The 144,179-nt window shown below is 41.6% G+C and overlaps 5 protein-coding genes across 14 annotated transcripts; 3 read left to right on the top strand and 2 right to left on the bottom strand.

Moving 5' to 3' along the window:
- The first annotated feature begins 23,695 nt into the window (after positions 1–23,695).
- katna1 (katanin p60 (ATPase containing) subunit A 1) lies at positions 23,696–34,238 on the top strand. Of its 5 annotated transcripts, none has more exons than XM_029277861.2 (11): positions 23,696–23,806; positions 25,389–25,554; positions 25,642–25,781; positions 28,142–28,316; positions 28,455–28,570; positions 29,920–30,025; positions 30,103–30,261; positions 30,841–30,967; positions 32,389–32,523; positions 32,601–32,727; positions 32,907–34,238. In XM_029277861.2, the coding sequence occupies exons 2-11, from the start codon at positions 25,393–25,395 to the stop codon at positions 33,103–33,105; spliced, it is 1,446 nt and encodes a 481-aa protein (XP_029133694.1). In that variant the 5' UTR covers positions 23,696–23,806; positions 25,389–25,392; the 3' UTR covers positions 33,106–34,238. The 5 variants fall into 5 exon arrangements, with proteins under 5 accessions (XP_029133694.1, XP_020492359.1, XP_020492356.1 ...); XM_020636703.3 differs by having other exon boundaries at positions 28,121–28,316; XM_020636700.3 differs by having other exon boundaries at positions 25,642–25,793; positions 28,121–28,316.
- Positions 34,239–35,332: 1,094 nt separating this feature from the next.
- Positions 35,333–43,083, bottom strand: ginm1 (glycoprotein integral membrane 1). The gene is made up of 8 exons (XM_020636681.3): positions 42,925–43,083; positions 42,690–42,761; positions 42,502–42,601; positions 41,028–41,182; positions 40,535–40,694; positions 40,210–40,439; positions 39,780–39,943; positions 35,333–38,406 (listed from the first exon to the last, which is right to left on the bottom strand). Exons 1-8 carry the CDS (start codon positions 43,012–43,014, stop codon positions 38,301–38,303), a joined length of 1,077 nt encoding a protein of 358 aa, XP_020492337.1. The 5' UTR covers positions 43,015–43,083; the 3' UTR covers positions 35,333–38,300.
- A 1,530-nt stretch (positions 43,084–44,613) lies between these two features.
- Positions 44,614–58,127, top strand: ppil4 (peptidylprolyl isomerase (cyclophilin)-like 4). The gene is made up of 13 exons (XM_020636694.3): positions 44,614–44,747; positions 45,033–45,100; positions 46,285–46,349; positions 46,451–46,568; positions 47,793–47,935; positions 48,057–48,153; positions 48,361–48,477; positions 48,564–48,688; positions 48,863–48,929; positions 53,665–53,776; positions 53,938–54,034; positions 54,206–54,341; positions 57,687–58,127. The coding sequence occupies exons 1-13, from the start codon at positions 44,678–44,680 to the stop codon at positions 57,897–57,899; spliced, it is 1,428 nt and encodes a 475-aa protein (XP_020492350.1). The 5' UTR covers positions 44,614–44,677; the 3' UTR covers positions 57,900–58,127.
- A 12,347-nt stretch (positions 58,128–70,474) lies between these two features.
- On the top strand, positions 70,475–83,543 carry LOC109986120 (probable ribonuclease ZC3H12D). Of its 2 annotated transcripts, none has more exons than XM_065963407.1 (6): positions 70,475–70,644; positions 71,748–72,133; positions 76,540–76,679; positions 79,314–79,548; positions 79,694–79,800; positions 81,756–83,543. In XM_065963407.1, the coding sequence occupies exons 2-6, from the start codon at positions 71,835–71,837 to the stop codon at positions 82,664–82,666; spliced, it is 1,692 nt and encodes a 563-aa protein (XP_065819479.1). In that variant the 5' UTR covers positions 70,475–70,644; positions 71,748–71,834; the 3' UTR covers positions 82,667–83,543. The 2 variants fall into 2 exon arrangements, with proteins under 2 accessions (XP_065819479.1, XP_020492338.2); XM_020636682.3 differs by having other exon boundaries at positions 71,725–72,133.
- Positions 83,544–85,425: 1,882 nt separating this feature from the next.
- On the bottom strand, positions 85,426–135,508 carry tab2 (TGF-beta activated kinase 1 (MAP3K7) binding protein 2). 5 transcript variants are annotated; one of them, XM_020636690.3, is made up of 8 exons: positions 135,185–135,508; positions 106,400–106,595; positions 102,663–104,340; positions 98,220–98,380; positions 94,512–94,605; positions 89,730–89,825; positions 88,901–88,981; positions 85,426–87,495 (listed from the first exon to the last, which is right to left on the bottom strand). In XM_020636690.3, the coding sequence occupies exons 2-8, from the start codon at positions 106,499–106,501 to the stop codon at positions 87,383–87,385; spliced, it is 2,325 nt and encodes a 774-aa protein (XP_020492346.1). In that variant the 5' UTR covers positions 106,502–106,595; positions 135,185–135,508; the 3' UTR covers positions 85,426–87,382. The 5 variants fall into 5 exon arrangements, with proteins under 5 accessions (XP_020492346.1, XP_065819478.1, XP_020492342.1 ...); XM_065963406.1 differs by having other exon boundaries at positions 89,745–89,825; XM_020636686.3 differs by lacking the exon at positions 88,901–88,981 and having other exon boundaries at positions 135,185–135,507.
- Between the last annotated feature and the right edge of the window lie 8,671 nt (positions 135,509–144,179).

Raw genomic sequence — 144,179 nt, 5'->3', positions numbered from 1 at the left:
TATGTCTACTTATGAGTATACATTTCAGATTTTAAAAGGACAAGACTAAAATGTGCATTAATGCTCAACTCAATAGCTTAGGGAAGGAAGTCTACTTTTACACAACTTTTTATTCTTTCAACATTTTTTTTGTAGTTCATTTCTGAAAGTGGGATGGAACAGAGTCATTGCAAAAATATGCCCTTAAACACAGCCCCATTCTTAAATCAAGATACATGGAGAGTAAATAAGATCAATAACTTGTGAATAAAAACACAGTTAAAAATGATTTAGAAATGTAGTCTTCCCAGATCAATGTCACATAATATCAACTTCTCCCATCTAAACTGGACAAAAGGTTTTAAAATAGGAAGAAAATGGTTTGATTACAAGTTGTTTGGAGGAGATCTATTTTTATTTGAACAGCATGAATACAGTCTTCCAAAGTGCAAACCCTCCTCCTCCTGATGAAGCCTGTGGAGCTCCTTCATGTACTGCTGTCTTATCTGCTGGCCATCTTCTCTCAGCAGAACTTTGACTGTTGAAAAGTCATTCAGAAGAAGCTCGAGCATGTGACATGGATCCAGGAGAACATGGACTTTTAGTGAGAGGTCTTCAAGATGCCAAAGAAAGAGAGAAAATATCAGTTATTCATTAAATCATTTTTTTTGTTCTCATCTATTTTTCTGTATTCATCTGTGCATAAGAGTACATTTATGAATTCAACAGTGTACTACCCAGACAACAAAGGTACAGTATTCAGGTAATCAACATCTATTCAAAGTTAAGAAGATAAACTTTATTGTAATCATGCTGTTTTCAGCTCTCTCACTCACACAATGATATTCCACATCAAATGGTCTCAGATTTTGTGTGAGGAAAAAACAAGCAATTTATTGTGGATAGTACTTCATCTTAACATGAAACAAATACAACCTGAATTATTTAAATAATTAACAGATCCCAACTCTCTGTGCTTTAGTACAGAACATACAGTAACTCATTTATTATTAACATGAGCTCAGTACATGGCTGTATTCTTCAAACTATTTCTTGTACTTTATATCTATGTGCTTTATATCTTATTTTCATTCCATATGTTATTTATATTTTATATTTCTACTGCTATATTCTGTGTATGAGTTCAGTGAAAATTAATATGGTTATTGATGTGGATTTCCTTGTTGTTGATATGTTTGATGATGAAGAAATTCGCCGTTGAGACTGACTTGCTTTCAAAGAGTATAATTTTATTTAAGCAAGAAACAGAATCACTGGTCACGTCTGACCAGGAGGATCAAGAAGCCAATAATGATCTCTCTCGAACACACAGAGACAATTGCTTATATGCATCCAAACATCCGCTTTTCGTCATGGGTCATAAAACATCACGTTACACAACCACATGTGGCAATACTCCTATACAATACCTCAATTTAAACATTCCACCTGAGGGGACTCCTAAATCTCCTTCAGATACTATCACAAGACGCACCCATTGTAAACTTATATTATCTCTGTCCTAGTTACATCAGACACTTCATAGTCCCCCCTAGCGAGACTATAGTCTCGCAAACGAGATAAATTATACAATTATGATGTTAATTAGCCTCATACGAATCACTTCTGTCCATGCTTAACCTTAGTAATATAGTAAAATTTTATTTGTGGAGTGTGAGAGCGAAAAACCCATCAAGCAGCTATCTTTCTTTATTATCCATCAAACAATCTAGACAGGAAAACTCTCTCACGGTCCCTCTGCCCCAGGCAACCACCTATAGTACTCCAAACCAATTAAAAAGAAAAGGGTTATGAAAACTTTTTAGGATGATATATAAATGCACACATTCAAAACCTCAGAAATAAAATCTAAAAATTGTCCAAAGTCAGGCTGGTCGACCCATCGCACCTTCCAATGGACCTCTCCCTACCTAACACCACTTTCCCTAAGGATCGATAAAGAAAGAAAACACCTGAGGTCCCAATATATGCATCTTATACAGTTCCAGAAAAATATGTCTTGCTAAAAATATCTACTATAAAGTAAAACATACAAAAATATTTATCAATATTACAAGTTACATTGTAATAAACCCTCAATGATTTTTCAATCGAAACCCCTCATCATGATGTCTTCATTCAGGTTTCCGTTGTCCATTTCCATCCTCCATTTTCTTAAGTTTGGTTGTTTCAACTCCATTAATCTGGAAGGATCTCTGGACAATCAGCCACCCTCACATTGGTCTCCCAAATATCATCCTGGGAAGAAAAATCAACAACCAGTATCTTTGTACATACAAAACCATCAAAGATATTCATTTTTGTATCATATTTTCACATTATTCCACTACATGATTAACATACATGATTAATATACATGATTAATATACATGATTAAAATATTCAATTCCCCCCTTTTATCAATTCACTTCCAGTTCAAAATAATAGTGAGTCAATGTTGAATTCAGATATTCAAAAATGGATATTTCTCTCCAATCTCTATGACCTCCTCACCTTCACTTAGGTCATTACCACTCAGTAGCGGCATCTGAATGTTTTCTCCTGGCATCACAACTCCTACCCATCTCAATATCATAGCCTTAGCAAAGGTCAACAACAGCGTACAAAAACAAAACATCACACACAGTGATAGAAGGGTAGCCACCAAAATCTGAACCACTATAGCTCCTACTGGTCCTAATTGGTCTTGTAACCAGGTATTCGCAGACCATCCCGCTCTTTCTGATGGACCAAATGAATCCCTAATTAGTTTCAAAGCATCTATGACACTAGTCATATTGTCAGTAGCATCAGGAATCAAAGTGTAACAGGCTTCTCCAGTTAGATTCAAAGCTACACAGAGGCCACCTTGTTTGGCCAAAATGTAATCAAGAGCCATGTCATGTTTCAGCAACGTCAACCGATGACTCCTCTGAGTATTTGACAAATATTCAAAACCTTTTATGGTCTCGTTTGCAAAACCTTGCAGGGTATATGTAATATTATCAATATGATCAGCTAAGTATGTAACACCATACCATGGAAACAATCCTATTCCCCATTTCTCTCCCAAACTTATCCTCCAATGATAAGACTCCAAGTTGTGAAATTGTGCCAAATCTCTTTTCTTTCTACTGCTAGAGATTGTCGTAGAGTTATCCTCATCAGACCCTTTTCCCTTCTGAATAACAAAAACATCATACGGAAGTTTCAACTGTGCCATATAACAACATCCAATCCAACCATAAGGTAAAAATAAGTATGCCTTATCGCCACAAATCCACCAGATATCTTTAAATGTTCCTATGGTAAAATTACCCGGTAAAGTTTGATTCTTTACACTTAGAGTTTTACTCAGTCGGCGATGTGGTGCATGAAAGGTCACTGTATACATGTCATCAATAGCCCTTTGATCACGTCGTCCAAATTGCATCATATAGTTATCACATTCTGATATTCCCATAAACATACCATCTCCACCATGAGTACCATTTGAACAAAAACAAGATTTAACCTTCACAGGTGTCACTTCCATAGGATCAGGGACTGCTGTCGTAATATCTTCATACTGATCAAGGAGATTTATATATGATAACTTCTTCAACCAAGCACAATTCCGTTGAGGTGTAAATAGATGCACCGACACGGCCATCCAATAATCCTTTGGTGCTTGTTGCTTAAATACCAACCACGATAGCGCATAATTTTGACATTTAGAAGTTAAAGGTTCTGGTACCGTCTCTAGAATTGAAGGCCATGTGCCTGGTGCTGGAACTCTCACGACACATGGACCACTCAAATTACTAGCCAATCTAACAGAGTGAGTCAACTGTTGGTACCACATATTTCTACTTGCCCACGGGTCTGCAATTTGCAACACCGAGGAATCAAACCCATAAGCTTTCCATTGGGTTTCACGCTTCTCTAATGCATGAAGATGTTTAGTCATGACTTCTGATGTTCCGTCAGCATCTACAAAATCACCAATCAGATTCGACATAGTCATCTGAATTGTTTCAGCTGCCTTAACTAATGTAGATGTAGCAATAGATGTCAACATCATACCTACAGACTTTGTAGACACCGAAGAACTCATCATTGTTTCGTTGATAGTAGATCCCATCTTTACAACCTCACTTGTAAAATTACTCGCAGCTAGAGTAGTAACCAAAGTTGACACGTTAATACTACTAGTTATTCTCTGAGCTACAGTAGTAGACATCATCTGTTCATCAGTCACCCTTGGAGTGACTAGTTGCTTTTGAACCTCTTTAGCCACCGTAACTACTTCAATAGGATCTAGGCCTTCTACCACAAGCATTATCTTACGAGTTCTATACCCTTTTACCCAATAATTGTGATATGGTACAAATTTAAACTCTGGATTCCTCTGAAACCTCCTCTGAAGCCTCCTCTGAAGCCTCTTCTGAAACCTCCTCCTGTTTTATCACAGTTACGAGCAAAGTGGCCTATCTGACCACAATTATGACATGCTTCCCAAGATTGTTGAAAATTTCCTCCTCTTCCTCTTCATAAACTTCCTTGACCTCTTCCTCTCCATATCTGTGGTTGGCCAAACCCTGGTTGCGGAAAAGGAGCATTGGGGATCATGGATAACGGCTGGGGTGGCTGATACTGGATCTGGTCATGTTGCGGTTGTGGTGGTAATTGAGTTGATTGAGGCTGACTCTGCATAACCACAGCTTGTTTCTTCTCCTTCTTCTTATTATCCACCAGCTGTAGTTGGTTAAGCTTTCTAAGAGTTTCCTGGTCCTGTTCCTTCTGGTCATGCTCTTTTTTCCGATACAGATCAACTTGATGTGCTATGTGATCTGTATACACACCTTTTGCCATGCTTCCAAGACCTACCACCTCCGCCAGCTTGCTCCACACTGGTAGGGGCAATCCTTTCTGTATCCTAGCTCTCAAAATTGATTGCTCCATTTGATTCAAATCCGGGTCATTTCCTGTGACATTTCTCCACACTTGATGAGCCCTTGACACATAAGCTCTTGGGTTTTCCTGTGGGCCCAATGGTTCAATGAGAATATTATCAGGGTGTACGTTGGTTGGAAATGTATCTCTCAATGCTCTCCACATCCGACCTCTACTGGCAGCCAACAATTCCGGATCATATACTGCAGTTGCCACATATCTATTAAGGCCTGCCGCCTGTAGGATTTCCTCCATCACTGGGACCCCAATGAGGCTAGCCAAGAGTCTCTTAATGTCTCCCATGGCAGGCTGTGTTCCCACCAAAACCTCTTCCAACTTCGAAATCCAAGGATGCGCTCCATCTTGATGAGTGGGTAATTTTTCAAGTATGTTTGACATGTCTGTACTTTGCCAAGGTTTATACTCTAAATTTTGACCTCGCACAATTACTGGACACATTTTATCGAATCTCTTTTCATTTCTTGGACGTAATTCATACCTCAAAGTGTCAGACCTTTGAGACTTCTTTATTTTCTTCCGTGTTTTTTTCAGTTCCTCTAGTTGCCTTTCCAAGACATGCTGGGTTGCTGGACTGGTAGATTCATTCATTTTCACAAGGCATCTATCTATAGTTCTCTCCACCTCTCTTAAAGCGCTGCATCCATCATCTTCCACCCCTGAACCGGCTGCTAACGGGTGAAGATATGAAGGACCTTCTCTCTCTGAGTCTTCATCATCATTGCTCACATCTGTGTCGTCCTTTCCTGGATCCACTCTTCTTATTGGCTTGTCTCCTTTTTTCTCCGCTTTAGCCAACATCCGTCTTACTGCTGGGTCATATCCACCAACCTGCTTCATCCGAATCACTCTCACTGTCATCCTCTATGTCCAGTCGTCTGAACTGCTGACCGCTCCAACTTCTCAAACGGCTCTTTTTGTGTTTGCTGTCGGAGCTTGGGTACATTTCTATGGTCGTTGTAGCCTTTCCCTTCTCGATTATTTGTTCATCCTCGTCTGTGATGTGATAGTTGCCCTTCTGTATAATCACTGGGAGCTGGGGGTAAACATCAGTAAACTTCACTTCCTTCTCATAAGGCGGGGGCTTCTGTACTAAGGCAGTATGTGAGAAGGGTGTGTTAACCTTCTCCATTAACTTACCCACTGCCTTATCATTTTTCTGTATTTCTTGCATACCGCGGCCTCTTTTTTCATTTGCAGCTTCTAACAGTTTCTGTCCTTCATTCTCAAACAACTGCAGAACTCCAAGCTCAGTTTGTCTTTTCTCCATATGCCTTTTTCCTTTTTTCCCCTTCTTCTGCTTTACCTTGTATATAGACACAAGTACCTGTATTGTTTTGATCACATCCGGGTTCAAAGTCCCCTCCACTGGCCAAGGCTGGTCAATGTCAGGCCAACGCTTACTCCATTTTTCTGATATTTTTGGAATATCTTTAACAAGAGGATTAGTCTTCTGTACTACATCAACAGGAGTGATTGATTTTGTAATTTTGGTGTCCATCTTTGACATTACAATGACCCTCTTAGTTCCTCGTATTGTAAGTCAAACTATTTAGAAAGTACTGTTACCACACTTTAAAGTGAATGAATTTGCCAACCCCAAAGGAGACCAAAGCCTTCTTACTATAAAAGCAAAAGCACTTCTTTATCACCTAGTGCATCTAATCACACTTATTTATCTTAAAATTATGGAAATAATGTCAATGTTCCATCTCAAAATAGCCCAGGTCAAGCTAGACCATACTCAGACAATGAAACCAGCATTCACAGCACTCAACTGCATTTGAATCAAATCAACTTTTCCATAAATGATCAATCAAATCAAAAATACTCCATTATTGACCAAATGCTTCAATTAGTCAGTCTGTTGCCAAGACTTCCTCCTATATAATTGTAATGTGATACATAGAAGAAACAATGTAAGCCTCTATGCGAAAACAGACTAAGCATGTATCAAAGATGTTGACTATAAAAAAAATGTGTATACACAGATAGAAAAGTTCAGGTGTTTGTTGAAAGAGTTTGTGGATAAAACCGCACTGGCCTTGATCAAGCTGGATTCAGGATCCCTACATGCTGTCATCCGCAAGCTTCCAGTGTTTGTGAAGTACCCCCCAGGTCTCTCCTCATCTGCCTTTTTTTTGGACTGATCCAGTTCAGACACAATCCATCTGTCTGTCTTCCCTTTAGCTCTCACACAGCATAGTAGAGAGAAACAGAGAAAACAGAAAGAAAACAAAACAAAAGTTTAATCACTCTGAATCCATATAGACAATGCAATAACAATTCAGTAAAATATGCACACATTATCTGTAATCTTTATCTATATATTTTTTATCTATTGCAAAGGCTGTCTCCCTACTGGGGGTGTGTTTTCCTTCCCTCTGTGTCCCACAGAGAGAAGAGAGAGGAGGAAGGGCTCTCTCTCCACTCCTCTTCAAAAGGAGTAATCTAATTGGCTTTCTATGTGAGGCAACGCCTCTTGGACCTGCCTCCTAATTTTAGCAAGGGCTTCCAGTCTAACCTGGCTGTCAAAGGGTTAACATCGTCTCCAAACCCTATGGTCCAAACCTAGTGCATTTAATGCACAGACAGGCGCATCTCACCCGTGGGTGTTGTGGGTGCTGTGACACCCCTACTTTCACTAAAATGTACACTTTTTACTAGTGGAGTCATTAAAAGAAAACTTATCGGTCAAGTAAGATTTATTAAGTGACAACTAAGCCAATCATATCTATTTGATTACAGTTGAAGCACGGTAAGGTTACATTTGCATTTAATCCTCCTGTCACTCATCACTGAGTCAGAGCTCAGAGCTAACACATGGAAACATGCTGCATGTAGCATCCTTCTAAAAAGAGAGTAAGTCACCCAAACCGAGGTTTTTAAGATAAATCCACCTCACAAAACAGCGTAAGTGTAACATTTTCTCCTCTTGGTTGTTATTTTAGCTGTATGTATTTACTCCCATAACTTTACGATGTAGCAGAAGTCCCCTTTGCAGTTTTTCTAACTAAAAGCACATTTTATGTGAAGACCGGAAATAAAGAGACTGAGGCGTAGGGCAATAAGAAAAGCAAAATAATGGCATCACAAAGAACCGTTTTGAATCTGGTTTCTAGAGCTGACTGGGTTACTCACAATGGATGTTCATAAAGTTAGTGTCTAATTATCTTTTGTAACTTTGTCTTGTTATATGATGTTTCAGCTAAACTTAATTATTGGACATTAAATGAAACAGAATGTGTTGATTTCCTAGAGGGTGGTAATATACTAGCACAGAACACACACACTTTTAAGATCACTGCTCCACCCCTGTGCACAGAGTCTATGCACACACAGAAATCAGCACAATATCCTCCCAATCAACAGCCAAATAGAAAATATATTCTCTCCACCTATTTTAATGTGAACACACACATACGCACAAACAGACAGAAAGAGAAGTTCACACTCCAATCAGCCGGCAGTTCTAAACTTTATCAGGAATTTTTCTGTTCTTTTCTCTAATCTTGCTACCTGAATGGGTACAGACTATCCTCGCTGGTCTCTCCACTTCTGTTAAAAACAGATACTATATACACTTATGCTATGTATAAACGTCCTTTATTAGGCTCATGTGTACTTATCAGATTAAACAAACATCCTCTGAGGGGCTCATATTTTATCCAATTGAATATATAAAGTCCCCTGAAACAAAGGGCTCATAGGTTTTTAACACTGATGAAGATCAGATAAGTAAAAGTCCTCTGATACAAAGGCTCATATTTTTTATCACTGATGAAGCAAAAATGTCCCCTCTTATAAGTTACTAAATCGCCTTTTAACCAATCACCTGCTATATATGCCTATTTATTAATACATCTATTCTATTTATCAATCACACATATACAAGAACATTTCCGGATCAAATACACATCTTCACACCACACAGACCTCTCAAAACCATCCAAATCACAACACAAGAGACAAGACACAGACATAGACAGAGCCCTTCAACAGCCACACACACTTCAGTTCAGATTTTGAAGTCGACTCATTTATAATTTTCCTCTATCAAATCTTTTACTTCTGTCAAACTTTTAACAAATTGTCTTTTAACAAATTACTTCACACTGCATGCTTCAATGCACACTTTTTCCTTTACTCAGCGCTTTTTTCCCACTTTTCTCAAAACTCTTATCTTTATTCCTTATCTTCACTTTTCATTTTTTTACTTCTCATCTTTACACTTCTCATCTTTATTTCTTCTCTTTTATTTTCCTACATTATACGTTTATCATCTATTCAAATACCCTGGCCAGGGATCCCCTTTGTTTTATTTTTACTCAAATTTGACTACTTCTTAAAGCCAACTTTCACTTCAGTGTCTAATTTACACATGACTTACTGTTAAGAGGATACGGGCCCTGTCCTTGTTAAACTTGCATAGTTTTTTAGCTAACTGGTCTCGTTACTAGTTGCGCTTATGCTATCATTACCTTTCAACTTTTTATCTCTTCTTCTCTTATTTATCTCTTCTTTATTTTATTCCCCTTTATCTATATACTTTTTAACTCAATAAACCCCAATTTAGACGGAGAATTACTCCAACATCAACACATCATTGCACTTCAGTTCTTTGACAGTGCGGCCAAAACTGCCGATAGACGACAGAAACAGCTCCGCAATATGTGCAGAAAAAAAAGAAAGAAACACTTACGAAGTGATGGAAATAATAAACAAGCTGTGGTCACCTGCAGAAGGCCCCAACCGATCCTGTTCGTGACGCCAAAATTGATGTGGATTTCCTTGTTGTTGATATGTTTGATGATGAAGAAATTTGCCGTTGAGACTGACTTGCTTTCAAAGAGTATAATTTTATTTAAGCAAGAAACAGAATCACTGGTCACGTCTGACCAGGAGGATCAAGAAGCCAATAATGATCTCTCTCGAACACACAGAGACAATTGCTTATATGCATCCAAACATCCGCTTTTCGTCATGGGTCATAAAACATCACGTTACACAACCACATGTGGCAATACTCCTATACAATACCTCAATTTAAACATTCCACCTGAGGGGACTCCTAAATCTCCTTCAGATACTATCACAAGACGCACCCATTGTAAACTTATATTATCTCTGTCCTAGTTACATCAGACACTTCAGTTATTAATATCGTTTTTTTTTAATTTGTTTCAGTTTGCTCAAATCTTAAGACACTACATCAACCATGTAACTTTAATGTCATCCTCTATAACCTACACAGCACATTAGGTTCAGTTCAGTTTATGTTACTGACGGATAATTACTACACAAAGTTTGTTTTTTAATGTCCACATTTACGTGGAATATAACATTCATCATAACATCAGATAACCACCGAGATGAACCTTTAGCTTCTAACATCACACAAACTCATTATTTTCAACAACAACATCTTAACAACAAACATTTCTAAACCATTGACCGTAAATAATGAGCTACAGTTAGCCGACTGGTTTACAAGCTAATGCTAAACAAGCTAGGTCCGTAAATATAACCACATGAGTAAGCAGTAAATATAACACTACTATATCACTTACCGAAGAAAACTGAAGCATCAACTTGTTGGATGGTCTGTTAACCGCACAGCAAGCCGTGTATGTTGTCAGATCTGTGTTAAACAAACTCTCCAAACGAAGTAAGAAAGAGGAGAAATCAGACGGATCAAGCTGTTAGCCTCCTGACCTGCTGACCTGACAGACAGATGCAGCGCGCAGAGCTGTCAATCAAATCTGACACAACCCTAATATGGGCATAGTCGTTTTCCTTAATAGAATAAAATCCGATGAGTTATAAAAAAAATTCACCCCCCCTCCCCCCCCCCCCCACAGTGTGAGGAGAAGGGGCCGTCAACTTCTCAGATATATCTCGTTTTTTGAACCAGGCTGTAAACATGTTGATTCCTGTGGTAAAAACGGGCTTTTTTGGCTGTGGGCTTATGGCACTTCCGGCGCTTCTGCAGCCAGCCTCAAGCGGAACCTCGAGGAACTGCAGTTTTTTGTACTTCCGCATAGGCTTCATTTTTCGAGACCGGAGGTTGCCCCTTGGTAAAAACAAATATTTCCAGCAAGGAGACCGCCATCGATGGGACTGCGGGAACAGACGGGACTGCAGGAACAGACGGGGGACTGCAGGAACAGCGGGGGACTGCAGGAACAGCGAGGGACTGAGGAACAGATGGGGGACTGCAGGAACAGCGAGGGACTGCAGGAACAGCGAAGGGACCTCACTCATGCTTCAAGTGTTCATATTTACATGGTGACAGCTATGTCCATCATGAGCCCAGAGAGCTGCAAAGAGTGGGTGGTTGGTTGGTTGGTTGGTTGGTTGGTGGGGGGGGGGGGGCAGTGTCATGGCTACAGAAGTGGATGTTTAACAAAAGTATAAAGAAACTCAACATTCGCCATGGCAGTGGGCTATGAATTTGGCATCTAAAAAAAGGCCCTAAAGGCCACTTTCAAATTCCAGTGCAGTTTCACTGTATTTGGAAGTGGTCTTTAAGGCAATGAGCAATGTTTCTTAAAAATATATCATTTCCCCTAGATGTGAAATGAACTCCATCTTTCAAAAATAGCCCAGGACTGTCATGTCTAATTTGAGGGTGCTCAATCATTGCACCGCTTATGGATCCAACAAATGTAGCCCTAACACTGTTGACAAACCTACGAGATTTGTCGATCTTCCCCGGATGGATGCCAGGCCTCCATCGGCACCTCTGGGTGAGGGCAGACAACATGATCTTCATGCCAGGGTGTTGTGCGTGGAGTTGATGTAGGTCCTCCCTCATCATATTGACCACTGACATGTCCCATGCTGTTGCCCCCACAATGAATGATGAGGCCATCCGGGGGAGACCTCCCTTGGAGTGAGTTTTCAAAGAAGGGAAGGAGGCCTTTCCAGTGAAGTCCACCCCAGCCGAACCAACTCAGGTTGACGTTCTTCAGGCCCAGGTTCCTTCCCTCAGTCTCTGCAGCTCTCTGGGCACCTCGACGGACACAGCTGTCACCAATAATCCACACTGTGTCTAAGGGAGAAATACAAAAATGTTCAATTAATGCCTCAGACAAGACAAAATGTACAGTTAACTACATGTGACAGCTCAGGGTGTTTTTTTGTTATTAGCCACATCTGCAGGAATAATATTGAACAAGGTAGCTGCAACTCATAATAATAGATGCCAGTCTTAAAATACAATTTATTCTAATACTTACAGTTTTTGGCGGGTGAAGCTGACACTCCATCACTGTCCACAGACTCCATGACTTCAGAGGATTCTATAGAAAATAAATATCTTATGATTAATATAAAATATTTATTTTTTAGTTGTCATGTTCACCGTCATCGCTGTTGACATCAGTAAATATAAGACAGACATTCCTCTTTTTGTCAGAACAGTAACATGAACTGTATGCTTTGTAATATTGATTACTTCTGGATGTCTCATTTACTTACAGTCTATGTCTAACAGTAGTTTCATCAACAACAACATAAAAAAGCGCCAAAGATCTTTCTTTTATGGTTTTCAAACAGACTTCTAAACTTTAAACATGTTATTACACCCAAGTAATGATTTGTAACACAATGTGATAATTTTAATGTAAAGATTAGCCTAAAAATGTTTCTTACATTTTATGTTACAACTTTGCTAATGTATTGCTCTGCTAAGCCGGACAAAGTCACTGCTGTGACAAATAACCACTGGTAATACATTTTTTAAAAGTGTAGTTTTAAGACTTTAATTATATATTTGGGTTGAAGATAATTAGTTTTAACTGTGTTATAGAAAAGTTTAATGTTATTTTACTGTTTATAGTTATGGACGAGCGGGAGCAGGACAGCAGTTGCAGATGGAGAAGTTGTTAGCTATGCTGTGAAGTAGCGTGCTAGGCTGCTAGCGTCAAGCTCGTCGGTCGGCGAACTTTGGTCCCGCCCACAGTCCCGCCTTACTGCTGTTACTAGGTTGATCCAAAGTTAGGTTGAGACAGCAAATCCAATATGGATGCGGCCGTCGATTGGACTCATTTTCTGCCTATGTCACAGACGCGTCAGGGTTTGTCCAGTAATATTTACAGTCTATGGTCTATACCTTGTCATTTTATTAAACAAATTAAATAGCCTTATGTTACTTATGTTATTTACACGATGGCATGTCATTTCTGGCTCTACATGCGTTTACAATTCTCCTCTGCTCTCTGTATCGCGCGCGCGGCAGCGTTTCGCCCCAATGCACACACATACACACGTGTGCACACACATACACACGTGTGCACACACACATACACATACACACATGTGTGCACGCACACACACACACACCGACACTTACACACACAGACACTGACGCGCACACACAGGTGAGCACATTCTAACCAGCAGGCCTGTGTGTGCGTGGCTGTGCCTCACAAATACACGCAATAATAAAAAGTAAGAACCATCAGAAAATACAGACTTTTCTGGGCATGTCTCTCTCTCTGCCTTTACTCAGGGGACCGGGGCTGTATCCGAATTGCCAAGTACGCAGTATCATGAATCGTATTGTGAGTTGATTGAATCGTTACATCCCTAGTCATCACAATCACGCAACTGAAAGTTTCTCTGTGCATCTGTACAAAAACACAAGAGTAATGCAAGTTAATGATGTGAGCATTAAGGCCACGAGGAAGAAGCTAACTGGTAAGCTAACATGTAAACAAAGTGCAATTAGTAAAATAAAATAAACATTTCTACACGTAGGTGTTTTAAACTTTAACAGTGAATTCTTAACAGGTTCATAGACAAAATATGTGTTACATAAAATTTCTGGAACAGTTTTAAAACCTTAAACAGAGACATGTTGGTTGCAGCACTACACACACACACACACACACACACACACACACACACACACACACACACACTGTGAGGAATCAGTAAGGTTCTTCTTCATCCTTATCTGTCTGTTTTGTTAATTACTTTGGACTGGTTTTCATGGGGAGAATAGAGAATGGGTTTAAGCTGTGTTTACTGGTTTGTCCGATAGTCTTGAACGCACCATTCCTGAGGTGCACTCAGAGTGGTGCTCTGTCGCTTTAAATGACGTAATACGACAGGTGAAGTGGCAGCTGATGGACCCGTATGGATGCCAACTTGAAAGCTGTCGGACCTAACAGATGACCCACTCCCATGAACTTGTTTTAGAAACCAGCCGTATCTTGTGTGATCCAACTGCAACAAACAAAACTGAACTCAAACACGAAGCTTGGGCTCGTCGCTCTAAAAGCCGTCCAGTGCAATCAGGCCGCCGGTGCCCCAGCAGACCCGCGTATAAGTGAGCTGACCTAATCTTATGTTTTCCCTGTGTGAGAATCAGTCCTTTCCGTACCTGTCATCTCTTGACTTCTCTGTCACACTTCAGGTTAGGGCTAGTTTTGTTGTATGCATATGTGTTGCCGGTGCTAGCTTGTAACACACACACAGACACACACACACACACACACACACACACACACACACACACTTTCAGCTCAGGAGAGATTTCCTTTGCTGAGGTATGTACGGTGGCCAGCTAGGAGCCCTACAGTTGTGCTTATAAACCACCAGGCGGCAACTAAATAACATAAATTTGACAGACACATCAATTTAGCAGAAATTCAAAAGAGGTTACTACTATCGTACTCTAACTCTGTCACTGACTTTTTATGCACCAGGAATCTGTGCCATCTCTGTGCGTAACTCAACAAAGCATTTTAGCGCTGTTAAACCGCGGTTAAACCAGCGGACCCCCGTATGATCAGACAGCCTGTCCATTATATCATTTATGGAGAAGAATGAACTGTTCAGTAATAGTTACAGGTTAAGAAGTGTGGACAGAACTGAAGACTGTCAGAATGAGTGCGCAGTGCAGCGGTGCTCCTGTGGTTAAGTCCCGTAGTAGCTCTGATCAAATTCTGGCAACTTAAGAGCAAATAAAACTAAAGAAATACAGCTCCTAATATCTCTCTTGAAAGCCTGCATTCTGTCACCTCTCTCAGGTGTTCAGCCTGTTTGCTGATTAACGTAATGCAGGAGCAAATTGTTCGCTCTAGGGCTGCAACGATTAGTCGACATAATCAATTACGTCGACTATAAAAATTTGTCGACGCGGGAATTCAAACGTTGACGCGTCATATTATTGTTTTTGTTATTGGTAAAATCAAATACCGGCCGGTAAAAACTCATCTGTACTTGCAGTTCACGACTGGTAGTGGTGGGGGCAGTATCGCTCCCAATTTTAACATTATTCACAGAAACAGAGAAGAAGAAGTTCACATGAATAATGGCGGAAAGCACGGAGGACGACCCAGGGCTTCCAAAGTTTGGGAACATTTTATCGAAAGCAAATTGACGAAACACGTTAAGTGCAAACTGTGTGAAGTCACACTCTCCTTCCATGGCAGCACTACGGCAATGCACTAACACCTGAAACGCCAACACCCTGTAGCTGCAGTTTCTTCAGATACTAATAAAAATAATAATAGTGGGTGAGTTTGCAAGTTACATGAATATCTTTTAGATCTTTTGCATTTAATTACTGAGCCCTTTGTGCTTCAGGCACAAGGATTAATTCAAGTATCCTACTTATGACATTGGTGCCGTATGTTAGTCAGTCGGAAAACCATCTTTGATACTTGCTTGGATAACGTTTTGTTCAGTAACGCTATTTAGTGTGCAATTTGCTTTAGTTATCAGTACAATACGTTTATATTAGAGGAAAAACAAACCTTGATGATGTAGAAACTTGACATGTCATGTCAATTTGCTAAACCATTAAGTTTTATTTTTCCTGTTAATATTTGCGTTCAATCTGAATTGTAAACCTCCACTTAATGTCAACTAATTAAACAGATTTGGAGCACATTCATAATACTTTGTAAGAGATTAAATTTTGGAAAATCAGTGATATTTGTTTATGGTATTGATAAGTGTTAAACATAATATATTTCTTTCTCATTGTTACATTTTTGCTATTTCTTCTCTCATTTTATTAAGTGCCAAGCAAAGGTGTGTGGATGAGTTTGTCATGAGGAAAGGCTCATGCACTCCAAAAATGGCTGAGGTCTTCACGGAAAGCGTCCTCAACATGATCGTCATGGACATGAGACCATTATCTATGGTTGAGGATGAAGGCTTCAAGCAGATGTCATTGCTACTTCTACGCCCTCTGAGCATCTCTTCTCAGCAGCTGGAAACATTGCCTCAAAGAAGAGAGCCAGCCTCACACCTGAACATGTTGACATGCTCACGTTCCTGCACTGCAATTTAAAGAAATTATATTCTATTGTTCAGTCACTTGGGCTGGAAGGTTGATTTGTTTACATTAAGTTTATTTGTACTTTTGGACTTTGGATGGGCTATTTGCTTTATTTACTTTGATGGACATAACAGTCACTTTAAAGAAAGCCATCCTTTAGTTATTTATAACCTGCAAAGCAGGTGACCTGCTACTATTTTGAGTTATTTATTTATACATCAAAGACTACTTGTACTTTTGTTTGCACACAAGTTTGTATTATTTAGTTTATTTCTTTTTCATTGTGATCTAAAAAACATACTTATGTGCCAAACTCATGTTTCATGTGCCATTATTCTAATTTGTTTTTGCTGGTTGAAATTCACAGGTGTGCATGCTTAAGCAGGCGAGGTAAAACGGGGATCAAAAATAGTATGTAAAATAATCGTGATTAATCGACTAATCGAAAAAATAATCAATAGATTAGTCGACTTAAAAAATAATCGTTAGTTGCAGCCCTAGTTCACTCAGCAACTCGTCTTTTTATTACTCCCTGCTGAGAAGATAGTTCAGTGCCCCGTTTAATAAATTTTCGTATCATCATATTACCTTTTACGTTGCTCATTATACATAGGTGTTTTATAATTCGGGGAAAATAAGAATAAAAAATATTTAATTTATAAAAAATGCTGCACAGCCTAATTAATCCGGACCAATTTGGTTTTATTCGCAGCCGCAACTCTGCTGATAATATTCAACGCTTAATTGACATTATGTAGATCACCCAGAATGAGGCTCCCTGGGTCAATGCTTCGCCTGCCGCCGCCCTGTCGCTGGATGCCGAGAAGGCATTTGACAGGATGGAATGGCAGTAACTCTTCTGTGCTCTAGAGGCCTTTGGCTTCAGCCAGAAATTCATCAGTTGGGTTAACCTTTCTCTACACCAACCCTAGACCTTCAGTGGCAACAAATGGTCTAATCTCACCATCATTTGAGCTTCGCAGAGGTACTAGACAGGGGTGCCCTATGAGTCCATTGCTATTTGCTCTGGCACTGGAACCTCTGGCAGCAGCGACCCGCAATGACCCTGACTTTCCAGGCGTTCAAGCAGGCAGTGTCAGTCAGATTTATGTTTAATTTCGCACAGCATTGTGGGTGGTAAAATACAATCCATTTCCTGAAAGGATGCATCCGATCCATACTGCATAAAACCCCGGCGTTAGTATCTATGCTGAAATGTTCAGTATACTGAGGTGAACCCAAAAAATGTCTACTGAATGACCATGAAAGTTCAGTATACTGAAACTCCCTACTGAAAAGTACGTACTGCCTACTAAACTGTGGCTATTCAGAAACGGCCACGGTCTGAAGAAATCAGGCCACTCTCGGGCCCTGTAGCCAATCATTCCAAGCAGTCAGCGTGAACCCATGGTTTCAAAATCTTAGAGGTGCTGGAGCCACAGTGTACTTTAAATGAAAGATATATATTGAAACAATATATATAATCTCCTTTAAACTAGCACGAAATGCTTTTGAAATATTAAATGCAGCATTAACGGGCATTCAGTGTAACCAAAATGTTTACAGTGTACATAAAAAACAAATAAACACAGATCCCGTCAAAAGGTCTCTTTTAAGAGTTGAAAGTTCTTTTAGTTCTCCTTTAAAGTTTGAATGTTCTTGTGTTGAAGTCAAGTCAGTTAAGATTTAGTCAGATAGGTCAATGTCATTCAGTTCAAGAGCTCTTATTTTGAAACATCCAAAAGTTAGGTGGTCTTAAGTAGAGCTTCAACAGTCCTACCACAATGGCACACTCAAGTGATGGGATGGAAGAAATTATGGTTTCCTCCTCACAGGTTCAGGGTTGGCTCGCCATCTCCTTTGTTAAGGAGAATCCACATCCAACCTATGAAGGTTTCAGGATACCTCAAAAACCTAGCCAAGACACTGCCCAAAGCTCTCAAACTCTTAGCACAGAAGTCCGGTGGTTATCTCTCCCTCTTCTCCAAGTGTCGTCTAACTGCAAGCTAGACGTTTTCATCACGTTTTATACTGGTTTGAAATAAGTTTATCTCTATGTGAGTAGCACTCGTTCCATTTCTCCTACTCTGAGTCTGCACTCTCGGACTTCTCCGCGCAGGAGACCAGCTTTCTGGTTCATTATTATCTCTGGCAACATTAAAGTGACAGCTGGTCAACACATGTAATAAGGCCAGAGGGAATATAAACTTAATGAGAATCAGCAGGAGCAAAACATCAGGTTCATATATTGATAATTTTATATATTTAATGATAGAAGAGAAAATATTGTCATACTTGATGACTGTATTATGTTCTCTCAGACTCTTACCTGAGAGCTACTTGCATAGTGACTGCCCTTCACATCACCCCTTAGTTGAACATGGTAAGCCCTGTTCTGCAAATTCATCCCATTTATAAAAAGGGACTGAAGGTTGGGAGCACAGGTTTTTCATGTTTCACTGAAGCTTTATCAAAAAGTTAAAACAGAACATAGATATCGACAAGCAATTGTGTGTTTCTTATTGTTTGCACTGCTTCTTTAGTCGGTCTGATTGTTAAAATTGTTTGTAAATTAACATTTTAAATTTGATATTTTTTTTAATCTTCCCGGGGGGCATGCCCATCGGACCCCCCTAGCAGGTTTAGATCCATGTCACCTTCTTCATCCCTGATGAGTTTGCATCCCTGCTTACCTCCAGAGAGAGCCCCTCCGTGGCTCAATCTTGAGAGTTATCTCGTGAGCTCACTGCCCCCTATACACTTCATAACCACTAAGCTCTCCCTTAGCACACAAACTCACACCATCCTTTCACATATGCAGTGGTTGTGGAAAAGGATGGCCTTAATACACAACCATTCCTCTGGAGGCAGTGGGTTGATAAAGGAATCCTGGTCCTGGGATCTCTATGAAGGGGGCACGCTGAAGTCTTGCTTGAAGATACAGTTTAATTTAACACAACATCAGTTTTGTAAATATTTACAGTTTAGACATCTATTGCTCTCTATCTTTGGGTCCCTCTCAGCACAGCCCCCCACTCGAAGTTTCCTTTCACAAATAATGGAGATTTTTGGTAAAGGACACCAGGCCTCACTTTATTACTCAATGTTTCTGAAATCCTTTGACGAAGGCCAATCAGCCTTAAGATTGACCTGGGAGGCAGACCTCAATGTAGAATTTACAGAGAGGGAATGGAATAGGATACTACATAACTTTAAAAAGAAGTCTAGGGAACTCAAAACCAGACTTGTTCAATTTAAGATCTTAAACAAAGTTTATTGGACTCCATCAAGGTTATATAGAGTGAAGTTAGCACAAACCCCAGAGTGCTGGAGATGCAAGGATGGAGAAGGTACATTGATTCATATGTTATGGGGATGACCTAAAATACAAGACTTCTGGTCCGAAATTCACAAAGATCTTACAAAGGTTACTCCTCTGGGACCTTACCTCCCCTGAGGAAGAATGGGTGCAGACGGCACTAATGCTGAGGTGCAAGTTAATCGTTTCAGAATGGAAGGCCCCCTCTTCCCCGTCTGTCAATCTGTGGCATAATCATTTGGGTAGACTAGCCGCATTGGAAGGTTTATCATTTAGATTTATAAATAGAGTTGAATATTACAATTTGAAATGAGAGTGATACTTGTCTAAAATCAGTAGTGCAGACTGAGGTGGGGAAGCTAGAGAGGCTTGGGGAATCTTATCCTTGATGGGTGACGGCAACCCCTCGGGAGTCAGCACATTGTACTTTATGCCCTGTTGTTGGGCCTGTCGTTGTCGAGCACCGTCTGCACTTGTCTATTTTGTTTTTTGTTGTTGTATTGTTTCAGTTGATAGCTTTTCCTTTTCTTTTCTCTTTTTATTTCAAGTCTTATTTTAGTAGATTGCCCAAATTAATGTTTTTGTTTGTTCTTTATGTAGCCGTTATCAGCAGTCACGATTACAACTCTCTTCCTGCAGGACTGAGTACTGTGGATCAACATTACTTTTACCAAGGAACAAAGGAACTGATCAATGACTTAAGTCTCCCTCTCAGACAGGATGTTTTGAACTTTTACAACACCTGGAATAAACAATTGAGCGGAAACAGAACACACTGCTATCTACGAATTGACCCCAAAGACATGAACTGTGATATTTGTAATTGTCACATTGAATGTATTATAATCATCTTTTTAAACTCAAAATCTGATCTTCAGAATAGGAATAAGAGTTATATTATGTTTAATAGGAATTTGACGTGGAGCGCTATTGCCATCTAGTGTTAGAATATCCATGAATACGTAACCTTCATAATTATACATTTAGACGTGTTATAAAGCATACTCTTTGTTTTTAGCTATAGAAGGTGTTATTTAAAGACTCCAATTTATTTTCCTACTTTATTAATATGTCTTTTTAAGAATGCTGACTGTAAAACATGTTTTTGCTCACCTACAGGCTGGGATTGACTGAGGATGTTCCCAGATGGTGTGATTTTCATCTCAACATGAATCTCATAGAAATGTTTGTCTCAATATATGACGTGAACCTACATCAACGTGGATCTGATAGAAGTAATATTGAAATGAATGTATGGTGACGTATATGTGTTTAGATTCTTATTCTTAATCTTATTGAGTAAACTCGGTTTAGTTTAAACAATTGTCCTCCGGTCAGAATGGGAGGCACCCGTGGGCGGCACCCCTCTTTGCCTGCAGACCCCCCTCCTCTCAGCCAGCAGATAAGAGTTCACACTAGCTCAGATCTTTAGTTTTTTCTTCTTAGTTTTGGCTTCTTGAAGTTTAGAGCTTCAGCTCTTGCTCTCTTCTCTTCGGACTTCGGTCCGAATCACTTCTTTTAACTTTGTGCCGTAGAGACGAGTCTCTACCGAACTTTCTTTTTCACGCACAATTTTTGGAACATCAATTCTTTCTGGCTCAAGCAAGGTTTTTGAACTTTCTTCTCCAAAGTGTTTGCTCTTCAATTTTGAACGCCAATTCCTTAGTTTGGATTCATCAAGATGGCCATCCGGTTAATCTGAATTGGAAATCGAAATATCAAAAGACTCATTAATAATTTTTCCTGTTGGATCCTCTTGGAGCTTCTGAGACAACGGCTGAACCAACGTACAATCTCCATCCCAGCTGCATACTCCGACCAAGTTGTCAAGGCATCTAACCTGGCCCGCGACCTCTCTGGGCCTGAAAAGAACCACTTGCCAGAGACTGAAACGCGGGACCAGCCGGCGGAGTTCAATTGAACACATCTCACAGTAAGACTGCTGGTGGCAAGGGGTGTTGGAAGTCTTGAGTCGTGTCTATTCAGAGCCCTCCTAATAGAATCCCAAAATTCCTTCATCAACTTTTTCTTTTTGACCATTTTCTGATTAAGTCATTCAAACAATACCGCGTCTTATCTCATTTCTAAATATATAATGTCACCATACATTATAATTGCATTATCCTGATCATAATAATCATATTCTTTATCTGTTTCATCTATACATTATTGTTTACCCCTTTTATATGAAATTTTACACATAAAATTCAGGACTTTGTCTGTGTTTTCTCTTGTTTAACATTTCCAGAACTTACTTCTGGGTGGCTGTGGCTCAGTTGGTAAAGTCATCACCTCTCAACCAGAAGATTGAGGGTTCAATCCACAGCTCAGCAACATGTCCATTGTGTCCTTGGGCAAGACATTTAACCCTGAATTGCTCCTGCTGCTTCAGAGCTGCCTGCTGTGTTTGACCCTCTTTTACTTGCCCAGCTGAACACAGCTTCTGTACATGTGACGGGGAAGGCGAAATATCCAGCCATGCAGGTGTCTAACAGGGACACAGGGGAGAGGTTTGGGCTGCAGTATGTGGAGCCAGGCTGCCGTCCTATTTTCCTGAGCTTTGAAAAGAACAAGGAGCCGCACACCATCTCAGCTCCTCTAGCCATGGAGACACAGCAGCAGTCCTCCGTCCAGGAGTCCTCCGTACATTAATAGCTCACTGTCAATTACTGACTCATAGACAGACTGCTTTACTCACCTCTTTATGTAATGCATCAATTCAGGAAACCAGTGGAACCCAAATTTATTGTTTTAATATATTGTCATGAATTTTGATTAAGAAACTGTATTCAAATATAATTAATATATTAATTTATAATTATTATATTAATTTGTTTAAAAAAATAACTCTTTACTTTCCCAAACTATAATTTTGAACCCAAGTTGAAATATTATGTTATTATGTGTATAGGTGTTAATTATCAACTTATCTAACAATCTTGTTCTTCATTTTTAGACTTTTCCAAGGCCTGCTCTGCTCCCTATGGAAGCCCATTTCCACTTTGTTGGGATTTTCTGAGAAATTATGAGATAATAAAGTCATAATAATGAAATTAACGAAATTATGAGAAAAAGATCAAAATGTTCTCTTTGTTTATTGTGTCCCTTGCTCAAGTGGTTTATTCCGTGACTTCTGCTCCAGGGGCCTGTATGTACATTCCTTGAATGTAGTCTTCAATGTGACCACGATGCATCCTTGAATGTCTTAGTTATGTATTTATTGACTTGTTTATTTCTGTTGTCCTCAGACTGAGCTTTTTATCTGGCCCTTGTGGGTGTCATTGCCCAAACAGACCACACGAGGGTATCATTGTGCCAACGCTTACCTTTGCCAAATACTTGTTTTGTTTGATTTGTTTGTTGTCTCTGATTAATCTCCTTCTGTTGTTTGTTTGTAAATGTCTGCATTGTCTGGGTGGACTCTGGAACCAAATTGCCCTCTGGGATAAATAAAGTTGTCTAAGTCTAAGTCTTTGTGTGTATCTTTATGAGATAAAAAGTCGAAATTACAAGTTGGTAAGTGTGCATGTGCTCCAGCTGGCATTGCAGTCCCGCATCCCCTCACTCGCCCAGCCATGTAAACGATATGCAATCTATATAGCAATTCTAATTCTGCCAAATGTAGTAAACGTTAGATGCATAATAAATAGTTATGTCTTTTAATCTGGTTGTCGCTGGAACTAAACACATTACATTACTGTTTACGTAGCATTGACTGTACTATTTAACTGTCAATGTGTCACAGTTATTTTGTAAGCTAAAGTTTACGGTAGTAGATGGTGTCCCTGACTTTTTATCTCATAATTTCGACTTTTTATCTAATTATTTCGGTAAAAAAAAATTATGGTCAAAAATTAAATCTCAACAAAGCCAAATTTATATTTGTATTTGTTTTAACTGGCGGAAATGGGCTTCCATAGCTCCCTGTATCCTCCTCTCCCCGGGCCGCTCATTATAATTTTTCACTTATTGGGACCTTTACAATAAAATGCAAATAAAAGAAAAAGGGTGAGTACGGGTCCTTAGTTTAAAAAATGCGACAGGTATTCAACCCAAAATAAGTTAAAATCATTAAAGTACTTATTCTTATTTGACTGTGTTGAAGTGACTGGCTTTTACTTTGAAGGTGCTCAAACAGCATACAAAGCTGCCCTGTGTTGACTTCCGGTGATACCATCTGAACTACAGATCGTCGTTTCGGACCGGTTGTAGGCTCCGTTTGAACCAGCTGAGCTCTGCTTGTGAGCATCGAAAAAGTTGAGTGCTCTGAATTATACTTATCCTCCTTGGTTCAACATTTAACCGTGAGTGTTGTACGGACAAAGTTAACCTGTAATTTAGGATAGAGGGGAAACATCCGGCTTGAGATTCAAACTGAGGGATGTTTTAAAGTTTGCAAAGTCCGCATAAACCGTGTATCGTTACACGTAAGGTCACTTTTATAATTTTTAAGTTATTTTGTCATCCAACACAATAAGTTGCTCTTTTGTTTTACCTAACAGCACAGATAACATGGACGTCTGCAGGCATGTCGCATTTTGCCAACATTTGGGCGAGGCTACGGCTAATTCTTGGAACAATAAGTTTAATCGAGGACCCTTACCCACCTTTAGTTTTACTATAAATTAATATAGACGAATGCCACATGTAGCCTATGTTGTACATTTTGTGTCAGGGTTACGTGAAAGACAAGTTTGTTATGGTTTTAAATTAGTTTTATTTGTAAGTGTTTTTTTTACTTTTTGTTTGTTTTTAATGTTGCTTTGTGCGTAGCCCCTGAAGTCCCTCAAAAGTACAAGAGGAGTTAGATGATAACTTTTGTTAACAAGATAAATCATGTGCAAGATATTAACTTTTGCGTACATCATAATATCTGGCACACGATAATTATACTGTTAGCACAAGTTATCAACTTACTTGTGCACATAAGATAATAACTTGTGCACACAACATATTTTTCCTTTACTTTTGGGGACTTAAGGGGATCTGTAGGCTCGTCAGTTCAGTTTTTATTTTTGAAAATGCTTAGTTTTAGTTTAGTTATAAGTGGCTTCTGTTAGTTTTATTTTTTTGTCCCAGTATCGTAAATGGTTCAAAGAAAGATATCAAGCAACCATTTGTTTAAAAAAAAAAAAAAAAAACTCTAAAATATTATATAAGTTAGGGAACAAAAGGTTTGACCTTCTGCACTCTGTTAGCTCCTAAAAATATAAACTGAGGTGTCTGAGGAAAACTGTAAGGACAGTGTGTTTGTGTAAAAGACAAAAAACAAGGACGTTTTCTCTATGATTTTATTTAATTTGAGTTAGTCTTGTAAACACACTATACAGTTTCAGTTGGGTTAAAGTTTTTTGGTAAAGTCTTGTTTTTTATTCCAGTTAACAAAAAATGTTTAATGGGTTAACCCTAACCCTTTTGAATATTAGTTTTTGCCAACGATAATAACTCAAGTTCCAGAAACACATAATAAGGCTTGCTCCTGCTTTCCATTCACATCATGTGCACAGTCAGAATAAACTCCAGCTAACATTTAGTGTTGGATGCTCTCAGGTAAGATTTAATTTGCATGGTGGCGACTGTGAGGACATTTTGCACAATGTCTGACACTGTTTGCTGTGATGCTTTGTGTACTAGCAGCTAGCTAACATCAGATGCTTTCAATTTTGTTTACCTTTCTTCACTGTCTTACATTTGACTTGTAGAGCGAGACAATTCAATTACAGATGTTTCCCTGCTTTAATAAACTCTGTGCGACTACTATGGCAGAAACAAAAATATAATGCTCGCCGGAAATTGCAACGATGGTGACGTTTCTACTATAACCTTTTATTCCCCCAGCACCATGAGTCTGCGAGAGATCAGTGAGAATGTGAAGCTGGCCCGAGAATATGCCTTGCTGGGAAACTACAGCTCTGCCAGCGTTCTCTATCACGGATTGCTAGAACAAATCAAGAAGTATGTGTACACTGTGCGAGACAGCAGTGTTCAGCAGAGGTGGCAGCAGGTAAATGGCATTAAACACACGTCACAGATTGTTTTGGAAAAAAGAGTCACAGGCTTTTCAGATGTTTTCTTTCTGCTTTGTTTTCAGTTGTGGCAGGAAATCAGTGAAGAGAGCCGACAAGTTCAGGACATAATGTCAACTCTGGAGAACTTTCAGCTGGACACAACGCCTGCTAAACCCAGTAACCATGACGATTTTGACATAAGACCTGTGCATGTGGAGCAGAGGTATTCATTCTTGTATGTTGCTTTGGTAAAAGTTCGTTTTTCACTTATTGTAAAACACATATGACACCTCAGACACACTGCAGGCCCAGGCCTCTGTTCACCTTTGCAGGGTGTAGACTTGTAATCGGGGGTTGTGTAAGCTGTTTTCCAGAGAACATTAGCCTTGATGTAGTCATATGATTGAGATTAGTGCGCTCGAGTACCTTTATGTGAGCTTGTTTTGTTCCTGCTTTATTAATCCCCAGCGGGGAAACTCATTTGCCACCTGGTCAATTCATACACATGACAAACTATATCAACAGTACAATCACAACGGACAACAAGTAAATAAATAACAAACACCATTGAGACCATTTGAGTCATAATGTACAGCCATGAATCAGAGCCACAACTAAAAATGATCATAAAATATCTGACTGCTGCTTAAAGGTGCACTATGTAGATTTGGTAGTGAAATTTGAAAGTTGGAGAAGTGAAACAAATCTATGCTTTATTTTCTGAACTGAAAACACAAACTTTGAAGAAAAAATGGGTCCCTGGATCACTGTTAAGAGCTTAAAAGCTTCCAGGGGAGTTGCAGGCCCCCCACCATAACTTCTTGCGTAGCATTTTATCTTCAAACAGTGTTACAGGGATCACATTTTCCTCTGAGGACAGTTTGTGTATAGAATCATGAACATAAACCACTGAATCTGTACACTTCTCCAACTTTTAAATTTCTATTCCAAAACTACATAGTGCTCCTTTAAAAAAAAAAAAAAGGACTATTAGGGATTTCACACTTGCAGAAAATCTCTTACTTGCAGAAGGAGTTACTTACCCTAGTAATTTATGCACAGAAAGTCTGAGTGGGCTGATGTGAGAACGCAGCAGGATGTAATGAGGAGAATTCACCTCGAGCGAGAGGATGGAAACGATTACACTCCGTGACTGACAACCATTTTCAAACCGTACAATCTTTAACAATCATGATGAATGTAAAACGTGTTTCTGACAGACGACTGCCACTCTGTCAGACTGTCATTCTCATCATGATCAAATAAAAAAAATGAAATAGTGTGAGTGATCATGAAAAGAAATATCAGCAGTTGTAATAATGAAGTTGTTTATGATCTTTTGGTTGTAACACTTATTTCGTTGATAATCTTCATGTCGAACACTTTTTTAATCCCAGCTCATCGCAGACCGATGACAGATGTTAACAGTCTGTTTAAATGTCCGACGGTCCATTTAGCGTCTTTTTAATGTCCGTCTTTTCTCCGTTATTAAGCTCTGCTTATATTGACAAGTTTTACTGAAGTCTGATCTGCAACTGCGTCCAATCAATGAGTGATATTTGAGACAGGGGCGGGTCTGTCAGTATAAAGTCTTCTGGTAAGACTGGTCTCATTTTTCCTAGATCATAGCTCCTCCGAGTTATGTCCTCGATCCTCGGTGCCAATTTAAGAGGCTTGAGACATCCTTAAAAATGGCGGCACGGAACGACTTCTGGTTCAAGCGAGAATCGAGGAGAGAGGAAACGAAAAATAAGAGACATGAAAAGTACCCTATATGAGATTCAATGAGGCATCACTAGTCGCACACTGAAGGAGTTTGTCATTTCATACATCTACAGATTACACAGTGAGAGGAAATGTTGTTCCTCCAAGACCGTGATGCTACTTAAGACAATAGAGAATTAAGAATTCGGATTTAAAGGTCACATATTATGCAGAATACACTTAACATGGTTTTTCTAACACTAATGTGTTCCTGGTCTGTCTACAAACCCCCCCAATTATGAGAAAAGTCCATCCTCTCCGACTTTTGCCTGTTCCACTTTTCATAAAATGTGTGCTCGGAACAGGCTGTTTCTGTGTCTGTAGCTTTAAATGTAAATGAGCTGTGTCTGACCACACCCCCTCTCTGGAAGGTATGTGGTCCAGGCTTTCTCTCTCCATGTCCTATTGTTTACGGTGAGAAGGCAGACTCAGAGGGCAGAACAAACAACTAGCTGTGGGAGTGTCACCCATCTGGGGGAGGGGTTACTGCCCTTTGTGATGTCATGAAGGGAAAATCTCTAAATGGCCTGTTTGAGTTCACATTTTATGAAAAGTGGAGCAGGCAAAAGACAGAGAGGATGGACTTTTCTCATCATTGGGGGGTTTGTGGACAGACTAGGGACATATATTATTAAATTATCTCTAAGTTAAGGCCTTTGCACACTGAGTCTGCTGCATTTATTTTTCCATTAATAGCGAAAATTTGCAGTATGAGACAAAAAAATCGTATAATCGTGGCCTGGGACGAATAAAGCCACAACTTAAAAACATATTCATCTTCCTCTCCTCCTATCACAGACATTCTCCTTGTCCTGTCAGGCGGGTTTCTAACGTCAACAAAGACAGCAAACCTTCAAACAACCGGCTGAGTGTGGCGGTGCGAGCCCAGCAGAGACACTCGCCTCGTGGGGCCAATGGGGACAGAAGCAAAGCCTCCAAAGGGAAAGAAAAGAAGGAAGCAAAGGAGGCTGCTGGCAAATCAAAGGATGATAAGGTACTGTTTGTACTGTTGATTAAACAGTGTCCTCATGCTGCTCACCCTTACCCAGCCGGTTATTCTAGTTTTTTTGTCTGGGAAAATCCAGACTATGTGTGTTGAATCAGGGAATTAATGTTTTGCTCTGTGTTTCAGAACAAAGCTGACGTGCAGGAGAAAGAAGTGAAAAAGTTTGACGGGACAGGATATGACAAAGACCTCATTGACGCTCTGGAGAGAGATATTATTTCTCAGAATCCAAATGTCAAATGGTAGGTGTTCATTGTTTGTTTTTGTTTTTTTGGCTGTTTGTCCCCGGGTGTTTCTGTGGGATTCAGAGTTGTAAACGCCCTGCAGTTGTACAAGTTGAAGTTGCAGAACCTACCCTATAGCACTTAGTCGCTACCACAATCAGAGCAGCATCGCAAACCTTCAACAGATCCAGGCTACATACATGCAAGCTCCAGGTAGTGACAACGCTGATACTACCTACCCTACCACATGGCCCCTCTTGGCCCCCACAACTCAACCGCGGTGACCAATGGGCAGCAAGAGCCAGGACATCATCAGGGCTGTCAAGTGGGAACCCGTCTTTACCGGTGTTTCGCCCAATTAGTCCCACAACACCTTGAAAAGGCTGATCTGTGAGCTCCAGCGTCCCAGAAAATGAAACTATACATGGCACATTGGCTCGGTAAACAACCTGCATTTATTATGAGCTTAATGTTTGTTGGAGTATAAAAGAGCGGCACCTAGGAAAACATACCATTTTCTGAAATACACACATTTCAAGGATTTCCCTTTCTCGTACGAAGAATCTTAGATGGGCCATAACAAAACTTTCCTCCAGTCGATCCTAACATTTGATTGAAGCCAGTGTCAGCGACAAAATTCAGATTGATTTATAGTTTCCTATTTGAGTGTCCTCACTGCCTATGAGCGAAGCAGTGTGATGATGGGTGTTGTTTTTACCCTGACGCCCCATTTCTGTTTTCCTCTCTGTCGCTCAGGTACCATGATCGAGGCACTGGCACTCTCTCTTCTTACTCAACAGAGCTTGTTAGCTTGTTGTTCAAAGTGGAGATAGAGGTGCTTTAGTAATATCTGACTCGTGTCAAAGCTCCACCCTTCAGTTTGTCAACCTTCAATACAAGAACACTAAATGGTAAATGGACCATATGGCTTATATAGCGCTTTTCTTGTCTTCTGACTACTCAAAGCTCTTTTACACTGCAGGTCACACCTACACATTCACACACTGATGGTAGAGACTGCTGTGTAAAGAGACCATCAGAAGTAACTAATCCATTCATACACCGCCACCGAAGTAACAGGAGCAATTCAAGGTTAAGTGTCTTGCCCAAGGACACATCGGACATGTTGCCCAGCTGGGGATCAAACCATGACCTTCCGGTTGAGAAGTGACGACTCCACCAACTGAGCCACAGCCACCCCTAGATGTCATACTGTTTGCAAAGGGGAAACTAAAATCCTAAAGTATAAATATTTAACGGATGCAGTGAGGAGAGTGAGCGTGTGTTTGCGCGTGATGTGCTGTTAGGACGCGATGTTAGCAGTGTTACTTGTCATTTCTGATTTCTTCCAAACTGTTTTTCTTCAGGGACAACATTGCAGATTTGGAAGATGCAAAAAAACTCCTAAAAGAAGCGGTCGTGTTGCCGATGTGGATGCCAGCGTTTTTCAAAGGCATACGTAGACCATGGAAGGTGTGGACTTCAAGACATTTTTGTCAGATTAGCTGTAATATGTATCATATGTTTAAATCTATTGTTTTCAACTCCAGGGAGTGCTTATGGTGGGACCGCCTGGTACGGGGAAAACACTTTTGGCCAAAGCAGTTGCCACCGAATGCAGAACCACATTCTTCAACGTGTCCTCATCGACTCTGACGTCCAAGTACAGAGGGGAGTCAGAGAAGCTCGTTCGCCTTCTCTTTGAAATGGTAAGTCTTCAGGCACGGGACTCGAGCAGACTCATGGTGCATTCCATTTGATCTCGGAAGTCGGGAATTCGGAGTTGCTGGTCTGATACATCATAAGGAACACCCCCCACTCTGAGAACCTGTTATTTCCTAAAAGGCCTGCACATTAGCCATGGCTAGAAGTCCTATATACATATTGTATATGTTTAATTAGCTTGTTATTTTAGTGTAACCTGCTGAATTTAACGGTTTATATGTTTGTATTGGACAGGGTGACGGTGGCATGAGTGGCTAAGTTTACTGTTTGTTAAACTTTAAAAGCAAAGAAATTTATTGGAATGGAGTAAACTCAGCACTTTCTAGCCCACATTTCTGAAGCCTGGTGTGGAAAAAGTGTACAAAGTAACTCAGAAAAAGCCGGTCTTCTCATTAATATGGCCAGTGAGATGAAATGAGAACAGAGAGCCTCAAACTAAGAAGTCAGCCTTAAGGGGACACTTATATTCTGCCTGAGCTTCATGTCGAACCCCATACCTAACAGCTCGACTGATGGCTGTGACTGTTAAAAGTTTTCTGCACTCTTTGTGTGTTCCTGTACAGGCACGTTTTTATGCTCCCACTACGATCTTCATTGATGAAATTGACTCCATGTGCAGCCGCAGAGGGAATTCAGAGGAGCATGAGGCCAGCCGCAGAGTCAAGGCAGAGCTACTGGTGCAGATGGATGGTATGAAGCCTGTTACATGTTCTTCTCAGATGTTTTCATCAGGTCCTCTATTCACACCTTGTCTTTTGCTTTCTTAAATTTGTGGAAACAAGTCATCTTTACTGTTACGACCAGCCCAGGGGGAAGTGACACTCTCCTTCCTCAATCCCAATGATGAGCCACAATTGAATGAATATTAAGGGCACAATAAGTCATTTATTCAAACTATTTACAAAAGTAATCAAACTCAGGAAGAGCACCGGTCTAAATAATGATCATAACATCGAAGTGAAAAACCCCAAACTACCTCACCTCAAATAAAGTTAAGAAAATACAGGCATCTTGCCTCACTCCCTGACAGGAAAAAACCTTTAATCAAAAAAAAAAGGCTTTTCTCCCCTACAACATGATCAGGAAGCCCAGCCACCACCATTGGACTGTGTCGTCCCAACAACCACCGGCGTCCATGCTCGGCCTGCTCCAACAAAATTATGATAGCTCTCAATTTAAACAAAAGCAAAGTTTCTCTCTTTTGGAGGTGAGGAAGAAGGCGGACAGCGTACCAGTTTCCGTAGCTCCCTTTGAAAAACTGCCCCCCCCCCTCCCTCTGCAATCCTCCAAGAATCTTCCCTCCAATCAGTGGTATTAGCGAAAGGTCCCCCGTTCCAGTTTGGTTAGTGTGCAGGCGATTAGAAGTTCAATGTCCAGTCGAGAATCACTTTTCTTCCTTAAGGTCAGATCATGCAAACAGAGAAACATTTCAAGTTGCATCTCATTGATCTGGTAAAAAAAACTTGTGTCCCTTCTTGGTGCATCACCTCACAGTGACACATCAGCCTTAAGCCCTGTTTCCACCGAGCGGTCAGAATTGGTTCAGTACAGTGTGGTACTGTAAACCCTGATCTTGCTTGCATTTCCACAACCAACTGTACATCACTAAATCACAGCGCGACACAGTAAACAAAGATCAATGAATCTGCTGACAATAGTCACAAAGAACAAAAACAGCCTTGAAATGATATTCTCCAACTCCACAGGATATTTAAACAAGGTGTGTTTTGTGTTTGTCCTTTACGCTTTGTGGAACCGGTAAACTTGGAAACCCAACAGAAGGGTTGCAAAAAAATGGGACGGTACAGATCAGTTGTTTTGGTACCATTCCCAACTTTTGACAGTGGAAACACCAATAAGTGTGTAACGAACTGAACTAAACCGGACCACTTGGTGGAAATGGGGCTTTAGAGCTTGGTAAGGTATTGCCCCTGCTGTTTACAAAGAGAACTAAAAACAAACACAAATGCAAAGAAACAAATATTAATAGATGTTATCGCTCCTACACTGAAGTTATACAATGCAATGCAACATGTGTCAGAATGTAAGCAGTGAAGAAAACTCTTACGATGAATATGTTTCCCCTAAACTTGGTTTTATCCTGTATGTAGGTGTCGGTGGAGCTTCAGAAAATGATGATCCATCCAAGATGGTGATGGTGCTGGCTGCTACCAACTTCCCATGGGACATCGACGAGGCTCTGAGGAGACGGCTGGAGAAGAGGATTTACATCCCTCTGCCTTCAAGTAAGACTATTTCTCTTCAAGCTGAAAATTGGCTTCCTGCCCGCTCTGCTTACTCACCGTTGCATTTATGCTTGCAGCTAAAGGCCGAGTGGAGTTGCTCAGGATCAACTTGAAGGAGCTGGAGCTGGCCACAGACGTGGATCTGGACAAGATCGCAGAGCAGTTGGAGGGATACTCGGGAGCGGACATCACCAACGTGTGCAGGTCAGACATCTCTGTTGGTTTTCAGCCTTTGATAAAGTTCATCTTCATCAAAGTCGCTGTTTCCCAAGCAACACAATAAATGGCTGAAAGGATTGTTGTGTGAATCTGAGCTGGTGTATTAGTAGTTAATGTGCCCCTGTTGAAATCTGTACAAATGAAGGTGTTGTGTGTTGCTGCAGGGATGCCTCTCTGATGGCCATGAGGCGAAGAATTGAGGGTCTCACGCCTGAGGAAATCCGCAACATCTCTCGGGATGAGATGCACATGCCCACCACCATGGAGGACTTTGAGTCGGCTCTGAAGAAAGTGTCCAAATCGGTTTCTGCAGTCGACCTGGAAAAGTATGAAAAGTGGATCGAAGAGTTTGGTTCTTGTTGAAAAACGCGAGGACGTGATCGGTCTTTGCTGGAGTGTGTTACTATGGTTACCCCGAGTTATAGGAAGGTTGTGAGTGTACGGGTGTGGCTGTATGTTTTCTAAATTAAGATGTTGATGAAAGGAAGTTGGTTTGTTATTTTTGGTAAACAAGACGGGCTGTAGTCGTTCAAATGTTATAGTTCAAGTACACAACCAAAGTACTAAACTTTGAGTCGGATAAAACAAGCACTTCAGCTTCAGGACGATTAAGACCTGATTGTTTTTTTAAGTCATACGACTCATTTTGAAGTTGAGCTGAATAACTTTCCCCCCCTGGTCTTACCTGCACAAACAGTGTCTGAAATCACCGTGGCAACAGGAGGCCCGCTCTTTTTGTCACTCTCCCACCACCAGGGATTATATCATTTATGCTAATTAGCTTGTGTTTACTGGTGATGCAGGGTGTGTGAGGGAGTGAGGGAGGGACGGACCAAGTTTTTCCTGCTGTGTGTTGCCAAGTTAAGCCATGCATATGAGATGACCTAAATCAATCTCCGTCTGTGGGAGTTTTCTATTATCAATAGCGAACGACCTGTCCCGACTTAACTCATACAGTGTGAGCTCTCAGGTCCGAGAGTGTGAGTACATGAATTGTGAGCTTTGGTTGTGCGTCGTAATGAAATAATAATAAAAAGCCCTACCTTGTCAGTGGCAAAAACACAAGCTTTTAGTGAACATGATTTATACTTTGATCGGTAGAATTCGACCTGAAAGATTATCTCGCAGCTGCAGCTTGTGAACGAAACAATCTACTGGAGCGATTCACAAACATTCCTCCAGGTTTGAAAAAGAGACAATGGGTCTTCACTCTGATTGACTTAGGTCAACGAGTTAAACCGGTAAATTAGAGAAACCAAGATTCCTGATTTCCAGAGAGGACAACCAAAGTGTCACAAATCAATCAAATGAGACACCTGTTTGTTTGTTTGTTTGTTTGTTTGATTGTGTTTTGATGCCTTGGATTTTATTTGTGGTTTGCTGATGTAAATACTTTTGAACATTAACAAAATAATTCTCTAAATAAAGCTGACATTGATCATAAACTTTAACAGATAAGTTTATTATAAAAGAAATAAAGATATTCTTGAAACGTTCACGTTTGTAACATTGTGCTGCTGAACCATCAATAACTGTTGGTTGTGAGTGGTTGTCATGTTGATCAACATCTTCGGGACGACGTTGTTCATCCTTCAAACATATTTGACTGTCTCACCAGACATTGTCAGCACACATTTTCAAAGTGACCTTTTAGACTGTGAACAACCTAACCAGAACATTTTCAAAGAACACAATCATGTAGAAGAGGGTCTTAAAACATGAGAACGTCTCTCTGATGACAGCAGAACAAACGGGTACTGTACATAGAAGAGGGGAGCGTTTCAACCTATCCCTCAGTCTTTTCGAGGTTATATTTTTTGGAGAAGGTTCCTGGTTTGAATCCCTTGTCTGACAGTCCACTTATCATTTTAACAACAGAAAGATTTTCATTTGTCCAGAATCATTTTTTACATCCATTCCAGGTAACAAAAGGTTATCTGATAATATCGGAGTTTAGTCTAAAGACTGTCAAACAGACATCAGTTGTTTAACTGTTTTATTTAAACCTGATGTCTTTAAGGGGAAGAGAAGAGCACCAGCCCATCGCGACCCCCTAATGGGAAAAAACAGTGTAGATAATGGATGGGTGGAAGTTATATCTTGTACGTATATTGGATAGGATAGCTTAAGAGAGACAATAAATGATGGGAGGAGATAGTGGGGGATGGCATGCAGCAAATGGCCGAGGTCAGATTCAAACCCAAAGGCCAACAGCCTCTGTACATTCGGCACGCCTTATCACTCATCCTTTGCAACATTTAATTGATTAGTTACAAAAAATAAAAATGTACAAGAGCCTCACTTACGATATTGTTTAAAAGGACATTCATTCATACTGACCGTTGGATGGACAACCAGGAAACTGACAGACTAAATAAAGATGTGTGAGAAGCGTCACTCATCAGGAATCTGTCTTCAAATAGACGAAACTCTGCATGTGAACTGCTGTGTACCTACGCCATGCTGAGCTCTGTGCCTTGACTCCAGAATAGAGGCCGTCTTCAGCTGGCCAAAGACAACGCATCAAGTGTTTGCAGCGTCTCTCTCACACACACACACACACACACAAAATAAGCAGACTGAGGAGGCATTATAGTCTTAAGGAAAGCATTTAATCAGCAGGATTTCCACCCGATCACAGTCCAGCTGTTATTCATACTATTTATCATCACAATGTCTCAAAAGAAAGTAACACGAGTCGACCAACATTTCAACAAAGAACAAATTAAAATATACAGAATAGTTTTTCTTCAGAAGAAAATCTGACATCATGCCTTACAGGCTCATTTCTTTTCATCTACAGCACTTTTGTTGTTTTCAGTCAATCAATTCGAGGCTGATCCAAATTCAGGTTTAGCTGTTTTGCGTCATCATCATGCAGCTTCCTAGTTTCTTTTTTTTTTTTTTTGGATTATTGTATACTTTGCTGATTGAACAGCACAGAGCATTCACTAGCTAGACTACACATGCACCTCTTGCTGTTACAGCACATCATGCACTCTGCAGGTTAACTGGACCTCAGGGAGGCACAAGCAACACTTCTGCTGCTCCGAGGTTTCACAAACAGGACGTTTGCATGACAATTTTAAAATAATCAGTGAATCAAACCTCCGCTCCTTTGACCAGAATACTGCTTTGTGCCCACCTGCTTGGTTCCTCGCACGCCGCCTCGTGAAAACTAGCCACGCACACACACACACACTAAAGCCTGTTTGACTCCATTCACACCAAGGTGCAGATTATTTCCAATCGGTAATTTCTTGAGATACACATCAGTCCAGTAATAGTGATTTATCTTATACATGTTTAGAATGCATAGACAATCTGAACAACCTCACATACATTCTCCATTATTAGGAACAGGAAACCACACGCTGAATAAGTCGAAAGAAAGAATTCAAAATGACAGTTTTTCTTTTTTCATAGATCTCCAAAAGTAGCCAGAGGCACCGAGAAGAGAGACAATCATTAAGTGAGCCTCAGAAGTGGACAGCTGAGTTTTTTTTTAAAGTGGTGACATTCAGAGGTTTGGAAGAGAGGAAAACAGCTGATACTGAACGTGTGCACACAAAAGTCGTTTTTCGCATCTGGCTCGTGATCATCTTCTACAGACGAAAAATAACTAACGCATCTGCCCATGACATCAGATTGAGAGATGATGGCTTAAAGTCGTCTTCTTCCTTCACTTCACTTCACGGAGGACAGAGAGGGGCAACTGTCTGCCTCAATAAATAAAGAAATGTACTCGATGAAGATTCAGTTACACTTCACATACTCCGTCTCAGCAGTAGGGAACAAGTTTGGAAAGAAAAACAAAACAAACAGTGTGACCTGTACAGAAGTGCTACATGTAGAAAGTTGTTTGTTTTTTTGGTGAATTTAAAGACGTTGACGTCATTGGATCGCTCCCTGAAATACTCAGTTTGTTCATATTCATGTGTTAATCCGACAGTCTTTACATATCTCTCTCTGTTTTTGTGAAGGTTTTGGTGACAACAGCCAACTGAAAAAAAAAAACAACAGTCTCACCACAAAGTGCTTCTAGTAGCTTTCTTTGAAGCTCTTAATTTGAGGAACTTCGAGTTGCTCAATCGGCCTTTTTCCAGTTTTATTCATGTTTTGCTAAAATGAGTTGCATGTTTTGCTCTTTATTCCTTTCTTGCTCAGAGTTTGGGGATGAATGACTTCCTGTAAACTCGACCAGTGTCAGGCAATCCCAATCTCACAATAATAGTGCTTTCACACCTGCAGAAAACTCGTGAAATTCTTGGAATATTTCCTGGAGGAGCTGTATGTGTGAACGCAATCAGGAGAATAACTTCACCTGGAGTTTCTCCTGCCAGACTCCTAGAATAATGAGATGAATGCCCCACTCAGCAGTGGCTGTGGTTCAGTGGTAGAGTCTCTCTACTCTCTCAGACAAGGTCAGGGATTGATCCCCAGCTCCTGCAGTCATTGGGCAAGACATTTAACCCCAAGCTGCTCTCGCTGCTTCATCAGCGATGTATGAATGGATGAGTTAATTCTGATGGACTCTTTACTCAGCAGCCTCTAACATCAGTGTGTGAATGTGTAGGTGTGACCTGCGGTGTAAAAGAGCTTTGAGTAATCAGAAATATACAAGCTCAAGTCCATTTACCATTTACTCAGGTCAGTTAAACAACTCAAAGTCTGAGAAAAACCTGCAGACAGACATAAAATGTCATTTTTACATTTTGAGTATTTTATTGTTTATAATTAGTTTGAAACAAAGGTTGTAACAGTTCAGACGTTGCTGTCTGCATGGATTAATCTGGATTATTTCTGAGCTATAGAAAAGAAAACACATGTTGCTTGTAGTGAACGAGTCGTTTTCACGTTATGACTTGAAGCTCATATTCACCAGATTTGGAAAAGGAGGAGCGTGTGAATGCAGAGAAACCCTCGGCAAGAAAGGAAGATGCCTGCTCAATAAGTTGACCTTCGCCTTCAAAAGCAGAAAGTTCAAAACGTGTAATCATGCATGAAGAACGGCTACAAGAGGACCTTGAGGTGAGATCGTTTTTTTAACCATCTCTAAAGGAACGCCACATAGCAGTGTCATGTGTTTAAAGTGAGTAAAGGAAAAAGTACTTAGGGTAATTTTCCAGTTAAAAGGGATTTGTTTCTTTAAAAGGCAAGGGAAAAAAGAGCGGTGATTAAATAAAGTGGCTAGCCTTGAACTCTGTCTCGTTTTAAAAAGTTTGACGTGTAAACTACGAGCTGGTACACGCAGTGCGGGCGTACCACAGCTCAACCCTGAAACAGTGCTGTGACAGCTGACATCATTAGAGACCCAACTGGAGAAACATCCTACAAACCTTTCCCTCGACTAGCAACTCACCAACTAAATCATTCAGGTCAATCGGGTGGCTGAAAACACGTCCTTTTTTTCTACAAGTTGTTTTTAAAGGGTTAAAGGAAGAAGTGAAGCTGCCATCAAAACCAGGCCATGCTAACGACATAACAGTAACCGCGGTGAAAGAACGAATAAGAACAAACTGAAAAAAATTAACGGAGCTTGCGAGGTCAATCCTCACTCAAGGCTTCTTCTCGTCTTCCTCTGCTTCCATTTCGATGCTCTCCAGAAGGTTGTGCTTCTCCTCCTCTGGCATCAGAGTGGCGGGGTTTATGTGGAAAATGTGCCTGAAAGAAAAGAAGACTTCAGTAAAACCAAAAAACAAGAAGGACAACTGGTGCTCAGGGTGGCTGGGAGGGAGACTACAGGATAAAGTTAACTGCTCTTAAACATTAATACAACCTTAGGGGGGGAAAGCCACCGGGCTATACACTTAGAGACAAAGATTAAGATAAAGGTGGAGTCAGAATGTTTGTTACAGTTTGTAAACACAACTATCAAACTGGGCTCCTCCTCCTGGACTCACTGTCTCCAGAGGCGCACCCTCACTGCAGGACGAAGCGTGTACATTTACTGCTCGTACCTTCACTGCAAGCTAATACACGCTAGCAGAAACTAACCACCGGTGCAGAAGCTCGGTGTTTGGCCTCATTTTGATTATATTTTCTCTTCTTTGCCGCTACATCCACGTCTGTCATGTTTACCACTAAACTCATTCGCGTGCTGTCATTGGCTGAGAGGAAACACACAAGCTTCCCACCCAGAAACGTCCTGAGTCAACCAATATTCTGAAAATAAACCAGATGTTTTAAAGGAGACATATTATAAAAAATCCACTGTTAGTGTTTTAAACATATATTTGGGTAACCTGAGTGTCTACTGACCCACAAAATGTGAAATAAACCCATCCAGTCCTTTATTTGTGGTCTGCATAAGTCTTACAACACAGAGAAAAATGCTCTCCTTGTGATGTCACAGTGGGATTCTGGAAAAAAAATCCCCTCCCCTCCCCCGATATCTCCACCCATGGACTCCACCCCCAGTCTAGAACAAAACTTTTGTGCAGGTCCGCCATTTTTTATTCTCGCAACAGAGGAGTGATGTCTACCTGGAAAACTCGGGGGGGGGGGGGGGGGGGGTCATTACATTTAAAGAGACACACACACCAAAACGGAGCATTCTGAGAGAGCTGGTTTATACAGGGTCACAAACCTCCTCTGGTGCTTGATTCAAGTTATATTTTGACCAAAGCACAGCACAGATGTTTCATTTAGACCACAGGAGGACTGTTTGAAAAGATGGAGAAGGGGGATAATATGTCCTCTTTAATGTTGTTATGGTCTCTGTGGTGAATTGATACGTTGTTCGCCGGCATCCTGCAGAAATAGAAACCTTGCGTATCTGCTGAGTCAGGACTGCCGGAGCTGAGGCTGCCGTGTCGGAGCGTACACGGACATGCATCTGGTTTAATTTAGCAGTTATTCAGACACTTAGATGTTATGTAAATATATACTGGTCTAATTCATCCTCCAGGCCCTGTGATAACATAAGTAGACCTCCCCTTCTACGGATCTTTGCTTTGATTAATTATCAGTATTTTGAATATCAGGTATCTCAGGTGATCATTTGGTGAAATAATGATTTTAGAAAAGAAACTTACTTGTGTTCACAAGCTGGGAAGAACATGTCCAAGATCTTGACGATGACCGCTGATCCAACGACGCCGATCACCACCACCCACATGACCAGGAAGAACAGAGGAAGTGACTCAGAGCAAAAGCGCCTCAGACGCTCTCTCACCTCCTCCACCCACTGACACATGGCCTGAAGACAGGACAAACAAGGACATGTGAGCATTACCCAAGAAAAGAAGACGCTGCTTCAGCTTTAAGCACAGCTTCCCAAAGTGTTTCATTAGTAGTTCATCAGTACTGAAGCAGAAAATGTTCCTGCATCCTAAAATCTATCTTCTCCACAGACCACTTTATGAAAACATCATTTAAACTGCTCACAGAACATTGTGAAGTTAACACTCTTGAGCAGTAGGTACTGTGTTACATAAACTAGCTCGAGCATCAGATTTGGCTTACAGAGTAAGACGATACGAGTTCTTTTGGCGGAGACTCCATCTGAATTGGATCGGTCTGGCTCGTCTCTCTATCTTCAAATTCATCATCATATCTGACATCGTACAGCAGGTCGGGGTCCATTCGGAGGGGAGTCTCTGGGAGCTTCCCCGGCGCTGCAATCTCCTCCTGGGTGGTCTCTGTTTGCTTCAGGGAGTACTGGCTGGTGGTCTGAGAAATCAGCTGTTCTTCGTCTGATTTAAGAGAAGAAGAAAGTGCCTGATAAGACTGCTGTAAGGTTACTGAACAACAACAACTAGAGAGAAAAGAAGACGGCATGTTTTGGTACCTTTTCTACGATTTGGTGGATCTGTGACGACAACATCGTTCTCCCGGGGAACCCTGAAGATCTCGCTGTGTCCGATGGGGTAGATATTGGTGAACTGAGCCAGCTTCTGAAAATCTGGGCTCATCAATATTTTCACCTCACACATCTCAGGCTGCTGGACCTAAATAATCCCAGACACAGTAATATGAGCTCACACATTAATACGTCCGGTCCACATCCTGTTACACTGCATTTGAAATGATCTGTGATAAAGAAACGTCAAACAAAAACAAAACTTCTATATCCTGTTGACTTGAAACTTTAAGACAGACAGCTGACCATTTTTTAAATGATAGACACTCAGACACAGCTTAAAGCTAGCTCGTTGTTTGTAAAGTAAATCCAGCTGGAAACAAACAACAAACAGTAACTATGTTTATATATGCATTAGTGATTGGGTAAGATGGTCGGTCGTATTTGAATCAGTGTGAAAACTCAGTGATAGACACTTTACCTCTTTGCCCTCCATCTCTATAACTTCACTGAACACCTGCAGAGCCACCACCTCCTCCGAGTCGCTGTACAGGCGGTTCTGGCTAACCATCACCCGGGTAACGGTCGACACCAAGTCCCCAGATTCAAAGTCGCTGCTCCCGTTTATGCTGTCCACTGGAAAGACACAACTCTTTGTATTCAGTGTATGTCATGGATATGTCATCCAATTCTCACACTGTTTGATGATGAATGCATAAATACGACATCAGTCATTCAGCCAATGGTTGTTTTAATTAAGATTTAAAGGAGCATTATGTAACTCTGACACCTAGTGTTTAAAACGGGTAATGCAGTCCAAATTCTAAACATCAGAGAGAGGTGTCTCCCTCCACCCCCTCCTCCTCTCTGGAGTCAATACTCACACAGGTTGTCATGTCGCAGACACTGTATCTTCAGTGTTTATCCAGCTCTGCATGGGTCTGTAAACCTTTCTGTGTTCTAACCTCTCTCCATTTTTCAAAATCATCTCCAATATTGATCCTAGTTTGAGTACGTTTCTCCTCGTGGAGCTTCTTAGAAACATGCAGAGGCATTTTAGGTCGGGTACAATCACTTCTATCTGAACCACTTCTCTTCCATCTCTGCAACACCTGTTGGTTTGACCTGATAACTGCTCTCATATCTGACAAACTGAGGGCAAGCTGAGTCATAGAAACTAATCAGAAGAAGTACCGGTAGATCATTTCCTCAGGTGTACATAAACTAAATAATTTGACACCCAAATTAAAGCTCTCTCAAAATCATTGTAGAAGATATTCATTTATTGTTAGAAATTACTTTAGTATTTTGTTTACTAATGTTGGGTGTTGTTGTTTATTTAGTTATTCTTAACGTTTACTTTATTTAGAATAGTTGGTCATAACGTTTCTTTTGCTAGTTATTTGTGTAGCTAATTTAGTTTTACATAATCACAATTTTTTTATTTTTTCGGAATTTGGGTAACACTGGGGGCAGCCGAGGTTATATAGGTCAGAAGGCAGGTAGAGGACCAGCATGCACATGGTGGGTCTATGGGTTTTTTTTTTTTACCAGCAGGAGCCGTAATTTTCTTTGTCCTTTTGTTTGCCGGTTTAAAGACTTAGGGCACAGTTGGCTCAGCGGTTAGGTCGAGCCACATTAAAGAAGGCCATAGTCTTTTGAGCAAGCTGCCAGGGTTCAAATCCGACCGGCGATTCCTTTCCCACAAGTCAATCTGAGCTCTCGCTCTCCCCAGTTTCCTACTCTAATCCACTGTCCTCTTGAATATAAGCAAAAAGCCCAGATCTAAAATATACTTTTAAAAATTCAGACTGTCTGGGCACGCCACAACCCCACAGTGGCCTTTTGATTATGTTAAAAGTTGTATTCAGATTTTTCTGACCAATAGCCATTACAAGCATAAAAATGAAAAAAACAAACAAACAGATTGATCACAATAGGTTTAAAAAACTCACATAGAAGAGCCTGACAGGTGAACCTGGTGACCCCCGACAGCTCTACAGGGATGTCATTCACCAGCACCTGTTCGTCACCCACTGATATATTTAAGTTGATCTGAAAGGAGACATAAACACGTTCAGGTTCAGATGGCTGTATTTAGAAGACTTCATGCCCTGTGACTACATTTTATAAATTGGTGTACCTGCAAGTTGTTGGAATCGTGTAACTCTGTATCCGCCAAAGTCCCTGCTGTCACGTTGATCAGGATGTTTTCCTGTAGAGATCAATACATAAATACATGAAATAGCATTTCACTACACAATGTCTTCAAAGCTAATGCCAGAGACGGAGCATCTCTGCTAATGCTATGCTAACATCTATCTCATCGGCTGAGCACTTTTATTTATGTATTTATTTACATCCGCTTTGAGTCTTACCGTATTCAGTTGCCTGGGCGGTGACTCTGTGCTTGTTGCTGAAGCAAAAAGAAGACATAAAACGCTCAATGTAAGGCCTGCCATTTCCATTTTGTGTTCACTTGTTTTACCAGCAGCAGGACCCTTAAAACAAAAACGTTGAGCGAAGGCGTATGACCGCGCATGCGCATGATGCTTTGACGCAACATCATCGCGAGATCACAGACGCCCAATATGACAAGATCCCACGAGTTTGAATATTACCTATAATATTGATATAATATTATTATTTATTATAATATATATATTATTAATTATTAATTATTAATTATTAATTATTAATTATTAATTATTATTATTATTATTATTAATAATAATAATAATAATAATAATAATATAATATTAATATATATACAATATATAGTATATAATATAATATATAATATATATAATATACCTATAATATTACCACGTATAATATTACCTATATTAAAAATATGAATATGTAGTGTATGGTAAACCCCTTAATATGTTCAATCTTTGATAAAACACTGAGTATGTACAGTCTTTCGTAAAACCAAGGAAGCGATAGGGAAGGTAGAACAGTGGTCATATCAATCACTCAATCAAACTTTATTTATATAGCACCTTTTAACAAGAGTGCAGAAAAGTTATTGACAAAAAGTAGTTTATAAAATCATTGAGAGACTATCATTGAGAGACTATCATTGAGACACTAATGCACACCAATAAGAATGAAAAAATATATAAAAGAAAAGAAAAGAAAATATGACACATAAAAGCAACAACATATTAAAATAAATACATAAGAGGAAAATATTTAAAATTGTAGTAGGATAAAAAAGACAAAACAAGAATGTTAAGATTTGAATTTATATAAAGCACTATATAAAAGCCAGACTGAATAAATTAGTTTATTAGTTTTGAGGGACAAAAAATGACTAAAGTACCAAAAAAAAAAAAAGTTGGGAGAAATGCATACAATAATGTATAAATAAATATATAAATGCTGAAAACAATACATCAATTAATAAATAATGAATACACTTAATGAAAAAGGCTATTTATATATTTTTACATGTATTTATTCATTTATTAGCATATTTCTACAGTTATATATTTATCAATGCATACATTTCCACATTGAGTTATTAATTTATTTCCGTATTTTTACATTTACACATCTATTTATTTCTGTGTCCAGGTTGTAAGAGGAAAAGTATATATGTAAATCTGCTTCTGTCTGTTTTTCAAAATTGACCAGTCCTACTTCAGTAATGTTAGGACGGCACACTTAATTTACATATTTACTTTTCCTTGTACGACATGGACACAGAAATACATAAATACATATATGAATATATTATTTTTTTTTAAAATATATTTATTGATGCATTTATTTAATTATTCATTTATTTATACATTATTGTATGCATTTCTCCCAACATTTATTTATTTATTTATACTTTAGTCATTTTTTGTCCCTCATACTTTTCGTGGTACCTACAGTCTTAAATGTACTATGGGAGGTAGAGCCTTCAGCAATAAGGCCCCTCTCCTTTGTCAACAAACGGAAATAACAGAACATATTATCATTCACTCTCAGAAGTACGAGTTTATTTTTCTTTTCTAAATTATGGTATAGTTCCCGATCCACACTCAATACCAGTAGATGGCGGTAATGCGCCAATTCGTTGTTTGCCTACCACCATTAAACACCAAAGAAGAGAAGAGGAAGCTCGCAGACGTCAGCATGGCGGTGCTCCTTGAAACTACGCTGGGCGATATTGTTATTGATTTGTTTACAGATGAACGACCGAAAAGTAAGAAATTAGATCTTGATCGGCTGAAAGTCGTCTAATTTAATTCACCTGTCGCTGTAGAAGTTAGCTGTTTACAGGATGAATCACAGAACGATTAGGTGCTAGCTAAGACTGTTAGCAACATTTATTCACACGCTACAACACTGAATAATGTAAAAAAAAAGTAATATATATTTGATTCCCTTGTTAAGTCTCGTCACTTATATCAGGGCTTTATAGACACTACGCAGTGCAAGTGTAATGTCTGTGGATTGACTTTTAACCTCTGCTCTCTTTCTTATACAGCTTGCCTCAACTTCCTAAAGTTATGCAAAATAAAGCATTACAACTACTGCCTCATCCACAATGTTCAGGTGAGACTTCATGTAAACCTCTGTAACAAACTTATTCATTCATTTAACGTGTTTTTAAACCATGGTGCACTCTGACTGTCCTGAAGAGGGCGCTATAATCACAGAAAAATAGTTTGTTTATGACTTACCATAAAACTTTCCACTAAAACCCATCAATCTTTATTTGTATAAAGCCAAATCACAGCATGTTTTCTCAAGACACCTAACAAACGAGCAGGCCAAAGACTTTACTCATTGTTAGTTTCACAGTAATTCATCTAAATTAGCTCTCTTTCTGAGCTCCATATCACAGACCTGTAGCAATAATTAAAGCCTCCTAAAACCAATATTCTTTATTTACATTAAGTTACATCTCTTAGTTCTTGAATTCATTATACTTTGAGTGACAGTTTGGAATTATTTCCATTTGATTCATTTAGCACCTCCGTAAGTAAAATAAGTATTGTGACAAAAATCATCATAAAATATTATGGTTCATTGTCTTTCTAAATCTGTCCAAGCATTTAAAGGTCACATATATTCTCCTCCTCCTCAAAACATGTGTGTGAAGTTTCTTGTTCTAAATCCACTCTGATCCTGTATTTGATCATGACTATAAACCCCTCTATTTCAGTCCTGCTCAGAACAGGCTGTTTCTGTGTCTGTACCTTTAAATATGTAAATGAGCTGTGTCTGACCACGCCCCCTCTCTGGAAGGGCTTGGGTGTCTCAGTCTTTCTCTCTCCATGTCCTATTGTTTACGGTGAGAAGGCAGACTCATAGGGCAGAACAAACACCTAGCTGTGGGAGTGTTACCCACCTGGGGGAGGGGTTACTGCCCTTTGTGATGTCATAAAAGGGAATATCTCAGCCTGTTAGGGCTTTTCTCATCGTTGACTAATGCCAATCATACACCACCACCGAAGCAGCGGGAGCAATTCGGGGTTAAGTGTCTTGTCCATGGACACATCGGACATGTTGCCCAGCTGGGAATTGAACCCTTGACCTTCCGGTGGAGAGGCGACGACGCTACCAACTGAGCCACAGCCGCCTGACCGGGGGGGGTTTGTAGACAGACTAGGGACTCATACTAGTGTTAGAAAAACATGGAGAAGTGTATTTTGCACAATATGTGACCTTTAAAGACTGTTGGACATTTTTACACTGTTATATATTTTGGTATTTATTATTTCTCTTCCAATCAGAGAGACTTCATCATGCAGACTGGAGATCCTACTGGGACCGGAAGAGGAGGAGAATCTGTCTATAGGTCAGTCACACACATCACAAAGCAGCTGTTGACATGTCTTTGTTTTTTTAAACCACATGCTGAACTCTGAAAAATGTTCTCTCCTCTGTTTGTTCAATCAGCAAACTCTATGGGGACCAAGCACGCTATTTTGATCGAGAGAAAGTACCACGCATCAAACACAGGAAGATGGGGACGGTGTCAATGGTGAACAATGGAAATGACCAGCACGGTTCCCAGGTGAAATAAGCTTCTGCAGAAATAGGCATTAAATGCGTGATTGACTGTTTTACATGATGGGAGACAGGTAGTAAAAGATGGGAGAGCAATGTAGATGCAGAGTTAAGGGAGGTTGTCGGCTGTGGAGACCAGATGGTGTTTGAGAAGTCTTTTAAACAAGTCCAAGGATGGGGCATTGCGGATGTCTTTGACATGGTGTGGACTGCAGGCCAGGGTCTGAGTACCAGAGGTTTCAGGGCATGGTGTGTGGGTGTAGGAGGTCGCAGAGAGAGGACATAAGTGAGGAGGAGTATTTAGTATTTGATTCAGGATCTACTTGGGAGTCAGTGGAGGTGGATGACTGCACATGTCCACAAAGTCCACAGGAGGGGGCCGCAATCTCTCTCCGGAGTGTACCAGCAGCACCACTACGCTCTGCTCCATTTCAGATACGCTCTGGGTCTATTTTTGACGAAGTTCGCTACAAGCACACGTCAAGCTTGACATAATAGAACGACCCCGAATGTTACAATGTTACAATTCACTTAGCAGATGCTTTTATCCAAAGCAACATACATCAGAGAGTAAGTACAACACTAATCCATTCATACACCACCACAGTAGCAGCGGGAGCAATTCGGGGTTAAGTGTCTTGCCCAAGGACACATCGAACATGTTGCTCAACTGGGGATCGTACCCTCAACCTTTCGGTCAAGAGGTGACAACTCTACAAACTGAGCCACAGCCACTGAATGTCATCATTACATCAAAACAGGCACTGAATGAACAACAAATCAACCTCAGAAAGACAAAGCAACATTTTGCTTGTTCGTATTTCTCATTATTCCCACGTGATCTTGTTCTTCTCATGTGATCTTGTGAACCCGTGTGTAAAGCTGCTCATGGCTGTGATCACGCTCTCGGACTATGTGGAAATCGGCAGTGAGGGTTAGGGTGGCGCGCTGCCACGGCTTGGTGAGGGTGAGGACGCTGTCAGTGGACCTCTGGACATACTGGAGCCTGTCTGGGGCTTTGCTGGTGACCCAAGACAGGACTCCATTACAGAGGTCCAGACAGGAGATTATGATACTTAAAACATGGTAAACTTCACAATGACACAGAAATCAGAGATATCGTAGATGTCGTATCAATTCGTATAAATACTTGAAGCATAACTAAAATATATTTTCAGATCATCTGTTCCCCGCAGGATGTGTTACATGATGTGCTCAATCTTGTCCCCAGTTCCTCATCACCACAGGCGAGAACTTGGACTATTTGGACGGGGTCCATACTGTGTTTGGGGAAGTGACCGAAGGCATGGACGTCTTGGCCAAAATAAACGAGACCTTTGTGGACAAGGACTTCATCCCATTTCAGGATATCAGGTGAACTGATGCTTCATACTTCAAAAAGAGCCAGAGTGTCTCAAAATGCTTATAATTTGAACAAAAAAAATCAAAGGACAAAAATCCTACCATAATCAAATGAGCGTTATTTTTGCTGCAGAATAAACCACACGGTCGTCCTCGAAGATCCTTTTGATGACCCTCCTGACTTGCCGGTGCCTGATCGATCACCGGAACCCACCAAAGAGCAACTAGATGTGAGTGAAAAGCCGCTGTTCATTCATAAAGAAAAGCTCGATTGAGGTGTTTTTACATCCCGACTTGAGAGTCAAAATGTTTTAATATGAAAAACATAAAGTATTCATCAGGCCTCATCAGGCAACTTAAACAACTAGCAAATGTATAAAACAGGAACGGTACGGACTGCCAAAAGAGCTACAGCAGGTTCTGCCGTGTGTTTGCAGAGTGGTCGAATTGGAGCGGATGAAGTCATCGACGATACCGACGGGAAAGCAGCCGAGGAGTTGGAGGAGAGGTTGAAGGAGAAGGAAGCCAAGACTCAGGCCATCCTGCTGGAGATGGTGAGAAGAAAACCGATCTCTGACATCAAATGATTTCAGTGATGCAGACATTTGTACTCCACTCTGTCATTCCTTCTTTCCTTGAGGTGGGCGACCTTCCTGACGCAGACATGAGGCCTCCAGAGAACGTTCTGTTTGTGTGCAAACTGAACCCTGTGACCACAGACGAGGACCTGGAAATTATTTTTTCTCGGTTTGGGCTGATTAAAAGGTGACTGATCTTGTCAGTATAGATTTAAAAAAATATACAAAACTTTATACCAATGCTACACGGGCCTTAGCAGATATAACACTGCAGAACACAAAGAATAACTTCTACTCTTTCATGTATAAATGACTCTAACAGCTTCGTATTCTTTAATGAAATTGTTTGTGTTTTGTTCAGCTGTGAAATAATCCGAGACTGGAAAAGTGGAGATTCCCTTTGTTACGCGTTCATTGAGTTTGAAAAGGTGAGTTTGAAGTTGCACGTTACTTGTCTTAACATAAGCTGTTTTCACATAAGCACTCCGGAAAAATATCTAGATCATTTCAGGAGGCCCAACTCCGTGGCCCTTAACAGCCAATCAGAGAGATTCCTCTAACCAACTGCGCCGACCTACGCCGATTGGAAAAAAAGGCCGACGGGTAGTGATGGAGCTGACTTGGACTGACGACCAACCAGGGTTATGTCTCTCATCACTGTCTGTCTGAGCTCCTCTCTGTCTGACTCTCTGCAGACTGTGAACGTCTCTCTGGCTCGTTAAACGGTTTCTTGTGTCGCTATCTGAGATGTAAACTTAACTGTGCAAACTATGCAGAAAAGTTAACTGTTGCCCGACGACCAACGATCTCCTCAGTGTGTCAGGGCCTTTACACGTTACATTGGCTGCTTTTTATTTGTGAAGCACTTGCTGGTAATTTAAGTGGCTTGATAATCATTATCAGACTCGATCAAGGGGCCGGCTTATGTTGGAGGTTCCATGAGTGACCACTAACTCTGAGTTACATCCTTCACCTCTTTTTGCTGCACACACCTGGAACACCTTAGAAAACCCAGATTACAAAGTCCTGTGCTCATGAGTGGCGGTCATTCAGGGCAGCTGTGGCTCAGTTGGTAAAGTCGGACGTGTCTTAACCCGAAGGTCAAGGGTATAATCCTCAGCTCCTGCAGCCACATGTCAGATGTGTCCTTTGGCAACACACTTAACCCCAAGCTGCTCCTGCTGCTTCCTCTTAGGGTTGTGAATGGATTAGTTAATACTGATAGACTCTTTACTCAGCAGCCTCTACCATCAGTGTGTGAATGTGTAGGTGTGACCTGTGGTGTAAAAGAGCTTTGAGTAGTCAGAAGACTAGAAAATAAATATACAAGCTCAAGTCCATTTACCGTGAATGTAATTGTTTTTAGCTGTAGTCTTACATTCTCTTTGACTTATTTTCCAGTGTTTTTGTCTTTGTTGTTTTTGTCATCTGTATCACCGGTTCTCTCGAGGGTTTGCTCTCAATGATTTCTCGAGATTAACTAAAGGTTGAACGAATGAATCCCAGTCAGACGATGTATGAACATTAGAAGTGTTCCTGATCTGGTGACGTTGCATGTCTTAAATCCAAAACCAGTTTGTCTTAATGAGTCAACAATCCCACAATTTATTGAGCAGATTGAGGTGTCGAGTGATGGTCCTCGATCTCATGTTGAAATAAAACTCATCAGAGTTGTGCGTTCAGGTTGTTCTCTGTCTTTACAGAACTTTTTTATTTGTACAGCACATTTCATACAAACGTAAACTCAATGTGCTTTACAGACGACACAAATAAACAAACAGGTTTTTTTTTGGTTTTTTTAATGCACGTTTTAAATCCAAAACACAAAAGGAAGGACCCAGTACCATCCCATACAACACACACAAACATACACCTGTGTCTACTAGAACACACACACACACACACACACACACACACACACACACACACACACACACACACACACACACACACACACACACACACACACACACACACACACACACACACACACACACACACACACACACACACACACACACACACACACACACACACACACACACACACACACACACAGAGGGAGTTGGTAGAGTCGTCGTCTCTCAACTGGAAGGTAGAGGGTTAGATCTCCAGCTCCTGCAGCCACATGACCAATGTGTCCTTGGGTAAGACACTTAACCCCAAGTTGCTGTTGCTGCTTCGTCGATGGCGTACAAATGGGATTAGTTAATTCTGATGGTCTCACTACATATCCATCAGTGTGTGGCTGTATAGGTGTGACCTGTGGTGTAAAAGAGCTTTGAGTAGTCAGAAGACTAGAAAATAAATAAATAAGCTCCAGTCCATTTATCATTTACACACAGATAAACTAGATGCCAAAGGCACGAGAGGAAAGCAATCATTTAAGACCGCTCTTAAAAGGTCTTTAAGATTCTTCAGCAGAGCGTAACCATGGTGACTAAACACTCCTTCAGCTGACTTACTTTTGACTGGAGGTAAAGTCAGCAGACCAGTACCTGGTGATCTGAGTGAGCCGGTCAGAAAGAAAATGCTTTCTAAAGCTTTGTTTTATATCCAGTGAATGTGAAGGCCTGCAGGATGTGAAAAGAGGAAATATAAAAGGACAGACAGGTTAATGGCTGTCGTGATGGCGTGATTCTATTCATTGCATGGGCCGAGTGTTATTATAGAGAAGTGAAAGTTCTAACCGAGCGATGTATTTACCATACACATGGACCAGCGAGCCGTCCATCAAAGGTCATCAAAAGGTTTTTATGACTTGAGTGTTGTGAAATGTTCCCTGGTTTATGACACCCCCAACAATAACGCAGTCACACGACCTGAGGAGTAAAAGGGGAATTCCTGTGTTGACCTGTGTTTAAACCAAGCGGGTCGGATCAGTTCTGTACGTTTCCACTGTCAAAAGTTTGGAATGGTGCCAAAATAACAGATCCGTATCGTCCTACTTTGTTGGTACCCTTTTGTTCGGGCGCCAAGCGTACCAATCTGACCCCTAAAGGGTGGAGCTAGACACACTGCCGTCCATTGATTGGTCAAAAGACTCGTCACTTCCCTTGTCCCTCTCATCCGAGCTCTCATCTAGAGGTGGGCGATATGGGAAAAATATCATCACAATTATTTTTTTTGCTAAATCATGATCACGATTTTATCACGATTTTTTTCATACTGATCTTTAGACTAATTTGTAAGTTACTGACCAGTTCAACCAAACTTATTTCCCTGTATAATGTTTTTATATGCACAGAAACTGCGTTGACAAGTTTAATCTATTTGAAAAACATATTTGTAGGAGGTCTGGAGGTCTCTCACCCAGAACATCTTTAGCAACAGAAATGTCTTTCCCTCAATTTGATCAATATTTATGCACAATTTGAAGGTTTTCCTCACCACTTTGAAATTATGATTTAGTTATATGTCCTCTTTTATGTTCATCAGGAATGTGTTCATTCTGTGACCCATGATCAAAGTAAGTTTTACTGACTGAAGAGTTTAATTCATAGAGGGGGCCGGACATTGTTGATTGACTGACAGACAGTCACCATAGTTACTCACTCTCACCTGCCTGCTGATTTGTAACACTGTTTAGTGTAATCCCTATAAATTCAGTTATCACAACAAGTGAGCTTCGAGTGGAGAAGCTTTATAAGTAACTTTTAAAAACTGAGCGAGATCAGAAAACACAGACAGCAACATTTGAAACACCGGGGTTATATCTCTCATCACTGTCTGTCTGAGCTCCTCTCTGCCTGACTCTCTGCAGACTGTGAACGTCTCTCCGGCTTGTTAAACGGTTTCTTGTGTCGCTATCTGAGATGTAAACTTAACTGTGCGAACTATGCAGATAAGTTAACTGTTGCTCACACCGTGCCGGTTTGGATAAATATGAGAACAGTTGCATATAACCGAGATGGAGTTGTTTTTGCAGAGTTTACTTCTAAGTTTTGTTTTTGTTTTCGCTGCTGCGGAGCAAAAGAGGGAGAGCATAAACTGCAGCATGATAGAATAAACACATTAGCCTGGTTCTACGATCTCTCTGCTTTGGCAGATCGTCAGCAGGTTAAAATCCTTCACAATCTAAGATCGTTATATCGCCCACCACTACTCTCATCCCAAACTGTCTTTGTTTTTTCAGCTCCATTTTTCCTCGCAGCCTGTAACCTCCTCTTCAACAAAGCTTGACTTCCTCTTGTGATAAACATGCCAAACAGAGATTGCTAGACGTCCTCCACTGTTGCTCATGGTTAACCGTGTCACGTTGTTCTTCCTCGTTGTTGAATCTATTGGCGGGCTACACTGTGTCACGCTGCTATTATGTACGGATACTACACGCGGCATGCTCAAGGCTATCGCCATCCGGCTTACATGCCGCCTACGATGTAAGGGTACTGCTGGCTGTGGAAACTAAACAAAATCAGGGTTATGCATACCAAGATGGTGGGGACAGCCTGCTGCTATGTACACTTGCTGGACACTCCTGAAAAACTCCTGATATTTGCAGTGGGAGCTGTACATGTGAACGACTTCACCCGGAGTTTCTCCTGCCAGACCCCTGGTATTTTTTCCGCAGAAAGTCAGAGTGAGCTGATGTGAGAACGCATCAGGATTTAATCAGGAGAATTCCCCTCGAGCCAATGGGAGAGGGGGGGTGACGTTTATATACTGTGACCGCTGTACGGTGCATAGACTGTCTGCACGCAACCACTATGATCTCTGTGCATGTAATTAAACTGCTGCATTATGTTTCCTGTTCTCCAGGATGTTGTTCTCCTCTCTTTTGTTATATTGTGATTCTGTTGGACTACATGTAGCATTGATAGAAAGTCAAATATTCTCATTATAGCGTCGTACAGCGGACTCTGCTGCTTCTTTTGCGTTGTTTTTTTCACGTCACATCTTACCTCCCCCCCTCTTTCCGTCTGACAGGGATAGTCTCCAGCTGTGAGGTTCATATGTGAACATCCAGGTCAGGAGAATCTCCAGAGCAGTCCTCCTGAAATTATCTAGATATTTTCAGGAGTTTAGATGTGGGGTGGACCATGTTTCACTCTTCATCCTGTTTGAGAAAAGGTCGCTGAGGGGAGAAAAGGTTTTAGGCCTTTTAGAAACAGCTGATAAAGTAACTTAGTGAACTCTTCTTTCTTCTTCTTTCTGACTTCACAGCAAGAAGATTGTGAGAAGGCGTACTTCAAAATGGACAATGTGCTCATTGATGACCGCCGCATCCATGTAGACTTCAGTCAGTCGGTGTCAAAGATCAAATGGAAAGGGAAAGGTACTCGCCTTTGTGTGGTTTTCATGCTTTGCGTATTTCCCTCTTTTGTTCTGGACTGTTAACAGTTCACACCTGTGGCCACCTATTTTGACTATCTAGTGCTTGTATTCCCTTTCCCTCAAGATCACTCTCTCCCTGTTACTTGTGACTTCTTCTCTCAGGTGGAAAGTACACTAAAGATGACTTCAAAGCCTATGAAAAGGACGTGGAAACCCGCTCTAAACTCACTCTCAAAGATCAAGTGAAGCCCAAACAAGAGTATCCTTGTGTTTTAATGTTCCTGTTTTTCTACTTCATGTCACAACATGTCAGTCTCTGTGGGGTTTAGCTCTGTTGTGGCCATTTCAGGTTTCTTTGTTTTCTCTGTTTGACTTGCCAAAAGTATCATGACTTTCTCATCTCTGGAGATTTCCATAACTGTCCCAAAAGCTCCAAGTATGACCTTCTGATTGAGGAGGAGGAGGAAGAGGAGGCGACCAGCCATAGACACTCTGATAAGAAACACAAAGAAAAGAGGCACCACCATCATTCGGAGAGTGACAACAGGAAGTCCAAGAAGCACAAGGTACTCTATATTCACAGACCTGCACACATCTGTCAAACTCTCTAAATGCTTTCCGTAAAATACCGTAAAAGCTGGAATATAGGTGCACCGACACAGTCTGATTTTGGAGGTCTCCACGCGTCTTCTTGAATGACGATTTCTACATTGTGTCTAAAACTTGCAGCTCTCGGCCTACTGTGAAAGTTGTGATGTACTGACCCTCATCCCTCGAGTCATGCTGCACACCTCGGCTGGTCACTAGTTAACTTTAATGGAGGAGTCTTTCAATCCGTCCAGCACTCCACAAGGTTTATTGACCTGATCAGTACACCACCGTTTGCTTTAAATTCAAAGATGGCCACCAGCCTCGTCAGCGTCACTTTGTTTCCCGGCACAGCTTTTAAATGCAAAATGAATGGTAGTGAATTTTCACATGCATCGTGTAGCGTGCAGCGTGCAGCGTGTGGTGGTGACTGCTCACCGCAGCCAACTCTGCGTTCAACTCTTATCGCCAACATGTTGTACGTTTCACTGACAAATAAGGAAGAAGAGGAAAAAATGTAACATGAGACATACAGAAGCAGTCTCTTGGTGCCTTCTCCTAAACTTCACAGACATGTTTTGTGGAGCTCTGAGATTAATTTAAACTGGTTGAAAAGGAGGAGAACATGTTACACTGAGTTTCCTGTTCTACACAGAAGCACTTGACACCAGAAATGTTGCGTCTCTCATGTTTGAGAAGGACTCGTGTTCTCTGTGGTTCCTGTAGGTGTTGGTCACGCTGTCACTTGTATCTGTACCAAAGGCTTTTTTTGTTTACAAGCAAAAGTCTTCAGTCAAGGCTGGATTCATTGACCTTTTGATATTCACAGTTTCCTTGTTGTCATGAAATGTGTCAATCAGTAATGAAGGCATAATAATGAAGGTAGATTACATAAGAGATAAAAACACGCTCTCAAACGTGTAAGAGTCACTTCTAAAGACAAATGTCTCATAGTTTGATCTCAGACAAACACAGAACCATGCTAGACGGCGGTAAGACAAAAATAAAAAAGCCGTAAGTAAATCCATTTACTTACGGCGATGTGTTAGCTGTGCGCACAGCTAACACATCCAGGTGCAAGATCCATGTCCGAAGTTTTTTTGGGCGCAGTTTAGGAAATCATGCTCACGGATTTGTGCGAGCACGATTTGCAATCTGTGGGTTTATGAAACTGTTCAAACGGTTTGAAAATCCATGCACACATTGTAAGAAACTGTGCCCCCGGTTTTAAAACACATGCGCATGGATTTGTAAACTGTAGGAATGGAAACAGCTTTTTATTTTTTCTTACCTGTATGTCTCAACAATATCTAACATGTGATTAACTGATAGAAAATGAAACAATAAATGCAATAGTGCAAAAAATAATGCAAACCCGAGGAAGCTGTGTCCATCACATCAAATCAACGCCATCAACACAGGTTGGTCATTGCCACAGTGACAGTGACCAGGGGGTCTATCTGTGAGGTGTTTCCTCCTCCACATTGTCGTATCAGTTTCTTGTCATCAATCAATCAAACTTTATTTGTATAGCACTTTTCATACAACAAATGTATCACAAAGTGCTTTACATCAGCATAAATCAAACAGCAACAACATGACTCCCTCCCCCACAACTATCCCACAATCCAAAAACTAAAGTAAAAATAACTAGATAAGAAGAGGTACTGAGGAAACGCTATCAATAATTCTAAATGAGGAAACACAGGAGGTTAAAAATGTAATAAAACTAGATGAAATGAGATTCAGTTAAAAGCTCTGCTAAAAAGGTAGGTCTTTAGTTTGCTTTTAAAAATCTCTGTCATGTGAAGAACTAGTGTCTCTCCAGTGGTGAAAGCATCAAGTATAAACAGAAAGGGTAGAAACACACATTAGTTTGACTTTTGCTTATATCCTGGGATGTTAGTTAAAGGCAGGTTTGGTAATTTTAGATAACTAGCATGATGTTGAAAGTAGCATTCCCTCAGTGCTCCCTCTAAAGCCACGTCCATCACTTAGAGCTCGAGCGCCGTTGCTACAGAAGTGGACCTCAGCTCATCGTTTACATTTTGTAGAAACTACGTCATCCATGTGTCATTCAGCGGTAAGTAAACTCACAGTATAAACTCCGTCATCAGTGACGCTCTTTGAGCCTTGGCTAGTGAATACAAGGGGTAGAGAGCGAGCACAGAGACAGGGAGGCCTGTGATTGGTTCTTCAGTTTGGTACCTTGTGGCAGACATTGGTCGAAGTTTTTACAGACTTACAACTGATACAGATGATGGATTTACAATGGACCTAAAGACAATTTCAACCAACCAACAGATCCACAGCAAAGAGTGGATCTGGAGAAAATTACCAACCCTGCCTTAAAAGTTTGTCCCTAAAGCCGTTAGACGGGCCACCAGTCTTAAAGATGGCTGACACATAGACAGGAACACTCACATTCACACCTCCAGGTAATTTAAAATCACTTCTTAATCCAACAGCCAGTCAACGTTGTGACCAAACATTCCATCAAAAAAGTAAGCGTTGTTTTTTTACACAGCTTTGTTAAACTTTGATTCTGATGCACGTGTGATCACAGACTTAAATCCTGAAGAACGCTGTTTTATTTTACTTCAGCATGTTGTCGGCAAAGAGAAAAGGGAAACGAAAAATAAATGAAAAAAAAGATTTTAAGACAAGAACTGCTGGGAGACAGAGAAATGTACGAGAACACTGAAAGGGCTGTGAGTTCAAAGAATAAAATCTCAACACACTTTGACAGCTGCGAGGCTGAAAACCACAATTAGGTGTCGCTGAGTCATTTCTGTCACATCGTTCACCAACCCTCAATGCACTAATGAGGAAAACATCAGTTTACAATAAATGATAACGGCTAATTCTGTGATTTAAATAAGTCCGTCCGCTTTAAGATTGCTCACATGTGAAAGTGTAGGATCCAAAAGAGACAAATTAAAATGATTTAGTATACTTTAGTAAAGTATGGACTTAAACGTAAAGTAAAGCTGCTCAACAATCACTGATGGGTCTCCATCGTGTGTGTGCGTGTGCCCCATGTATGGAGGCTGTAGTCTTCCAAGCAGGCAGCCCAGGTTCGAATCCAGCCTGTGGCTCCTTTTTCCTCTCCCTGATTTCTATCTGTATCCACTGTCCTGTCGCTCTATAAAGGCACAAAAAGCCCCAAAATAAGTATTTAAAAAAAAAAAAATCAAGCTCACTCCACCTATGACTATTTATTAGTTTACTTATTTAACAATCTTTTTACTCTCTTTACAGATTTCTTTTCACTACAAAGAGTCTTCATGTCTCTAATTCTTACTTTTATTTCACACTTCCAGGACGGTGAGGATAACTCGCGAGAAAGAAAGATGGGACGCCAGCGGTCTCGCTCTTTCTCAAGATCCCGCTCCAGGGACAGGGACCACAAACACGGCAAGTCGCGGGACAAACATGGAAAAGATGGCCGGGACAAAAGCCACAGTCGCAAGGACAGGAGCCGCAGCCGCGAGTCAAAGAAGTCCAAGGATAAGGAGAGGAGTAGACACAGATGAGGGAGAAGGACACGCAATGCTTCACTTAGACTTGTTGGATATTTTCATTTTCTCTCGATATGTAGTCAGCATGAATTCACTTTTAAATATTCACAAGTCTAAAACTACCAGCTCCCTCTTAAACCCTCTTGACCTTTTGGAAAGTTTCTTTTTCACATTGTCTTGTTGAATAGGTTGAGAAATGTTTTTTAAATGTCCACATATTAAAAAAAAAAAGTCCCAAACATGTGACAGTTGTCGAATCAATTTGATTAATTATTCAATTCTTTCCAAATCCTCGTGAGACTTCTGTTTATTTACGGCCGCTGCGTCTTCCTCTTTCCACTTCACGCTGCCCGTGACAGCACGTCTAAATATATATGGCGGATGATTAATAACTCAGCTTTGACTTCAGTTTCTATGAGGTGGGGTTTTCTTTTTGAATAAAATGTCAGCATGGAAAACGGCTGGGTGGTTCACGGGGGTCTCCCTCCACCCACCTCGTAGAGCTGAGGTGATGAAGCATTTCAACTCGTCATGGCACAAACTGAAAGCAAACATGTTCCGACTAAAAGTTCACGATTCACGGTTGGAGTTGTGTTTTAGGTGTGTTGTGATCAGATAAATGTGACAAAGAGTAACTGAACTTCAAAGAGCTGCAGATGAGAGGTGCCAAGGGTTTAATGTTTTATCGTATTCAACAATCAAATCGTCAAACCACTCCCAAACTCTAAAGACACAAATAAGGCCTGGCACACACTTAAAAGACTAAACGATTTTAAAAATGAGAGGGAGCTCAAACATGAAGACAAATCATGACTGATTAAAACAGTTCAGTTCTTACAGTGTGTGTGGAGAGCAACGAGACGACCAGCTCAGCACACACTAAGATTCATTCACCAACAACCAGAGTCTCTACTCTCAAAACGTCTAATCTTTGCGTTTGCTGTTGTCGCGATGGTAATGTTTGTTGTGCTTCAGTCAGCTTGCTTCCTGATTGGCTATTGTTCCATTCCACTTGACAATTCACAGAGTGCGTGCTCAGCCATCTTGGTGTTTTCCCCCACACCACAGGATTTTGTAGTCGTAAATATTGAACATGTTTAATATGAACGATTTCAAATCAGGACGGGCCTGATCCTCTTCCGAGCAGATCCAGAGGGTGGTGAACATAGAGAATGGTGTCTGTGGTATGAAAAGAGACTATATTATCCTTCCATTTAAACCCGGTGTCTTACTCACAATATAAAATCTGATATTGTGTAAAATGTTTTACTCCTCTGTGTGTGTGTGTGTGTGTGTGTGTGTGTGTGTGTGTGTGTGTGTGTGTGTGTGTGTGTGTGTGTGTGTGTGTGTGTGTGTGTGTGTGTGTGTGTGTGTGTGTGTGTGTGTGTGTGTGTGTGTGTGTGTGTGTGTGTGTGTGTGTGTGTGTGTGTGTGTGTGTGTGTGTGTGTGTGTGTGTGTGTGTGTGTGTGTGTGTGTGTGTGTGTGTGTGTGTGTGTGTGTGTGTGTGTGTGTGTGTGTGTGTGTGTGTGTGTGTGTGTGTGTGTGTGTGTGTGTGTGTGTGTGTGTGTGTGTGTGTGTGTGTGTGTGTGTGTGTGTGTGTGTGTGTGTGTGTGTGTGTGTGTGTGTGATGGTTATGTCAAATGCTGCTTTCACTCTTTGACACCACAGGAGACTGGCAAGATAATCGGGCCTTTGCTGACTTTGGTCTTAAGGGGGGAATCAGGCCCAAAAAACGTAATGTCTCATCTCTTTAAACACTGCTATGACTGGGGAAACGTTACACTGTGAGGGACGTGTGCAAATCAACAACAAAGAAGACTTCAGGGGGAAGGCTGTATACTGACAGCTATATCAGTATAGTATCTAATGAGGCCATTATTCCTTTAATCGACTTCATAGGCAAACAGCATAACTAAATGTTAATGGACAAAGCGTAAGTGACGTCTGACATCTGTTACTGCAAACACATAAGGAGGCACGCTGCAGTTCACATGAGCTTTCATCTTTATCTTACAGTCCTTGTTTTGATAGTGAGATTTACAGCAGGGTCATAATGGATGTTCCCTCGTAAACTGTTGATTACTGATTTCAGGAATGAAGCTATTTTTAACAGACATCCAACATTACCAACAATCTGTATTTTAATTGGTTCTTAGATTAGATTAATCGTTTACTGACAATTACTTAAAATCCATTTTTTGTTCTTTCTTTTTTTGTTTAAGAAGTTGTCATGAACAATTTAAAGTTTGTGTTCCACAGTGAAAGTTGATGAAATCTGTTCGATGGATTCCATTAAAACCATAGACTGTGAATATTAATGGATTAATGGATATTTTTCAACACCACAGGTTGCCACTGATTTTCATGTTAAAATAATGTGCAGATCAAAACAATGCAGCCTGGCAGAAAATCTAAAGATGAGCTAAGACATCTATCCAGAAGAAAAACATACGGCTTGTTTAATAGGTTTTACGGTATGTAAGTTTAGCATGCATTGATGACATTGGGCCTCATTCACCAAAATATTTCTAAGAAGATTTCTCCATCAGATTCATCAACGTTTTCTTAAATGACTGAATCGTTCACCGTGGTCAAAGCCTGTTGAGTGAGTGCAGGGCCCTGCAGTCAAACAGAATCACATGCTGGTTGCAAAAATTAAGGTTATGGAGATGCCTGACTGAGTGCTGAAAACGATGTCAGCGGAGCATCAGAGAATATTCGTAGGTTTGTAGGTCGTAGGTTTGTGAATGAGGACATTATTTCTTTAATACGCAACATTAGCACAAACACTGATTTGGCTACATGATATCAACATTGTGTTTGAAAAGCTCTTTTTTAATCAGTCTGTGAAGAGAATGATGAAGCCCTGAAGTCTTGTGCGACTTAACACACACACCTCCATAATTCCATGAACGAGAGAGTCAATATTTTGAATTTCCCGACAATACACGTTTGTTTTCATGCGTGGAGGTGAGGTGAGAGTTTGTTTTGAGCAAAACGGAAACAAGTCTTCCTGAGCGGAGCTGAACAACCTCAGAACTGAAAGGTGAGTAGCGAGCAGAGTGGAAAAAAAGGGTTGCACATCTTACTCCCCCGAGTGGAACCAAGACTCGAGACTTCCCCAGCTGTCGCCTACGCCGCCTGCGCAACTCACCTGTTACTTTCTGCACTCACCAATGACCATATGTGCTGTTTCCAAATAAAACAAGTGCTCAAATGAAGCACAGCCTGTGATGTTTGCTGTTTGTGTCATGTGAAAGTAGACCAGTAAAGTTTATATCAAACATAGAGAACATATTTTGAGAAGGTTTCAACCACTTCCCTGTGGTTTTCTCACATCTATGTTGGTATTGTTCTTAGCTCTTTTGCGCTCTTACTCATGTCTTCCGTGTGCTGAGAAAAGGAACAACAACATTTAAAGGAAACCAAAGTGTTTAATGAGCTGTTCTGGTAGGTTGTTGAAAAGCTGTCAGACATTGTGCAGTTTAAACGTATACTGTGTAGTGTAGAGTGAAAGACATTGTTTCGACCGCTTGTACCCACAATCGTATCATTTCGGTCACTACCCACAGCTCATAACCACAGGTGAGGGTTGGAATGTAGAAGGACTAATAAATCTAAAGCTTTGCCTTCAGACTCAGCTCCTTCTTCACCACCACAGTCCGACACAGCGCCCGCAACACTGAGGCCGCCGCACTAATCTGCCTGTCAATCTCACGATCCATATTACCCTCCCACATGAACAAGACCCTGAGATACTTGATCTCCTTCGCTTAAGGCAGAGACTCACTCTCCACCTGGAGGGAGCAGTCCAACGTTTTCCAGCAGGGAACCACGGCCTCGGATTTGGAGGTGCTGTGCTGCATTCCCACCGCTTCACCCTCCGCTACAAACCGCCTGCTGAAGGTCCCAGCCTGAAGAAGGTCCCAGCCTGAAGAAGCCAACAAAACAACATCATCTGCAGAGATGGGACAGCTCTAGTGGAGTCCAACATGCACCAGGAACATGTAAATGGTAAACAGACTTGAGCTTATATAGCACTTTTCTAGTCTTCCAACTACTCAAGGCGCTTTTACACCACATGTCACACACACCCATGATGATCTATCAGGAGTAACTAATCCATTCATACACCACCACCAAAGCAGCAGGAGCAATTCAGGGTTAAGTGTCTTGCCCAAGGACACACTGGACATGTTGCTCTGCTGGGGATTGAACCCTCAACCTTCTGGTTGAGAGGTGACAACTCTACCAACTAAGCCACAGCTGTGTATGACTTCGTGCAGAGAATGCGGTTGAGCTCTCACTTTGGACATTCAGGGCCCGGGGACCCCACATTCCCGCAGTTCCCTCCACATGAGCCCTAACCCTAACAAAGGTCTACAAAACACTTGTGTATGAATGGATTAGTTACTCTTTACAGAGCAGTCTCTACCATCAGTGTGTGAATGTGTAGGTGTGACCTGTGGTGTGAAAGAGCTTTGAGTTGTCAGAAGACTAGAAAAGTAATATACGAGCTCAAGTCCATTACTGTATAAACATCACAAAGTAAACAGTCATCATGACAGTGATCTTAATAATATTTTCACACCTGGTATCTTTGACAATACGGTACTGTTACACATGTTATTGAAGACGATGATGAAATCATGGGTATCATTAACTTCATCCTTCCAGTCAGTAGTGACTCATAAGTCCTGGTATTAAGCTTCTCTTGTGAAAGTTTGGGCATGATGCAATCACTCTTCTCTGTGTTCATCTAGATTATAACCTAAGATTTAAAGCTGCTGCGAGGAGGGAAATTAACATTAACGCAAAGGAGATGTTGTGTCGAATTTGAAGGGATCCGCACCCAGGCCTGGGCCAGAAATAGCCTAAGCTTTGACCCTAAATATAACTACAACCCTTGGTTTCTATCTGATTTATCACCTATGTAGAAACAAAGTCTTCAGAGTGTGCAGAGTGTTCCTCAAAGTCAGGACCCAGAGACAGCGAAATCTGAGAACAATCAGCCTTTATTCATCCATTACAGAAAAAAAAGCCTTGAGTTTTCCTGCAGAAGAACTAACACAATCATCAGGAACATCCCTTTTTAAACACTTTTCCATCATCTGTTGCTTCAGCGTGATTTTTATTGGTGGTTGAAGGTGTCAATCTATCACTATCTATTTTTTTCATCAGCCATAAAGGAGTCCGTCAGTCGTTTTCTGTACATGTGCACTTGTTATGACCTGTCCTTGGTACTTTCCAGTAGAGCTGTCCTCATATGCTTCTTGTACTCGTCCTTTTCAGAGCAGGGACTTTGCAGGCCGAGCTGCTGTCATCTTGGCCTCAGTGCTTTAGTTTTAGCATATGTGTATTGTACATTTCTTGGCCTTAGTGGATTATGTTTCTTGTCTATAATGTGCAGTACACACTGATTCACTCTGCACTTTTATGTGAAGTTTATAAAGACATAGAGTTTACTGAGTAACATATGAGTACTTATGCACACACAATACAAGTATTGATTATTAGATAGATGCACATCTACAGGGGATATGTCTACAAGAAAAGACTACAGAGACCATCAGTGACACGATTGATTACTTCTGTATTTGGTGGTGACGAGGAGGTGGAGGGTTGCATGTAATGATGGCATGAACTGGTGTGAGACAAAGCCATATTTAGAAACAGACAGCAGCAACAACGAGGGAGTGGAGCAGTGGTATTGGAAAGGTTTGACCAGGTGATGATTACGGGAAATAAACTAGAAGACCAGCATGTAGAATATATAGTTTCCCTGACTGAACTTTGGTTAGAGCTACAGTTTCATCGCCGTGCACCTCTGTGATGTGTGTAACACTACCCTCCTTATTCACTCTGTGGCGGCTGTGGCTCAGTGGTAGAGTTGGTCGTCGCTCTCAGAGTCAAGGTCGGGGGTTTGATCCCCAGCTCCTGCAGCCACATGTGCGATATGTCCCCGGGCAAGACACTTAACCCCAAGTTTCTAGCGCTGCGTCGTCAGCGGCGTATCAATGTGTATGAATTAATACTGATGGTCACTGTACACAGCAGCCTCTACCATCAATGTGTGAATGTGTAGGTATGACACTTACTTCCTTGTTCTCTAAATTAATCTCTTCCTTGTGTCTCCTGAATGATCTTACCCATCAAGTCTTTAATTGTGACCTTCAGCAGTAAAAGAATAAAGGATTGCATTCAGTGTAATGAGACTCCTGCTCCGCCCATCATTTAAAACCTTTCTCTAGTTATCTAATTGTTCTGTTTGTAGCTCGGTGAACATCCTGGTTTGATGAAGGACAAACAATAATCATAAAGCATCAACATGCTGATTCATGATGAGCATTTCATGTTCCTTTCATTTCTCCTCTCCCTTTCTGACAGACGACCCTGATGGCCGTGCTTTTAGTTTTTAATCAAGTGAGATCCCAACTCAGTTTTGATTTCCTATACGCTAGTTTTTAAATGACCGTTTACCCTGTTTACTTCAGAAATACATTTAAAGCTCTTCAATTGGAAATACAAAGGTCCAATGAATTAATTCAGAATTATTTTACTGTTATAAAAAGACAACAGTCGATTCTCTACATAGTGGTATTCAATTTATACGACTTGGTTTGAATATTTTAAACATTATTGGAACATGTTTTAACGACCGATAGGGACTAAAGGTTTTTGACTGTAGCTCAGACTATGTAAAACCCTTCAATGAGGAAGTATTGATCCGGACATTTCCCTCTAAAAACTCAACAGAAGAGATTGGGGGGAGAAAATGTTGTCAGTGTTTGCAGTTAAAGGTACAATATGTCGAATTTTATCCCAATTTTTACACTTAAATATCTAAATAATTAACAATGACTAAACCTATGTTGTCTTTTTGTTGTTCAGTTCTTACATTACCTCAAATTTTTCCAACAGTTATGTAAGCTGGAGAAATCCTTCGTTTTATAGTTGTAACAAGACATGTTCTTTGTGGCGGCTGCCATGAGAGAGCTTCCATCACAGACACAACATGATTATCATTGCCGTGGAAACACCGGATGTTACGTCAAAGACTGCTACATAACGAAGCTTGAGCTGCTACTGAAAGCTTTGTATGTGCTGCTGTGTTTAAAACGTCATATAAATTACAATTGGATACATTAGCTTGTTGGTAAACATATTCTCTTCCTCAGGTTTGTTTCAGCAGCAGAGAGGATCACTCCCATGATTCCCCGCCAACCTCAACGTGCTCTTTTACAATGATTATGATTATGATTGAGAGCCCCCTGGTGGTGAGATTTACATACGGTGTTGTTCAAGGTTTCAAAATCCAGATGGGTTTAAAAATTATATCATTTTTTTCAATATTTCTAAAACGATAACCATGAGATTTTAATGTCATCGTCCCCTCTCTCTTTCTTGTGGTTAATTTCCTCCTTTGTTCTCACTCCAACTTCAAAATGTGCTATAGCGGGCTTGTAGGAAACATTTTCAGCTAAAGTCACATATGCAGCTCACCTATAACATTTCAGGAAGTTTTCAGGAGTGTTTTTCCAGTGTGACATGACGAGGGCCGATACCAATCTTATCTCTCCCAGACTGGCTCAGTGGAATTTATGATAGCGTTACAATCCCGTCTGTCACATTGTTTAATAGTGTACTTCCTCTTGAACAGACATTTTCAATTTAAATCCTCTGTGGTCTAAAAAAATGGCCAAATGACCCCACCATTGATCGCGAGATTTACATTTTTAAACATGAGGTTGATCATTATGATATCTTGAGATGACACAGATAACCGTGGTTACAGAATAAACAACACCTGATCCAGAGCTTATTGAAACAGTTTCTTCAAGCATGATACATGGACTTGAGCTTGTTTAGTTCTTTTCTAGTCTTTTAGAATATTGTTAGCCTATCATCATATTGCTGGCTTTGTCTTCTACCAGGTCATTCTTTACATGCAACACTCCACCTCCCCGTCACCACCAAGCCTTCACAGTTTAATCACCTTCTTCATCCCATCAGCCTCAGATGACATCATCAGCTAACCCCATGTGGGGAGAGATAAAAGGTAAATGGACTTGAGTTTGTATATTTATTTTCTAGTCTTCTGACTACTCAAAGCTCTTTTACTCTGTAGGTCACACCTACACATTCACACACTGATGGTAGAGGCTGCTGAGTAAAGAGACCATCAGTATTAACTCATTCATTCATACACATTCATACGCTGCAGAGGAAGCAGCAGGAGCAACTTGGGGTTAAGTGTCTTGCCCAGGGACACATCGGACATGAAACTGCAGGAGCTGGGATCGAAGACGACTGACTCGACCACTGAGTCACTGCTGCCGTGGCTGTTCTTAGCTTCCACACTCTTCGTTATCTAAGTCTCTAAAGACTCTTCAACTGGTCCAGAACGCTGCAGCTCGTGTACTGACCAGAACCAGGAAATGGGACCACATCACTCCTGTCTTGGCTTCTCTGCACTGGCTCTCTATACAGTCTAGAATAAAATTCAAGATCCTTCTTCTCACCTACAAAGCTCTAAATGGCCAGGCACCATCTTACCTGAAGGAGCTACTAGTGCCGTACTGTCCCTCGAGAGCGTTGCGGTCCCGGAGTGCAGGCCTACTGGTGGTACCTACAGTCTCCAAGTGTACTATGGGGGGTAAAGCCTTCAGTTATCGGGCTCCTCTCCTCTGGAACCGCCTTCCAGCCGTGGTCCGGGAGGCAGACACAGTCTGTATTTTTAAGAATAGACTTAAAACTTTCCTTTTTGATAAATCTTATAGTTAGTGCTGGTGTAGACCAGCTCTTAGTTATGCTGCTATAGGCTTAGACTACCGGGGGGACTGGCACCTTGAGCTCCTCTCTCTCTCTCTCTCTCTCTGTGCATATACAGTACATCATATTACTGCATGTATCTATCTGTAAATCTCAGTCACTAACCACCTACTTTCCTGAGAGCTCTTGAGCTCTCTTAGGCTCCTCAAGATCGCTGGTTGACGGCCTGCCGTTTAGACGGCCTGCCAGAACAAGGTTTTGGTAAGACAAAATGATAGTTTCATAAAAACCATCAAAAAAATCAATTGCTTCTTCCTGGAAAAAGCTAATTGGAAACACACACACTACGCTGCTGTGTTTTCTCTGTAACTGACAGTCGTGAGCTCTGTTCAGTCAGAAGCTTGAGTGTTTGTGATGGCAGAGAATAAATCAACGTCTTTGTTCACTTGAGCGACAGCTGACAGAAAAGAACAATAACAGGAACACGTCTCACACTTTGTTTTTCTTCAGACGCCGTGAAGATGAGAAAGATTAGATATCGCCTTGTGATGCATCAAAGCTGGCATCATGGGTTGTTTTTATCGTGGTGTCTTAAAACTGGACAGTGGCAAAACTTAGCGAGTGAGCCATGTTTTTTTTTTATATATGTTTGACAACCCTGCAGAGCTGCAACATCATCATAGTATACATAAAAGGAGAATGTATGACATTTTACACATCAATATATCAGAGATCAAGTATATCCAGTGTAAATGTCTCTCTGAGTCTTGACTGTCTACAATGAGGGAGAAGCTCGAGTCCCGCTGGCTGTGTTGTTGTGAGAGCTGTGTTAACATGGACAGGACGGCCGGCTCCTCCCCTTGTGTATAAAAGCTGTTTTAGTCAAGGACTAGAGCAGGGGTGGCCAACCAGTCAGAGACTAAGAGCCACATTTTTTACTGTCTCGCAAAGAGCCACATCATGCACACAGGCACACATGAACATCACCCTGTCCCTTCCCCTCTCTTTCTCTCTGCCTCACTCTCGTTCTTCTCTATTTCTCTCTCAAACACACAGATTTATTGTAAAAAATAATAACAATAGCCTTGACACTCACAGACACACCCTCACACAGACATACAGACACACACCCTCACACAGACAGACACATACCTCTGCTCAGCCACATTTACTGTAAATGTCACACACCAACATGATATTGACAAAAATGGACTTAAAACTAACTAAGACCACAGGCCAGTCATTGTCAACAAGGAACATTGTGTGCACTGTCTCACACACACAAACTCTCAGTTCAATCAAGTCCACAAACAAAAATATAATAATTTACAATAGCGTCAATAACAAAATGCGTGAAAAGTTTTTTTTTTTATCTTATTATGCATGTTGCTTCTTAGTGGGACTTCTGGCATTCCTTGCCTTGAACAATCCTCTTCAAATCTGGCTTGTATTTCGTTGTGGCAACTCGAAGCAATTCTTTCACGTGTGTCTGTCAGAACAGATCGATGCTTTGATTTCACGTGTTTCAGGGTAGAAAACACAGACTCGCAGACGTATGTTGACCCAAACATTGACAGTATTGAGCGCAGCCCGTTTGACATTGGGGTATTTTTCCATTGGCACACTCTTCCAGAACTCAATGGTCCCTTAGAACAGGTTTCAGTTGGTCCTCCTCACAAAGATCGATCATCTCCAACTCGGCCGCTGCCTCGTCTGTGACTAGCAGGGCTTTCAAACAGTCTGTCTCTGCATTAAACGGGTCGACAAGGAACGTAATCTGTGGCCTTTTCAGCTGTAGATCACGGAACCGGGTCACAAAGCTTTCGTGAAGGTTTTCAACCAGTGTTGCATATCTGGCTGTTTGCTTTTTTTCAGGGCGGGAAAATACGCTAATTCAGTGTTAATGTCCGATATTCTGTGTTCAACAGTGTGGCGGGGCAGTTGGACGTCTGATATCATTCATTTTAGTTTGTCGTTTTCTGGAGACAAGATTTCAACCACGTCACTTAGGCATTTTTTATGAACTCCCCTTCATTGTATGGCTTTTTAGCTCGTGCAATGTTCAAAGCCAGTTGATAAGATGCAAGCGTTACGATCTCTGAGTGCTTTGTAATTTCTTGGAACAACTGTGTCTGCTTTTCTGCCTGATTTTTCAAACTGTTTAACTTGTGCTTGCGAAGCTCAGTACCTTTTGGAAATTCCTGGTCGATGTCAGCATGGAGTGAGCTGAAGTGACGCTGAAGATTTGAAGCCTTGAAATGCGCTAATGACGCCTGGCATATAAGGCAGAATGGCTTGCCATTACGTTGAAAGAAGAAATATAAACTCTCCTACTCTGTTAAAAACATCCTGTGTTCATCTTCATATTTTCGTTTTGCTGTTGGCTTGTTTCACACAAATTGTTTACTCAACAATAAGGCCCTCCCTCCCTCAAAGCTGATTGGTTCGCAGGCACTCTCAGGCTATATCAAAATTAGACGTGCTGTCATGCTCTCATACTGACGGGCACGGACAATTTTTAACACAAACAGAATGGATGGGAATAACGTTGCAAAAAAAAAAAAAGAACACATAAAATTTGATATGAACTGAGGAGCCGCATGAGACTGGGCAAAGAGCCGCATGCGTCTCCAGAGCCGCGGGTTGGCCAGGCCTGGACTAGAGAGAAGAAGAACATACTCACTGATTATTTAAATGTCAACAAAGTGTTTTTAGATCACGCTCATTCTGTGTCAATTTACATGCTATGTGAAACTACAAGCTAACTAAAGAGTGCTAACATTAGCATGCTAACACAACAATGCAGGCCACAGGTGATTGCAGCTCAAGCCGAGGAGCCAATTTGGTCTGTTGCTTATACTTAACTCCTTTGTGCAAACGTGAGGGGAGGGGGGTTGGAGGTGTGTCGCGAAGTGAAATCTTCAAGGCTTCAAAACAAGTAAACCAATAACTGTTATTCTTAAACACAGTGAGATGAGAAGATTAATCTTAATGAGGGAATTATTGCAAAAATCTGGGAATAAATTCCTAACCAAGAAATTTCTTCACAAACGTGTTCATAAAGGTGTCCTGTAACACATAAAAATATTTAGGAAAACCCATGAGAGCTGCTCAAAGTTGGGGTACCCAGAAGCTTTCTGCTGAACAATTGAAAATGTTATCCTCCGCCTTGAAAGCATTTGTTTTGCACAAAATCTCCTCCGGCCACGTCGTAGCTTGATTTGTTGATTTTTAATATCTCGGATACTAGCTGATAAAATCTCCTGACTATGAACTCTTTATGTGAATTAAAAATGATGCTACAGCCAGAAGCATCGGATCAATCTGTCCTTTTACCACCAGGAACAAGATCTGCCTACTAATTCAACAATTAGATTTAGTTTGTTTTGAATGTTAAATGTGCTGATTTAGTCTTTTTTTTTTTTTGTCAGTGACACTAAACAGAGCCAGGCTTCCTGTTAACCTTATTGTTCACACTTACACAAATACACAAATACATTAACGTTCTATCTTTCCAATTTAAATCTCTGCCAGAGGCTTCTATGCACCACACACGGGCTAACTTTGGCAGGCTTCCTGTTTTACTTTCTCACAAACATTGATTCCTCATTTGTTTCAACACAGTCGACAAGGAAGAGTTCAGAAAACAGGGCAAAAAAAAAAAAAAAGTCCCTCAGGCTCCCAACACCAACCCTGACTCCTGAAGAGGAAGTAATGATCCCAAATTCACTCAGCTATCTCTGCCTTGCTGGGCAGAGTGCTGCGTTGTTGTTTTTTTCTTTCTTAGCAGTGAGCAGTCACTTCCTAGTATGAGTAATAAGAGCGGCTTCACACAGACCGGTCTGCTTGTCAGAGTAACAGACTGTCAGACTGAGAGCGGCTCTCACACAGAGAGAGAGAGAGAGAGCATAAGAAGAAGAAGAAGAAGAAGAAGAAGAAGAAGAAGAAGAAGAAGAACTCCGGCTCTGATCTACCTCATGCTGAATGTGTAAGTACAGAATAAGTCATTGTTAATTTTTAAATGTAAACGCTCAGACGGAGCCTGCCGTCTTGTCTTGTTCAAACTCGTCATGTTTAAAGATATGCGTGGGTAGGGGTCAGATTTCCCTGCTGACTTGCTCTGAGGGGAGCAAAGGTTGTTGGAGTTTGAACATGCACGGCAGTCAAAGCAAGATAATGATTCATTTTCAGAGGGGGAAATGGTTCTCAGTGTTTTGGTAGACACTGAATATATCAACTCAGCAGCAACAAGGATGTGGTTTATGCAGTTTGTAGCAAGCCTGTGCAGAGCCTAACCCCTTTGCAAAGAGGAGGATGTCATCTTTGACTGTAAAGCTAAGCGTCTCGTTCAGGACTTTTCACTTCAGAGAGAATGTTGTAAAGAACAAGGAAACCCTGACAGGGTTTGCCTCACATCTTTCTTTTCCTCATACTTCAAATTTTAAGATGACACATGACATGCGGGGAGGCTTATCAATCCGTCAAGCACGGAGAGCATCAAATAGAAAACTACACGGAGAAATGCCAAGAAGTATGATGGACATGTTTTGGCCTGGAACAAAGACGTCACATTCTGTGAGGTTTTGCTGTTTTAAGACGACACGCCTGCTCAGCCGCTGCCTCGCTTGTTTTGGCTTTTCTTTGTTTTCAGGTGAGAAGTTTGTGTAAGTTTAGCTCTTGGCCTTTGTGGGCGGAAGGAGGTGCACGATGTGGGTTGAGTCATGTCACAGTCATACCAGGATGATCTATCTTTTTGAATGACTTCAGCTCAGGTGGTTTCCAGTAAGAGAAACTGACTCTGAACATTATCACCTTCTCCCAGCGATCGAATTGGAGGTAAAATTAGCAAAGAGACCAGAGTAGACCCTCAACTTCCCTTTTTTTTGCTATGACAGGGGCTTTTTATGAACCAGTGTGACGTCAGCCTGTGTGTGCTCTTGTTCGTAGTCATGAGTTTGTGCAAACCACAACAGATTCTATCAGCGAGCGCCTCTATTTGTCTGAAAACCCCTGTGAGACCATGTCTGTGATCTCTGAGTCTGAGCCGACTCCTCCCTCCTTTTGACAGCTGTCAACTGATCCAAAACACAGGCTGTTGCCGTGGTGACGCCACTGAGCCAGAATAAGGAGGCGAGGAGGGATTCCCCAGTCCACACAGCACCGTGAACACAGTCTGCAATGGACCACCAGCAGCAGCACGCCAAAGTGGAGCGCTTTCTCAAGCTGGGCTACTCTCAGAGCGACATCCTGAGGGTGCTGGAGAGCCTCCGTCACGACGCCCAGACCAACGACATCCTGGAGGAGCTCATCAAGACCTGCCACACTCGCACAGCCAGCAACAAGAGCGCCCCAGACAGTCCCAAGCTGGTACCCAGAGGTTGCAGTCCAAGTCCCACTCAGCCCAGACCTGTTGCAGACAGAGAGCCGGCTGCTGGTTTCAGACCTGTGGTTATAGATGGAAGCAACGTGGCCATGAGGTGAGTCCATCTCTCGTTAAGATCATGTATGTTTTAATATGCAGTGGCGGAGGTGTGAGAAGTATTCTGACTGTGTTCCAAACCTCTAAAGTTTTACATACGTTCATATCATCCATAAAATATAAGAAGCTTTCTGAGTCTAGTCATTCAAACGCTTCAGACGGATTAAGTTCATGAAACATTTTTACAGGATAACAATGTTGGACGTATTTATGTGTTTTTGAGTATCAGTAAATCCTTGTGAGGTGAAATATAAAATTTAGAAAAGAACCTAAAAGGGGCACCGGGGGGCTAGTGGTTAGAGCATGCGCCCCATGTACAGAGGCTACCCAAGTCCAAATCCAACCTGTGGCTCCTTGTTCCCGACTCTCTCTCTCTGTTCCATATTTCCGACTCTATCCACTGTTCTGTCTCTCCAATAAACGCACACACAAAAAGCTCAAAGTAAATCTAAAAATAGAAAAGAAAGGCACGTCAAAGTTTTATTAACGTACAAAACCTGAACTAGTTCTCCTCACTTCCTCCATGGCCCTGCTGACTTTTCATTCTTGATCCAAATCAAACAATGTCACACATCACACATAGTTTACATTGCAGTCAAAGATAAGCACTCAGTCATTACTTCCTAGATAAATACTTTATCTGGTGTTAATGTTTTAAAAAGGCAGAAAAGGATAATTCACATATTAATAATAATAATAACTTCATTAAAAGTGCTTTGACAGACAAAGCAAAGGCAGGAAGTCAGGACAACAACAGAATAAACATCAACACCCAGAGAAATAGTCACTAAAATAATATATAAATGAAAATAATACAATAAATATAACATGAAGGTTTCCAAAGGCAGTTCAACTTACAAAGCAATTTGGTTAAGGAAAATTAAAGGTCACATATCCTCCTCCTCTTCAACCAGTGTAAATAAGTCTCAGAGCTCCTCAAAACATGTGTGTGAAGTTTCTTGTTCTAAATCCACTCTGATCCTGTATTTGATCATGTCTATAAACCCCTCTATTTCAGCCCTGCTCAGAACAGGCTGTTTCTGTGTCTGTACCTTTAAATATGTAAATGAGCTGTGTCTGACCACACCCCTTTTGGAGGGATTGGGTGTCTCTGGCTTTCTCGCTCCATGTCCTATTGTTTACGGTGAGAAGGCAGACTCAGAGGGTAGAACAAACACCTAGCTGTGGGAGTGTCACTCACCTGGGGGAGGGGCTACTGCCCTTTGTGAAGTCATGAAGGTAAAATCACACATTTTCTAAAAAGTGGAGCAGGCAGAAGACGAAGAGGATGGACTTTTCTAATCATTGGGGGGTTTGTAGACAGAGAGGAGAAACATGGTGAAGTGTATTTTTCATAATATGTGACCTTTAAATTAAATTATAAAAAGTCAACAAGATGATGGAGATGAAGAAGAGGGAGATGACATCACATCCTTTGCATTAAAAAAAAGAAGATAAAAAGGAGGAATTAAAGATAGATGTTAAATAGATATATAAAAGCAACAGAGGACAGATGAGTAAAACATTAAGAGAAAGATTAAGAAATTAAGTCAAATGAAAAAGAGGAAGGGGTAGATTAATAAAAGCATTTAAAGCACGTCTATAAAAGAAGTGATATAAAAAGAGCGGACTTGATTATAACTGTTCAACTTGGCTTCACTTCACAGATTTAATCAAGCAGCGCTTCCTCTTCTGAACACGAGAAGTGAAAACATGATATGATCCTGTATTCTTCTCTTTCTGATGTCTGTAGGTCAAAGTGGCATGTTTCAAGTCCATGTGCACATTATTTCACCAGCTCTAGTCCGTGTTGGGGACACTGGTGTGACTTAGAAATACTGAAGTGACATGTCTCTTGGGGTTGCCAACTTTCTTCTGAAGCTGAATTGGGTAAGGAGGAAGTTGTGAGTCAAAACTGGTTCAAACAAATAATAATGGCGAACAGGTGAATCACTTAAAATGAATTCAAGACGGATCAACAAAAGCAGAGGTGTTTGCACAACACGCATTCCTGTAAGGACATGAAAGAGGAAGAGGAGGTGAGGGTGTTTACTGTCAGAGCTTTATCCCCAGGTGAGGCTGTGCGACTGCAGTCCAGCCTCAGATGTGTAATCTCAGAGGTGGAGGGAAAAGAGACTCTCATCCGGCTCGCCTTTCTGTTTCCCTGTATGACCCTCGTCATGGTTACACTAGTGACACCTCGATTGGCTGTCATATGACACACCAACATGTTCTCTCTCTCACCTGTTAAAGGTGTAATCTGTAAATAATAAAAAAAAAAAATATGTATGCTGAAATATCTTAATTAATTAGAAATAGACTAAAAGGCTGAGAGCCGGAGCTGAGGCAGGTTTTAAGCCTCCTGACAAACCGTTCCACGGCGCCAATCAGGTCAGCTACGCGCCTTACTATGGATAACACATATGAGTATTTAACTTACCTGTATATATGTTTTAACATTTAAAGAAACTGTAACAGTAATAAGGGCTGCATGGTGGTGCAGGGGGTTAGCGCTGTAGCCTCACAGCAAGGAGGTTCCTGGTTTGAATCCCCGTCTGACAGGAGCCTCTCAGTTTGCATGTTCTCTCTGTGCTATGTGGGTTCTCTCCGAGTACTCCAGCTTCCTCCCACAGTCCAAAGACATGCTGGTTAGGTTAACTGGTGACTCTAAATTGCCCGTAGGTGTGAGTGTGGCTGGTTGTCTGTCTCTTTGTCAGCTCTGTGATGGACTGGTGACCAGTCCAGACCCGATGACAGCTGAGATCGGCTCCATCCCACCTGTGACCCTGAAACAGGAAAAGCAGTATAGATAATGGATGGAGGGACTGTTAATACTTGATGAAAACTATGAGTAAAATCAGTTCTGCTTGATGGTTTGTTTCCGTTATGTCACTGTTGTCTACAGCAGCTTATTTGGTTGTTTGTTCACCCAAGAAATCTTTCAATTAGATGTTGAATTGTAGAATTAAAGAATCTGACAACAAATCTGCAAATAGTTCAGCTGCAAACTTGTGGACTATCACTTCCTGATTGGAGACAAACAATGAATAATATATAATCACAAATAACCTTCATGACACTCCAGTGAAGATATGAAGCACAGATAGTTTTTGGTTTCTCACTAAATCTATCTGGTCTTGTCTTTAGTACCTGTTGTATGCAAAGTGTGTCACCACTTCCTTCTGTTGGAGAGTTGGGTAATCCCCATTAGTATGAGTATGCGCACACACACACACACACTTTTCACTTTCTCCTTCAGGCAAAACAATCCAGTTTAATTCTTTGAAAGCTGCTGAGAACAACGTGCTGATGTCGTGTTACAGAACGTCCAGGTGAACTTGTACTAGCAACACTGACAGCAGGTCTGACGTTGCTGCTGCGCTCACGAGTTGGGAACTCAAAGTCGACCTAAGAGGACAATAACTCACTTTCTTTCAGCACTTTGAAAATTTGGCAGCAGGCCGTGATTCTCTCAAAGAATTGTGTTTGGCTTGAAGACACCTGTCACACATCGGCTAAAAAGAAGCCGGCTAGCCCGTCTCTGTTGTCGGTACTGTTACTCTGTGAAGAGAAAAAGAGAGTGACCACGAGTGAAGGTGGTCTATGGTACTTAGCTTACTGCTGTAAAGGCATGCATCAGTCATTAACATCGATTGTTGACTCAAATTAACAACTGTCACAGTAGTCGTATTTTTACAATTCTACAATTCATTTAGCATAGAAAGCGACGTACATCAGAGAGTAAGTACAACACAAGCAAGGATCTAGAGAGGAGGAAACAACGCCAGCAAACAGCTTTAAGTCTGATCAGACACACAGGTGCTGACAGGAAGTGACCCGAGGCAGATTACAACATCAACAGCTGTTCTTGAGAGCTCTAATCAGCATCAAAATCATCCTAAAAGCGCCATTAAAAAACAAAACCACCATCATCAAGATATTCAAAGGGATAACATGCTAATTTGGTGCAAAATGCCCATCTGCCCTCTTTCCAAATGTGACTTTTTAAAGGTACTGTCTGATCTGTTTCTTGTGTCTTTCCAATAATTCAAGCCTTTATTCTAGGGTCGTAATAATGGGTTTGGATTCAACCCAAACAATCACTGAAGAACACAATGCTTTTCTTTTCAAGTAATTGAACCGGGACATCTTGTTAAACTTAAGACCCAATAAGGGGGTCACTGCTTGGGACTGAGTGCTTGTGAACATCTAGTTCTGTTTCGAGTTACTCTTCCCCGGGCGTTTGCAGTTTTAGAGAACTCTGAGAACACGCCTTGCAACACAGTCAACTTCCTGAAAAAGAGAGAAGAGCCACATGTGCACATTATGTGCACGGAAACACAAAAGAAGAAGTCTCTCTTTTTTATGTCTTTTTGTTGTTGACTCTGGCTTTTCTCTTTGCAGCCATGGCGACAAGAAGGTGTTTTCATGCCAGGGCCTCCAGCTGGCGGTGAACTGGTTCTGGAACAAAGGGCTGCGGGACATCACCGTGTTCGTCCCCTTGTGGAGAAAGGAGCAGCCGCGACCCGAGGCACCCATCACAGGTAAGGGCACCTTTCTGAGCTGAGGGAGGACTGCAGCCATCCTGACTGAATTTGAAGTCAGTTAAAGGACATGTTTAAAAAGTCTTCAGAAGACGTTAATCAGCCTTTCTTGTGCGTTTTTCCCCCTTCATTGTGCCCTAAACTGGCTACAGGTGTTTTCCAGTATGATCATGAAGTGAATGTGGTACCAACACAGTTAATGTCCTATTTTAGAACTGCTGATCAGGATGAACCAGAATGCAAACCTCATTGATGAATGCACTTACTGACACTAAAGTCTGATGTGTCGTCCATCAGTACAGAGTGAAATGTGTTTCCTCTCACTTTATGTAAAGGTTAGATCTCATTATGAGAGTCTTTACCTTTAAAAACATAAATGATGAAGGAATCTAATGTGTGTTTCAAGGAATCTCTTCAACAATTAGAGGGTGCACATTGAGCATAAATCTGAATTAATATGACGCAATAGGTTATCCCACACGCTCCACAGACCACACACTTACTATAGATAAGCATCACATAGTAAGGCTGGAATTGCTTTTCATCAACTTTCATGTCGATGGAAGGGAAATTCTTCTTGTTTCTTGCAGAAAATGATGGTTGTTATGGATAAAGAAAGTTGGCTGGATGAGTTGGTTGAATCACATTATGTTTGAGATGTTATGTTCTTCATATTTCAGGTTTTACATATCTGTTTGAGTTTGATCATTAACAGCCCTCAAGTCACTGTTTGTCACAGCCGGCTTAATGCCAGTGACAAATGACGCGAGGAGACACGAGCGTAGTTGTAAGACACGCCCACCACGGCAGCTCACGCAATTTCCCTGTGACTGCCAACCAGCCGATCAGAGGAAAGTGGGCACGTGGGGAGGGCAGGCCTTAAAGAGACAGGAGCTGAAATTAACCTTTTTAGGCAGAGGCTGAAATTAGAGATTTTAATGACACCAGAATCTGATTAATAAGAAGGTTTTTGAGCTTCACATCTCTCAACACTACTCAAGAGATGCTCCAGACTGAAAACATTAATAGCGAGAGTGAGGATAACAGATCTCCTTTAATGCTGCTACATCAAGTTTTAATGGGATCCATCCAACAGATTTCACCTTTACCTCTGGAACACAAATTTAAAAACTGTTCATGAAAACCTCTTAATCAATGAAGAAGCACAACAACCCAAACTGAAATACAGATTGTTGTTAATGTTTGATTAAGTCTGCAAAAAATAGCTTCTTTCCTGAAATCAGTAATCAACAGTTAACAAGGGAACACCCATTATGACCCTGCTGTAAACCTCACTATCAAAACAAGGACTGTATACATTTGTTTATATGAAAGCACATGTTTTAGATCATTTGAACTGGAGCTTAACCTTAACCTTAAGGTCAAGGCCAAAACCCTGAAAATGCAACATTGTCTGCACCACTGTTAACCTGCAGTGTGAAGTGCTGGCTTCTCTGACAACAATGCAGCAGTCAGTTTGTCCTCCTTCTAACTTTAGATTCTGGTCCTGAATGGTTAGAATGCAGAAAGGTTTACAGACCGATGCAGTGCTGGCTAAACACTGAAGCTTCAGTGTCCTAGACATGACAACCTGCATCGACTTTAGTGAAGAGGGGGCGGGGGGAGACAGCTCTCTCCAATGTTTTGAATTTGGACTGCAGTACACTTGATGTCAGCGTTACATATTGCGTCTTTAAATGTTTAGTCTGGGCAAAACTAGGACAAATATGTGTGAATAATTAGTAAGAGATAGAGCCAACAGCTAGAGAGAAGAAGTAAACACTGTGAAATGTAAAAAGTGATTTACATGATATTTACACATATCCATGTTTTGTCAGGTCTGTCTGCAAGAAGTCAAACAACTTTCAAACGTTGTTTTTTTTAATGGACTATGGTTTGATCATCAAGAATCGCGCTGCATTACGGCCACACAATCACATTAATTATTTTTGTTCTGGTTGGAAAAAAAAAAGAGGTCAATTTATACGAGTCTTATTCAAGCTGCACATCCATTGATGTTTTTGCATTGTTGTACTTATTTGAATCTGCTTCACTTTTACTCTGAACACATCAAAGCCTTGTTCTGCCTCTTGCACCTCTATTGCTGTAGACGTTTATGAAGTCACTCCTTATCCAAATAAAGAAGTCATTACCCTCCAAAAAACACATTTACACAGAGGGATCTTCACTTGATGTAAAATAATGCATGGGCTCAGGAGCTGACCTTAAAGGCTATGCGATTTTTTGATCCAGCAGATGTCGCCCTTGAGCACCAGCATGAAACCAAAACAACTCTCGCTGCATTGTTGTGTTAGCATGCTAATGCTAGCAATCTTTATTATGCTCGTATCTTCACACTGCATGTAAATTTACCCCGAAATGAGCGTGATCTAGAAACACAGTTAAGCAGTGAGTACAGTATGTTATGCTTCTTTTCTCTAGTCCCTCAATTAAACAACTTTTTAACGTGAGGGGAAGAGCCGGCTGGCCGTCCTGGTGATGTAAACAAACTGAAGATTGGACTCTGAAAACTCACAGAGTTATTTTCAGAGGATATACTTGATTTCTGCTACATTTAAGTGTAAAAAAATCGCATATTAAGCCTTTAAATCCTTTGTCTTATGTGCTTCATAGATCAGCATATTCTACACGAGCTGGAGAGGAGGAAGATCCTGGTGTACACGCCGTCTCGCTGCGTGAACGGGAAGAGGGTGGTGTGCTACGATGACCGTTACATTGTCAAGCTGGCCTTCGACTCAGACGGGATCATCGTGTCCAATGACAACTACCGTGACCTGCAGACAGAGAATCCTCAGTGGAAGAAGTTCATCGAGGACAGGCTGCTTATGTACACCTTTGCTAACGACAAGTAAGTCTGCTAACAGCTGTTGATCACCAAGCCTGAAAAAATAAATAAAAATAAAGTCTGTAATGGGCCGAGGGGAAATAACAAAAGGGGTGAGGTTCCTCTTTGTCTGAACATAACATTGAACTACTATTGTGTCCTTGTGCAGGTTCATGCCTCCAGACGATCCTCTGGGCAGAAACGGACCAACCATTGATGATTTTCTGCGGAAGAAGCCATGGACCCCAGAGAACAAGCTGCAGCACTGTCCTTACGGTAGGTTGGTTCACGTTTGTCTTTTACCCAACAACAGACACAACTACTCAGGTTACACTTCCTTGTACTTTCTTGAGGGATTAAATCAGCAAACAACAATTCACACTGAACAATAAGAATGAGTTTGAGGAGCATAAAGCGTGTCTGTCAAATTTCCATGTAATATATCTTGTTTGTGCAGGAACAATCATGCTATTCTCATGAAAAGTTCCTAACTATACCAACAAAACGTAATAAATTATACTGTATTCATGTATCTATGTATTCATGAGAGAATTTGGACCCATCTTAGCAAAATTAGCTAGCTCCAGCGAGTTAGTATGTTGGACATAAGCTGACCCATAAAGCAGCTTCGATTAGGAGGTCCCTTAAAAAAGAGGCACTAGGGTACGTAAAACATATGCAAAGGGTAGCTTGAACATTAAGCTGAAGAGGATCTTTAAACAAATGATAAGATGTACCATATAGGAGACACCTAAGGGTACCAAAAAACAGTTGCTAAAGAAAACTTTGATTAATAAACGAGGACAAGCCTCAGCATGTCAACTCTTAGTTACTCAAAAGCCTGTTGGTGGCAGTCACTGTGCTGGAAATGCTCTCTTAACCAAGCAGCAGCTTCCGGTGTTGAAAAATGAAGCCGATGCAAAATCCTGCAGTTCCTCAAGTGTCCACTAGAGGCTGGCTGCAGAGGCACCAGAAGTCACAAACACACCCATTCAAAAAGTCCATTTTTACAGCAGAGATTAACATGTTTACAACCTGGTTCAAAAAACCAAACAGGTCTGATTAGCTATTGTCATCATGGGCACACAAACAGCTCTCAGCCTGTCGTTAGGTTGACTTAAGGTAAGGGTGACTTTCAGTCATCCTAACATCAGGCTGAGAGCTGTTTGTCAGGTGGGTATTAAGCACCCTGACAAACTGCTAAACCACGCCCACCTGTCAATCAGGTCAGCTACGCGTATTATTCTAAATAAATAAAGTTATTTTTAAAATCCACCCCCCTGTACAGCGTGTAAAGATAAAGACATGAGCTAATCAGACCTGTAAAAACTTTTTTGAAAGGGTGTGTATGTGACTTCTGGTGCTTCTGCACTCAGCCTCTTGTGGACCCTTGAGGAACTGCACTTCCACATTGGAAGTTTTGCACTTCCACATTGGCTTTGGCACTTCCACATTGGCTTCATTTTTCAACACTAGAGGTTGCTGCTTGACCCTGACAAAGAAGGAAAATAAAGTTTCATGCCTGAAATGTACCTCCATAAGACCAGCTGTTGTGTGCCACAGGGCTTTAGCTGCAGCTATTGTCAAATCTCTACATTGTCATGTTGGTCATCTGGGAACTGCAGGGCAAAACAGATTGGCCAATCAGCCACATGTTTTTAAGCAGTTAAGGAAAGATTTTATAAGAATGCTTTTTGAATGCATATAGTTGGCTAGGTATTCAGCCCCTGAAGTTGATGACTGAAAACATTTTTTATAATCTTAAAAAAAACGAAACGTTCTTATTAAAATAGGCCTTGAAAAACGACCCCCTCTCAGGGAGGAGAGCCAGCAAGGGGTGCTGTTTTATTTTCTTGTTCTGCTTTCCTCCCTGATGACTCCTGACTGAAGAATATGAAACTTGTGGGAGGTCAGTGATCTGTCATGAAGAGATTAGCCGAGGAGTGATTCATTAGCCTGCATGTCAGTCAGGGCTTTGGTCTGAGAAACACCCAGCAAAACACCGGGAGCTGGGACTGGGATCCCCACCACGAGTCCTACAGAAATAGGACCTGCCTGAATACCAAAGGAACAAAGAAAGCGAGAGGTTACAGCATATTTGTTTGTGAAAGCAAAGTAAGTTTAGAGAAGTGAAAACAGGAAGAAAGAGCTTGCAGTACGTGTTGACTGTGTCCGGAGTTATGTGCATAAATAACACATTCTTTCTTTCTTTCTTTCTTTCTTTCTTTCAGGAAAGAAGTGTACCTACGGAGTCAAGTGCAAGTTCTACCATCCAGAACGAGCCAACCAATCACAGCTGTCTGTGGCCGATGAACTGAGGGCGCTAAGAGACAGAGCCAAGAACCTCTCGCCCAAGCCAAGCCTGCAGGAGTCTCTCTGCCCTGACATGTATCAGCTAGAGCACAGATACTCTTCCTCCACTCCACCGCCTCTGAGCACAGAGGAGCAATACCACAGGGCTTCACCCAGCAGCCATTTTATCTATCAGAGAGACTCAGGCAGCCCGAGATCCCAGTCCAACACGAGCCTCCACCACAGCCCGAGTCCGGATGTGGATGAGGCGTTTGGATCCATGGAGAACTCCATGTCCAGGCTGTACATCCAGGATGCGCTTTACAGCATGGAGCGCCCTCCACACAGCTACAGCAGCGGGGTGGCCAGCTACAGTCATGACGACTACTCCCTCTCAGGGTCACTTGGCGACATTGCGCACAGGCTCTGCATGGACGGTGGAGGTTACTACCCCCATCAGAACGGTTCAGCAACCTGCAGCCAGTGCAGTTGTGGTCACCAGCCTGACATGTCCCAACACCAGCCAGCATGGGGCTCCTGCCCGGCTCTGCCTCCACTTTATAACGGGCAGCACTCAGGCCATTTTTCACAAAAGCAGCACCTTAGACACACCCCAAACAGACAGAGCCACAGCCTGCCGAGGGACCCGTGGGTGCAGGACAGCCGCTCTGACAGCAGCAGGGCCATGAGCCAGTCCTGCGAGCAGAGGAAAGGCCTGAGGAGCCAGCTGAGCACCCTCTTCCCTCAGCCCATGGTGGAGCACGTCATGACTCTTTACCCACACGTGTCAGACATGTCGGAACTGATTTCTTTGATCCAGCGCCACAGGACGAGCCACATCTCCTTCTAGATCACAAAGACTTGCTTTACGACTCACACTGAGCTCGCGTCACAGTTCTCAATCCAGAAGCAACGTGGAAACATGGAACTATGAATTCTGTGTAATTATGACTCGTACTTTAGGACAACTATCACAAGACACACATCATGCACTCCTGAAGGTTTCTAGATAGTTTCAGGACAGGCTGCCCCTGAGGTCTCCCTGAGATGTACATATATATACAGTATGCTCGTCACAAAGGGAGACTTTCCTGGTTAGACCAAGGGGGGTCTCAGGAGGTCAAAAGGTCAGGATGTAAAAAGGACAACACAGAAATGGCTGACATAGAGTCCAACACTGTGCTGAAAGTTTTTACCTTTATATCAATGCTACATGTTATTGTACAATCAAATGTGTGCTTACAAAAATGCATGTGAACGTTCCTGAATATTACTTGCTGCAGAGGCTGGCAGGAAAAATCCCGGGCAAATTCAGGGGGGGAAACTGCAGCTGTTTGTGTTCACACTTGCAGCTAAACACGATTTTCAGGGAATTTGGTAAATGTGTGAAAACACCAACTGTGACGTGGAACAAATTCTCCAAGCTTCCACTTTTTTTTTGGCATTAACAAGCGACTTTATCTGATGAAGTGTTCAAAATGTAGCTGACTGAATGTTGTCTCATGTATTAAAGTGCAATGCACTACTCGACAAACTTGGCTACTTATTGTAGCGTTGACAAAGTTTTATTAAAGCAGCACGTGTTGTTTTCTCATAATGCCTCAAAGTGAGGAACACTATTACTGGTCTGTACTTCTGTAAAGAACATCTCCGACTTGTTTTTCATCAAATTTAAGAGGCCTGTGTTTTTGCTGAGCCTGTGAAATAAAAGCATTTAAAAAATCTGAGTCACTGTGGATACTTGTCTGAAGGGAACTTGTGATTCCCACACACACACACACACACGTGCACACACACACACACACACACACACGCACACACTAATGTGTTTAAATACCAAATGTATTGAAAAGAAGCAACAGTACATCCCTTTAAAACATTGCTCAATATGAGCCTCTTCAACCTTTAAACTCATTCAGTGTGCAGTTTTTTATGGCTTATTGTGTTGCTTTTGTTTACAACTTAAAGGACCAATCAGTAAGATATGTAGTCAATAAAATGATGTAACATGACCCTACTCTATCATCAGACCATACAGTTGCCCCAGGTTTAAAAAGCTCAATAAAGTGTTCTTAAAGATAGACGGAGGAGGGAGGAAGTTGTGTCATCATTAAGGGACCAATTTGTAAATGGTAAATGGACTTGAGCTTGTATATTTCTTTCCTAGTCTTCTGACTACTCAAAGCTCTTTTACACAACAGGTCACACCCTGATGGTAGAGGCTGCTGTGTAGTGAGACCATCAGAAGTAACTAATCACATTCATACGCTACAGACGAAGCAGTGGGATCAATTCGAGGTTAAGTGTTTTTCCCAAGGACACATCAGACATATTGCTGCAAGAGCTGGGGATTGAACCTTCGACCTTCCGGTTGAGGGTTAGGGTTAGAGAGGACGACTCTACCAACTGTGGCACAGCTGCCCCTCTTTGAGATATCTAGTGACTGAAATGATAAAGGTACCTTACTATATGATCAGACATTAAGGAAACATGCAAAGTTGAAGTGCTGGCTTCTCTGACAACAATGCAGCAGCCAGTATGTCCTCCTTCTAACTTTAGATTCTGGTCCTGAATGATCTGGATTTGTTTGGACCAGAGAAGTAGGTGGTTTTAAGGCACCCCCACACGGCCGTTTTGGATGCCCCTCAGTTTACCAGATATGAGAGCAGTTATCAGGTCAACAGGTGTTGCAGTGATGGAAGTGGGCAAGAGAAGTGGTTCAGATAGAAGTGATTGTACCCGACCTAAAAAGCCTCTGCATGTTTCTAATAAGCTCCACGAGCAGAAACGTGCTCAAACTAGGATCAATATTGGAGATGCTTTTGAAAAATGGAGAGAGGTTAGAACACAGAAAGGTTTACAGACCCATGCAGAGCTGGATAAACACTGAAGCTACAGTGTCCGAGAAACAGCAACCAGCGTGAGCATCGACTCTAGAGAGGAGGGGGCTGGGGGGGGGGAAAGACAGCTCTCTGCAATGTTTTGAACTACGACTGCAGTACCTCATGTGGTGTTTAAGCAAGAATATAAATCTGGGCTATATGTTACCAGATGACAAAATTCCTCATTGTAAACATCAAATGTCAGATTTTGACATTTTTGCAGTCGGCCCAAAAGCTGAGAACATCAGCAACATCTGCAGGCTTTTTAACAAACTCAGAAATCAGGGAAACAAAATTAACAAACCATCCTTTAACTTCATGACAGCAGCAGTTTTCCTGTCGTCCCATTAACCACATTATTAGAGTCTACATGTGTAAACACTTGTGATAAACGTCAAACAGTCCGTCTCTACTTCTCCCTATACAAGTCTAGTGTGCCATCTAGTGGATGGTCTGTTAACAAAGGGGGGTGGTAGAGGAGCTCACAGCAGAACAGGAGACAGGATTTCTTACCAGCTGCTTGGTGGTAATCAGCGGGACACTTCTTGATCCTGCTGCATGTGCTTCTGTTCCCCTCACCGTGATGCTCGGTGGATAAATAAACTCTGATTACCTGATGGGCTCATGCCCCCCTGTGCTGGATCAGATCTACCGTTTCCTCTGGTTTGCCACGACGGTAACATTTGAGTATTTGCACAACAGTACGATAGAGACGAACAAAAACAAATCAGAATAGATTTTTTTTTATTATTTTTACAAATAACTTATCTGTTACAAAGACAGTTTTCCCAGCTAAAATCAAAAAAACACTTTAGATCCAAATTATTTTTTTCCTTTGAATAAAACATGAATAAACTGCCTCTTCACACCGACGTGCTGATGACGCTGAAAACGGGGATCTTTGGTTTGAAGAGAGGAAGAGAGAAAGTTTGGCGTAAGTGCTTAAGAGATGATAATTCATCTTATACTTTGAAACGGGTCGGAAACAAGAGTTAGGTTTCGGGGGGGGTTAAAAATAAAAAAAAGGCACTTGGGTGTGACAGAGGTGATAATCAATACAAATTCAATCGTTCTTAAGGCATTGACGCAAGGCAGCATTTCACAAATGTGGAAAAAAAAAAACAAAGAAAAGAAAGTAACTACTCCACAGTTAAAGAAAGTACATGACAATAGGTAAACTTTAGAAACACCCTCATCAGTTAAAGCTTAGGAGGATGAAACCAGCCAAATACAAATAGAAGAGTATACAAGGTGGACAGTCATGTTGTGTTTGTTTCACTGACGTAACAGTTCGGACCTGCTCTACTCAAAGGCAAGGGACCCATATGATTATTTTCCTCTTTGGTACCTCACAGAAGGCGGTTCAGGTGCTCAGCGACAATCTGCAGCAGCGTCCTGATTGTCCTGATGAAGCAGAGTCTCTTTGCACGGAGGTGAAGTTGTCCCCAAACATTTGAAACCTACATTCCAGTTGTCAGATACGACGGCAGTTTGTAATTTACTTTTTTTCTTTGCATGACGGTCCTGACATGTTTGGCACCCAGAACAAAACAAGACTCTTGCGTGGCCTTGCCGCCTCTTCTGCAGATCGTACACACTGACCAGACCGTGCAGATGTAGCTTCATGATGACTGCAAAGTTCTCCGCTCCTCTCCTTCTGCAAGGCTTCAACTCTCACAGAAATCAAGTAAAAAGCTTTTTTTTTTCCTTTCTTTTTTTTCTTTTTTTAAAGGGAGCACGGTGCTTATTCGTTTCGAAAGAGGAAAACAAAACAAGAAAAAAAAAAAGTTAATAAAGTCTATAAAGCTATACTTACAGAAATACAAGTGATTCATAGTGTGAGGAAAAAAAGGCTTTCAGGGCACGGTCTAAAAGTATGTACAGTAAAAAGCTCCAGGGGAGTTTCTGCCTCCGTGCACTGTACACAAAGCATGCAACTTAAGTTTCTTTTTTTTCGTTTACTCGTGATCGGAGAGACAGGAAAAGGGAGGGGGAGGACATGAGGCACGTTTGAGAGGCAGCGACACTGCCAGTTCCCCCTTTGGCATCCTGTTAAAACAGCAAACAAACTTGAAGAGTCCACGATTAGTCTGTTAGTTTTCCCTTCAGATGGCGAGCAGTGGCTGAACACAGTTCCCAATTCCAAAGTCATGCCACCACACAGAAAGAAAAAAAACAACATTTAAATCAGCAAAAGGCACCTGTGTGTGTGTGTGTGTGTGTGTGTGTGTGTGTGTGTGTGTGTGTGTGTGTATGTTTGTGTGTGTCTCTGTGTGCCGTCAAACTGCAAGGCCACACTCATAATACTGGAAGTGGGAGCAGCGAGGTATCACCAGGGGTTAAAAAAAACAGTCACCCATCAAGCAGAAAAGAGGAGAGGTGACCCCACACAATCCAAGTCTCTAAGGTGAGGTATCATCCGACTCTGCCAGCCTGATTTAAAAAAAACACGAGCTGTAAACACCATCCAGTTGAGCCTTCAGTGGACGGCGTTCTACAAACCTTAGAGAGGACGAGAAGAAGAAAAACAAAAACCGAGAAGACCACACCCAACTTGAGTTTTCATACAACAAGACGGGAAACAAAGGAACAGAGAGAGGACCCTCCATTCTGCTGAGTCTGCTTGGAGATGGGCGGTCAAAGACGGGGGGGGGGGCGGTCGTTTTCCCAGGCGCCTCGCAGGCTCAGAAGTGCCGCGGGAACTCGCACTGTTCACAGCGGTTGAGGGCGGGATGGTTGAGGAAGGTGCAGGCCGTGCAGCTCCACTGCGTCCCCTCGTCCTCCTCCTGGCCCACGTCTGAAGAGGAGAAGAAGAAGGAGGTCAGTACAGAGGAGGAGAAGTGAGGAAAACATGGACAGCTAAATGTTTTCTACAGAGCTGGCATTGGGGGAGTCAGGAGTGTGTTCACGTGCAGATCTATGAAAACGTAGAAACACTGAATGTTTTGCAAAGCATTCACACACTGATCTGAGAGTCGCCATGGAAACATCTGACCCTGGATCGCAGAGCTGCTGTCTCCATCACCTACATCTACTACAACATCAGTGGTGCTGGAGTTATTTTTTAATTGCTTTAGACCTCAATACTTAAAGATAGAGTCAGAAGCTTTTATCTAAAGTATAAAATATAGACTTATACTAAAGTAGAGGTGCTCCATCATCACCTGGTGACTGTGTCTGCAGAGACTCTGTCCTCTGACTGGATTTTAATGTTCTGGTTTATTTGGTTGACGCGGGACGTTTCTGGGCGGGGAGCTGGTGTGTTTCCTCTCAGCCAATAACAACACAGCAGGTGAGTTTAGGAGTGGATACAATTCAGTGATTAGACGCGATTCAAACCGGCGAATATGACGGACGCAGACGAAGCGGCAAAAAAAAGTGAAAGTGTGAAATGAAGAACGAGGAGCATCTTGTGAAGTTTTACTTTAGTAAAAGTTTCACAAATAAGTAATGACTTAATCTTTTGTCAGGTCAGCAGCATCACATTGTCATGAGTATCAGGACCCTGAAAAGATACGGTAAGTAACTGGAGCTTTTCTAAACTGTCTCTTGAGGGTTCCCTTTTCATCCTCTTCTCATACGACCTTTCAGAATAAACATTTTAACCATAGCCTTATTTAAATTCACTTACCAATTCAATGTCACACATTAACGATTTGAAATCTCAAAATGTTAGAACGTTTTTCTTGAACGTGGCTCTAATACTCAAAGGAATCCTTTTAGACATCACGTTAAATTTTTGGTGGAGAACTTTCATGTTCATTAAATTCAGTCAAGAATTCAAAGACAACGATTGAAAGACCGGCTACGATAAGACGGATAAACTGATCAAAATTCAAAAGAGAGCTTTTAAATTTTATTAAAAAAAACGTGAACCTGCACAGATCTGTTAGTTTAATCTTTTTTTTTCTTTAATTGTATTTCATTTTGTGTTTCATCCTGACTTTAGCTTTAGCAATGTTAACATGTGTTTTCCATGCTAATAAAGTCCAATTCAATTGAATTAAAAAGGTTTGGATTTCAAATCTGAAAACCAGAATGTTAAAACAATAAGAGTTTTTAAATTGAAAGACATAAGATGGTTGATGACAAAGGGAGGAGGAGGAAGAAGAGGAGGTGGAGGAAGAGGAGGAGGAGGAGGTGGAGGAAGAGGAGGAGGAGGAGGAGGAGTGACAGATAAGGAGGAGCACAGGGATACCAACCAAGAGGGGGAGTAGGGGAAGGAGTAGAAGGAGGCTCCATCATGAGCTCAGAGGTCACATTATATCTGCTTCCTCTCCTGTCTGGTCACGACATGATGATGGAGCAGAGCAGAGATTGATGGATGGAAGAATGGAAGAGAAAGAAGATAATTGGATGGATGGATGGACACCAAACAGGAAGGAAGAGAAGGGCAGAAAGCAGGAAATCACTCGTTAGTTAGAAGCAGTGTTAAAGCGTCTCGGGCAGATTTGTAATAGAATACAAGTTACAACTGACTACCAATATCCACAAAGTTCATGTGCAACTACGACTTAAGTCAATGTTCCTGTTTCCACAGCACGTTCTGTCTCAAATTTGATCTCGCTCCAGAATCAGACCCAGTGGGGCAGGGCATATGGCGTCAGACTGAACCCAGATAGCATGGACTATGTGTAAATTGTGGGTAAGAATGTTTTTGTTTAAGAGGCTGGCAATTGGTCGGTTTCACCCATTCTGATTCTTGTGATTGGGGAGTAGCAGCAGAGGGAATCACTCCCATGATTCCCCAGCAGCCTCGACATCATCTTTTGTAATTGTTTTGATTGAGCGCCCCCTGGTGGTGGAATTGACATGCTGTGGCTTTAACAGTAGTTATGAATATGCTTAACACAGTCCTTGAAGTATTATAATCATAAAACAAAACTCAACCCTGACCACAGGCCTGACTTGATTTTAGCTGTTAAAGAAATATATTTATAAAGTGATGTGTGAGTAAAAACTTTAAAGATTGTAGGAAAGTGAAATAAAAAAAACATGCAGACATGTCCATGCAACCAGTTCTAAACTTACCAACGGATAAAGTACCTTTGGGTTTGGGTGGGACAGGACCAAGGAATCCAATGTTGTCATAAAAATTATGGATTGCACTGGGATTAAAGTGTGGTCCTGTAAACAATGGAAAGCCTTCCATGTGATAATGGATATACATTTCTCATGATATACAGTGGGTACGGAAAGTATTCAGACCCCTTTACATTTTTCACTCTTTGTTTCATTGCAGCCATTTGCTAAAATCAAAAAAGTTCATTTTATTTCTCATTAATGTACACTCAGCACCCCATCTTGACAGAAAAAAAACAGAAATGTAGAAATTTTTGCAAATTTATTAAAAAAGAAAAACTGAAATATCACATGGTCATAAGTATTCAGACCCTTTGCTCAGTATTGAGTAGAAGCACCCTTTTGAGCTAGTACAGCCATGAGTCTTCTTGGGAATGATGCAACAAGTTTTTCACACCTGGATTTGGGGATCCTCTGCCATTCTTCCTTGCAGATCCTCTCCAGTTCTGTCAGGTTGGATGATGAACGTTGGTGGACAGCCATTTTCAGGTCTCTCCAGAGATGCTCAATTGGGTTTAGGTCAGGGCTCTGGCTGGGCCAGTCAAGAGTGGTCACAGAGTTGTTCCGAAGCCACTCCTTTGTTATTTTAGCTGTGTGCTTAGGGTCATTGTCTTGTTGGAAGGTGAACCTTCAGCCCAGTCTGAGGTCCTGAGCACTCTGGAAGAGGTTTTCTTCCAGGATATCTTTGTACTTGGCCGCATTCATCTTTCCTTCAATTGCAACCAGTCGTCCTGTCCCTGCAGCTGAAAAACACCCCCATAGCATGATGCTGCCACCACCATGTTTCACTGTTGGGATTGTATTGGGCAGGTGATGAGCAGTGCCTGGTTTTCTCCACACATACCGCTTAGAATTAAAGCCAAAAAGTTCAATCTTGGTCTCATCAGACCAGAGAATCTTTCTCATAGTCTGGGAATCCTTCATGTGTTTTTTGGCAAACTCTATGCAGGCTTTCATATGTCTTGCACTGAGGAGAGGCTTCCGTCGGGCCACTCTGCCATAAAGCCCCGACTGGTGGAGGGCTGCAGTGATAGTTGACTTTGTGGAACTTTCTCCCATCTCCCTACTGCATCTCTGGAGCTCAGCCACAGTGATCTTTGGGTTCTTCTTTACCTCTCTCACCAAGGCTCTTCTCCCACGATTGCTCAGTTTGGCTGGACGGCCAGGTCTAGGAAGAGTTCTGGTCGTCCCAAACTTTTTCCATTTAATGATTATGGAGGCCACTGTGCTCTTAGGAACCTTGAGTGCTGCAGAAATTATTTTGTAACATTGGCCAGATCTGTGCCTTGCCACAATTCTGTCTCTGAGCTCCTTGGGCAGTTCCTTCGACCTCATGATTCTCATTTGCTCTGACATGCACTGTGAGCTGTAAGGTCTTATATAGACAGGTGTGTGCCTTTCCTAATCAAGTCCAATCAGTTTAATTAAACACAGCTGGACTCCAATGAAGGAGCAGAACCATCTCAAGGAGGATCAGAAGAAATGGACAGCATGTGAGTTAAATATGAGTGTCACAGCAAAGGGTCTGAATACTTATGACCATGTGATATTTCAGTTTTTCTTTTTTAATAAATTTGCAAAAATTTCTACATTTCTGTTTTTTTTCTGTCAAGATGGGGTGCTGAGTGTACATTAATGAGAAATAAAATGAACTTTTTTGATTTTAGCAAATGGCTGCAATGAAACAAAGAGTGAAAAATGTAAAGGGGTCTGAATACTTTCCGTACCCACTGTACATGTATACACTCCAGCTTCACACATTACCATCAATAGAAACAGTACAACAAGCATCACAGTGATGCAATCAGGCAGCAGGAGGAAGCATGTTGACAAAAAAACAGAAATTAGAGCCCGACCGATTAATCGACTGGCCGATATTAATATCTGCAGATATTAGCCTTTTGAGTGACTATTGGTATCGGCTAATTTTATCTCAGATATGCACCGATATTACTTGATATACTCACCAGTCAAACAGCATTTCATTTGAGATTCATTGTATTAGACTAGCAGTTCTCTTTGACCAGCAGTGGAAGCTATATGGATTACAACAAACATTATCACTCTCCAGAGTGGTGATGCACAGTTACTTTCCAGTTGAGTTGTCTTCGCTAAATATCTTTTCCACAAGTGTTTGATAACTGTGTTTGAGGGATCAATGCAATCAATATGTAAATCTTTTTAGGGCTGGGAATCTTTGGGTCTCACGATTCAATTTAGATTCTTGTAGTCACGATTCGATTCAGAATCTATTTTAGTTTCGAAATGATTCTGGATTCATGAGTCGTGATTCATGATTCAAAGTCTATTTTTGAATCAGTTCATACTTCAGGATCAACTCCAGTCATCTGTGAGACTGGCTGAATTTATTGCTGCTCCATCTGGCATTCTACTAGGTTAAAGAGTTAGCATTAGCACTTAGTAGGGAGGGACTGATTAGCCACATTTCTTTTTTTTTTTTTTTTAAATCGATTTTTGGAAGTAAAATCTCTTAAGATAAGAATCTCAATTTGTATCTTTACAGATGCATAACCATAAAATATCATTCATCCATTTATTGTATTTACTCTGATGCTGCACTACGTCTCATGAAATGGCCGTGATCTAACGGCATCTTTACACACTGCGCTGGGGTTGAATCCCAGACATTGCGCCTTATCAGCGGACAGTTACAGAGGATATACGAAATGTTGAATTTAAGCTCATCCCTCCTGGACGTAGGTATAACGGAACGTTCCATTTACTTGGATCTCGGAGCTGGGAATGACATCACAAAGTCGGACAAGCTACATGGATGCCTTAAGGAGTCCCTTTGTTTTGTTAGCTAATATCAGGCAATAAAAACATGTGAATATAACATGACAGCATGTCCACAGATAGAACTTGCACGATAATATCGGAGTAATCAATTGAATTATGCAAAAAGTGAACATAGCTGTTAATAAACACAACAGATTCAGTGTAACAGAGTTAGAATGAACCTCTTTTGAATTTCTACAAAATTAATGTGTCTGTCATATTTATGTTACTTTGTTGCTGCCTGGTGGTCTAATAGCGCAACTGTAGGGCTCCTAGCTGGCCACCGTACGTACCTCAGCAAAGGAATCTCTCCTGAGCTGAAGGTGGGTGTGTGTGTTAAGTGCTGCGACCAACATATCTCTGTTTAATGGTTTAAAACTGTTCCAAAAACTTTAGGTAACATGTATTTTGTCCATGAGCCCGTTTAGAATGTACTGTTAGAGTTTCGGACATTTATGTGTAGAAATGTTTATTTTATTTTACGAGTTTCAGTTTGTTTACATACCGAGCTAATGCTAGTTAGCTTACCAGTTAGCTGCTTCCTCGTGGCCGTGATGCTCACGTTAATGCTCTTGTGTGCGTGTTTTTGTGTTATACAGATGTGAGTCCTTGCAGTTGCATATCAATGCTGATTGTGTGCTTTTGTATTATACACCAGGTAGGCATGGTTAAATTAGTTTTACATAAAATGTGAACTGTAAATTCATGTTGTTTGTGTTAATTGTAAAAAGCTATAAAATGCACTTCATTGATGGTTACGTGTTAAAATGAGTTTGGTATGTTTATATACAGATAAAAATTGAAAATGCTCTTATTTGGTACTCAAAGACAAAGTAAAATTCCACTATACGATCACTTGTGCTAAAAATGTATTTAATTGATATGATTTCAGGATGTTATGTAAAAATATTCTCCTGAGCTGAAGATGTGAGTCCTTGCAGTTGCATATCAATGCTGATTGTGTGCTTTTGTATTATACACCAGAATAAAAAAAAAAGGAAAGAGATCCAGAGTGAGAGCAACTCCGGCTGTTGTGGCGTTCTTCCTGCACCACAAACATCTGAGGCAGACACACACCCTCCATAGTCCAGCAGAGAAACACAACCGGTTACATCAGCTTGAACGTTACTGTTGACACGCGCAGCAGCCATTGGATTTTAACCGAGGCTACAGCAGGTTCTCCGAGTCCAAATTCCAATTTCGGAGTTGGAATTTCCGATTTCCAAGATCAAATGGAACGCACCATAAAGTACCATCCTGCAAAACTTAACGATACAAGAATAGCAGCCATCTGTGATATTCTTATCCTTCTTAGCTTTACTTGATTGACGGTATATTCTCGTTTTTATTTCTCTGCTTCTCTCTGATGGGTTACTTTATCTTGTTTTAGAGGTGGCTTATTATCTGAAGTATTGAGCACAGTTTCACTTCATGTCCTGTCCTGTCGTCTGTATGTAAAATGAGGCCGACTCACTCACTGTAAGCCGAATCTATCTACAGAAAAAGTAAGTAACCTCACCTCAACTTTATCTGAGACTGAGCTGAGTGAGAAGCAGAGTTCATTTTGTGAGCAGCCTCATGCTTCCCTTCACCTGCGTATGTTGTTATGCAGTTCGACCTCTAGCGCCAGTTGAGTGCTGCCAAGGGGGCAATAAATCTCTCGTTACCAACCAGCAGCAGGATGCAATTCAGGAAGAGCTGATAGTTAACGGCACAATGGCAGCAAATGACTGCGTGTGCTGAGAGGATGTGAGTGACTGGCCAGACCGACGACCTAATGCTGCAGAGTTTGTGATCCGATCTGACCTCCCCGGCTCAATGACTAACAGTTAACTTTACATTGTAACACGATATAAACACATAGAATAGCAGTTTAAGCATGAACATATTTTAAATGAAATATTAAGAGAGGGTACAGAAACATAATCCTACCTCTTGTTTGAATGAGATCAATTTCTTTGGTGAGACAGTCGATGTCGATCTGCAGTAACCGGTTTTGGCATCGCAACTGCTTCATTTCCTCGATCTGAAAGAGAGTGAGACAGGAAGAGATCAACAGGCGGGCGGGACAGCTGCAGACACAGGCAGATGAGTGGTAGATGGTGTCAGTAGCTTTTTCCTAAATAATAAAAATACAGACTTATACTAAAGTAAAGCTGCTTAATCATCATTTCTGGACCTCCATACATGTGTGGTGGTGACTGTGTCTGCAGAGACTCTGTCCTCTGACTGGATTTTAATGTTCTGGTTTGTTTTGGTTGACTTTCGACATTTTCGGGCGGGGAGCTGGTGTGTATCCTCTCAGCCAATGACAGCACACAGGGGAGTTTAGGACGTGGCTGCGCGGCAAAGAAGAGAAAATATAATCATTGTGAGGAGGAGGAACGCAGAGCAGATAAAGCTTGTTCTAAAACGAGGGTGGTTTCTGCTTTCTGTTGGACAGGCAGGTGACAAACACCGGTGGTTAGCTTGTGCTAGCGTCCGGAAGCTTTTTAGTGTAGATACAAGTAGTAAACGGACACACTATGTCCTGCAGTGAGGGTGCGCTTCTGGAGGCCCAGGAGGAGGGGCCTAGTTTGAATGTAGTGTTTACAAGCTGCAACGAACATTTCTACTGACTCCACATTTGAAGAGGACATATGATCCCCCTTCTCCACCTTTTCAAACAGTCCCCTTCGGTCTAAATGAAACATCTGTGCTGTGCTTTGATCAAAATATAACATGAGTCAAGCACCAGAGGAGGTTTGTGACCCTGTAGAAACCAGCTCTCTCAGAACGCTCCGTTTTGGTGTGTGTGTCTCTTTAAATGTAATGACCCCCCTGAGTTTTCCCCGTAGACATCTCTCCTCTGTAGCGAGAATAAAAATGGCCGACCTGCGCAAAATTTTGTTCTAGGCTGGGGGTGGAGTCCATGGGTGGAGATACCAGGGGAGGGGATTTTTTTTTACCAGAATCCCACTGTGACATCACGAGAGCAAATTTGAAACACAGCATGTTTCTCTGTGTTGTAAGACTTATGCAGACCACAAACAAAGGACTGGATGGATTTATTTCACATTTTGTGGGTCAGTAGACACTCAGGTTACCCATAAAACACTGTTTATTTTTTATTTTTTAAAGATTTATTTTTGGGCTTTTTCGTGCCTTTTAATACAGAGGGAGGACAGTGGATAGAGTCGGAAACCAGGTAGAGAGAGCAGGGAATGACATGCAGAAAGGGGCCATGGGTGGAAGCGAACCCGGGCCTACCGCTCGAGACGAGAGTCTCAACACATGGGACGCACACCCTAACCATTGCACCACCAGCGCCCCCCATAAAACACTGTTGAAGTGGATTTTTCATAATATGTTCCATTTAAGTTTTTTTCCATATTATTTTTCCTTTTGCTATTTCCAATCCTTGAAGGGCCAAGCTGTCAATCAACAGGTTTTATATTCCTATTAATGTATGTATCTATTCCTCTCTTTATGCAGGTGCATTGACCTTGTATTTCTCGACAATCCTACGACTCTGTAGCTCTCAGGCCGTTTTGCTTTCGAGTCAGTGGAGCCGATCTGTTACCGTGTCAGCAGCAGAGCTGGCTCGGCTCAGTAAACAACACTGAAGCAAAGAGCTACTGAGCTCAGCAACAGCAGCCAATTAACCCTCCGCAGCCTCTTTCCCCCGTCCGTAGACTCCGACTGTAATAGCTGACAGAACAGCTGACTCAACAAAGAGCTAAGAGCGGCACTTCATCTGAACCCGAGAGGTTTCAACAAACTCACTGCAGCAAGTGTAACATAAACACAGAGCTATACAGAAAAATAAATATGGAAGGACACGTTCACTTTGTTTGCTTTTCAGCTCCCCTGTTTGAGCATTTTCTCTGCAGGAGCTGCAGAGCCTCACTTACAGAATTAACTGTGAGGTGAATCTGACGTTATGAGTTTGACGTTATGAATCTGACCTAATGAATCGTCCACTGACAGTCTGAAAATATGGCCGGATATCGGAGTAATCACAAACAAAGCCATGATAAATATTGCATAAAAATATAAACCAGTTTTTAAATAATATCCTGCAGCCAGACCCGTTCTTGAAAGGGCCACCCCAGGTACCACCCCAAAATCCAAATCTATACATTTTTGTTTTGAGTCCCTAAAGAATCAGGCTTAGAAGATGTATGTTACCTAATTGTTTAACTTTCAAGTACTCATCATTAGTGGGGATACAAAGGGTGGAAAAAATGCTGTTCATTTGCATGTGTGTGCCCACAAACTGCATGTCACCCCTGCTTAGATCAGTGCCCCAGGTGGGCAACCCCAGTAATGACAGAGAGTCTGGACAAGCCCCTGCCTGCAGCCGTAAAAACCAGTCAAATTTCTCTCTCCAGTACCAAACCAGAAGACGCACCTGTGTAGATGATAAACACGGTGTGGACGGCTGTTACGCGTCTTCACTGTGAGTGAAACTAGAGCTAGATGGTAAGATCTCATAGTTACGTCCAGTGAACCTGTAAATGTTTAAGGTAGAGAGAAAGGATACACCTGCAGATGCGTTTTAGCTTCTTATGCTAACAGATCTCATGTTAGAGCTGAAGTGAAACAAACCACAGGGAGACACAACTTAAATGTTTCCGCAGCGTTTTCTTTTTTGCCTCCAGATAAAACTCTGAAGGAACCTAGTTGTAGTTTAGTAAATAGTGACCCTAAATCTTGGTGTACAATGAACAATTTCAGGCCAATATAGAGCAGATATTTGAGTCGTACAACTCATTTTGAAGTTGGACTAAATTTCAGCCCGAACAAATGGCGTCAGTCGTGCAGTGTTCACTGAGGCAGGACGTCCGATCACAGTGTGAACAGCTGCTCAGTCAGTTTCTGACATGTTTGATATTTTAGTCGTACGCCTGCACACAATCGCACAGTGTATGCAGGCGTGCAGGAGCAGATTCCCTTTTTCCCTCTGATTGTACCTACACAAACTGACAGACAGCGTCTAATATCAGCATGGCAACAGCAGGCATTCTTGTTTAATCCGTCTCCCCCTCCTATCAGGAAAGAAATGTTGGCAGGAAATATCTGATTTAGCTGCTAGTTAGCTTGTGTTTATTGGTACGCAGATTGTGGGTGTATATGTCTGTGTGTGTGTGTGTGTGTGTGTGTGTGTGTGTTGGAGAGAGGGTGTGAGAGCATGTTTTTGTGGGTGTGTATAGCCAAGTTGAGCTGTGCATACGAGACAACTGAAAACAGCCTCCATCTGTTGAAGGTTTGTGTTGAAAATTGTGAATGCTCCATCCTGATTTCACTCTCAGTGTGAGCTCTCGGGTCGTGCCTGACAATCGGGTCGTACAGTGTGAGCATATAAATCGTGAGCTTTGGTATTGCGTTGAAAAACGATTCAGTCGTGTGACTTCTCCACAATTGTGTAGTGTATACTGGGCTTAAAAGACTGTAGGTTTTAAGAAATCAGAATAATTTGCTTTGAAAGTCCCGCTGATGATTACTGTTCTGAAATGTGAATATCAAAATTACTAAATCTAGGGTTGCACGGTCATCTCAGGTTGTAGTTGTAAAAGCCCATTTAACATAACGGCCCCTCATTGGCCCTGAAGAAAAACACATTGGACTTAATGTAGTAAATCAGTGCATGAAGCTTACAGAAGGAATTTGGGAGGCCGAGTTGGATCTCTCTAGCCGTCTCCTAGTCAGGTCGTTCTCCATCTCGTTGACCTCCTCTTTTAGCTTCTCAAGCTTCTTCTTCTTCAGCTCCAGCTCGTGCCACAGCCTGTCCATGCGGGCCTTCTGGTGGACCAACAACGCTGGACCACACACACACACACACACACACACACACACACACACACACACACACACACACACACAGAACATTGTTAGAAATATTCTCCTTGTTGCATTATTCAAACATGACACATAATAAGAGTAAACTTCTTAACAAGTCAGGTGACCAGATCCTGGTTTTAAACATCCAGTTGGGGTTGTCAGGATTACTTTGATCCATAAAATCAGGATCATCCTGATCCCAGTAGATGACTGATTCATTTACAAGAGAGTGGATATTTTAAGGCTTTTTTTATATATATTTTTGCAGTAAAATTGTATTTTGCTTCATTGACAGCGTAGATAAGATAAAAATGAGGGACGTAAAACAATAAATGATTTTTCTTTATGAAATATTTCACCAAAAAGCAACATAATCAAAAGTTATCTAATTCAAAGCAGCTGTGAGGAGCTTTCTGTTTGTGTGGATTTTGGAGCCCCCTGGGGACAAAGTATGTAATGTGAAATCCCTATGAAGGGCTCATATTCTCCTCCTGTTTGAACCAGTTTAAATAAGTTTCAGAGCTCCTCAAAACATGTGTGTGAAGTTTCTTGTTCTAAATCCACTCTGATCCTGTATTTGATCATGTCTATAAACCCCTCTATTTCAGCCCTGCTCAAAACAGACTGTTTCTGTGTCTGTACCTTTAAATATGTAAATGACATGTGTCTGACCACACCCCCTCTTTGGAAGGACTTGGGTGTACTCGGGCTTTCTCACTCCATTTCCTATTGTTTACGGGGAGAAGGCAGACTCAGAGGGCAGAACAAACACCTAGCTGTGGGAGTGTCACCCACCTGGGGGAGGGGTTACTGCCCTTTGTGATGTCATGAAGGGAAAACCTCCAAAATGCCTGTTTGAGCACACATTTTATGAAAAGTGGAGCAGGCAAAAGACGGAGGGGATGAACTTTTCTCATGATTGGGGGGTTTGTAGACAGACTCGGGACACAAATTAGAGTCAGAGAAACATGGTGAAGTGTATTTTGCATAATGTGTGACCTTTAAAGCTCTAGTAATCCAGATTTAGAGATCCTCAAAAGCCTGTATTTGGATCTAGTTAATCCAGTTTTTCTTTGAACAACAGGGATGAAACATTGAGCTGGATTATGTGATCCTTTTATTCTGGATTAAACCTTTGAACGTCCGGGCCAAGGAGATAATGATAGATTTGAAGATACAACACTGGCTGATGTCTATCTACCAGTCGATCACAATTCCTGGAGCATAAACACCTATGTGTTAAAAGGATTGGCAGGGAAACTACACACGACAAACAAGATTCCTGTACTGTCCGTATATTTGGAAACAGAAAGACCCATCCCGATAAGAACAGCGCTGCAGGCAAACTGTGCTGCAGTGTTTTCATGACTGTGCACATGATCTGCTGCAGCGTGTTGCTCATAACTCATGATTTCTCCCGTATCTGTTGACAGGTCGAAACACCTCCTCCACTGACACTCAATGATAAACAACTCCCTTTCTGTTGCTTATCAAAACACAAAAGTCACTTTTTAAACGTATGGGGTGATAGTCTCTGTGGGAAATGTCGACCTGATGATTACAAACTCATTCTCAGCGGTTTGTTTGATATGAGGGACAAAGTGTGAGAGTATAAAACAGTAAAGAATCTCCACACTGAACTTGTTGTTGATTATATCGAACAGTGGTAAAGTCGGCCTGCTCCCCTACCGAGATATCCAAACAGATGTGGATAAGCTGGAGACGCCTCACAGTTTTCACGCTCTGATGAGAAAAACAAGCTTCTTGTGTTGATTCCTAAAAACTTTGTTACTTTAAGTTCTGAAGTAGACTCATTGAAGTTAATAACTGTTCAAAAAATGATCAAATTATTAAACCCTGTGTGCACCTAGTGATTTTTTCTGAGCGTCAGCATCGTTGTCATTTGTTTTCTATGAGTAGAGAGCGTTTGTAGCAAGAGGCAGCCACCAAGACAAAATGTCCAGCCCAAGTATTTTTTTCCCCAAGCGCTACACCGTTTTTGTGTACAACGCTTCATCCAAGCGCTCCCGAACGCACAGTCAGTGCTTTTCTGCCAGAAAAAAACGCTTGATGAACACAGGGCCTAAGAGGGTTCATATGCTCCCCTGTGGTTTGTGATTTATCCTCATGAATGAAAACAGTTTTAAATCCCTCTTTTTCAAATGCCTGCAGAATCAAAGGATCACGTCTTTCAGCTCCAGGTGTTTTGTTTGATGAAGGGCCGTGCATGACTGATATCGGATTAGGATTTGGCAGCGCATCATAAAGCTATCCACTACTGGTTCCTTATTTTTTTTTAACCTTGAAATAAAACATTTTCATCTGAATTACTTTTTTTAGTGCTTCAAGAACTCACTGCCATTTTTAATTATTGATCAGAAGATAAGTTTGATGATTAGTCCACTGAACAACAAAAAACATCTCAATAATTGTTTTTCTTCAGTGCTGTGTGCTACATCTGTAGAAAAGGTTCAAGAGACTCGATTTACAACATGCTGATGCAGGGGCTTACTGAATAATGATCAGGATCATGGTCCACTTATAGGAGCAGCCCTGGTCATTTCCTGTTTATAATCAGTGTAATTAGGAGAATAATAACACAGGAGCAATATGTAACTCTGACAGCTAACGTCTCCCCCCCGCCCCCTCCTTCCTATAGTTGATGCTCACGCAGGTCACCATGTGGTGGACACTGTAGCTTCAGTGTTTATCCAGCTCTGCATGGGTCTGTAAACCTTTCTGTGTTCTAACCTCTCTCCATTTTTCAAAATCATCTCCAACATTGATCCTAGTTTGAGCACGTTTCTGCTCGTGGAGCTCCTTAGAAACATGCAGAGGCTTTTTAGGTCGGGTACAATCACTTCTATCTGAACCACTTCTCTTGTCCGCTTCCATCACTGCAACACCTGTTGACCTGATAACTGCTCTCATATCTGGCAAACCAAGGGGTGTCCAAAACGGCCGTGTGGGGGTGTCTTAAAACTGCCTACCTTCTCTGGTCCAAACAAATCCAGAGCATTCAGGAGCAGAATCTAAAGTTAGAAGGAGGACATACTGGCTGCTGCATTGTTGTCAGAGAAGCCAGCACTTCAACATAGCATGTTTCCTGTCTGATCATATAGTGAGCTCACTTTATCATTTCAGTCACTAGATATCTTACAGATTGATCCTTTAATGTCCCATTATTTGCATAAAAGTACAGAGCGAACTATCCATAAAAAATATCATTAGAAGGCTATGTTATCTTTGCATTCATTGTGCAATCTGTGGAGCATGACATCACTTACACTCCTCTTTACAGCCAGTTTCATTGATTACAGGAGAAGCTTAGCTTGCAAGTGCAACGGCTAATAATGACTGCAAGTTTCAGCAGAGTAGTTGTAGGACACCGGGTCAGAAGGTCAGCATCAGAGACAGCGTGCCCGATGTAAAGCCCCTCTTGTTGGTAGTCACTGCAGTGCAGGAGTCACAGCTGGTGACTCACACGTAATACAGTGAAAAGCCCAAAAAAGGTAAGAGCAGTGTGCTCCGACATGTTTGACTCACACCACAGAATCTGCCAGTCTCAGGGGTCGTCAGAGCAAACACAGCATTTAGTGTGGAGGACTCACACTTCAGTCATCGCAGCGGCCCCTGAACGAGCGAGTCACCTTTGCTTTTATGTAACTCACGGACATGCACAAAGTTAAAGTTGCTACACTAACTGAACACGCAGTGACAGCAAGTACACTCAGTTTTGGTTTAGAACTAAATAGAACAGTCAGAGTTATGGAGAGAGACTCTTAAAATCACACAGTATACTTTAAAGGAAAATTACTTTCTTGGCCGGGCGCAGTGGAAAAAGCATTTCGACCAACTGCTGGCAGCAAAACAACTTCACAATATAAATTATTGGTAAAAGAGGCCCTTATCACTTTGCACTTTTAAGCTACTCCACATGTACTAAACAACCAATAAACATTGAAGCAAACAGCTGCTGTCATGACATTAAACTGTGTTTGACTTTGGATTCACAATTGAAACTCATTTTGGACACTAGTGTGCTTAGTCCAAGCTGTCTGCATTAAAGGAGGATTCTGAGTACATTTAGAGACTGAAGGTACCACGAGCAGTGGTACCCTAAAATATGTAAAAAGGATTAAAAAGTCTCCTTTATCTCTGTGTAGAGTCTGTTATTACTAACTTGAGGTCATGAGAACCGATCTGTGAAAATGTAATCAACATATGCATTTACAGTGCTTGTCTTTTTGTAAAACTCACCTTGTGTGTACGCTGCATCATCAGAGCCCATGCTGAGTCTGCGAGACTCACTCGGCTTCTCCCTGTGCGGAGACAGCGGGTCTGAGAGGTGAAGGGGGTCTGGCTCCACATAGTGGTGGTCTGAGGGTATACTGAGGAGGTTGTTGGGCTCAAATGTAGGGGACACCACCCCGGGGGACACAGCTGGGGGCTTATTGGGGGACACTGTGATTTTAAAAGTGTATTTGGTGTTGGGCTGAGTCACAACCACGCGAGGCGATGATGCTGTGCCTCCTCCTCCCACAGACGCACGGGACTTAGGAGGATGGTGGTGGATGTAGGCAGGGCCCATGCTCACTTGGCCCCCCAGGTTCCTGGCCCCCGAAGGCCCCTGCAAAGGAGTGTTGGCTGAGATGTAGACTGTGGGGGGGTTCCTGCCCCCACTGTCATCACTGGAGGCGTTGGCTGAAATGTAAAACTTTGGCTGGGAGCGGGAGCCGGCTGAGGCCATGACGGCCTCCTCAGAGGGGGTGGTAGCAGCAGTAGGCGGGCTGGCAGAAATGTAAACAGTGGGCTGGCTGCGGCTCAGACCCGGGCATCCAATGGAAAGAGGAGCGGTGGGGACAGTAGCCACACCAGTTGAAGATGAGGAAGAGGAAGGGCAGGATGATGAAGTTGAGGAGGACCGGGGCCCACCGCTGGTCCGCAGCACGGCCGTCGTGGTTGTTGAGTTGCTCCTCTGAGGAGATTCAAGTTTGATCTCTATCTGATTCTTCCGCGGGCCTGTGGAGATGTTCTGAATGTTGTACTGGCTGATGGTGGAGAGGGAGGTGGGCATGACGGAGGAGGAGGAAGATGAAGAAGAGCAGGAGGAGACACCAGAGGAAGAGGCCTGGCTTCCAGTTGGAAGAAAAGACGGCGCCTGGGGGTTTGTGGGGGAGCTGATTGGCATGTAGACATGAGAGGTCTGGTGGCCCTGGGTCTGTGAGGTATGTGAAGAGGAGGCGTGCTGAGGGCCGGACCAGGAGCCGGGGTGTGAGATCTGGTAGATCTGTTGCTGGGGCTGAGAAGTGGGGCTGTACTGGGCCCTGCCTCCCTGCTGCTGGTTCTGCCGGTTGGTACCGGACTGGCTAACGTAGGGCCTGATGTAGATAGAGTTACCCTGTGGACTGCTGAGGCCCGACTGCGGCCCACCATGTATGTGCAAAGATGTGGGGGTGTTGCGGCCTGTCTGGATATTGGGGGCTAGCGTGACGGTGATTGGATTGAAGCGAGGAGTCTGCTGGACACCCATAGTCGGCCCTTTGACTCCCAAAGGGTAGAGTCCAAGGTGCTGTGGAGGCTGCGGTTTGCGTGTGGGCTCCATCACACCAAAAACATTGAGGCTGGAGGGCACCTGCACAGGGGCGGACTGGGGCTCCTGCTGAAAGAAGTCACTGTTGGGGGCCTGGCTCGTCTGGAGGGGCCCGTCACTCAGGCTATGGGCAAGAGTCCGACTGCCGTTCATTCTCAGGCTGTCCCGAACCGGGGCCGCATGCACATTCTGAGACTGCAGGCCCAGGTTAAGCTGGGTCATGTGATTACGGAGTCGGGTGTAGCTGGGGTCGTCGGAAAAGCTGAGGTTTCCTTCTTCACTGTACAGGTAGCCGGGACTGACCTTGGACAAGTATTCACAGCAGGCGTCCAAATTGTTTTTGTTCTGAAAGAAGGAGAGGGAAAGTAAACTCATTATACTATAATAGTTCAGGTGAAAATCTCAAGGTGACGTCTAAAAGGTGAAAAGAAGTCATGGCATTAACAGTAGTTTTTTTTTTTTTTTTTACTTTGAAACACAGGCAGCAGTGGGAAATCAGTTTGAAACATCCTGTTTAAATGTTTAAGAAACATAGGGAATTCATTCTTTTTAACTTTGCCATCTTTTTGAAATATCGTCATGACAACATGACATTGTGTTGTGTAAAACTTTTATATACTATCGTTGGTAGTGGTTGGCCATGATCTATTCATATCAAAATCTAAAGTAGAACTCATTTAATGTAGAGCAGGAGTTAAATAACCTATAAGATAAACAGATATTATGGAAAAAACATTTGGAGATCATCCAAACAATTAGACCACAATTAGTAAATACTGATGAAGACAATTCATATATATTACAGGTGAAACAATCAGATTCCGTCAACACTCATTAAATGAGTATCTATGATTAGCTTAAAAATAATATCTTCATGTAGCAACCTCCTATATTAAAAAAAGGAAGCCGATGCTGAAGTGCAAAATCCTTCAGTTCCTCGAGTGTCCACTAGAGGGTGACTGCAGAGGCACCAGAAGTCACATAAACACCCATTAAAAAAAGCCTGTTTTTACAGCAGAATTTAACATGTTTACAGTCTGGTTTAAAAAAAACAAACAAGGTCTGATGGGCACAAACTGTTATTGTTAATTTTTTTGACAATCATCCGTTTTAATTTCATGAAAGATAAGAGTTATTCACAATAAAGCACAGCGGTGTAACGGTTCGTCAAGAGGCTTAAAAACTGCCTCAACTCCAACACTTAGCTTGTCGTTAGGTTGACTGAAAGTTAGGGTGAGACAGGATTTTCAGCAGAGACCGCTAGGGATGGGACAGGGGTGCCGCAAGGACCTCCGGGCCCCATGAAAAGATTTCACATTGGGGCCCACCACCACAGCCCAAACTACAAATACATCATCAAATAAATCTGAATTAGATTCTACCACACTTAAAATGAGGCTGTAATAGTTCTCAGTTCTGAGCTAACCTTTATTCTTCTAACACAGCTTTATCCTGTCTCTCACCAGACGTAATTTTTTTTTGTTTTTTAGGTAGAAGTAGCGGACTCATTTTTAATGCTAGCCTGACAACATTGATATCATATGAATTTACAGTTTAAATATCGTTACCAAGTTGACTCTTTTTTCCCGCGATGTAATGTTTTTAATAAAATAGGGTCGTATGAAATCGTACCTATGAAGGGTGATCAGATACATTTATATATGAAACACAAATATCATCCTCTAACAGCTGGTTTAATCTTCACTCTTTCTCAAACTGTGAGGTGTGCTCACCTTTCTGTTTCAAAGCTAGCTGGATTAGCTTAATCCATTCTTAAACTGTGTAGGTTGTACCCACCTTTCTTTTGAAAGAAAGTTGTTGAAAGCTGTTTAAACTTAGATTGCTTTCTTTCTCCTTTCTCTCTTTTGTCTTTTGAACCCCCGACTTTGCTTTTTTTTTGGGGGGGGGGATGGTGCTGCAGCCTGTAACATCACTCACTCTCACTCTTGACTCGACTGACTGCTGATAGATCAATCCAGTAGACAGCGTGGGGCAGACTAAACCACTCTGCACATTCGGTAGGGGTGAGAGGGGCCTCCAATCCACATTTCAGAAAGGAATTCTGAATGTTTGTTCATTTATTCAGACAATTTTAGTTATCTTATTGCAGTTATGACTTTGAGAAAAAAACGTAATAAAAGTCTATTTTTATTTCAGACCCAATAAGGGCCCCCCTCCCCACTGGGGCCCTGGGTAGTCAGTCCCACTTTTCTCCCCACTACGATGCTCCTGAGATGGGACTCCAAAGCCCCCTGCAGAACAGATGGGTGACGCCACTCATATTTACAGTCTATGGATATTCCCTAATTTGACTGAGTGTGACTATGTTTCATAACCTGGTGTGACCTGATGTAACATTCAGGCTTAGCAGAAATCAGATTTTCAGGTCTTTGGACTGACTCACCTGTAGAACACACTGGGAGACAACACCCTCTGGGACTTCAGGGAACTTCTGGCGCAGGTCTTGCAAAACCTGAATGTCAATCTGGTGGCTTCCCTGGGCCATTCGTATGTTGCCAGGTGAGGACTGCTTTCTTTTTGTCTTCAGTTCACTTCGGGTGTCAGTTGTGGCAGTAAGCAGCCTTCATCTTGAACATCATCTGAAATCAAACAAAGAAAAGATGGAAAAAAACTTATGAGAAAACAAATTTCTCCCCATATGATCGTACATGTAAGGTGTGTTTTTGGACCAAACAGTTCTGGGGACTTTTTGAAGAGGAACTAGCCAATAGGGAATTCCCTGAGATCAACACATCTTGGGGACTTTTTTCAGTCTGTATTCGCACCGCTGCCACTTTACGATATCAACCGTTAGCTACTTGCTAGAGCAGAGTCACTTACGCAACATTACTGAAAATATGGAGGATGCCGTGGTGGGAGCTCTGTCTTTGTTGTGTGTGATTGGGTTTATGAACACAACAGAGTTTGAAAGGAGATGTGTGAGCTGAGATGAGGCATTTGAGAGAGTAAGAGGATGGACAGCAAAGAGGTATTTGTAGTATTTCCTCCGTTGAGTAAACACTACACCATAATACCTTGACTTCCTTGTTGGTCCATTTGTCCTTTTCTCGGAGCGTTTACTGATTGCTTATCTACTAATGTTTACAGTGGGATTTAAAAATGGTGGTTGCTGGTACTGGATTGGCTGGGAGAGTACCTAAGAAGGAGCGAAAAAAAGTTCCTCTGAGCAGGGTCCTAGGAACTAAAACAGAGGGTTCAAACTGTTCCTAGAACTATAAAAAAAACGAAGTCCTGTGTCTGAAAAATGCCTATACAGTACACATACAGAACGGATTCTGAAAATAGTAATGACCTGGAGAACTCAGTTCAGTGACAAAGAACGAAGCAAGAGGAAAGGAAGGAGCCAATGTGGTCAACTGCAGCTACACTCTACAAGACATCCGTCAGACATTTGAGGTCGACTTTTTTATTATGCCTGGGAGCTTTCAAAACAGGATTTCAGAGATCCTCAATGAGAATAGATGGCATGCAGTCCACAAGCCCTCCTCCCCACAAAGCCCCCTTAATAAAAGAGTAGCAGTGGGAGGAAACCACCTTTGACTGACTGCTGGGAAAAACAGCCTTCCACATTGGCTTATTGAGGACAGAGAGGGGGCGAACCCAAGTCTAGTCTGGAGGCAGATCGCCACGTAAAGATCTGTGAAGTTCCAACATAAGGCACCGCTACAGAACAGTTGATTCCCAAGAATCCCTGCTGACACTGCAGTACAGAGATACTGAGCTCCAGGGCTATACACTGTGTTTGACCCCAACTGTCTCGCACACATGAACATGAGCCACGTTCATTTTATCCTTTTTACTTAATTTACCAAAGAGGAAGTTTGTTCAAAGGCCAGGACAGCTTACTTTCTGAAAATCCTGTAGTTAAAAGATTTGGAGTTAAAGGGGAATGCTGGTGTTTTTAAAACTGGGACTCAGGCCAGGTTCTGGACTGCTTTGACTGGGGGGGGGGGGTTAAGTAATGTTGACTGGTCACTTACTGTCCTAAGGCACTCTATAAGTGTTCTTTAGGACTGTATGCTATAACATGCATGGTTTTATGTTTTCTAAATCTAAAGCAATGAGCAACATAAATGCGGTGTTGGAATTGATTTCAGCAATTCAGAAAATCCACATATACAGAGGACGGGGTCTGTATGAATGGGAGCCCAGAAGTGATGACTGAGCGGCATTTATTTTTTACAAGTCTTTTTTTATTATTTTTTAGGAAAAAGCTACTGACTATCTTTAACAGTATTCTTAAGGTGATAAAACATACGAAATTGAGCACAATTTAATCAAAACTGTCTGTGGGAAAACACTGTAGGTTGGTTTGGAGAGTGTGGCTACATAAGCGGCGCTAGTACCGCCAGCCTTTGGTCCTCCCTGAAGCGTAACATCCACATACCGAGCTGAATGTAGTTACGCATTCCTCCGGTGGACATGCCAGTTTAACCAGACAGAACCTAGATACAACTTTATCTCCATTTTCTAGATCAAAATGTTGACAAACCGTGTTGCTCTTACAAGATGCTATCCATTCACTGTGCTTGATTACATCCAGGTAGAAGAGTGAGGACAGTCAGCCCATTAAAGTCTGCATGAAACGCAACTTTGAGAGTATATAACTGCTGTGTTGTGGCGTATTTCCTACTGAAACAGCATAGAATCGATCACAAGTGGAAGGCAACACATGACATTGGAATGCACCCTTTGTTAAGCGTCGACAAAGTGTTGTTTTCAGCAATTCAAAAATAAATTACTAATGGTTTAGGAATCATGCATGTCAACGCATTTGATTTTAAACCACATTGTATTTTTTTAGACAAAAAAGTGCTTCAAAATAGTTTTAAAAAACAAATCTTTCCGCCTGGTTTTCCTGCCTCAGACCGTCATTTAGATATTGCGTTACTCCAGATGTTGCTTGTTGAATTCTGCAGGGTTTTTTTTTACAAGCTGATTGGCTGTTGATACAGGTGACTAGCTTGACATTTACAAAAACAGCCATGATTTTACAAGCTGAGTTGCAGAAGGGGCCGTCAGCGCCTCGGCTCAACTCTGAGGCTTGACGCACCATTTTACAATTCTGCAACTTTTCTCTGCAATGTAAAAAAAATAAATAATAAGTTTTCTGTCATATTGAATCTTTGCTCTGATTTGGACTGAAGCTTGCTCAGAGGACCTTGTCTGCATAGCTATGTACTGTGCGGATGTAAAGAATCGGAATCCTCCTGCAGTGTAAAAAAAAACACAAACGCACTGTGATCATAATTAACAATAAAACATAGAATCATAGGGGTTTTTTTGCCGGGGTATTCAGATTTTGCACTTTGAAAGGGTAAAGGGAAAGGTAAAACACTGCTTTTTAATACTGTATTGAAACAACATCTCTGCAAATACAACAGTATTTGTTCTAGAAAACTCACTAAAGCAGGTAAGGCTTTGTTCTCATTGACTACTCGACTCTGGTTAAAAAAAAAAAAAAAAACTTGTCCAGGGATTCCACCTGGCCCACTCTGAGGTACACACTCACTTCTCCAATCATTACCGCAGCGCGTTAAGGGACCACAAACAGAGATGTAGAGCGGATCAGTCATGAGAACATGAAGTGTCAGAGCATGACAGCCATGTCTTGTGTTATCCCACACTATTCTTCTGACCGCATTCTGTCGAAACCTCTTCCTGAGGGAGGTTCACATATGCCATTCAAAACACATGTGACACATGAAGCACACCCTGTTCTGCTCTGTGCAGATCAACAGAGTGAGGAAACAAATGAGGAGTCTTTTTAAAGCAATCTTAAAACATCAGTGAAAGTCAATTTTGAGGACTGAAATAACCTATAACAATTTTAACAGACATTTGATGTGAAGCGTGTGCCTCAGATAACACTGGCCTGTTATTTCCATCAAGAAGACAAAGTATTTCTCTGAGCAGCTGTGCTTCTTTGTGAGCAATGAGGATGTCATAACAGAGAAGTCGTAAATCGGCTTTGCAAAACATCCGTATGTAGCTGATAACAGAAGGAGCTTTTTGGCTAAGGTTAATACTCTGGTGCCAGCTGCAAGGAGACAGACCTGGGCTATTCAGAAACCCCTCTTTGACCCCTGTGTGCAGCAGGAAGGAAACATACTTTTCTCAGAGATTATCAGAATATCACTCTGTGCTACCAAGGTAGATTCAATCACTTTCTAATGTAAAAGGAGGCTTTTGTCTGAAACTCTTTTAAAGCTTTTGTAAGATACGTTTTCACTTTCTCCTCGCTATCAGTGATAAATGTAGCCAGACAAGGATGGAAAACAAACATCATCCACAAACTGGAAGTAGTTTTACAAAAAAAAAAGATTCCTTTAATGGAGACGTTGGTATTATTTTACTTAACACAATGAATTAATTAATTAGAAACAAATAACACATTTCAGTGCCTATATATTGTTTTCCAAAAAAGCAAACATCTAACGAACACCTAAGATTTGATTGTCTTATATGTGATAGTCCTGTACCTGCCAGACAACATATCAGACAATGTATGCCGGTGACAATCTACTACAGACTGTGGAGTAGGGATGTTTTCAGAAGGCTAACTTCCTGGTCAGAACATTCTGTTAAAAGGTGGAGTCAGCAGCAATGTTGGTTGCAGTTTCTAACCAAAACATTCAAACTGGGCCCCTCCTCCTGGTATCATCACCACCAAGAAGAGCACACTCACTGCAAGACGCAGTGTCTACGTTTACTGCTTGTACCTACACTGCAAGTTACCGCACGCTAGCACAAGCTAACCATTTGTGTTTGGCACCTGCCTGTCCAACAGGATGTGGAAGTGGAACAATTCCACATCCACGGGTGAAAACTCACCGAAGGTTCCGCTTGTTTTGGAACGAGATCGAGAACGAGACATCCACGTCCGTCATATTTACAACTCAGACGGGATAGAACCGATCACAACTTAGAAGGCGTGACATAATTGGATCGTTTGCTATGCAAACCAGAGGACAACGTTATGCCATATCTTATATATCTTAGATATTACAAGTTCAGAGCCAATCATTCTGCTACCAGTAAGGCGTCTTCCATCTCCTCCAGTGGATTGAGCAAATTTAGCATACCAAAAATAAAGCCTTCAGAGTTATGCACTTCTTTTGATGTCTGAAACATACTAGGTTTACATGTCCCTGTTTAGTTTACATGCCAAAAGACACCACTACCACACAGAGCCAGAGAACAACAGCCCGCCATTCAGGCTCAGAAGGCCGGGCAGCTCAGCCGTTGTGGGAAAGGAAACTCACTACTTGGCAGCTAACCCAGTTACAGGTCAACAGTGTGGTTGGATTGTTTCCTGGCTTCAAAAACAAAAAGGTCCACACCTCTTAACTGTACGCAATTACAGGCCTGCAGAAGGTCCATGTCAGGGGGTGGCTCTAAGGGGTGCAGATTAGCCCTTGCTGTCCCTGGAGGCACTGGTGGAATAGGGCCCGAGGCAGAGCTGCACTGCCAGCACAGATAGAGACAAAGCTTCTATTGCTGAGGCTGTTATTCACTGTGCCAAAGCATTGACCCACAGCCCCACACTCATTTCTGGAGGTAGCAGGCCTGCCATGCTCCATCAATGGGCTCATTCACCCTACCACAGTGAATCCACCTAAAAACGTCCAAATCAATTAAAGACTAAATAAAATGTGGATAAATAGTCAACAGGAGCCCTTAACAGAAACACAAACCTGGCACTTGAAGCTTGGGCTACAACGATAGCCTGCACAAATCTACTAGAGGTAAACAAAGAGGCTACACATTACTGGGAACAAGAAACACACAGCTAAATGTCATGCCATTCTCTCCTCAGCATGCAAAGGCTAGATGCTCTGATTGGGATTGTTTGGAGCGGTGCTGATCTCGTCAAAGAAAATCTTCCATCAATTCTGCAGCCATGCCAGCAGAAATATGAAAAGCATTAAAAACAGTGGAAACAGTTAGGGTCCCATGTGAGCATGAATCAGAAACATCCTCTGCAGCTTTAAGCAGCGCTGCATGGAATGTGGTGTGTGGTGCGCTGTGTCGTGGTCCAACTGAATTTAAACAAATAAAAAGGGACTAATTGGCAGTGGACACTGCCGAGGGCTGCTGGCACACACCCCAGCCTTCTCAGAAAGTGACAGTCAGGCTTGTTGTGTATGTGTGTGCATTTGTGTTCCCAGTGCACACACATGCACTTACACAAGAATGCCGAGCTGCAGCACAGCTTACACACCTTTGTGACAGCTGAGAGTACTCAAAAGTCACTTGCACAAGAAATTATTATGACAACAGGAAACACGGCTTATATCTCAACTTCAGAGAGAATAATGTAGCAGCTGAGTGACATCTTTGCAAACAGAGCTTTTAATAAATACATTAGAAATATGAAATTGCAATTCAAGGTTATGGAGCGTTGAGGTACATAACAAATCTTAGGACAAGGGGAAAAGAGGAAAAGGAGTTTCAGGTACGCTGCTCCTGCAGGATGATCTGTGTCTGGGAGAGCTGCCATCTTTAAATCTTTTCAACTGTAGATTGATAATGTTGGAGGAAGATGCTTCAGGTTGTAGATTATTTGACTGACGACTTTGCTGCTCTGTCACTCAGGACATGTTGATCTGAGTTTGAAAATTACTCTGTGTTTTATCTGTAACTTGTTTATAGTGCTGCTGCCCCTCTTGTAAAAGATTCTTACCCCAAAGAGGTTTTCCTGGTTTAATACATTTTAACTAAATAAATATAAGGCTTTGGATGTGGTTTGAAATCACAAAGAAAAGCTGACTACATATTAACCAATTAATTTTTAAAAAATGAAGAAAAATTCAGTGCTTCTCTGCACACTTCAGCGAGCACAGGGGCTGAGAGCAGAGCTGCCACCAGTACTAATAATCTGGAAAGGCTTTAATGTCCTGCTCACAGCCATCACTTATGGAAAAAAGGTACAACTTATCCCTCACAGGTAACATGACACTCACATAGTTTGTTGTCAGCGTTTGATAGATTGAAGAACTAATAAAATAAAAAGTCAAAGTTTTGACGATCTGATTCAACTGAAGAAATCGGACTTGTGCAGAGCCCTACTTTAAATGTCTGAGCTGTGCAGCTTGCAGCGTGGTGTGCCTTTAACTTCAGGCCTGATGACAAAACGTCCACAGCAGTCTCTCCCACAGAGGGTCTGCTACAACTTCTCTTCATGCCATTCCTTCATTTTTTGTTAACTACTCATACAACGTTGCCTTTCTCAAGAAAATCAACTTGATTCATACCATTATGTTTTCTTTCTACTCTGATTCAGTGATCATACATTGCCACACATTGCCTCCCACAGCGCATAGAAACCCAAAAGCATGCATGGAAACATTACAGACGAGAGTTGTCTTAACAGACAAGCTTTTTCGAGCCATCGCAAAAACTGTGACCCGCTGAATCAAAGTGATTCCTCACCATATTAATGTCACCAGCAGTCGGACTATCATAAACTTAGGATAAACTGTGATTGTGTCATCAATGGAAACTTGAAACAGAACTTCAACAAGATTGTTTAAAAAGATTATTCTTATTATTTAGCCGAGGGCGTAAATCTCAAACCTTATGACCACTCTATGTGCTCTGAACGACTCACTAAATAACATTAACACCACAATAATTCTTACATCTGCTTGAATTCTCCATTTTAAATGGCAACAACAGTTGACAACACATTAGTCGTAACTTTGCACGGTTTGTCTTTTGTTCCAGGCAGAGTCTCCAGAACAGAAACAAACCACACTTTATGTGCAGAACTCAAATTGCACTCAACTGTGCCATCATGCCTGGGCCTCACAGCGCACACAGAGCTGGGGTAGACTCGAACAGACAGTCTGCTTGGCTTTTAGCTGCCCACTTTTGAAAACAGGGTTATGAGAGTGTGTTTGTGTGCAAGCGTGTCAGCGCATGTGCTTGGTGGTAAAGGGGGGTGTGTGTGTGTGTGTGTGTGTGTGTGTGTGTGTGTGTGCAGGAAATCAAAAATTCTTCAGCACCGCAGCCTGCAGCTGGAGGTTTATTGAAAGCAGGCAATGGCACCAGCTCCCCAGGTCCAACAACCCCTTCCCAATGCACTGTGGGAAGCTAGGAGGTCTTAGAAACATGGAGGAGCACCTTTCTCCTGGGCTTTTTGTCCAATCAGTGGACTTCATGTGAAACTCTTGTTCTCCCCTGTAACACATGGTGATCGACACTTGCAGAAAACTCCTGATATTTGCAGGAGGAGCTGCATGTGTGACAGCCGCATTTTTCATTTGGACTTCATCAGGAGTTTGTCCTGCAAGCTCCCTGGTATTTAGTCCATATAAAGTCCAAGTCAGCCTGATGTGAGAACGCAGCAGGAAATAATCAGGAGAATTCACCTCGAGCGGGTGGGAGGGGATGTTGACGTTTTCATCCTTTGATTGATGCACGTGATGGACTGTATCGTGTGACCGCTACGATGTCCATGAACTTTATTAAACAGCTTTGTTTTATGTTCACCAGTATGTTCTCCTTCGCTCAACACAATCCATTCCATTTAACTACACAGAGCATTAATATAAATACAAATTATTATTATTTTGTTTCCCTTTCAATGAGAAACGCAATGCCCGGTTAACTAGCGGTACACATCACAACAACAATAATTACACTATTAATTATGACAAAAACAAAATATTGGTATCAGTATCAGTAAATATGTATCAGAACTGAAAAAAGGGGATCGATGCATCTCTAAAATGAAGCTAGAAAAACCAAAGGTGCAGCTGTTTAGTAAGAGGCAGTCAAACAATCCAACACCTTTGCACAACAATTGTTTCGAGGGAACCTCCCACTGCTTCACTTTCCTGAGGCATTCGATGTCAGGACCACAATCTGAGCTTAAAATAGAAACCTCAGCAGCAAGTCTTATCCTAAACCACTAATCTCTTTGTTTGGACTCTTCCAAGAAAATACGTATTAAAAAACAGAGGGTGTGAGCAATCGAGAAAGCAAAACATAAAGTGAAATTAAAGTACACACTCACTCACACACAAACGACAGTCTCAGCAGGGCACTGAGGTTTTTCCTTACATTGTGGAAACATTAATTGCCTGCAGACAAGCCCCAACACAGACTCCTATTGAGCAGGTAAAGCAGAATCTATACGCTTTGCTTTCCAAAACGACTCGAAGGAAAGATAGGTTACATGATAGAGGTTATTTTTCCAGCTATAAAACATTCTGCCCAACAGTGCTGTCCAAACCATGTGACTGTCAACATTACTTTTACACCTTTTTGGGATAGCATGCTTGGAAGGTGGAGAAATGCTGCAAACTGTTGGCATCCATTGCGAGCACTGTGCTACTCTTCAGATCATGCCAACAGGAGGGAGATTTTACCCAGCCAATCCCAGCCAAGACAATAGGAGGAAAATTAGCAATGCAAACCTTTAACACTGGTATTAACGAGTATATAAGGCAGTTGGATGCATGTCTGGGTGCTTAATATCACAAGCTATCACTAAGTTAACTTGTGCTGCAGCAGGGCTCTGGCCTTGACAGATGCTTCAGTTTTTCCCACACATTGACGATGCTTGGGCGGGTCGCTAAGGTTTATTTTCCGACCTCTCTTTTGTCCATATAATCCCCATCGAGAAAGAGGGAGAGAGCGAGATAAGTCCGCTGGTACATCCCTTCTATGGATGCACCCATTGAGGTGCGACATCGCCAGTTCAGACTGAAGCTTAATGCCGTTGTTTTAATATTTTTCTGCAGCTCGCTGTCCATGTCGTCATGCACTGTGACTTCAGGACGATACGCGTCATCATCAATAAGTCTCCACACACGAGGGTCCCCTAATGTGACGTAGCAGAACATGGAATAGAACATTCCCAAACACAGGTGATGTTATTCAAGCATCTTAACTTCCTACTGATGAATACTGTCATACAGTATGGGGAGGGTGCAACTGTGGTCATTAATGGAAGAATGTGCAACTTTTTGATCCAGTAGATGTCGCCCTTGAGCACCAGCATGAAATCAAAACAAACAACAAACTGAAGCCTCCGCTCTCCTGCAGCAACACAGCTCCAACCCCCCTCCCCTTGTATTGGCACAAAGGAGTCATGCGCAAGAGACAGACAAAATTGTCCTTGGCTCGAGCTGCAGTTACCTGTGTACTGCCTTGTTGTGTTAGCATGCTAATGTTAGCGCTCTTTAGTTAGCTCGTAGCTTCACGTTGCACATGAAATGACACATAATGAGCGTGATCACACTTATGTGACATCCAAATAATCAGTGAGTATGTTCTTCTTCTTCTCTCTAGTTCTTGACTAAAACAGCTTTTATACACAAGGGGAGGAGCCGACCGTCCCGTCCATGTAAACACAGTTATGACAACAACACAGCCAGCGGGACTCGAGCTTCTCACTCATTGTAGACAGTCATGACTCAGAGAGACATTTACACAGGATAGACTTGATTTCTGCTGTATTTACAAGCTATATTTGTTCCTTGAAGAGAGGAGAGATGCAGGTTATTGTCGATAAGAGAATGAAATGAAAGTAAGATGAGCTGAGCTAACCTAACCTAACCCTGTAAAAATGGATCCTGTTGTATTTGGAGAGCCACTAAGTTTGTAGTTTTGCAGAGGAACCCTTTAGACATTCTTCCAAAACAGTGTGCTGCAACCACAAGGCATGGAGATATAAATACTGGAAGACTCCATATTGAATGATTGAACAGGGGACAGGATGGATCCTCTGTGAAGTTTAGATGTGAGCTGCTCAATGATAAGTAAATAAGGATCCCTAATGTAAACACCTAGGGGGTGTGCCATTTCAGACTCAGACTTCCTTTAAGAGCTCAACACATCCCTCCTTCAGGCCTGACTCGTTGAGAAAAAGTCACCAGACTGTTGGTAAACGTGGGTTGTTATGGCAGGTGTGTTTGTTGACTTTTGCAGAGGTCTTGGCAGGTAAGCCGTCTATCACTGGGAGGACTAACGCTGCCTTCATGTGTTTGTCTAAAGCTTCAATTACCTGCTGTAAAGTAGTCATTATAGAACCACTGTGTCCTGCTTCTGAGTCAGAGACACACCGAGGACGACAGGAGAATAAAGATCATTCTGCCGACAGACACTTGAAAGGTTCATCGTTCAGAGATGACTTCAATTCTGTTAACCACAAGAAGGCACAGTCATTAAACCTGAAAACTTCTATTAATTCATCCCTTATAATAAATAAAATAAACGCATTAATGAGTTTTTTATTGTGGAGGAAAGACTAAAAACGCTAAACAATACATTCAATGTTTTTAATCCTTGTCAAATATTTTCTGTTCTCGAATCAAATCAATTGTGACCTTTCTTCTTAATTCTTCAAAGTAAAGATGAGATGATACTTTTAATTCAGACGTTGCAGCAACACAAGACAAGTAGCAGAAGGTGGTACAAATAATTAAAATAGAATAGATTAGATAAATGCAATAACATAAGAGGCATACACTGGAATATAAAGGAGTGAAGTATACAGGACAGTTAAAAAAGTGAGTCGGAGATGCTGCAACAGGCTGCCGACTCTAAGCACCCGGATGTAGTAAGAGCAAGTAAACAAAAGCAATCGGAGTCGTGACATTCCCATCTGTCGGATCAAAGTAAAGCTAACTATCAGCTAGTTAGGGTTAGCAGCCATGTTGCTAACACAGCTGTTCTGTAAAAATGGAGAACAGCAGACAGACATGACAAACTGAGTTAAAGCCAAACTTTTCTGTTTTGTAAAGGAAGCAGTAGTTTAGAAACCTGCAACATTTGTCCAATATGGATGAAGACACTGTGTTTGCTATGTTTAACAGCTCTACTGTCGCTGATCAGTACCACCGCACTATATGAGCTCCTGAATGATACAAAGATATGCATCAGTTAAAGCCCCGTGTCCACCAAAGATTTAAATTAAAGATTTATTTTTGGGCATTTTGTGCAGGATAGTGGATAGAGTTGGAAATCAGGGAGAGAGAGGGGAATGACATGCGGGAAAGGAACCACAGGTGGGACGCGAATCTGGGCCGCCAGTTTGGAGGACTATAGCCTCCATACATCGGGCACGCACTCTAACAACTGCGCCACCAGCGCCTCCACCAAGGGTTTTTTAAGGGCAGAAAAGTGCTGGCACGTGTTCTCGAAAGTGCTTGAATGAGCGCAGTTTCTTGTTGGTGTCTTGCCCAAAGACACATCAGAAATGTGGCTGCAGGAGCTGGGGATCAAACCCTCGGCCCTCCAGTTAAGAGACGACCGACTCTACCCACTGAGTCATGACCCACACCGCTCGGTTGCTTTTTACTGCAAGTTTTATATCTGAGATCGTTTTATTCCCAATCAGACAAGGGCATAGAGGATTTGGTTACAAGAATATGGGGTATAGCTTAGACTCTGAAAAAAGCACAGGTTACGATGACACCGCCTTTCTGAAAAGTTGTAAAAATTTTCAACTTGAAGCGCTCGGAGAAGCCAAACAAAAAAGGCAGAGCGCCTGAGAAATTGACGCAGTGCCTTTTCTTGATGCGGCCCCCTGCTGCTGCAAACGCAGACTTAATCCATCATGTTTAGAAATTATTATTAATTATATTAAGTAACATGTTGAGCCCAAACAGGATCACTAAAGACTATCTTAAAGATGGTCTTATTGTTAAATCACATGTCGTGATACAGTTTTGATGTTTGCATAGAGATATCATGGTGATATTTTTCTTGCCATGTAACCACGCCCTACTTTAAAGAGACGCAGACGCTATATGTACGTCTCACAATCATGAGTAACATCTTCATGGTAGTCTGGAGGTTGACCGATACCTGGTGTGTCGTCTGGTGCTTTAACACCCCTCGTATGCCCCGTCCTTGAGATAACAACGATACAAACAAAACGCCATAAATACCAGACATAACTTCCATGTCAAGCCCATTACACAGCCCCACCTTCAAGAGGAAGTTACACACACATACACGCTGACACACACACACCTCGTTTCTCAGTGGCGCAACAATAGAGACATGCAAAGCATACCATCTCCATCAGTGATCCCTCCAGATATCTTCTGTAAAAAATGTTAAACTGCACAACGAAACATTTGTTAACCTGTGATGCATCATCAGAATAGTGACTCACATTCACTTCAGTAGTTCAGCAGTGAGCTGCGTAGCTTTCATACAGTCTGAGCTTGACAGAAAATAACAACAAACTAGAGTAGCAACAACAAAATAGTTTCATAATTTATCATTTTTAATGATTCTTCCATTTTTAACTCAAGGGGCTCCTGTTTATTAAAATATGCAGTTAGTATTTTCACTTGCAGAGTACTGTAAATTCAGAAATATAAGTTGCACAGGTATAAAGGATTGATTGACTGAGATTTAGAGATCTCCCAGAGAGAGAAAAGATTTAAACTGTCCTTCTAGGTGACCATTTCTAATGTGTTCAGCGAAGTCTTCAACTTGCAGTTTCTAAACAGAAGTCGCTCTTTTAGTCTGTTTTCTCTTTGTGGAGTTTGCACTCATACCATGTACAGTACGGTAGTTGAGCTCTCAGCCTGCGGGGAAAGTTGTGATGTACAGATCCTCCTCCCTCGAGTCGCGCTGCTGACCTCTCGTTGACTTTAACTCAGAACTCTTTCAATCAGTCCAGCGCTCCACAAGCTTAATCTACTGACTATACAGTACCAATGTTTGCTATAAATGGTTGTGACCTCATGATGAGAAAAGATGTTAAAAAGTGGCCCTCCAAGCCTGGTCTATGTCGCTATGTATCCAGCACAGCTTGCAATAGGTCGCCACAGGAATGAGTTCTAAAACCCGGAAGCAAGTTAGCATTTGAGCGCCATGGCGTCTAACGTCTAAAAGTCAACGGGGATTTTGATCGAAAATCCAATGAAAAAATCCCATAGGTGAATTCTCAATAGACCCCATGGCGATGCGACTTCCTGGTTGGTCTACAAAAACACGTTATAAGGTTTGTTCTCTATACACAATGAATGGGGATGAGTTTTTAATCGCTTCAGATCGCGTGCAGGGGTTGATGCTTTCGGCTGCACTCTTTGTAATGGTAATTTTAGTATGTTATATTGGTGACACCAGCTTATAAGACGCAGCCAACATTTTTGATGTTGCGTCTTAAACACTGGATTTCACTGTAATATTCATGAAAGTTGAAACCGATCTATTTTGATGAGTCATATTTAAAGTGGTTTCAAAGCTAAAACAAGAAACTAAACTTCAATTTTCCAGGTCTCATATTTACAGAATGTCTCCTTACCTTCTTCTATTAAAGTTAATTAGATATTATTTTGTTTAATTAGGATATCATGATTGACATAAATCACTGTCCTGTAGAGCAATTCACCAATAAACACATAAAGTCATTTTATAATTTCTCATTTATGAAGAAATTGTTGGATATTGATAATTGTTTCATAACTCATTTTATAATTACAGTATCAAACCTTTATTAATGTTTCAAACCATCTTCTTCTTCTCAACACATTTCTACTGTAGCTGCGCTGGTCAAAGCATTTCCTGTCCTCTTCCTCTAAACTGGCGACCTACTGGCCCTACCGTAGGTTTAGCTTGGGTGGCGGTGCCGTCTCTCAACACTCACTGCGAGGCAAATTGAACACAATGAGACTGCTTTGCACTCAGGCGCTCAGCGATGACATGCCAAGTATGCACTGGCCAAATCTTCACCCTTTATTGCCTTACGAAATGCACTTACTGTATGTCATCATGCTCTTTGAGGCAGAGGGGGAGAGAGAGAGAGAGAGAGAGAGAGAGAGACATTAGCAGCACTTCTTTGGTCAGCTCATTCCTTTAGCTCGCTCCACTATCCGTGCTGTTATCAGTTCCTTAAACACAGAAAGAAGGCCTCCGTTAGGCCTTTTACCCACACCTCTAACAGATCCTGACTAAAGGTGCTGTATCAGACTGCCATCACTAAAAGAGGACATCAGGGCTGCACACACAGACACCACAGATGTACATATGGTGGAAAAACATGTACTAACAGGGCGCTGTATAGCCACGCAGAGTTGCGCACCCCATGAACAGTGGCTATGGTCCTCGTCGTAGCAGCCTTGGGTTCGAATCCGACCTCCTCGTCCCTTTGCTGCATGTCATCCCCCCACTCTCTCTCCTCCCAACATAAAGGCTAAATGGCCCAAAAGTATGGCTTTAAAACAATTACAATATATTTATTTGTCTTATACATGCCATGAAATAGTAAAATAATTCTTGTTTAATAGTTGGCACCATCAGATAAGTGGTGGTGGTGGTGGGGGTGGGGTGGGTCTAGAAGCCCACTTCTTCCAACCATGCCAAGGCCAAAGAAGTTTACAGTACTGAGCACACAGATGATGTAAAAGAAAAACACTGCTGCATCTTTGAATGTCTCATTTCACTTTAACAAACTCTCAAAGTAATATCCACCTGATGACATCACACACTGACCTATGACATCACACACTGACCTTTGTTACCGTTCTTTGAGCTGTTTGTCGTCAGTTTGGGATCCCTAACCACTTCCTGTTTCTGCGCCAGGTCCTAACCTTCACTCTACCAGAAGGGTCTTACTTTATTTCAAAATAAAAGCAGACAGCAAGTTAAGTACTCTCAGCGTAAGACAGTCCAGAACTTCACAATAAAAGCACAACCATGTTAATTTTTAAAAACAACGTAAAGAAATTTCAATAATTAACTACTGAAATTTTGTGATTATTGATTATAATCATTTGACATCCCTAAACTGTATATAACTTTGGACTAAACCTTCATCACAGTACTGTTAGAAAGTATGGCCTTGTAGCCAGCTCAGTTATATGCTTTAATTAAACTAAATATATTAATAAGGAGAAGTGGTAATCGATGGGTCCATGCTTCAGTGAACTGCTGGACCTCCGGGTGCTTGGCCAGGGGAGAGAAAACTCCCAGTCGGAAATGCTTCCCGCAGCTGTTAGGAGTATCATTCCCCACCTTGAGGCCAACCAAAAGACAAATAGCAGCCAAGTCATGTGACCACTCTGCTGCTGCTGCTGCTGCTGAGATGCCATTCAGTCTTATTCAAGCTCACTGAAAACATTCAATTCATACTTGTCAGTGAGCAGACCCGTTTCACCAACATCAAGGGAACTTAGCTGCATTACAGTAACGGGGTTTGCAATGACTGGAGATGTAGATGAAAACTGTGTCAGACCATATCACTGTCAGGGGTCATGTTATAAAAGATATACTGTCATTTTCTGCAACAGTGTGAAAGAGTATGTGGCACGCTTTCCTGCACACAAGGGAAAAAAAGGAATTTAAAGCACTCGTTGCAGGTAAAGAATAATGCAGACTTAATGGGTAGTCAAGAGGGATGAGGAAGTTTAAATCAAGATGGTTAGTTGACTGAGGGCTCAGCGTACCTTAATGGGATTGATTGTTTATGGAAACGCTTTAAAATTGCACAGGGTTCTATCGAAAGCCCCCCTGTGCAGCAAAAGGGGAATCCAGCCATTATCTATACAGCTTTTCCTCGGGGTTGCAGGGGACTGGAGCCGATCCTAGCTGTCTTTGAGCGAGAGGCGGGGTTACACGCTGGACTGATTGACAGCCAATCACAGGGCTGACATACAGAGACTGACAACCAGCCACACTCACATTCACAACTACGGGCAATTTAGAGTCACCAGGTAACCTAACGAGGGGGCATTCATATTTAATTGTATATACTTTATTAATCCCTGTGGGGAAATTCTGGTGTAAACTCTGTTAATAAGAGACATCATGCTCACACACATAGGGACATAATACATACATGCATCATCAAGACCTGTGGACATGCATTATCGGAGAGATGTCAGAGTGAGGGGCTGCTACACAGGGAGGGTGCCAGGGGTGTTGGGTTGGTCGGTGACTTGCTCAATGGCACATCGGCAGTACTCGGAAAGTGACCTAGCACCTATCCGGCCTCTTATTGATGTGGGCATGACTCAGCAACCAGACCGACTTCCATACTTCAGTCCTCACCGGGAGCTGAACCGGCAGCAATTCACTTCCCACTTCCCAAAGTCCCTACAGGCTGAGCTACTTTAGGATAGGAGCTCTTCGTCTATCGAGTTATGCTTTCTCTAAAATCATAAGCAAAGGTTTGATTAGAGTATCAAAACATGCTTTCCGTTTCCTTGAATGTAGCGAGTAGTGGTATTTGAAGGGATTCTGTACTGTGAGCATTATATAATAGAGGATAATTGTCCATTTTGTACACAGTTACAGTTGGCGTAAATTTAAAATGTCTTTCCCATCTTGGCTGTGCACGAGTATGGTTTGCAAATAAGAATTGTAAATAAACTTCTTACTAATTAAAGGCCCGTCTCGTATTGACGCCTGTCCCAAATAAAGGCAGGGTCATTTCATAGGCTGAATGAAAAAGCACAGGCTATTAATAGAAGTTTTACTGTATATGTACTGTATATGAATCAGTCTCTGTAAGTGTTCTGCAGTATTAAGGAAGTTACATGTATCGCGTATTATAGGATACTCTGAGATGCAGGATTGGCAAGTTTGATGCGTGTACGGCTCAATTTATTTTCCCATCAGCCTAACCCATCTGATGAGGTGCAGGGTGTGCAGGCGCTAATCAGTTGTGGTGGTGCTTACAAATCAAGGGTGGGACAACACAGCGCTGGTTCTGCTTAGACTGGCAACAACAGGTGTGCCTTGGAGGTTGCCAGTGCCAGTCTGGCCTGCCGCCATACCCACACACACACACACTCACACACACACTCACACCAGAACTCAAGGCAGCACATTCCTCTAAGGAATACCACAGCTGAGTGGTTCTGTTGTGACATCTCTAACCAGGAGAGGAGGCAGGCCAGTGGGTTTGAGGGGCCAAAGGGCACCAGGGAAGGGAGGGGAGGGAGGAGGATGCAGGGGTTAGTTCAGAGGGTGAAGGGAGGGGGGGCAGGGCTGGACTTAAGTAACCCAGGGATATAACTGTACTGAGGGCTCCATTTCCCTTCTTTAAACTGACGGGGAGATCAGGTGTCACTATAGAGATTCAAAATCAGAAAATCATCACAATGAACTTCAGATCTGGAGCATTTAATTCAAATATATTACACAATAATTTTGTTTACACACTGTTGACTGAAGTCTAATTTGTGGCAAGATTTTCTGCTCCAATTTCAGAAGGACTGCTCCTGAAATTCTCCTGGTTGTTCACACGTGCACCTCACAGTGGGAGGCTATGCCTTTCAAACATGAGTGGGGACAGGGGGTCTCCTGAGGCAAGACGTGACAAGAAAAGAACAATGCGAAAGTGGCAATATTAGTCCAATGCTACATATAGTTCAACAGAATCACAGTAAGAGCGAAAGAGTGGAGAAGAACATAATGGAGAACAGAAAACATAATGCAGCAGTTTAAATACATGCACGGAGATCGCAGCGGTGACGTGCAGACAGGCTATGCACCGTGCACCGAATACAGGGAATAAAGGTCACCACCCCCTCCCACTCGCTCGAGGTGAATTATTACGATTATGTCCTGCTTGCTGCGTTCTCACATCAGCTCACTCGGACTTCATGCTTAGAAAAGACTAGGGGTCTGGAAGGAGAAACTGCAGATAAAGTCAGAGTGATAAATTCTGCTGTTTGCGTTCACACTTGCAGCTCCTCCTGCAAATATCAGCAAGTGTTAAGACCCTTTAAGACTGAAAACCAGGAAACTATCTGAAACCTCTCAAACAAAGGGAGACTTTGTCTAGATGTGAGGAGTCCTAAGCAGATTCTTTTTAAACAAGGCTTTAGCTAACATGCTCCTCTCTTATACAGTAGAGAGAATATCAAATATTGTCCTTGCACTCTGCAGGATGCAAGGGTAAAGGATCCACAAGCGTAACTTGAGTGTTTGTTTGCAGTGCTGTTGTGCAATCTCCAGAGCAGGGGGGAAAAAAGATTCCTTTAAAGTGTGAGGGGAAGTTTGTTTTCTTCAACCCCCAGCTCAGGTGCTTACATCCGAGATGTGAAAAGGTTGCAAAACATGGGCAGATGTAGGGTCTAAATTAAAAGACCACTACTGCTGCAAGAATTTCATGGAGACCCACACTAACAGTTGCCCTTGGCAAAGCTACACTGAACCACAACAAACAAAAGCTTTTCAGCTGGGTGGACTTGATGGTCCACCACGCCCTGACAATATGTTTTCAGAGTGAGACAGCAAGGGAGTAAGGGGAGCCCGAGGCCTATGCTGTTATTGATAGGACACTGGATCAAAGCCCTTTTCCCATCGTTACGGGGTACAAAAAAACCTAAGGGAGATGTAAGGGTGTCAGCAGACTGTGGGAGAAATGATGAAGGACAGACTGGTCTCTGTCATTTTAAAAACAGAGCAGAATAAGGCAAGCGTTCTGTGCTGCGTCTGCGAGGAAAAGTTGGAGGGAGTCAGAGAGGACGTGAGGCCAGATCCTGCCCACAGGATAAGCAGGGGAGTGATAAGACAGCAGACTGCAAAATCCATCCTGCAAAAAACAAGCAGCAGGGAGGTCAGCTTGCAATCTGCTTACTCACACTACATGAGACCCTTGGATGCACTTTGGATTATTATTTTAAACCCTTATTTACTGTACTCTCCTGAAGACACTTGCTAAAAAATGAGGAAGTGGAATCTTATCGGGTAGCCCCTTAAAAAGTGATAATTCAAATCAAATCAAGTTTTTCAAATTGCTGCAATGCCAGAGCAGCAGCGTGACAGGCTTAAAACTGAAATGACGCTTCAACAACTTTCATGAGGTTTAATCAGGAAATGAATTATCCACACATCTACCCATCTCCAAAACAAACATACTAGGTAATTTAAAAAGAAAAACAATGATTAAAGTTTCAGGATGAAAATTCAGATTTTAAAAAAGGAGCAATATGTAACTTTGACACCTAGTGTTTAAAATGGGCACTGCAGTCAAAATTCAAAACACTGGCTAGAGCTGTCTCCCCCCCTCCTCTCTAGAGTCGATGCTCACACAGGTCACCATGTGGTGGACACTGAAGCTTCACTGCCAGCTCTGCATGGGTCTGTAAACCTTTCTGCGTTATAACCTCTCTCCATTTTTCAAAAGCATCTCTGATATTGATCATAATAATAACTGCTCTCATATCTGGCAAACTGAGGGGCGTCCAAAACGGCCGTGTGGGGGTGCCTTAAAAGCGCCTACCTTCTCTGGTCCAAACAAATCCAGAGCATTCAGGAGCAGAATCTAAAGTTAGAAGGAGGACATACTGGCTGCTGCATTGTTGTCAGAGAAGCCAGCACTTCAACATAGATTAGATAGACTTTATTTGGCATGGACATCACAGATGCATTGGACAAACCAGATGCAATTATTTAAGTGTATTAGCATACATGCTAGTTCTCAACACCTATCCACAGGAGGCCTTTGAAAGAAAACCATTATGTATAGGAAGAAAATAAATAAGAAAGATAAAGAGAAAACAATAAAGAGAAAATGAGTAAAATAATAAAATGTGCAATATTACAGTGATGAAAAAGCAGTAATATATTCAGAGTCAAATATACACATGAACTTTAGAGTAGCATGTTTCCATGATACTGTAAGGCCATTTCATATTTTTATTCACTACATATCTTACTGATTGCTCCTTTAAGTTTATTCAAACTGTTAGATTATTCTGATGACCTTATTTCTAGAGTAGAGCTAGGGCTATACTTTATTGGATCTCATAGTTAACTTTTGTTCCTGAAAACTTCACTGTTTTATTAGTATTCTTAAAAAATGGGGGTCAAAGGGGAGTCCAGTCCAATCATTATCCATCTCTGCCATGAAGTGACCTGCATTTACTCGCCACGCGTTTTATGCTGCTAAAATGACCTCTGCAGCTTTAGGAAACATAAGTGGAGGAGGAAATGTAAAAGAGCAAACTGTAGTGTTTCTCAGAGCAATGCACTATGAGAGGAAGTGTTTGTCACACACACACACACACACACACACACATCCTGCTGCGGAGGCAACGTCTGCACAACTCCGAGGAGCTCCGAGGTCAAAGATAACTCATGAGCCATCTTCCTGTGTGCTATCACTCAGTGTTACTTTGAAAAAAAGTGGACCAAGTAGGATCAGCAATGTCAAGTTGAGCTGAGTGTAACGCAAGTAAGGTATCGAGACTATCTGAGTTAAAGGGAAAACTTGTAAATGTGCCCAATATTTAATGGCTTGTTTTTGGTAAAACACAGCTAGAGAGACTGGTGAACGTGAGACTGCTTTAAAAGGAGACACTGCTGGCAGCTCGTCCTTCAAGTGATAGATCATCTTGGAGTCAGCATTCATCTTTATTAATCATTGTAAACAAAGAGACACAGTGATGTGCACACACACTGGAGCCAAACACAAATGTATGCCTCCAAAAAGATAGAGCCCCTCTTTAATCTGTTCTGCTTTACACATAAATCGACGACACATACAAAAAAATAAACAGTTCTTTTAAAGTTCTGAGAGGGCTTAAGATTGTCTTTAAAAATTAAATAAAACCGCAGGCACATCTGAAACGCTGAGTACTGGGTACTGGACAAAACAATCCCTCATCTTGGTTTATTTCAGCTGCTGTCTAGTTAAGGCCCGTCCCTCCCACTTGAGTTATTCATTTCTGTCAGGAACTAAAGACAATTTAAACCAAAATCCTAAAAAAAAGTGTATCTGGAGGAAATTACCAACCCTGCCTTTAATGTTGCACAGTCGATGAGTGTCTGAACATATTTACATGCCCATATTCAATGTTTGTAATGATGCCACCTACAGGTAAGAGACTGTAAAACCTCATGTAACATGTCCTCTAACATCTTGTTGTGTTCAAAGCACGACAGTTTACACCAGTTTTGACCGCTCTATGCTCTATGATATTTCGTGGTAAAGAAATTCTCTATAGATTCATAGCGTTCATCAGTATTCTCTACTAAACCCCACGAAAACTACATCTGTAAACTCTCCGACAAACAGCCAATCACAATGTGCAACATCATCATACAAACGTACAGTCAATCATATTGTGTAACGTCACTAGTGACCACCTGAGTACCTAAACCTGGTTGGGCATGTCCTACTACAATCTTGCTCCATGCTTTGCTCTGATACCTGACATCAGGTGGTTTCCTGCACTCACACTGCTCCAGGAATAACCAGGCCTGAGCACGGTTAGTACATAATGTGTAATACAACATATGAATGACTTCATGTAATTATGGAGCGTGCTTAGTTTACAAGACAGGCCGACTCGAAAATAAAAAGGTGAAGCTCGAACGAGTCTGCGTCCGCACATCAGAGAACAATACAGAGAACATGAAAGCTACTTTCCTGACTTTGTGGCTTATTTTGAGTCATTTTAATCAGATACAGACAGAACACTCCAGGATTTCTCCTGAATGAAGGCTGTCCACGTTGTGCTCGTGCATGAACTGTACCATGCCGAAGCACACCTCCTCAAAGCGTGCCAGGGCCAAGGAAGTGTACCGTGCTTGAGCATGGATGGAGCACTCACACTAGTCAAACGAACTGGACTTTGAGGGTGAAGCGTGCTTAGGCCTGGTATGGATTGCCTAGTGTGAGTGCGCCCTAAAAAAACATTGCAATGGTTTAGTATAGACATACGTATAACATAGTGACAATATAAGTATGTATTTCAATATGGATCATCAGAATAGATCTCTGTGGTTACTTCTATTTTAAAGATATTACATACTGAACAGTAATTCCAACTTTTAAAAAATGGCAACACTGAACTAAAGAATAACTAAAGAATAAAAGGGAACAAATATCTCTGTGAAATAATGTGATTTTCTAACTGCTTTTAATTTGTTAAACTTTGTGAGAACGTAAATCACGCCAAAAACCAGAGTCCAACAACAGGAAGCAGGAGTGTTCTGCGGGCTCGACTGATTGCATGCTCATGTGACGCTGTTGTGACATTTTCTTGTCATCAAGAATAAAGGGCGACTTAATCCTGCTGCTCTGCCGCTTCTATTGACCAATAACTCATAAAACGCCAAACAAGGGTGGAAATGAAAGCTTCAAGCACAACAGCGATCCCACTAACAAAGCTGAAGTGTCTCAAGAGCTGCACCGCTGTCTTTCCAAACATGCCTGTTTAACACACCAGCGGTTCTGGTTCCAATTAGTTTAAATGCTACATCCAAAGGGAGTCGGCGGAGGAGCTCCTCTATATTCCTTTAATTGATGGTTGCTCTACTATCCTATTTCATGGCCAACTCTCTGCAAAGGAAACTTGAAAAACACTTCATTAGCATGAAAAGCTGCTCTTTAATTATTCCACCACGCTCGAGTCTGATTTACTAGTGCTATTACATGGCATGTCTTTTTTTTTTCTAGTTCATTTATTTAGCTGAACAATCCAGCAGTCTGTAAACTGTGGGGATATTAAGGCTGATAAATAGAGAAATAAACTAATCCAGTCAGAAGTTATTTACTTGGACACACCAGTTGCATCATGGGAACCTTTAAGTATTCTTTGATCTTCTGCTTTTCTTGCATTAATCCCTGAAACTACAAACACCAAAAGGTTTTAAAAGTGAACAGTTATTTTACAAACACTAGATTTCTTTAAAACAAAGACCAGAATTCAAGTGACATTTGTAGAGCTGTCACACTTTGCAGAAAACTCCTGAGAAACTCCTGATATTTGCAGGAGGAGCTGTATGTGTGAACGCAAACAGCTGAGTTTTTCACCTGGACTTCACCCGGAGTTTCTCCTGCCAGACTCCTAGTATTTTTTTCTGTAGAAAGTCCGAGTGAGCTGATGTGAGAACACAGCAGGATATAATCAAGAGAATTTACCTCAAGCTAGTGGGAGGGGGGAGTGATGTCTACCGGTATATCTTACAACAGGTGCACGACCATAGACTGTCTGCACAAGACCGCTACGATCTGCAGCTTCTTAAATTGCTGCATTATGTTTTCAGTTTGCCGGTATTTATTTCTCCACTCTGTTGTTGATATTGTGATTCTGTTGCGCTACACGTAGCATTGAAATTAATGCAAATATTCTATTTAGCGCCATATAGCGGACTCTGTTGCTTCATCCGCTACTTCTGCATCTTTATTTTTACGTCACGTCTTACCTGAGCACCAATGACAACCATGTAGCAACAAAAGAGCTAAATGTTGTTCAGAATAGTCGATCTAGATTGAACCAGATTAAAGACAGTTAACACTTGACTTGCATATCGGTTGCTTAAAGAAAATTATAAAGTCATCATTTGTAAAAGCTGTGGTGGGTTTTCAGCTCGTTTTGGAGTTCCACTGCCTCCAACTGCCCAAAAGAAGCAGCTTTAACATTTCAAAACAAAACCTGAGTACTACAAATGATGAGAACTCAAATGATCTTGATTATCATGTTAGTGGTTAGTTTCTTAACTCGCTTCATAATGGGCAAAAGTTAAGTAAAGCAGTTAGCAGGCAACAGCTACAGGTGTGGTGGACTATGCAGTGTCAGCCTCCATGCATGCAATTTAACCCTTGAACTGGAGGGGCTCATGAGCAGCATGTGTAATGGAGGACTCCATTTAAAGTGTAGAAGTCAGGAGAACTAAACAGGGGGAGGGGGCTCCAATAAGAGCCTCTCTTCCTGACAGCCACACACTGAGAGTGGGGGAGGGTTAAAAACACCAAACCCTCTTCCTTAACTCTGCAGCAATGGGCATAATATGATGGATTCTTCCCGTTCTACCAACGTCTTGCTTTTCCACTGAAGCAAGCTATCTAACAAGATAGCAGGTGGACAGGTCGCTTAGCAGAAAACCAAGTATCAGGTTTTATAGTAATTCAGAATCTGCAGCCGCTTAAAGAAAACCTGTTTTGACAAACAGAGAAGGAGAAAGGTAAGGCAATATCACTGCTCGGGTTGAAATGACTCTGCAAACAAGCGCTTGTACTGCATCCAAACACACTCGTATGCAGCAATTATCCTTCCTCTTGTGAAAAAAAAAAAAAAAAAAAAACTACACACCCCCACCCCTTTGCTTAGACTGGTGAAATGATAAATAAGGAAACAGGTTCTTCAGGAAAGCAGATTTAAAGTATCAGCGCACAGCAACACACCACAAAGTCAGCTTGTTGTAGAAGTTTTTTAAACTACAGTGTTTTTATTTATTGTACAAAAACACAAACAAAAGTGAGCCAGATTCTTCGCCTTTTTATGAACAAGCATCAACTTGTGATCTGCAATCTTTTTGGTCCCTTTGTTTTGTTGATTTAGACATTTAGCTTTTGGCAAATGACACCCAAACACAGCAATTAGCAGCCCTCTGTTAGGTACACCAAAATCCTGATTATCACACGGGCACTCAGCAGTCGTTGCTGTGTCTCCTCTGAAGAGTGGCAAATCAGCAAGGCCTCCTAGCAACATATTTGCCCAGCTACAGGCACACATGGTTTCAGTTAGGGGTCTGCACCTATAAACAGTTGGCCATGGCAGCTTATTGGTCAGGAAGTGCAATGTTGACTGCAAGTCAAGACAGGCACAAGCTGCTAATGAATGATATACACTCTTACAGTGGAGCTTTGACAACGCAGTTTAGATCAGAAGTGTTTAGAGGCAGCCTCAGAAGTGATTCTGACCTCTTTTGAAGTTGTGAATAAACTCAAGGTTTCTAGTCCTACACAGACGGCTGTTATTTATGTATCTGTGATGTTTCTCCTTCAATCTGATTGTCACAGAGGCGTAATGGGGGGATGAAGTGATCCACCTCTGTGCCGTCTTCAGACGTAGTAACAGAGGTGTAACATAAGAGAGACGATATCAGTGGAGCTAGCAGGGGACTGAAGCGCTGTGTGTGTGTGTGTGTGTGTGTGTGTGTGTGTGTGTGCACGTCTTACTGAGTGTGTATGAGGAGCTCCTGCTGTGCTGTATTTCCACAACGGTAAAACGCACTGTGGATTAACAGACTGGGAAAATAATATTACGCATTTTCCAAATCAATATGAATGTGCAAAGACATGATGGTGGCGGTTACAGCACTTTTGCGAAAAAAAAAGCAGTCTGAAAAAGGGGGAGGGGTTGGTGATGTGTAATGTGCATGACCATAGACTTTCTGCCGTGACTGTTACGATCTCTGTGCAATAAAACAGCTGCATTATGTTTTCTGTTCTCCAGTATGTCATTCTCCACTCTTTTGTTGATATTGTGAACTACATGTAGCATTGATATAAAGACAAATATAGTGATTTTAGCGTCATATAGCGGACTCTACTGCTTCATCTGTATCGTTCTTTTTGCGTCATGTCTTGTCTCAGGACCCCATCACCAATCCCGTCTGACAGTGATAGATTTCTCTTGTGAGGTGCATGTGTGAACAACCTTCACAAAGGACGATTGTCTTCCTGAGATTCTCTGGACAGGAGAGGAGGGTTTTGGGGAGGAGGGGACCTCTTGGTAGATTCTGCTTTATGTAAAAACTTCATTAGTCATATATGACAAAGGGTCATTTTAAACTGGTTTGTAAAGTTCATCACCAACAAAGCTGCAGTTCATGCATTTTTATATGTGCAACAATGCCTCCTATTTAAGAATATATGCAGAGATATGTCAGAATCATCTCAGGGTCTTCTTGACTTTCGACTGGGATTATAGACTTTATAAAAACTATCCCACGACCAATATGAGATTTTTTGGGCTGATAGTGATACCAATATTAAGGAGAGAAAAAAAATGTGGATAACGATATGTCAGCAAATATCTTTCTTAGATCTGTCTTCGATCTTTAGAGATCGATGGACATACAGTAGATATAGTACGCACACATTTCTTGTCTTGATCTCTCAAACGCAGTCATCAAATGAAAAGATTTACACATTATTATTATTGATTATTCTGTTGAACAAAAGCCTATATTACAACAGTGCACTGAAACACTAGATTTTAATAATATATTAAAAATTATAAATAAAAACTATATAAAAATAAATAAGAAACTTACACTGAATAAACCTGGTTATATCAGAGTTAAAATAAGCCGATATCGATAGTCACGTGATTTGCTAATAATGGCTGGCTGATTTATCGGTCGAGCTCTTCTACAAAACAGTAGATTTCTATTTGAGTTTTCTTACAACAACAACAGGGTGATATTCTCTATCTTTGTGTCAAAAAGTAGTGCTATAGGTGCCCGTAGTCAAGTGATTAGTGCATTCATTCCACGTACAGAGGCTGTAGTCCTCCAAGCGGACATCCCGGGTTAAAATCCGACATGTGGCTCCTTTCCTGCATGTCATTCCCCTCTCTCTCTGATTTCTGACTCTATCCACTGTCCTATCTCTAAATTAAAAGGCACAAAAAGCCCCCCAAAAAATAGAATAGTTTTCGGTCAGTTTCATTAACTGCTACTAGTTTAAACGTCCCACAGCCTACATTTTGTTTCATTTCACTGGTGGCTGGTATAAATATAAAGCCTTTGCCTAAGAGATACAACATAGAGAAACATTTTCTCAACACACCCAAAGTGGTTTCCTTTTAGGATGCATTGGTTAAAATTCAGTATCGACCGATAGTGACCCTGTTGACAGATGTTGGCACATCGGCAAATAATGTGAAATGAAGCGATGTCAGTACCATTTGTTTATTTGTTGTGCCGAATCAATTTTATGCTGACATCAAGTTCACCAAACTACTGATTTAGAGACAAGGTTTTTTTATTGGGCAGATGAGGCTACCTGTTGAACAAACTCTGACTTCTTTGTCAAAAATGAGAGAAAATGTCAGCATTGTGAGAATCTTAGACAAAAAGAAGTCATGAAACAAACATCGGTATCATAATCAGCTACATCGTCCCAATCAGTGCATCTCTAGTTACCCTGTTTGACCACCAATATTGCTCAAACACAACCATGAAATTGAAGAGGCATAATGACCACACGCCTTGCAAATGAGAAATCATAATATATGTCATCAAAATATTCATATTCAAGTTAGATTTGGCTTCAATATTTGGGATACAATTTGACCGGCAGGAAGGAGAAACACATGAAAGATATCACGTCAAATAATTTCACTTTAAAACAACATTCATGGTCACTTATTTTTCCAAATGCCTAACTTGAAAAATATAGGTCAAACGTTGTCAACTGAGCTTTTCAGCCTTTCCTAGTGTCTTTAACAGAATAAATAAATCACCTCAAAATCGAGGCTAGGTTATCTCATGATAAACATCTTAATTACACTAAGAGCATAAACAACAACAACAACAACAACAAGGACTACAGGGCTGTCATTTGGGTTGGCAAAGACTGAGATCCATTACAAACAGGGAACAACTGACCCACGTCTTTTAGTGATCAAGCATGAATCACTCTTTTATTTTCTTCAAACAGAAGGTTGTATGTGTTGTGTGTCATCTCAAGAGTAACCTGGCTCCACTTGTGAAACACTTAAATCATCTCTGTAAGAAAGTATATACATTGAAAGAGTTCATTTTAATCGTGTTGCTATGGAAATCATTTTAATCGTGTTGCTATGGAAATCATTTTAATCGTGTTGCTATGGAAATCTCTGGACAAGGCGTTAATTTGTACTACAGGTGTAGCTTCACCCAATTTACCAACCTGCTGCGTTTACTTATAAGTCTCACTAAAAAAGGTGAATGTGGCAGTAACGTGTTGAACATTTAATTGATGTGTAAAGGACTTATTTTGAGTGTTTTTACAGACTAAATACTTGGTGTGTGATTTAACATTTCCATCCAGCGGCTGCTCCTGCGTCGTTTCAAAGCAGAGCTCAATGGAAAAAGTAGCTACAAAACATGTAGCGTCAGCCATTGTTATGCTCAGATAAAAACAAAAGTAAGATATATGTGCAGGTGTTGAGATAAAGCAGCCTCTGGGGAGAGGTTGAAGCGTATATTTTAAAGTTTCGACACTGATTTAGTCACTCGGCCGAGACGCTAACAGCCTCCAGACAGAAGCTAGCTTAGCTTAGCATAGACAAAAACTTTTTCCACATCTGAAAAGTTTTGTGTCTCCGTTTTCTTTTTAAACACAATGAGGACGTTTTTAAAAACAGTGAGATAATCTCCATTTTGAGTCCACAGAAACGAGTTTAAACCTGTTTTCTTCCGGCTGTTGCTAACTGGGTAAAGTTAACTTAACGCATCTTACCTTTCTGTCTCCGCCGCCGCCGCCGCTCCCCGGGCCGCCTAACAACACCCGAGACCGCCGCCGGACCTCCAGAGGGCCGCGGAGCTCGGAAAGTAGAAGCCGAGAGGGGTCCAGCTACTATCAGGGAGACGGAGAGCCAAGTGAACCGAGGCCCTGGGCCTTGTGTGGAGGGATACCGAGCCTCAGCAGAGACTCGGGAATACCTTTTTGACAGCTCCTCTTCTTCAGCCCCCCCTCCCCTCGACAGCCCTTCACTTTTCTCTTTTTCCTCACTTCCAGCAGATACGAATCAAAATACTGTCACAGAATATGGCGGCTGCATAAGCATGCTACTATCGCGAGAGGAAGAGTCGCTTTTCTTTTTTTAAAAAGTTTGACAAAGTTGTACTTGAGGGGGGTGGAGAGGGAGGGGAAAGTTGTGATTGCAAAATGGACCGAGCAGGCTGCTCCTGTAGCAGAAGACGAGGATGCAAACAAACAGCAGATTCATCATCATAATACATTTGTAATGAACGCATCGTTCGTCATTCTTCTCCACGGAGCCCCTGCAGTCCCAAAAATACTTTTTCTGCAAACATAATTCGGCTTATCTTGTGCGCACACAATATATTTTATTGCCACAAGTTATCTTGTGTGCGAAGAGGTCACAGTGGGTTCCAAAGTGGAGGTCAGGAATTTTGTTCGTTGACATTGTCTGTTCTACTCTGTTCACAGTACAGTATGCTTTGTCATGTACGGGTAGAGTTTGTCATCTCTCAACTGGAAGGTCTATGTTCCGTTCCCAAACTCCTGCAGCCACACAGCCACACAGCAGCCTCTGTTAACAATGTATGAATGTGTATAAATGTGGTTAGTAACTTCTGATGGACTCTTTACTCAGCAGTCTCTACCATCAGTGTGTGAATGTGTTGGTGTGACCTGCAGTGTAAAAGAGCTTCAAGGAGTCAGAAGACAGGAAAGGGGATACAAGCTAAAGTCCATTTACCATATATGTATGTACTTTTTTTATTCCATGTTGGTATACTGGTAAATTGCTCCTTTTTAAAAAAAGAAGTGGAGCTGGCTGGGAAGTAAAATGGAGATTTTAGTCTGTATCCCAGTGTCACAGCGTTATTCAGAACGAACACAACACAACGCAGAAGCCCACAGGTTACACTTTAACAGGACCAGGATCCGTGTTTGTACCGCTAATACTACTGTCAGTAAAACCAAAACTGTTGTCCTTTCTCTGACTCTGTCAATTTAAAAAAAAGTATATTACATTGAAATAAAACATGTTATTTTTATTAAAGCTAAAATGAGCCATGCACCATGAGTGAAACATCTGCTGAACTTTCACACAACATGAACTATATTGTGTTGTTTATAAGTGGGTCTCTCCACGTGGGTTAGTTGCTGAAGCGACAGAATTCATTTCCTCAGGATGTTGGATTTTATTGGCGTCTTGGTTCCAAGTGAGCAATTTTGATGGCACATCATCATAACGCTGCTTCAAAGGTTTTTTTTCTGTCCACAAAGAAAGCATTACATCCTCCAGGAAGAACAGTCCAGCCTGCACTTGTTATGTTTGACTGCACACAATAATTTAAATAAGATCCCTGTTGAATGCATTCATGGACAACACAAGCAGGTGTCGCTTTTTATGTGTCTTTCATGACAAACTTGATGTGCATACTGGCTGCTTGTTGCTGCGTTTTGCTACATTGACAGACACACACACACACACACACACACACACACACACACACACACACACACACACCACAGTGTGAGTGAGAAAACAGACTCTTGTGGGAACGTCATGAATAAGGACAGTGCATTTGTTCTTCAGAGAAGTGGATGGAAACATATGGCGTCTCGTGTGTCGGCGTTATGCAGTGACTCACACACACACACACAGAGACAGACACACACACACACACACACACAGAGACAGACAGACACACACACACAAACACACACACAAATCATGGCCCCTGCTATCTCGCGCAGACCGTGACCCCTTGACTCTGGGTTTGAATCCCGGGGAGCTAAAATCCCCTTCAGTGCGAGTGGCAAACAGACAGCACAGTGCAGCTTCTCATCCTTGAAGAGCGGAGTATTCATTACTTTACACAATGCCTTATACACTTGGGGATGTGCTGGTGGTGTGTAAGTGTGTGTGTGTGAGGAGGGGAGGTGGGGGGTTATGTGTCAGGCTGGTGAATCAGCAAAAAGAGAAAAAAGAAATTAAACTTCTTAAGAATTTCCAAGGACATAACCTCATAATTGTGCCTGAATTTCCCAGTTATTTACTCTCACTTGTTGACTGCGTGTGCAGCCTCAAGTATTCCCCTCCCACTCTTACACCATTTATACGCTCTGTTTCCCTGCATACATGCTGAACACAGATAAGACGAATGACAGGAAAAATGGGACAAAAACAGGCTAATGTGCAAAAAACAGCAGCAGCCTGAGATAAATCAGACATAAAAAAAACCTGCTGGTGCACTTTAGTCCTGCAACTGTCCACCACACTCCTCAGATCGGCTTTTTGAGCAACAAGGCCGGCCACCCACATTCTTGGCATGGAAAGAGGCCCTTTTCTCACGGTCTGAGGACAGCTTGTCATGGGTCAGCGGTTTAGATTTAACTCTGCAGTGGGTCTCCACTCATTATTCCTGTCTTAAGCAAACTTCTGTGCTTGTCCACAAGCCATTAGGAGCAGACCATGCAGTGGCCCCGGGTCTAAAAAGCTCAATAAAGAGCTCTTAAAGACAGATGGAAGAGAGAGCTGGAAGTTGTGTCATTGTTAAAGGACAAATCAGTGAGATATGTAGTGAGTGAAATGATAAAGGTATCTTACTATTTGATCAGACATTAATGAAACATGCTATGTTGAAGTGCTGGCTTCTCTGACAACAATGCAGCAGCCAGTATGTCCTCCTTCTAACTGGCTGTTTTGGACGCCCCTCGGTTTGTCAGATATGAGAGCAGTTATCAGGTCAACAGGTGTTGCAGTGATGGAAGCGGGCAAGAGAAGTGGTTCAGATAGAAGTGATTGTACCCGACCTAAAAAGCCTCTGCATGTTTCTAATAAGCTCCACGAGCAGAAACGTGCTCAAACTAGGATCAATATTGGAGATGATTTTGAAAAATGGAGAGAGGTTAGAACACAGAAAGGTTTACTGACCGATGCAGAGCTGGATAAACACTGAAGCTACAGTGTCCTCGACATGGCAACCTGTGTGAGATTTGACTCTTGGGAGGAGGGGTCGGGGGGAGACAGCTCTAGTTGCATTTTGCTCCTTTAATACTTAAAGAAGCTACAATATTATTTTGACTCAATTATAGACTTTGTAAACAAAATTGGAATAACATCCTGGTATCAAAGCTGAAGAGAATTCAGTAGTGTCTTGAACATATGCATTCTTTATAATGGCAGGTAGGGGGCGACTCAACAAGCAGCAAAAAAAGTCTGAAGGTCTGATTGGCTAAGACTTAATTGCAACCTTTAATAGCTCCAAAAATTAAGCATCATTTGCTTCCACCATGCTTAGCTTAAAGCCTTATTCATAAAGCATACAGTGATAAGGCACTGCTGTGATTTAAGGTTTGTCAGCCCTTGAGGGCCTATTTCTGGCCTGGGGCCCCAAGCACCTTCTGACAAGCAGCGCCTCTGCATGACGAAGAGTCCTTGGGCAAGACACCTGATTTGTGGCATTTAAGGGGTTTGTAGAAAAACTAGGGACACATATTAGTGTTTGAGAAACATGGTGAAGTGTTTTTTGCAGAATATGTGACCTTAAAGCAAACTTAAAAATATCTAGTAATGTCAAAGAATACGTCTAAAACTCTTAAAAAATACAGCAATATTAGAAGTGTGTGTAGATCAACAGGAGGTAAAAAATAATGCTTAAACAGTCTGAAGTTCACACAGACCTCGACATTTCGACTGGCTCTTGGTAAGAAACTCTCCTCTCTGCTCAAACATAGGCCCAAAGTGTGGTTGGTAGGCAGCTTTGGGAGCAGACTGGGAGTGAGGGGAGGTATGGTGGCACTCCAGACACCGATCTCCAACCCTTAAGGTCAAACTGACACTCTGAGGATGGATCCACTCTCTCCCACTAGAAGTGAAGTGGATAGAAAGGACAAGCAGAGCTCAGTTCAGTAAAAAAAATAGCTGCCTCTGGTATGAAATCATTAGAAAATGAAATCTAAAGGAGAGCTTGGTAAGTTTAAAAAACATTTAGACGTTACCATAGAAACAGTGTCACTTTCACTGACATCTTTGTTTGAAACTTTGATCTGGCTCGAGAATGGGCCCGTAGCTTTGTAAAACACTGATTCATGCCAAGAGCGACGTGGGCATCACTTTGAAATGTGTTTGAAAGATGAATCATGCTACCTTACTGGACATGTTCTACTTCAGTTCAATTGCTGTGCAATTATGGTTAATATGGTTACAGTATGAGCCTTTGCAATAAACGCATTGTGAAAGTCTGATTTTATCTCAATATAATTAAAAGCATTTCGATGTAGTTAAGCAATGCTTTCCCTCTCAGCATGAACACATTTAACTTGTTGGATTTATGTCTAGGTGTAATGGCCATTCGTTTGCACCATTTATTTTTAAAGGTCTCATATTCTCCTTCTCTTCAACCAGTTTAAATAAGTCTCAGAGCTCCTGTGTGTGAAGTTTCTTGTTCTAAATCCACTCTGATCCTGTATTTGATCATGTCTATAAACCCCTCTATTTCAGCCCTGCTCAGAACAGGCTGTTTCTGTGTCTGTACCTTTAAATATGTAAATGAGCTGTGTATGACCACGCCCCCTCTCTGGAAGGGCTTGGGTGTCTCTGGCTTTCTTGCTCCATGCCCTATTGTTTACGGTGAGAAGGCAGACTCAGAGGGCAGAACAAACACCTAGCTGTGGGAGTGTCACCCACCTGGGGGAGGGGCTACTGCCCTTTGTGATGTCATGAAGGGAAAATTCCAAATGGACCAAACATTTTCTGAAAAGTGGAGCAGAAAGAAGACGGAGAGGATGGACTTTTCTCAACATTGGAGGGTTTCTAGACAGACTAGGGACACATGTTAGTGTTAGAGAAAAAAGATATTGAATTTTCATAATATGTGACCTTCCTGCTTCTATGAACTATTGTGTCACATTCAGTGTAGCCCCCCTCTGGTTTGATACTTCGCACCTGCTGAGTTGGAAAGTGTTCACAAGTATATTTTAAATAATATGTGACCTTTAAGTAATTTTTGCCTTTATTGGATAGAACAGCTGAAGAGAGACAGGAAATGTTGGGAGGAGAGTGCGTGGTATGACATGCAGGAAAGGGCCGAGTTTGGATTGGAACCCACGGCTGCTGCAATGAGGACTATAGACAACATAACAGCTAGGCTGACACCATTTCCATGCAGGTAGCTATCAGGTACCCTCAGATTAATTGGTGCAAATGTATTTGATTTTCTTTTTTTGGCGGGACATTATGCAATCACATGTCTTTAAGAACAGACATGTTCTTATCATTAAGAACAGTAGATAGACACCCAATCTGTGCGTTTAGTGCACTCTTAATTTATTTTTTATTTATCTCAAATCATATCTTTATTTTATTTATCTGTGCACAAAAGACATGCACAAGTTCAACATATAAGAAGAAGAAAAGGTAAGAAACCTGAGGAGGGCTTATAATAAACCTCACCAGATTAGTTTGACTCATAACACAAAGAAAAATACAAAATAAACAATGTTATCGCACATTTTTCCGATAAAGTGCAGGCCTTACTGGAAGTATGTTGACTCTTTTGCAAAAGACAATCCATATAATCTCTTGTCTCTGTTTGACCGGGAAGGCGATAATGACTGAATTCTTCATTTTGAAGCTGAAAAACTTTTACAGAAAGAAGATTCTACTCATTCTGAAAGTTTCCCTGACCTCAAACACGGCCGGCAAAGGCACAAACACAACCTCCACCACACAACTGTGTCAGAGGAGTACACCGACATATCAGATGAACAGCCCACCCCTAAGAGAGAGAGAGAGAGAGAGAGAGGGAGAGTGACCTGGTGACTGGTACAGTGTTCCTGTAAAACCACAATGTGCTCCAAGTTCCAAGAAACAGCTTTTTATTTATAGACACAAAATTCAAATGAACAATGAAGTCAGTTATTTTGTAATATTAATTATAATATTAACTAAAAAACTACAAACAGACTCAAAGTGACATACATTTATGGAGCCTGTTGCTGCCATGGACGTGTCAGAGGTTAACCCAAAGAAATGTATTTCTGTGAACACACAAAAAGTGATCCTATCCAGAAAATAAATATAATTTATAAAATCAGTCCCCTATTGAGCTGAACGGTGGGGCAGCGGTTAGCACCGTTGCCCCACAGCAAGAGGGTCCTGGTTTGAATGCCCGTCTGACAGGAGCCTCTCTGTGTGGAGTTTACATGTTCTCCCCGTGCATGTGTTTCTTCTCTCTGAGTACTCCAGCTTCCTCCCACAGTCCAAAGACATGCTGGTTAGGTTAACTGGTGACTCTAAATTGCTCGTAGGTGTGAATGTGAGGGTGGCTGCTTGCTTGTCTCTATGTGGTAGCCCTGTGACCCGCCTCACACCCGATGACAGCTGGAATCAGCTCCAGCTCCAGGCCCATGCGACCCTGAACAAGAAAAGCAGCATAGATAAATGGATGGATGATCTCTCTTCACTTACTCAAAGTCTTTAAATTTGACCTTTACCTGTTTAAGAAAAATGTTGTTATTCCTGTTGTGATCCATGATTTCAATCCAGTCCTCCTGAGATCTTAACACAGAATATTATCAGCCTGCAGCATTATATACATCTGCAGTGATAGCCGTTGTGTTTATTTGATGAAACAATATTTAAAGTTTTATTGTGTCTGTTTACGTCATAGCTTTATCATGCTCTTAACTGTCAGTCATGACTCATGCCATGCTATGCTCCTGTCCTGTCATGCCATGTTCTGTCTGCCGCCTGTACCTGCAGCTAAGTTTGAGTATTTCAAAGGAAAGAACAACAAAACTTAATTATAATATACATTCTTATGAACTACAAAGGTCTTTTTTTAGCACTCAGGATTTGGTTGGAGTCATTTATTTTTGATGACTCAGCAGGAACGACAGACAAACTCTCCTCTCTGCCTCCTCTTAAATATTCACTTTGTTACAGTGAACTGTTGGAGCTTCGGATCTAAATGTGTGAGTTCCTCGTCGGTCGGCAGCTGACCTGAGCAGCAGCAGCAGCAGCAGCACCTGTGTGAACTCGAAGACGGAAATGGGATCATCTGCGTTGATACATTCTGCTGAGCTCCGTTCCAAGTCGTAAATTTCCTTCAAGTGGTAGCAGCAACACTGCAGGCTGAGCCGTCGTTGCAGCACTTCTGCCAGGAGTCACGAGCTCCATGCCAAGTCCCAGCTTGTCCGCGCTGGTTTCACTTGTCAAACCGCCATCACATAAAGAGGCTCTGAATGTGGCGCTTATACTTCACGCGTCTTGTGGAATGTTTTAATGGTGGATAGAAGTGCTCAGATTATCTCAAACATTCACTCCTATGCAGTGAGTGTTAATGTGACCTTAAAAACATTTGCAGGGTCATCAGCAGGTTCAAGTTCATGAAATAGATAAATTTCTGACCAGTCAGCATTATGCACCATCTTTATTTTTCAGAGTTCTTCTGAAAAGGCTCTTCCTTGGTAGAACCAAGTACAGAAACATTTAAGACAAGGTTTACTCAAGTTACAGATAATTTCCCTTCCTAAATTTGGGACGTATGCAGCCAAAATAATTGACTCTACATGCCAAGGTTTTGATATTTAATATTTGAACAGAAGCGTGTATTTAAGACATTTTGCTTACTCATTAGAATTAAACATGATAAAGGTTTAATGGAAATTAATGACACAAGTCAGAGTTTTCATCTAATAGATGTGATTCTTTCCTAAGATGTTAACCTACTTCAAATTCAAGGTGTTTTCATGGACAGTACATTAAATTGGAGAAAGAACACTGATGTTGTATTCAAGAATGCTTAATTAAGACTCTTCTTCTTAAGAAAGCTTGGATCCTTTGATATTAACAAAAACCTTCTTTATGTTTGTTATCAGGTACTCCTGGCTAGTGTCCTCTCTGATGCCGTGCTGTGCTGGGGGGCAGCATCTGTGCAGATGATAAAATAGGATCAATAAGCTGATCAAGAAGGCTGTATCTGTGATCTACATACTACCCCAGACTCATTTGAGTTTACCTTTAAGAAGAAAATGAGGACCAAGGTTAAAATGGTTCTGATCTTTGAAGGCAATCCTTTGCACAGTGTTTTCAATTGACTCTGGAAGTCCTTCGGTGAGTGACTAGTGATGCCTGAGTGAAGCTCCTTCAGTGAGTGACTAGTGATGCCTCTGAAGCTCCTTCAGTGAGCGACTAGTGATGCCTCTGAAGCTCCTTCAGTGAGCGACTAGTGATGCCTCAAACCGTCATATCGCACCATACCTGCAGGCTCGCCCACAGAGATGGCTGGGCCCCTGAAAGGCCAGGTGAATCGGTCCACTGCAGATATCGTTTCATAATATCAATTGTGCATGTTGGATAGTTAGCGCTAGCCTCAAGTTATTTGTTGGGGTCAAGCTAGCCTCCTTTCTATTCTGACATCCTGACTGTTGTGCAGTTCCCATTTTTAATCAGGCTATGATGATTAGAATATGTGTTTTTGTTGAGTTAATAATGGTGGGTCACTTTGTTATCATTGATACCTAACCTGAATCAGGCCCCCCAATGTGGCTAGGTTCCAGAAAGGAGCTGAGGGATTGAACATAAGCAGCATGGTGAACAGTTGCTCTCTAGTGACATCAAGTGGTGAACAGCAGCAACAACAACAACACTGCAGAGCAAAGAGAGGAGCAACAACTCAAGACAACAACTACACACACCTGAAGGTGATTAAGACAAAAGAGATTTTTTATTATAATAGAAGATATAAAATAA

Source organism: Labrus bergylta, chromosome 15 (genome assembly GCF_963930695.1).
Source record: "Labrus bergylta chromosome 15, fLabBer1.1, whole genome shotgun sequence".
Classification (NCBI taxonomy): domain Eukaryota; kingdom Metazoa; phylum Chordata; class Actinopteri; order Labriformes; family Labridae; genus Labrus; species Labrus bergylta.
The sequence above is the reverse complement of the archived record's forward strand: the minus strand, read 5'-3'. Positions and strand labels throughout refer to the sequence as shown.

Excerpts from the sequence above, each read along its gene's own strand:
- katna1 (XM_020636700.3), top strand. The coding sequence starts at position 25,393 with ATGAGTCTGCGAGAGATCAGTGAGAATGTGAAGCTGGCCCGAGAATAT. Across the intron at positions 30,262-30,840 it reads TTCGCCTTCTCTTTGAAATG|GCACGTTTTTATGCTCCCAC; the intron begins GTAAGTCTTCAG and ends GTTCCTGTACAG. Across the intron at positions 32,524-32,600 it reads TTACATCCCTCTGCCTTCAA|CTAAAGGCCGAGTGGAGTTG; the intron begins GTAAGACTATTT and ends TTATGCTTGCAG.
- ginm1 (XM_020636681.3), bottom strand. The coding sequence starts at position 43,014 with ATGGAAATGGCAGGCCTTACATTGAGCGTTTTATGTCTTCTTTTTGCT. Across the intron at positions 41,183-42,501 it reads CACCTGTCAGGCTCTTCTAT|TGGACAGCATAAACGGGAGC; the intron begins GTGAGTTTTTTA and ends GTGTCTTTCCAG. Across the intron at positions 38,407-39,779 it reads TTCCCAGCTTGTGAACACAA|GCACATTTTCCACATAAACC; the intron begins GTAAGTTTCTTT and ends CTTTTCTTTCAG.
- ppil4 (XM_020636694.3), top strand. The coding sequence starts at position 44,678 with ATGGCGGTGCTCCTTGAAACTACGCTGGGCGATATTGTTATTGATTTG. Across the intron at positions 48,689-48,862 it reads CGGTTTGGGCTGATTAAAAG|CTGTGAAATAATCCGAGACT; the intron begins GTGACTGATCTT and ends TGTTTTGTTCAG. Across the intron at positions 54,035-54,205 it reads CAAGTGAAGCCCAAACAAGA|CTCCAAGTATGACCTTCTGA; the intron begins GTATCCTTGTGT and ends CTGTCCCAAAAG.
- LOC109986120 (XM_065963407.1), top strand. The coding sequence starts at position 71,835 with ATGGACCACCAGCAGCAGCACGCCAAAGTGGAGCGCTTTCTCAAGCTG. Across the intron at positions 72,134-76,539 it reads GGAAGCAACGTGGCCATGAG|CCATGGCGACAAGAAGGTGT; the intron begins GTGAGTCCATCT and ends TTCTCTTTGCAG. Across the intron at positions 79,801-81,755 it reads GCTGCAGCACTGTCCTTACG|GAAAGAAGTGTACCTACGGA; the intron begins GTAGGTTGGTTC and ends TCTTTCTTTCAG.
- tab2 (XM_020636690.3), bottom strand. The coding sequence starts at position 106,501 with ATGGCCCAGGGAAGCCACCAGATTGACATTCAGGTTTTGCAAGACCTG. Across the intron at positions 88,982-89,729 it reads CAAAGGTACTTTATCCGTTG|ACAGGAGAGGAAGCAGATAT; the intron begins GTAAGTTTAGAA and ends TGTCGTGACCAG. Across the intron at positions 87,496-88,900 it reads TTCCCCTACTCCCCCTCTTG|ACGTGGGCCAGGAGGAGGAC; the intron begins GTTGGTATCCCT and ends TCTCCTCTTCAG.